This window comes from Pelmatolapia mariae, linkage group LG9 (assembly GCF_036321145.2).
Source record: "Pelmatolapia mariae isolate MD_Pm_ZW linkage group LG9, Pm_UMD_F_2, whole genome shotgun sequence".
Taxonomy (NCBI): Eukaryota; Metazoa; Chordata; class Actinopteri; order Cichliformes; family Cichlidae; genus Pelmatolapia; species Pelmatolapia mariae.
In genome coordinates, this window is record NC_086235.1 from 32468117 (window position 1) to 32612295 (window position 144179).

Genomic DNA, 144179 nt, shown 5'->3' on the forward strand with positions numbered 1-144179 from the left:
TGTACTTATTGGTGCCCTGAGGTAAAGGATATTTTGATTGGTTCTAATGTAGGTTAAAGAAGTGTGTTTATTAATAATTAAATTAAATCTTTTATGATAGGTTTGCTTCAAAGTTTGGATAGTTTCTGCAAATGAAATGAACCCTTAGTAATTGTGTACAAATGATCTCTGTTAACAATTCATAGTTGAAATTAGAAATTTCTTTTTTCATTTAAATATAATATAAAAACTAGGTTAACTGTCTAATGTTTGCCTATTTAACTTATGTTTATCTACTCAGGGCTAACCAAGCTGAAGCAGCATCATGAGAAATGCCTGAAACGTAAAAAAAAAAAAAAAAAAAAGATCTGCAAAATCCGGATTCCTCAAGGAATGAGATTGAGTGTCTTCTTTCAGGTATGGAGGCAACAAAAACACAATAGAATAAGAAAACAGATCAAGATGAAGACAGGGGACCAGGGACTTCTTCCCAGTGAACATATTTGGAAGCAAAGTTCTTGCCTTACAATTTGCTGGTAACAAACACTCAGTAGTACAGATGATTTTTTTTCCCCAAGTTTCTCTGCATTAATGATGTGCATGTATACTCCCAAAAAAACACAGTAGTAATAAATGCAGTCAAAAATTTAAATTGTTCTATGGCCGAGACAATGGACATAGTTTTGATTTCTTCAAGATAAATAGAGACCTTAACTATTGTTTAGATTATTGTAAGATTGGGTAGTTAACCTTACATTGCACTTTGAAGGACTTGCCTTTAAGGGAAGTAATATCCCCAAAACTGACATAAAATAACTTGTGTATGTGTGTATTGCTGAAGACCCCAAAGGGAAGTAAGTGTTAGGATGCCTGGGTCGTTGACCCATGGTTTTGAGTTTAGAAATGATAAATAATATAATAGTCTTTGGTTTCTTTGTTAGTTCTGTCTCTTTGTTTTTGTCTCTGTGTAATCCTTAGTTGCCGTCTCCCCTGTCTGCTATATCCACTCAGTGTCTGTCTGCCCTGGTCCCATGTCTCTCTGTTGTAGTGCCTGCCTGTGAGTTTGTGTCTGTAAGTTCAGTCTGTGTTATGTTTCCTGTTTTACTTTGAAAGTCCGTGTCTTATGTTAATGTATCTGGTTTTGCTTCCCCTGTTTCGTTAGGCCTGATTTGCCCCAGCTGTGTTTCCCTCCTGTTACTCATTCCCTGATTGCTCCCTCTGTGTGTTTAAGCCCTGTGTTTCTCTGTGTCGCGATCTACCCTCATCTTGCTGTGTGTTCTGTCCGTTTGCCAGTGTAAGTTTATTTTGTATTCCTTGATTTGTTACTTTTTGAGTTTAGCATTAAAGCTGTATTTGAGTTCACGTTTTGCCTCCGAGTGTCTTCACTTTGGGTCCTCCTACTACGATTCCTGCCTGCACACAGCCTACACGTGACAGTAAGGTCCCCAAAACTGACATAAAATAGTTTGTGTATGTGTGTGTGTGTGTTGCTGAAGACCTCAAATGGAAGTAAGGTCCCCAAAAGTGGCATAAAATAGTTTGTGTATGTGTGTGTTGCTGAAGACCCCAAATGGAAGTAAGGTCCCCAAAAGTGACATAAAATAGTTTGTTTATCTGTGTATCGCTGAAGACCCCAAAGGGGACATTAAACATTCCCAGTCCCCAATGGGAGGGTAAAAATACTGTCTGGACAAAAGTTGCTTAAAATGAAACTCTCAAGTGATTTTTTATTTCTGTGGTCTTGGAGGAGTAAAACTCACTTGCCAGCTTGCTTCTAAACCATACAGAAAGTGGTGTCCCCAAAGGGTGGGAGTTAAGATATGGGACTTAAGCGGGTAAGTGTGTGTGTGTGTGAGAGAGAGAGAGAGAGAGAGAGAGAGAGAGAGAGAGAGAGAGAGAGAGAGAGAGAGAGAGAGAGAGACCCTTTTTTTGGCAGCATCTCATTGTAGGATATAAATTGAACATATTGAGACTGGTTGACAGGCATAGATCCTGTGTGTGTGTCCCTCTGTGCATTTGTGTTTCCATATGTGTCCATATTTGTAATTGTGTGTATCTGCTGGCTGTTATTTCTCTTTGGGTTTTTTTTTTTTTTTTTTAATTTCTGTGAATTTTTCACAGTTGAACAAGTACACTTGATGGAACCTAACCATGTTCAGCATTTTTTCAGCTGTCCATTTTCCTTTTCAATATTTCTACTTAAGTTATTATTATTATGCAAAATCAGAGTATTTCTGCTACTTTTTAGTATTTGTGCTAAATACAGTATTTCTGCTAAGTCATGCCATTTCTGCTATTTTATAGGTTTTCTGCTAAAATATAATATTTCTTCCAAATATTATTATTTCTTCCAAATAATAGGATTTCTGCTAAGTTATTATGTTTCTCTTAAGTCACATTTTTTTGCTAAGATGTTATGTTACTGCTCCATGCCTGAAATACATTACAGAAAGCCCATGTCTCTGTCGGTGTGAGCAAGGGATGCATAAGCATTGACAAGAACGACTACATAGCCTGATGAAGCAGACAGAAGTGGCAGCTCTGATTGGTGGATTCAAATTGAGCAGATCCAGGCTTTTTGACTCTCATAGATACAGCTGAAAATATAAAGCTGAAAAGCCGATGTCAGTGTTTGAAAAAGTTTTTGAACTTCTAATAAAAATTTGCAGAAGTGTGTGTGTGTGTGTGTGTGTGTGTGGTTCTGTGTGACTCAATTTTTATTCGTTGGTGACCAGCATCCCATTAGTGGATTCAACTTGACCAGACTCAGACTGATTGACTGGCATAGAAACACACAGGACACTTCATGCTCTGTTTGTCTCGGTGTGCCCTTGTGTGTGTGTGTATGTTTGTATGTCTGTGTTTATGCTTGCATCTATGTTTGTACACATTGTTTTCTGAACATGGGTTATGTGTCTCTGTGTGTGTGTGTGTGTGTGTATCCCTATTTGTAAACATTGCTAGGCATGTCATTTTTGCCTTAGCTTTGTGTATCTGCTGGCATTTCCTATGTAACTTTTCTAATGTTTCTGCCAATTTTTCACAGTTGAACAACAACTAATCTTTTGAGGAAACTTCAGCTTTTTGAAGCTGGCCGTTTTGCGTTTCCAATATTTCTGCTAAAGTTAGTATAATTCAGCAGAAAAGTAATATTTCAGCTCCTATGTTGCATTTCTACTACATGTTACTATTATACTACTGTATATTAAGTTGTACTCTTACAACATTTTTCCAAGTTTTTAGGTTTGTGCTACATATTAACATTACTGCTGTATTACAACACTTCTACCATGTTGTACTATTTCTGCCAAGTCACTATTGTTTTGCTAAGTTACAATGTCTGCTATATTCTCCTTTGATATAGTATTTTTGCAAACGCTTTGTTTCTTCTTAAGTTTCTGCAAAGTTATTATATTTTGGCTCAGTTTTTATTCATCTACAAAGTTATTACAATTTCAACCACTTTTCTGATACTGACTTCAGCTTCTTCAGCTATTTTCAGCTTTTTTAGCAGACAGCTTCAGCTTTACAGCATTCACACTGCATTTTCGCAGGAAATGCAAATTTTTCTAGTTCTTATTATTATTTTCCTTTTTCCGCCTGAAATTTTGCGGCGTAACTCACCCCACAGTTTTGAGACAAGCTTCACATATGGTATATCATTTTTTGCGGCTGGATCAGCAATGGTGTGCTATGACTTTTGGTGTTTATTACTTCTATAGTTTTTTAAATATGAATATTTTAATGCAAGTTTTTTCCCATTGAAATGAATGGGAAGGCTTCATTTGTGGTGTGTTGGCTCCATCTTTTGGTCCCATTGAAACAAATTTCAAACTTCATTTGTGGTGTGTTGGCTCTCTAGTGGTATGCCGGGAGTGGTACGGCCTGTCTACCCTTATTTGGATTACCGTAATGACGACAACATCAACGGCGCGCACAGCGTCGCTGCTTTCAGGAACCATTGGAAGTTTTAAGGTTGCGCGAACCATTGAATAGTTACAGTAACCGCAAGGGTGTATGCTTGGTGGAAAACTCCATATCCCACAATTCATAGCACACCTCTGCCGAGTTAAACAATGGCGGACACGTCTTCGTTTTAAATGTCTTTTATTAGTGTTTCTAGGTCACAAAATAAACTTTTAAGATATTTTCAGGCGAGAATGTAGGTGTGTAAACTTCAAATATCTGCTCGTTTTGTCAAAACATCCCATATTAGCAACAGTTCTCTGACGATGTTGCTGCTAGCGCGGCTAGCGTCTCTTCGTTAAAAAGCACCCAGGCTTGGCTTACAGTGAGGCGGCTGAGACTCGTCTCACCACCCGATCGCTCGCCAAGAGTCTGTGTCTCAGCTGGACTTATTTTTCGTTTATATGGGCCGATGATTCATTTATTCATTTTAGTAACGGTATAAACAGTGAAAGGTGGTTGTCCAGATGCTGGTCGATGTGGGAAAAATAACTGAGTTGTTTGGTGGTGGCTAACGCGGAGCTCCAACAGAGGCCAGGCGGTGAATAAAGGACATGCGGGAGAAAAGGAGATCCGAGGCGGCTGAAATCCGAGCATCAGGTGAACTGAATTTCAGGTAAGAAGTTATGACCTGCAGTCTATCTGGGTGAGATATAAACCAAGTTTAGGTGGAGTTTATTTTCGTTGTGCTGACTTTTTACAATCAGTTACATTAACTCATACTACGTGCTAGCTAGCATGACGGAGTTTCTATACAGCTGGGTGGGTGCTTTGATGTTAGTGATACCATAGTGAACTTTATTTTATTCATAAGTTTAGTTACTAGAGTTGCCAGTCGTCCCGTACAAACGGAGTTGTCCCGCATTCAGAGAAAATATTACGCGTTTTGTATTGAGCTGAAAAGGAACACAGTTTGTCCGGACTTCAGCTACATTCTGTCGTTACGCTGCACAGCAGACTGTTCCCTTGTCATTCTCTCTTTGCGCCAGAACGGGAAACTGGCGGATGTCGCGCTAAACAACAGCTGCACGTTTAAGCTTGATCAGCTGTTGTTAGAATGTATTTAATATTACTTTCTAGTGTCAGCTGATGTTTGTTGGATCCACAGCTATAAAACCTGCTGGTCATGATATCAGTTTAATATGTGGTGAGAGGGTGGATATATGGTGAAGATGAAACCAGGAGACGTCCTTACTGAATCATCAGAGCTGAACTGGTGATGGAGCAACAGGTTTACCCTTTAGGTGACATGAATGAGTTGAAGGGAAGTTATGAACTGTTTCTGAGAGACAAATAACACCAAGATCCTTTTCTGTGTAACTGACAGCTGGTAACTGTGCAGGGGCGGATCTAGCAAAGCTTTTGCCAGGGGGCCAGGTAGGGCATTAACAGGGAAAGGGGGGCACAAAGATATACTTTTCTTTCTTAATCTCATATAAAATATTTAGCTTTTATTAAATAGTTATCTGAATCTTACAACCAAAGTTTGTATAATAATACACAAGACTGGCTGTAGACCATTGTTATTCATTCAGAACACTGTGTAAAAATAACAAATTGAATGCAAAAGTGCATAAATATTTATTTTACGTGTTTGATGTGTGTGGCGGGGCGTGGTCTGCAGTGCCTCTGCAGGGGAGGTGGACCCACGGGTGTAAAGTCTGTGCTCTCTCGGCTGTTTTTTGGGTGTGTGTTGGGCTGTGAGTTGAAAAGCTACAGCTGGCTGTGTGGGTACACCAACCATGTGTGAAAAGTGGTCCATAACGTAATGCTTCAAAGCGTGTTCATGCAAACATTGTCAGGTCTGCCGTGGTACAATGGGACTTCTGCTCATGAACCTCTGTGCACAGCGTCTGCAGATCGGGGCTGTACGAAGTCACCTCATCTTTACCCAAAACTGTAAGCTGTCATCTGTGAGGCGCGAGCGATGTTTGTTTTTACCATAGTTCATGGTGGAGAATGGCTGCTCTGCTGAGTTTTGCTCTCTGTAGCTGTATAAATGGCAAACTACACTGATTAGCAGCGGCATAGGCACACTTAAAATTTCTTCCGAAATTTTCGCTTTCTAGTTTTATTCTATTGTATATAGTATTTTATTCTATTCTATACAGTATCTTATTCTTATTGTATTCCAGTGTTCTCTAATTTTTGCTATATAACTTTGCACTGTCCACTTTCTGCTGTAACAAAACAAATGTCCCACGTGTGGGACTAAATAAGGTTATCTTATCTTATCACATCTTATCTTAAAACAACTGCTCAAAGCTCAGCACCACCTCCAGCATCTGAAATGACTGTAAGCAAAGCCAAGGTTACACCCACTTGAGGGGAAAAAGCCTCCTGGCTCTCAACCCTCCTGGGAAACAGTGATCTGCTTCCAACATTAATCCACTCACAAACAAGGTATTACAGGAGTGTACAGGAGAATCAAGAGTCATGATGGCAGAATCTAAATCTAAAAAACATGGATTTAAAAAATGTCGGAGTGCCACGTTCAGCATTGATGGCTTCAGCTTTACAATTGGTAAGAGACTTTAAAAAAACCCCTATATATAATATATATATATTTTTTTTTTTTTATTATTATTTTTTTACACATATATATACATGTGTATATGTGTGTGTGTGTGTGTGTTGCTAAAGTGTGCTGGCCCAGGAATCCGTGGTTCCAGGGTTTTGTTGACTTTAGGGTTCTTGTTAGACTTTACTGCTACTCTTACGATTGCTCTTGATGATGTAATGTTTTCAGTTTTATGATATTAATGTTTTTTGGTTTCTGTCTTGATTTTTTTTCTCAGTGTCTCCTCACTGTGTCCTCCTTTTTGCTTCTCTCCAATTTTTCTCTGCCAGACTGTTGTTGTCTTTGTCTTTCTGCTTTTTTTTCATTCCTGTTCTATTATTAATTTTCATTTACTGATTATGTTTACTTCAGCAGATGGTTTTCTTTTATGTCTTGTGTTTGCCTATGCTTTGTCATTGTTTTTGCCTGTCATTCATAACTTACATTCCTTTTAGTCATCTGCCAATCAGACCTCAATGTACAGTATGTCCTGTATGAACATGCCTTTGTCCTTTGCATGGATGTTTTGTTTTGTTTTGTTTTTTTTGTTGTGGTACCTGTTTTGGCTCATGAGTTTCCGTATTCTATGTCTTAATTCTTTCCTAGTTTCACAGCCTGTCGTTTTGGATTTTTATTTTTCTATTTTTTATTGTTATGTAGGACTCAGATTATGATCTTTTTTTATGATCTCTTCTTCACTCATAACTATTATGGGCATAGCTATATATCCCAAGAGCCTCACAGCCATTACCAGATGTGTGTTAGCACAAGTGCAGTCATTTCAGTGGGACTGGCTGGAATCGTGCTACCCATGCCCGAAGTTTTTGTAAATGTGTAAATCCCAGAAATATAATATGCTCCTTGATTTGAATGTAAACAATCAGTGCTTCACAAAATAACACAAGAAATAAGGGAGTTCTACTGTAGTGCCCCAGAAACTGCTGTTGCAGGTGGTTCTGTTACACTAACAAACATTTGAGGAAGGTTGAGGAGATTTAGGAGTCCAGGAATTTTTTGTTTTTCTCTTATCTCGTTGTGTATTATGAGTTTTACCATAAATGGCAGTCTCAACTGTTTGGTAGAGAACCCTTTTTTTTTTTTTTTTTTTTAAAGGGGTTGCCTGAAGAAAAAAAAAACACTGTTCTTTTCTTGGTGTGGACCTTAAAGGGTTAATGAGATTTACAGAAAATTTCTGCTTTACGATAGGAGAAGACAGTTGAACTTAATAAACAGGAAAAAGATATACATGGAATTGAGAATGCCAATCAGCAGTGTCCAAACTGTAATGAATGTGGAAAATGAGGGATTCTGTTGAAACCAAGCCACGGTTAGGTAGGCCATCAAACATTTCAACCACAGCTGCCAGAAAAATTTTGGGGGACGCAAAGAAAAACCTACAAATAACGTCAGCTGAAAAAAGGTGCTGTGACTGTTTCAAGATGCACAATAAGGAGGCTCTTTAAGGCCTTTGTGGTTGAGTCGCTAAAAGAAAACCATTACTATATCGATCCCACAAAGTAGCTCACTTTCAATATTCCAAACAGCACAGAGACAAGCGTCAAAACTTCCAGAACAAATTTATTTGGAATGATGAGACCAAAATTCAACTTTTTGGCCACAGAAAACAATTGCTACATTTGGAGAGGATTCAGCCAGGCCTATGATGAAAAGTACACCATCCCTACTGTGAAACACAGAGGTGGACTGCTGATGTTTTGGGGATGAATGAGCCACACAGGGAACTTGGTCAAAATGATGGCAAAATGCATGCAGCATGTTAACATAAAATACTGCACGATTTGGCTCAGAAGATGCGCATGGGACACACTTGGACGTTCCAACACAACAATGATCCAACACACAAGGCCAAATCGACCTTACATTGACTAGCAGAAAAGGGTCTGGAGATGTCATCGCAGTCTCCTGACTCCAGATCATTTAGCCACTTTGGGGAGATTTTAAATACGCAGTTCATGCAAGATAGCCCAAAAAATTTGAAAAACTGGAGACATGTTAGTATATAGTCATATAGTTTCATATTGTGTAATATACTGCAAAACAAACAGAAATATACTAATTTTTGTCATTCAAAGTTTGGATGACAATACTTGGCAGTTTAGTGCAGGATAAACAATTTAGCTTGTTGTAGTTTCATTAAGTTGTTTATGTTGATTATTTTCCATGCTGAGCCTCTACAACAGATGCTAAACAATATAGGGACCGGTACTTAAACTCACATGGATGTATCAGGAGCAACTTGGTGATACTTGGGTGAGGTATGAGCCACAGAAAAAAGTCAAATGTCAAATAACAATAAACTGATTTTGTAGAACTTCATTTTGATATATTATTTTTCATAATTAGTTTCTAACACTGAATTTGTTCTAGTTTTGTTTTTCACCTGCCTACCATGCAGTTTTGTTTTCTGTTGTATCTTACTTCAAATGGAAAAGAAAAGCAGGTCTCTTATGTTAGTGATTTGAATTTGACCAGTTCCATAAAATAATAGAATAATTCCTAATATTTTAAGAATCTTATCATTAGAACAATAACTGGAACCCCTGATTGTAATTAAATGTGTAATCCACGGTATGATCTCATATTTAGGTCTATGCAACACTGAAGCATAATTTCTGTGTTAATGCTTAGTAGTTTTCAATCTAGCTTATGAATTCTTAAATGACTACTCTTCAATCAGAATGTGATTATCACAACCTTTTCAATATGAAAATTTTGAAATGAAATTATATTGTGAATGAGGTACTGCCTATATTTACATTAACATAACTAAATCCCTCTGTGTGTGTGTGTGTGTGTGTGTGTGTGTGTTTGGTCAGGGTATAGATATTAGGGTTTTGTTGGGAATTTGTCAAATGAATGTAAGCCAGTATATTTTTCTCTGAATTGATGAAAACTACAGCAGAAAATGGTCACAAAGGATAATTTGCCTGTTCTTTATCTCTGCCTTCACTGACTCACAATTAGTGATAATAACTCCCAGAGCTCAGTATCCTAACAACTGACAACACATATTTAATTGGACCAGTCAAAATGATGACATAGTCATTTCCCATGCCTTCTGGTTCCCATGGATACTGCAGTATGTAAACACAAACACACACAGAGATGTGTGCTTGAACACACATACTCACATAGACACATTTGGAGGCACACTATATTACGTATTCACTCACTCATCCACAATACTGATTCAGATTAGTTTGAAAACAGCATTTGGGGAGAGCTTCGTGAAATGGCTAAGCAGCTGCATCCAAGCCTTAGATCACCAAGCAGAATCCAAAGCATCAGATGCAGTGGTGTAACACACCGCACTACTGGAGTCTAGAGCAGTGGACACATGTCGTCTTGAGTGACGAATCACGCTTCATCATTTCGCAAATTGGAGTACAAGTCTGGGTTTGGTGGTTGCCAGGGGAATGGTACTTGTCTGACTGCATTGTGCCAAGTGTAAAGTTTGGTTGACAGGGGATTATGCTGTGGGGTTGTTTTTCACAAGTTGGGCTTGGGCTCTTAGTTCCACTGAAACGAACTCTTAATGCTTTAGCATAGCAAGACATTTTGGGCAGTTTCATTCATAAATGGTATATGAACTGGTTCACTTCTCTATTCTACCCGAGGACTCAAAGCGCTCTATGCTTCCGGTTACGCCGTAAGGTGGCTGCAGCGACGAGAGCTCCCAGTCATCTCAGCAAAAATGTTATTATTTATTTTGTACTGCTTTCTATTTCTGTGTGCACAGCGCGATCATACACTCGGTATGACAGACAAACGCTTCTGGAGCTACGTTCGTCAGCCAGTTCGGACTTTACAGCGGGTTTCGACTCCGTGGACGCTCTGCTGCCTGGGATCCTTTGTTTACTTGCGCGACATCGAGGGAAAACAAAGAGGGGGAAACGCGCCGGAGTTTTGTGCTGAACGCGACAGAGAAACAGCAAGCCACCTCTCCCCAGCATCCTGCTCGCGAATCTCCAGTCTCTGGACAACAAACTTGACGAGCTGCGTGCACAGATTAAACACCAACAAGACATCAGGAACTGCTGTGTTCTGGCCTTCACAGAGACATGACTGGAGCCCAGCGTCCCCGACTGTGCCATCACGCCAGATGGATTCACTGTTTACCGGGGAGACCGAAATAAGGACTCAGGCAAGAAAAGGGGAGGAGGGGTGTGCTTTATGGTTAACTCTTTGTGGGCTAGAGATGTGTGTATCTTAAAAACTTACTGCTCTCAGAGCCTCGAGCTACTGACCATTAAAGTCAGGCCTTTTTACCTCCCGAGGGAGTTCAGCTCAGTTCTCCTTTCAGCTGTTTACATTCCCCCACACGCTGATAAAGCTACGGCTATGGACGAACTGTATGACATCATCACTGGACTTGAGAACAAAAATCCAGAAGCTGCCTTTATTGTGCTGGGAGACTTCAACAGAGCCAACATGAAGAAGGTTCTCCCCAAATACTATCAGCACATCTCCTTTCCCACAAGAGGTGATCAAACATTGGACCATTGTTACACTCCATTCAAAGAGTGCTACAAACCCCTCCCCCGCCCAGCTTTTGGTAAGGCAGACCATTGTTCCATTCTGCTGCTGCCTGCATACAGACAAAGACTAAAACAGGTAAAACCAGTTTCCAGGGTTATTTACAAATGGGACAGTGAGGCTGAGGAGGTCCTGCAGGACTGCTTTGAGACAACTGACTGGCAGATATTTGTGGATGCAGCTGATGGCAACATCAATGAACTCACAGACTCTGTCATTGGATATATTGGAAAGTGCATGGATGATACCATCACTAAAACCACCGTCCGCATATATCCAAATCAGAAACCCTGGGTAAATAAAGACGTTCGGGCCAAGCTAAAAGTACGGACCTCTGCCTTCAACTCCGGGGATGCTGATGCATATAAAGCAGCCAGGTACGACCTCCGAAAGCCCATAAAAAAGGCCAGAAAAGACTACAGGGACAAAATGGAGTCCAGCTACCACAGCTTTGACACCAGGCGACTGTGGAATGGACTGCGCTGCATCACTGACTACAAGAAGGACAACACTGTCAGTGTTCAGCCCACTTCATCTCTCGCAGACAAGCTTAACAACTTCTATGCTCGTTTTGACGCAGACAACAGAGAGCAGATCCTCTACCCTCAGGAAGACAGTGAGGCTGCAACTTTAACTCTGAAAACAGAAGCTGTGAGATGGAATTTTAAAAAGGTCAAGCCTCACAAAGCTCCAGGACCGGACGGCATCCCAGGCCGGCTACTCAGAGTGTGTGCAGACGAGCTGGCAGAGGTGTTCACCAACCTCTCCCTGAGGCAGTCAGTGGTCCCCACGTCCCTCAAAGCATCCACCATCATTCCTGTTCCCAAAAAATCAGTGGCCTCCTGTCTGAATGACTACCGTCCTGTTGCACTGACATCCGTCATCATGAAGTGCCTGGAGCGGCTGGTCAAAGGTCACATCTGCTCCTCCCTCCCTGACACACTGGACCCTCTTCAGTTCGCCTATCGGAAAAACAGAGCCACAGAGGATGCCATCGCCCTGGCAACGCACACCACCCTCACTCACCTGGAAAAAGGGAATACATATGCAAGGATACTCTTCATCGACTACAGCTCGGCATTTAACACCATCATCCCCTCAAAACTTGCCACGAAGCTCGTCGACCTTGGGCTGGGAACACCAATCTGCAGATGGATTCTAAACTTCCTCACAAACAGGCCCCAGGTGGTGAGAGTTGGTAAGCACACCTCCTCATCACTCATCCTAAACACAGGTACACCACAGGGTTGTGTGCTTAGCCCCCTCCTATATTCCCTGTTCACACACGACTGTGTTGCTAAACATGAGTCTAACATCATCATCAAGTTTGCGGATGACACAACCATCATAGGCCTCATCACAGACAACGACGAGATGGCCTATAGAGAGGAGGTGATGGCGCTGTATGAGTGGTGTCTGGAAAATAACCTGACTCTCAACATCAGCAAATGATAGTGGACTACCGGAAACGACCAGTCAGGGAACACCATCCCATCCACATCAAAGGTGTCAAGGTCGAAAGGGTCAGCAGCTTCAAATTCCTTGGAGTCAACATCACCGAGGACTTCTCCTGGACCCTTCACACAGACACTGCTATCAGGAAAGCTCGCCAGCGGCTTTACTTCCTGAGGAGGCTGAGGAAGTTTGGCATGAACGCCAACATCACCTCAAATTTCTACAGGTGTGCAATCGAGAGCTTGCTGACGAGCTGCATTACAGTTTGGTACGGAAGCTACTCTGCCAGCAGCCGTAAAGCACTACAGAGGGTGGTGAAGGCAGCAGAGCACATAACTGGCATGAGGCTTCCTGCCATTCAGGACATTTATCTCCAGCGATGCCTCCGTAAAGCACACAGCATCATCAAGGACCACAGCCACCCAGCACATCAGCTCTTCTCCTTGTTACCATCTGGCAGACGTTACAGGAGTCTGTCTGCTCGGACTACAAGACTTAAAAACAGTTTTTACCACCAAGCCATACGACACCTCAACCACAGCACTTAAACACACACAACACACTCAGAAGCTACCCTGCAGCTTCACAAGTACTCTGTTTAATCTGCACTGGTCACTCCACTTTATTGTTATTGATATTTATATTTAAAAAGTGCAATACTGTAATTTTCTGCTGCTCATTCCTGTGCAATATCCCATCTGCCCCCCCCCCGTCATATTTCTTTTCAAGATTTTCTTATTTAATCACTAGTGTACATATATTTATATTTATAGATACATATATATTTAGTCATCTTTTCTCTTTTACCACGTCTCTGTAATATTTTACTCTTTACTATTTTTCTATTTATTTTTTTAATATTTTATTTTACTTTATTTTATTATATTTTACTTTATTTTATTATATTTTCTTCTACTCTACCATGCTGCTGAGTCACTGCTGCTCGTCAAACACATTTCATTGCAATGTTGACCCTGTGCTAACTTGCATATGACAAATAAAACTGAAACTGGAACTGAAACTGAAACTCTATACAACTTGCCTCATTCACCCATTCAGCAATGAAAAAAGGCTTTCCATAGAACACGAACACACACACACACACACACACACACACACACACACACACACACACACACACACACACAAAAAAAAAAACATCACAGTGCTACCATTTTGTAAAACAAGGTTTAGATAACAAACAAGTGTATTTAACCCTCTGGGTTCTAGGGTAAAATTAGCCGTTTTTGATTCATTTAACCTCTATACAAGCTCACGTCTGAACTTACAGTTATTTTTTCAAGTTGACATACGGTATTAAGACAATTGAACTAAAATCAGACAAAAAAAACCCCCTAAAATCTGAGTATGTTTTGACACACAAAAAACGAGTACACTACACACTAACTAGACACTTCAAACACACTAGATGTCACAAATCTCTCACATCTCAATCCAATAGAAAACAGGTGGGTTTTTTTGTTTTTGTCTTTTTGTGTCTGTGAAGGTTCTCAGTCATCCAGGTCATCGTAGTCAAAGGAGTTTGCAAAGAAAAGCGTCTGGACTTCTTTAAGTTGCTTGAAGACGTTTCACCTCTCATCCGAGAAGCTTCTTCAGTTCTAAGGTCAAATGGCCGAGAGTCCCAGATTTAAACCCAGTGGGAGTATCCCCCCAAAGAGGGACAAAGGACCCCCTGGTGATCCTCTAATCACATGAGCCAAGGTGTGAAAGCGGGTGTGGGACCTAATCAGCCAGGGTTTCGGGTGAGCTCATTGTGAAACCTGGCCCCACCTTGTCGTGTGAATTCCTGAGGTCAGATGGCCCAGGATGTGAGTGGGCGTTAAGGCGTCTGGGGAGGGAACTCAAAACTGGATTATAGATGGCAGACAGTTGGTGTCGTAAACCACCGCCTCTGTTCAAAGATGGTCGCTCACAGTGGACATAGATGGCCTCTTTCACTCCTCTTTCAAACCATCTGTCCTCTCTGTCCAAAATGTGAACATTGGCATCCTCGAAAGAGTGTCCTTTATCCTTAAGATGCAGATGGACTGCTGAGTCTTGTCCTGTGGAGGTGGCTCTTCTATGTTGTGCCATGCGCTTGTGAAGTGGCTGTTTGGTCTCTCCAATGTAGAGGTCTGGGCATTCCTCGCTGCACTGTACAGCATACACCACGTTGTTAAGTCTGTTTTTTGGAGTTTTGTCTTTCGGGTGAACCAGTTTCTGTCTGAGTGTGTTGCTGGGTCTGAAGTACACTGGGATGTCGTGCTTGGAGAAAACTCTCCTGAGTTTCTCCGATACACCGGCTACATAGGGGATGACAACGTTGTTGCGTCTGTCTTTCTTATCCTCCCTCGCTGGTGTCTGATCTTCTTTTCTGTGCCTCTTTGCTGACTTTATGAACGCCCAGTTAGGATAACCACATGTTTTGAGAGCTTCCTTTACGTGTGTGTGTTCCTTCTTTTTTCCCTCAGGCTTAGAGGGAACATGTTCTGCCCGGTGGTGTAGGGTCCTGATTACTCCAAGTTTGTGTTCCAGAGGGTGATGGGAGTCAAAGAGGAGGTACTGGTTCGTGTGTGTGGGCTTCCGGTAAACTTCGATGTTGAGGTTGCCATTCTCTTCAATGTGCACGGCGCAGTCCAGGAAAGGCAAACAGTTATCCTTTGTGTCTTCCCTGGTGAACTTGATGTTTTTATCCACAGTGTTAATGTGCGCAGTGAAGGATTCCACTTCTTGTGTCTTGATTTTGACCCAGGTGTCATCTACATATCTGTACCAATGGCTGGGTACTCTTCCTTTGAAAGAGCCAAGAGCCTTCCTTTCCACTTCCTCCATGTAAAGGTTGGCTACAATAGGTGACACGGGGGAGCCCATGGCACAGCCATGTTTTTGTCTGTAGAAGCATTCGTTGTATTTGAAGTATGTTGTGGTAAGGCAGAGGTCTAACAGTGTGCAGATCTGATCGGGTGTGAAGTTGGTCCTGTCTTCCAAGGAGCTGTCTTCTTGTAGTCGTTTTCTGACAGTCTCCACTGCCTCCGTGGTGGGTATGCAAGTGAAGAGAGAGACTACATCAAAGGACACCATGGTTTCATCTGGATCCAGGGTAAGTTTCTGGACCTTGTCGGTGAAGTCGGTGGAGTTCTTGATGTGGTGTGGGGTGTTCCCCACGAGAGGTGCAAGGATGGTAGCAAGGTGTTTCGCAATGTTATAAGTGGCTGAGTTTATGCTACTGACTATGGGTCTGAGTGGGACCCCTTCCTTGTGGATTTTTAGGAAGTCCATAAATGCAGGGTATGGCATCCCCTGGATAAAGGCGGTGATATGTAATACGGTCAATGATTTTGTCCTTTTCAAGGTCCTGAAGGCAAGCTATAACTTTCTTTTTGTAGCTGCTTGTGGGGTCTCGCTTTAACGCTTCGTAGGTGTTGTTGTCACTGAGGAGAGTAGTGATCTTTGTGTGGTAACCTGTTGTGTTTAGGACCACGGTGCACCTTCCCTTATCTGCTGGTAATATAGTGATGTTGTGGTCTTTGCTCAGGGAAGCGACGGCCTTCTTTTCTTGTAATGTAAGGTTAGACGGAGGGACTTTCGCACTGGAGAGGGTGGCTGAGACTTTCATCCTGATTTGCTCTGCTTCCGTCTGTGATAATTTATTAATCCGTATGGCGGTTTCTGTGGCTGTGATGAGGTCCACTATGGGCAACTGTTGCGGAGAAATGGCGAAATTGAGTCCTTTGGCTAAAACCCTCTTTTCAGGTTCAGTGAGATTCCGGTCTGAAAAGTTCTTTACCCATTTCTCCCGACTGTCTTCAGGTGTGTTTTCTTCTCTGAGTTGTGTGGGTTCAGACTGAGGAGTGTGGGTTTTTGAAAGCAAGGTGTGAAATTTCCTGCGTTGTCTTTCTTTTCCTTGAGAGTGTTGGGCCCGCTGAGCCTTGTCCACAAACTTGTAAACCTCTTCTAGGATTGGAGAGGGTAGAAGAGTTTCCAGTTCCTGCAGAGTCTGGCTGATCTTGATCTGGAGGGCATCTATAGTGAAATGGACCTGTCTTATCCTTTCACTTAAAAGGTGATTTTGTGCTCTCTGTAGAATCAAGTCTGCTCTGTGTCCCCTGACAGTGGATCCAAGGCGCAAGCTCTTAGGAACAACTCTGCTTTGTCTGCATCTTAGGTTGAAACGAAGGTGGTTCCTATAATCCGTCAGTTTCCTTGATTCCCTTTCATACTCCCGTACCAGTTGAAGGGTGTTCCTCCCAAAATGTACGGCAATATGTCTGTGAAGGTTCTCAGTCATCCAGGTCATCGTAGTCAAAGGAGTTTGCAAAGAAAAGCGAAGACCACAACATCACTATATTACCAGCGGATAAGGGAAGGTGCACCGTGGTCCTAAACACAACAGATTACCACACAAAGATCACTACTCTCCTCAGTGACAACAACACCTACGAAGCGTTAAAGCGAGACCCCACAAGCAGCTACAAAAAGAAAGTTATAGCTTGCCTTCAGGACCTTGAAAAGGACAAAATCATTGACCGCATTACATATCACCGCCTTTATCCAGGGGATGCCATACCCTGCATTTATAGACTTCCTAAAATTCACAAGGAAGGGGTCCCACTCAGACCCATAGTCAGTAGCATAAACTCAGCCACTTATAACATTGCGAAACACCTTGCTACCATCCTTGCACCTCTCGTGGGGAACACCCCACACCACATCAAGAACTCCACCGACTTCACCGACAAGGTCCAGAAACTTACCCTGGATCCAGATGAAACCATGGTGTCCTTTGATGTAGTCTCTCTCTTCACTTGCATACCCACCACGGAGGCAGTGGAGACTGTCAGAAAACGACTACAAGAAGACAGCTCCTTGGAAGACAGGACCAACGTCACACCCGATCAGATCTGCACACTGTTAGACCTCTGCCTTACCACAACATACTTCAAATACAACGAATGCTTCTACAGACAAAAACATGGCTGTGCCATGGGCTCCCCCGTGTCACCTATTGTAGCCAACCTTTACATGGAGGAAGTGGAAAGGAAGGCTCTTGGCTCTTTCAAAGGAAGAGTACCCAGCCATTGGTACAGATATGTAGATGACACCTGGGTCAAAATCAAGACACAAGAAGTGGAATCCTTCACTGCGCACATTAACACTGTGGATAAAAACATCAAGTTCACCAGGGAAGACACAAAGGATAACTGTTTGCCTTTCCTGGACTGCGCCGTGCACATTGAAGAGAATGGCAACCTCAACATCGAAGTTTACCGGAAGCCCACACACACGGACCAGTACCTCCTCTTTGACTCCCATCACCCTCTGGAACACAAACTTGGAGTAATCAGGACCCTACACCACCGGGCAGAACATGTTCCCTCTAAGCCTGAGGGAAAAAAGAAGGAACACACACACGTAAAGGAAGCTCTCAAAACATGTGGTTATCCTAACTGGGCGTTCATAAAGTCAGCAAAGAGGCACAGAAAAGAAGATCAGACACCAGCGAGGGAGGATAAGAAAGACAGACGCAACAACGTTGTCATCCCCTATGTAGCCGGTGTATCGGAGAAACTCAGGAGAGTTTTCTCCAAGCACGACATCCCAGTGTACTTCAGACCCAGCAACACACTCAGACAGAAACTGGTTCACCCGAAAGACAAAACTCCAAAAAACAGACTTAACAACGTGGTGTATGCTGTACAGTGCAGCGAGGAATGCCCAGACCTCTACATTGGAGAGACCAAACAGCCACTTCACAAGCGCATGGCACAACATAGAAGAGCCACCTCCACAGGACAAGACTCAGCAGTCCATCTGCATCTTAAGGATAAAGGACACTCTTTCGAGGATGCCAATGTTCACATTTTGGACAGAGAGGACAGATGGTTTGAAAGAGGAGTGAAAGAGGCCATCTATGTCCACTGTGAGCGACCATCTTTGAACAGAGGCGGTGGTTTACGACACCAACTGTCTGCCATCTATAATCCAGTTTTGAGTTCCCTCCCCAGACGCCTTAACGCCCACTCACATCCTGGGCCATCTGACCTCAGGAATTCACACGACAAGGTGGGGCCAGGTTTCACAATGAGCTCACCCGAAACCCTGGCTGATTAGGTCCCACACCCGCTTTCACACCTTGGCTCATGTGATTAGAGGATCACCAGGGGGTCCTTTGTCCCTCTTTGGGGGGATACTCCCACTGGGTTTAAATCTGGGACTCTCGGCCATTTGACCTTAGAACTGAAGAAGCTTCTCGGATGAGAGGTGAAACGTCTTCAAGCAACTTAAAGAAGTCCAGACGCTTTTCTTTGCAAACTCCTTTGACTTTTGTCTTTTTGCTCACAAGCAGAGTGCTTGCTAGCGCTGTCCTTAGAAAGCAACTTTTTTTAACATTTCTTCCTGCATTAAACGCGATGATAGCTTTTATGTGCATTTCTCGACCCCACAGTTAAACAGCAAAAGCCTTTCTCTGTGTAAGGTAGTATTATGATTTTCATGTGATTTTTACTCCAAGCAAATTAGTTAGAGGTTTCATGTTGATACAAAAACGCTTTTAAGACACCTTGCATGTGTCTTCCAACATGTTTCATAAGACAAAGCTGTATCTTAGTATATAACAAAACAGTCTTCCGCAGTCAAAATGCATTGGTTAAGGTGTATCCATTGTTTTTTTTTATTACAGACTACAAATTATACTTAATTTATTGGATGAATCTTGGACAGAAGGTCTGAACAGGCAGGAAAAAAACTTCAAGATTCAAGGATCTGAATTATGAAAGTTTCAGACTTTTACATTTCTGATTTATATTAAGAATTACAGTTTTAAGAATATTTATTACAATTATGCTTCACAGTTGCAAATGAGGCAGGGGACAACAACCAGCGCCCACTACCCCTCTTTTCACGTAAGTTCTGCACAGTATATGTAATTTTCTATATACTTGAAAGTGTCTTCAGGCCATGATGAATATATGTATTTTGCTCACTAAAATACAGAAATGTCTCTGGATATTCAGGAGTTACGTTAATGTGGTGTGTGTTACTGGTAACAATCTGTATTAAAATTGTCCAGGCTCACGGTCCCAGAATGCACTGTGCACCGAAGTCACAGCGCGAACAGGCGTCACTGACTCCAAAGAAATTCTGATCGACCCACGCAGTGCTGATGAGATCCTGGCTGATGAACTGCCAATCCTTGATGCACCAGACAGCATTGAGAAGACTGCTATAAGGTCAGATTTGGACACGGTCTTAAAGAATGTTTTTCTTGAACGGCATTCAAATCTCTTCTCTTCTTTCTTTGTTGGCTGCCTCTTCTTCCATTCTCTGTCTCTGTCAGATTGCTTCAGTAATGTTGAAAATGTATCGATGTGGTTTTTCACCCAGGAATGTATTGGCAGTGTGTTTTGAATCACTGTCATGTTAGATATTTAAGATACTGACAAAAAGATTCTTTCCAGTCAGTAGAAGTGTGCCTCAAAATTGCATTACAATATTTAAAAAAAAATTGCAATAACAATATTTTTGAAAATGTAGAAGAAAGAAATCCTAAAAAATGTTTTATTGATGCTTGTAGGCAGCCGCATTTAGAAATATAAATAAAGGTAGAGCATTTCTATTCTTTTTCTACTGAGTTACTGTCAATGATTCAATTTTAATCAGTTCAATTTATTTATTTATACAGCACCAAATCACAACAACAGTTGCCTCAAGGCGCTTTATATTGTAAGGCAGACCCTACAGTAATGCATACAGAGAAAAAACAACAACAATCATATGACCCCCTATGAGCAAGCACTTTGGCGACAGTGGGAAGGAAAATCCCTTTTAACAGGAAGAAACCTCTGGCAGAACCAGGCTCAGGGAGGGGCGGGGCCATCTGCTGCGACCGGTTGGGGTGAGAGAAGAGACACTACCCAATTTGAAGAGCGACTCTGTTGAAATAAGATGCCTGGAATTTTATATTTTGGTTCAGGCTTTTAAACCAGCTGCCTAAACCACTGCTTTTGCAACATGTAACCACAGTAATTTCTATCAACTTACTTTGCTATTCTTATTCTTTTGTAGTTCAACTAGGGAGTACTTCAGGAGCAGTTGGTGTAGTTGTCTTTACGTTTGCTTAAGACATCACCTCGTTCTTCATAGCCAAGTTTTACTCAATGGTGTTTATGCCTTAAGTGGTGAAACAAATTTGTTGTTTATACTTTTAACAGGAACCTTTTTTTTGTTGCATATTTTAGAAAGTACTTGGTTGGCAGTTGTTAAAGTAGTTTCCTTTTAGTTACTACATTGTTGAAAACTGGCACATGACATTTGCTATCAGTTATGCCTGGGCTTTCATTATTGTGAAACCTAGGTAACATAAACCCTTGGTGTTGATATGGCACTGATGTTGTAATATGACATTTTAATGCCACATAACATTTTTAATGGGTAATATTATAGATCAGCCCTTTTTGCCATTTTCAAATTTTACGAGGTACTGTTACAGAAAAGCACCATCAGATTGGACAGGAGCTCTTCTCTAAATGGTAAGATAATAATTGATCAATAATTCATTTTGATAATTCCATACTGAAAATTTGTAATCATTCTACACATCAATAATCAGGACCCATCTCATCTTAAAGACCTTATAGTATGGTATCACAGATGTAGAGATCTTTACTCAGACTGCTGGCTCAGTTGTGGCTCAGGATATTTAAGTTAAGTTTAGTTTTGTTTCTCCTTCAACTTTTTTCACTCACCATTTCTTTATGGAGCACATAGCATTCAGTCAATAGTTAATATTGACCTCTGGCTCTCTGTGGATTCTCATGTGTGTTTTCATGTTCTTGCTCAGACATGGTTGGATTATAAAAATACTTCCCTTTTTTGAAAATATGTCTTTGTAAGGAACTTAGCTTTAAATGGACACCCCCCACTCCTGTTCTGTGCAACTGTTACAATGAACTCTATTTCTTTATCACCTATAGAATCTTTTTTACTCTGCATGACCTGTGCTATTTGATCAAGAAATAAATCCGCAATATAATCATTATCAGCATTGAAGGGTGATCGTGGCTCAAGAGTTGGGAGTTCGCCTTGTAATCGGAAGGTTGCCGGTTCGAGCCCCGGCTTGGACAGTCTTGGTCGTTGTGTCCTTGGGCAAGACACTTCACCCGTTGCCTACTGGTGGTGGTCAGAGGGACTGGTGGCGCCAGTGTCCGGCAGCCTTGCCTCTGTCAGTGCGCCCCAGGGTGGCTGTGGCTACAACGTAGCTTGCCATCACCAGTGTGTGAATGGGTGGATGACTGGATATGTAAAGCGCTTTGGGGTCCTTCGGGACTAGTAAAGCGCTATATAAATACAGGCCATTTTAAAACAGGCTGAACATTGCTGGCTACACTCCCAGATTGGGAGTCTTGCACTGCATGATCAATGACATTTGCAATCCTTTCTCTCACTCCGATGGATACTGATCTGGATTATTAACAGTGATGTCTCTTCAATCAATATGTGCATGCAGTTCTTATGTGTTAAAAGAGGGGATATTGCTGATCTGTGTGCTGCCTAACCTATTATGAACATCTGTAGGGTAAGGACATTAACCATTGCCACCACCCCTCTGCACACTAACATCTGTAGCTGATAATATTAGTGTAACCAGTATGGTGATTCTAAGTGCTGTTCAAGATAACACCACTCCGGGGTAGCAATGCAGAGTCAACATCAGACGTACTGTAACCAGCAAGTTGAGACTTCGAAACAATACTGTGGTTCACGTTATCGAACCCCACACACACACACACACACGCTATTCCAAAAAATAGCAAAAATTTTTATTTGCAACTTTACACAAAGTTGGTTTTGGAAATTCATTCATAAACTGGCTAAAAATGTTATACAATTCCCCAACAGCTTGTGTCAGGTCAAATGACCAAGCATCCTCCAGTTCTGTCTCCTGAGGGGCACCAGGGCAGGGATGCCCACTCTCCTATTCACAGTTTGCAATTTTTATCAAACCACTAGCAGCAGCAATTAGACAGGCTACAACAATTAAGGGCATAAAATGCAAGAAAGTAGAATATAAAATCAGTCTCTATGCGGATGATGTGTTGCTTTTTCTCCAAAACTCACAAATCAACCTTTCTGAGGTAATTACACTAATAAACTTGTTTTCAAGAGTTTCAGATTATTCAATTAACTGCTCAAACTCTACAGTTCTTCCGATTAATTGCTTCTTCCATAATTCTTCTTCTACTCCACTACAATCTGGAAATATTAAATATTTAGGTATTAATGTCTCTCCTAAGCTTGCAGATTTAACTAAATTAAACCACATCCCACTTCTAAAGACAGTAGAAGGCAATCTGGCTAGATGGAAATCTCTACCCATATCACTCATGGGAAGAGTCGCGGCTGGGGCAAGAGGGGGCAATGCCCCCTTAAACAAACTTCCTGCCCCCTTAAGTCAAACTTTAAGAAGCTGAGAAAGAAAACAATATTGCCCACAAACTGAAGATGGACAAGATTTACTTGTAGCTGAAAGATCCGCTGGAAAAGGCACAAATGAGATGATAGGTTTCATGTCTCGTTCGCTCTTTGCCTCCGTGCTAGTGATGTGCGAATCATGAACGAATCGTTCAATACTCGGGAATCACTTTGCTGACTTGTGAATCATGATTCACAAGCCCAACTGACTCTTTCACTGACTCATCCCTGTTGCTGTTAGCAAACTAATTGCATTAGTAGAAATATATCTAGCTTATAATTAAAACTGTGGGGGGAAAAAAAACAACAGCCAGTTTCTTAACAGAAACATTTCTGCTCTGAACTGGAAGAAAAAACCCTGAGTAGAAAGCTCACATCAAGACAATAGCTCCTCAGTTCACAGTAGCATTGCTCTGCTAACATGCTAACAGAACATTTGAGTTACTCACCCCCTCCTTTCCTGTGCTGAATTGTAGCATGAACGAATCACTCACTCAATCACCCCTTCCCTTCCTGTGCTGAATCATAGCATGAACAAATCACTAGTCATATCCAAATTCATGGGCTGCATCCTCCTGAGGACCTGGCCTTCGCAGTCTACGTGGGCCGGGTCCTCAGAAGGTCAGGTAGAGCGGAAGTAAAAGGCTGTGAAATTGGACGGTCTAGCCTTCAGATTTGCGTCACCACTGTCTTGGTGGAGTTTAATAAACTCAGCTGTCTGCTCCTTGCTATCTAAAATATAACAGGGCACTGGTGCAAATTCTCGACCATCTCACACTTCTGTTTAATCAGTTTTCTGTTTGACGTTTATTCAGCTGTGCGAAAACCACCCGGGGGATTAATAACGTTTTATTTTATCTAATCTAATCTAACAACTTTAATCTCAGCTAAACTGATTTACTCACAAACAAATAAAACACTGAAAAAAGACAAACAATTAAATTTTTAGGTTATCTAAGTGACTTATATATTACATTTAACCAGAGTAGCGAAAGACTGCGGCGATCTGAAAATGATGTGCCGGGAGTTTGCCGTTCTCAGCGGTTCCAGTGACCCTCGAGCTCCCGGCTAGCTATCGAGCTGGTGGATAACAGACATCTCCGAAAACGTCGGAGCACTTTTGCAAATACATGATATCTTGGTAAACAGAGTAGATATTTAGAACAGCTTTGAAATTCATATGAGTTGTTCGCACTAAAGTTAAAACCACCATTACTTCATGCGGAGACCCCTTCGGCGCCAGCTGCGGTCTCAAGGCTGGAGCTGAACAACAACACCCTGATAACGACTGTGTTGAGACTGTTCTTCCCATTCTATGCAAGGCCACCTGGGTTGGCTGGAAGGCTGTTTACTTAGCCTGGCAGGGCGAAGGACACTGTCTCAGCTGAACTCTGGACACACACACACACGCACACAGACATTTATATACACATGCAGACATACACTCATCCCCCCTCCAAACGCCTTCGACGCTTATTCCCCTCCGATGCTGACTGTGGATCAAGGAGACCAGCGCATAGGCTGCGGGCCCGGATGTACTGTCTACATTGGCTGTCTCTCACCCTTTACCCATCCTTGTTGCTTGTCATGTGTTTCTTTGGTGTATTATGAGTTTTTTCATGTGCTATGTGCAGAGGTGTTTTTTTTCTGTTCTCAAACTGATCTCCCTGTTGGAGCTCAGTCTGGGGGGAGTTATTTTTTCTCCTTATCTTTCCTCATGTGGTGCATTTTCCATTGTTATACCTCTCTGACCTGTCTTCCCCATGTGATGTTTTTGTGTAATGTATGTATGGTCGGAGGGTAAGATGGCGCCGCCATTGTGTGCAATAGGTCGGGAGCCTTAACATGAAATTTCCCCTTGTGGGACTAATAAAGGTATAAAGGTATTTGAAGTTTACACAGCTACATTCTCGTCTGAAAATATGTTAAAACTTTATTTTGTGACGCAAAAAAGAGTAATAAGAATAATATTAAAAACTTAGTTGCGGCTGCATTGTTGAAAACTGGAATTGGCTGGGCTGCGCTAGGAATTCTGGGATATGGTGGGCCACGAAGGACACACCCGACCCATCCTTTGTCGGCTGCATTCGGAGGAGTCTACGAATTTGGACAGCCTTCGTCGCGTCGCTGTGACGTAATCGGTAGTGATGTGCGGATCGATCCTGAAATATCGATTCCTCCGATACCAATCATTTATGTTCTAGAATCGATTCTCACATTAAAATATCGATATTTTAGTAATTTAGGGTAAATTTGTAGTTTATCATTAACAGGAACACAGTGGAAAGAAACTATAACATTCAGATTGTCTACATTCAAAGGAACTACTTCCTCTTCCGCCTTTCATAGTCATGTGCAAAATACGGCTGTATAAATGTCTCACAGCCCCTTGGCGTGCACACTCACAACAATGGCTGAGGGTAATTGTGCGGACGTATTTTACCTCCACAAACAGCTGAGACGTGGTTTGCGTTACATGTGGCAAAAAAGTGACTTGCCAACCTTGAGACCTCAGAATTAGGGAGACATTCAAAAGGGCTGTTGGGGGGGGTGATAAATACATTTTACTGTGTTTATTTATCGGATAAAATACGTTAAATGTCACCGGCCCGGAAACAGCGGGGGTGTCCAAATTCAAAGGCTGGTTCCACCTGAGGACCCGGCCTTCGCGGTTTAAAGAAAGCCAGGTAGTACGTTACGAGCTCCCTCGGTGGAGTGAAACTCTGCCGTCTGCTCCTTGCTATCTAAAATATAACCGGGCGCTGGCGTAAACTCTCGACCGTCTCACACTTTGTTTAATTAGTTTTCTGTTTGGCGTTTATTCAGGTGTGTGAAAACCCCGGAGGAGCCCTCCCGAGGGATTAGTAAAGTTAAATTTAATTTAATCTAATCTAATAACTTTAATCTCAGCCAAACCGATTTACTCACGAACAAATAAAACACTGAAAAAGCCAAACAATAACATTTTTAAGTTATCAAAGTGACTTATATATCATGTTTATATATATTTATATATATTTATATACCCGAGTAGTGAAAGACCGCGGGGGTTTGAAAACGATGTGTCGATCGGCTCAGATATTTGAAGTTTACACAGCTACATTCTCACCTGAAAATATGTTAAAAGTTTTTTTGCGACCCAGAAAGAGAAATAAGAGTAATATTAAAACTAAGTAGCTTCCCCCATTGTTGGAAACTGGAATTGGCTGGGCTGCGCTATGAATACTGAGATATGGTTTTTCAATTTTGTTGTCCGGGTGGAAAATTGGGAGAAATTCGGGAGAATGGTGGCTCCGGGAGATTTTCGGGAGGGGCACTGAAATTCGGGATTCTCCCGGAAAAATCACTAACCTTGTCAAACACCTCAGAGTAAATCATATCACAGAATATGACGAGTGTATGTTGAGACGAACTGAAGAGGAGGACAGGGACAGGTGCTGCTAGGGTGAGACAGACGTCTCTCACGGAGTCCTTTAGTGCTGCAGGCAGGCAAGGTGTTCAAATAGCGCACAACTTCAGTTTTTTTTTATTTCTATATGATGAACTCTGCATTATTAAGTGATAAGAACAAGTAATCTGATGTCCTGTAATCATTATGACGCTATAATTTGAGATACAATAAATAAAATAAGTTTTTGTACAAAGTATCGTATCGGATCAGCATCGTCGATACCACCCTTAATATTACTTGGTATCGGATCGGAAAGGAAATCAGTGGTATCGCACATCACTAGTAATCGGCCTACAAATGCGGCCTCATTAGGATGCAGCCCCTGAATTTGGACACCCCCACTCACTCACTCATTCACCCCCTCCCTCCTGGCTCACAGCTCCTTCTTCTTCTTCTTGGTAAGTATGGCGTTATTTTTGTGCCACTATTCTGAGCGCACGTAAAAAAAAGTTTGCAGGTGCTAGTGTTGCATTTTGAGGAGAAATTTAATTTTGAACGAAGACAAGCTGAATTTGAGTGAACAAAATTCATTCCTGCGTGCAAAAAATGTATTTCAGTGTTTGCTATTATCCATACATACACACAATAGCAGCCCCTCTCACTCAGTTTTTGCATTTGCGCTCGCTCGCAATGCATAGGCATCTCCGAAAACGTTAGAACACTTATGCAAATATGTGATGTCTTGATGAATCGAGTAGATATTAGAAGTTTACACAGCACCATTCTCGCATGAAAATATCTTAAAAGTTTATTTTGTGACCCAGAAAGGGTAATATTTCAAACTCCGCCACTCTTTGTTCCTCCGCCACTGCCTCGTTTGAGTTTTGGACGAAATGGATTCTGGGATATTGCATTTCGTCATTTCGAGCTGATTGGAGACCAGAACAGCCAATCAGATTTTTTTGCATCCAAGTCTGTGATTGGCTGATTTTGTGGCACAAATATAACGGTGTAGAGAAAGAGTTGAGCTCGCATGGGCAGAAATGTTGAGAGCGCAAGCAACACATTGCGAGCAAGCGCAAACGCAAAATCTGAGGGAGAGGGGCTGTTATTGTGTGTGTGGATAATAGCAAATACTGAAATACAGTTTTTGCACGCAGGAATTAATTTGTTCACTCAAATTCAGCTTGTCTTCGCTCAAAATAAATTTCTCCTCAAAATGCAACACTTGCAACAAATTTTTTTTACTTGCGCTCAAATTTTGTTTTACGTGCGCTCAGAATAGTGGCACAAAAATAACGCCATAGGTAAGCAACTAATGTTAAGGCGCATTACTGCCCCCTGGCTCACAGCTCAGTGGACATTTAGTTGAGAAAATATATATTTGACACATTTGAGGAAAATACTAATAAAATAAAATAAAAATAAATAAAATAAATGTTCCCTTTAGAAATCTTAATTTTTTTGCTCTATAAAAATTGTTGTTTTTCATTTTCAATCACTCATCTTAGCAGTAGGATATATGTGAAAAGAGAAACAAATTTAGTTTGAGTGAAAATGTACATTTTTTGCACTCTCTGGGCAACTGACTCAGTGACTCAAATGACTCAAGAAACCCGATTAATTTTGGTGAGTGACTCATTCAAACTCGATTCAGTAAAAAGAATCAAATTTACCATCACTACTCCGTGCACTGTTTGTGCGCAGGCTCACACAGCACTGGGCAGAGAACTCCCACTCCCCCAGCTAAATATCCATGCAACCCATCTTGCCACTGCCATTAAGTTGGACTCAAGTTTATAATGAACCCATGTCAAAGTATTGTGGTTAAGTTAAATCCAATTCAATAGCCTACCTCTGAGATGAAGTGCAGCTGCGAAGAACATGCTTTCTCCCATTTAGCTACGGCAGGCAATGAGGTGCCTTTAATGTCTCTCTGTTAATTTGAGTTTCCATGAAACCGCGATAAACAGGTATTTATGTTGTTGTTTTTTTTTATTACTATGCCAACCGTTTTTGTTTTGTAAGTATTAACTATATTGATAGGCCTTATTTTATTGTTACTTCATTTTTTTTTTTTTTTTGTTACTTCATTTTTGCAAATTAATTTGAATTAGGCCATCCAATTAAGATAGATTTTATGTTGTTGGTTGTAAAGATCTGGATGTATATTTTATTTTATTCTTTATTTCTATTTTTCAGTTTTATTTTTAAATACTTTGTAAATTCTCGTTTTTTTGTATAACTGGGCCTACCCTTTTTAGTTTTGTTAATATTGGCAATAGTGAGAAGTGTTAGGCTACGTTCACACTGCAGGTCTTAATGCTCAATTCCGATTTTTTGATCAAATCCGATTTTTTTTGTCTGCTTGTTCACACTACAAATAAAATGCGACAGCAAACGCGCTCTAGTGTGAACCCTCAAAGCGGCCCGCATGCGCAAAAGAAGATGTCACACACAACGCACTCTGTTTAGACCCAGAGCAAACAATATTGTTTGACTGATGGCCCTTAATATAAAGACTTCGGACTTTACGTTTCCCAATTTCTGCTTTAAGTTATTTTGTTATTTACATAATAATGTAAATAACCTAATAATTATCCTTATTGCTGTTTTAGAGAGGAGCGGTGCTTCAAAGGATAGTTGCAGATTTCTGTCAGAATCTGCAGATTATACAGTATAAATAAAATGTTCACATTTCTCCAACGTTGTCTTCCCAATAGTTTCACTGACATCCACGCTGGATGGCCAGGAAGCGTTCGCGATGTCTTATCGGGTGCTTCTCCGGAGCTGATAATTGGCGTCTGTCTTGTGTCAGTGACGTAAAAGATGGATTTAATTCGACTTGACCATTCAAACAGCAGTCGCTTTCTGAAACATCGGATATGTATCGGATTCAGTACCACATACGAAAGTGACCCAGATTGGATTTGAAAATATCGGATTTGTGCCGTTCACACTGTCATACCATGATCGGATATGTGTCGCATAGGGTCAAAAAAATCGGATTTGATGAGCTTTCGCCTGCAGTGTGAACGTAGCCTTATTGTTGGTTTTGAATATATTCGATATAGGCTATCCAGTTAAAATAATTGACATGTTTTTAGCTGTTAGTATCTGGTGAGCAATATTTCATTTAATTTTTTGTTTTTTTGTTTTTCTGTTTTCCCCCTGGGGGATTGCCACCTTAACGTGGTCAGGGGGTTTGCGTGCCTTAGTGACCTTAAAAGCTAGACCAACAGAAGCTTAGCCTTCAGGTGGGACACCCAAGCTGGTCAGGTCTTAGGGTAGAGGCCCGACAAAGTGCAATCCAATTACATGGCAAAAACAGTTATCCAGAGTAGGGCTGCCATGATTAGTCGAATAGTCACGATTACGTCGACTATCAAAATCGTCAACGATTAATTTAATAGTTGGCGCATTGTTTGAAGCTTTGTAAGATCCTGAAAGACGAGGAATAAGTAGTAGGGTTTAAGAGTGTAATAACCGACTGAAAAAAAAAAAAGATGCCAGCAATGCATGTACAAGGATGACAGCTGTCTTTAAACGTCAAAGAAGAAGCAGTCTCGTAGCTGTGTCCAAATTTAGGGGCCGCATCCTTTGGAGGCCGCATTTGTAGGCCGATTACATTACAGTGACGCGACAAAGGCTGTCAAATTTGAAGACTCCTCCAAATGCAGCTGACAAATGCGTCCTCCTTTTCCCCAGATTTGAAGGATGGGTCGGGTGTATCCTTCGTGGCCCAACCAGAATTCATAGCGCAGCCCAGCCAATTCGTCATTGTTGGAAATTCGTTTTAACATTACTCTTTCTGGGTCACAAAATAAACTTTTAAGATATTTTCAGGCGGGAATGTAGCTGTGTAAACTTAAAATATCTGCTTGGTTTATCAAGACATCTCATATTTGCAAAAGCACTCCGACGTTTTCGGAGGTGTCTGTTACCCACCAGCTCGATAGCTGACAGGGAGGTTGAGACTCACTAGAGCTGGCTAGAACAGTGAACTCCCGGCACATCATTTTCAGAGGTTTTTCACTACTCAGGTTAAACATCTGAATGGGCCCCGGTCTGGATGGGCCTGGGTCCCCTTGCCTTGGTGGGTTCCAAGGGGCGGGAGTGCCTACTGGGGTCAGCGGGGGAGCTGGCCCCAGGGAGAGGCTGCTTGCCCTCCCCTTCCTTCACCTTTGCCATGAATAATTCTGTTCCGGACATAAGACCAGTTGGTGAATCGAAAAACAGTGAGTTCATGGACACGTTAGCTAAGAATGTGTCTTGTGTGTCTGAATGTGCTCGACCAGAGATGGTCATGAATTGCGCTAAAGGGTCTATGCATAACTTGGGCTATATTTCTGACTCTGAAAGCGTTAAGGAAACTGTATTGGCTGACCTGACTTCTTCCCTCAACAAAACGCATACAAGATGGCGCCGGTCAGGTCGGCTGCCGTCTCGACTGCTCCATGACTGCTTTGTTTTTGTTAGTTTTCAGCGTTTTTAAATCGGCACAATCATTACCATTGAGTACATTAGGTACATTAGAGACACTCTGGTTTCTATTGGTATACAATGTACTCAGAATTCAAAGTTTTTAACTCCGGATCCGAGGGAGAACAAAGGACGCGACACGAAGCGGCGGCCTCGAGGGAAACGAGCCGGCGTCAGGAACAGGCTGAGAGCTCGTGCACACCGCACACCTCTGCCTAGCATCCTGCTTGCCAACATCCAGTCACTGGAGAACAAGCTTGATGACCACAGGGCCAGGATAAAGTTCCAGAGAGACATTCGGGACTGCAATCTCCTCTGCTTCACCGAGACATGGCTGAACCCAGCGGTCCCGGACCACGCCTTCCAGCTGGCCAAGTTCTTCTCGGTTCACCGCATGGACAGGACACGGGACTCGGGGGAAGTCAAGGGGAGGTGGCGTGTGTTTAATGGTGAACAACAGTTGATGCAACAGCGCAAGCGTTGTTCCTCTCACACGCTCCTGCACACCAAATCTCAAACTACTGTCCATCATGTGTCGTCCTTTAAATCTACCTCGGGAGATATAAAGGTTCATCTTGATTGATGAACCAAGATGGCGCCGCGTATGGATGCCCTGGTGCTTCAGTGCGTTACTTCTGTTTTGTTTTTGTGCATAACTTGTGTGTCTGGGCACTCCTCTGGATATTCTTACACCAGAGAAGAGCTTCTTAACTACAGGACTACAACACCTGTGGATTTACTTCCAATATTTGTCGCATCTGCGGCAGATTTACTGCGGACTTTGACCAGGAAAGTGAGACGCCGAAGGAGAGGAAAGCGAGCCGGCGCACTCGTGCGTCTGAGGAGACGCGGACTGCAAACTGCTCTTCCTGGGATCTTCCTTTCCAACGTACGCTCACTCAGGAATAAGATGGACGAGCTGGCCCTGATGAGAAGCATGAACAGAGGCTTTGCCTCCTCCTGTGTCTTATGTTTTACAGAGTCGTGGCTCTGTGAGGACATCCCGGACTGCGCGCTCAAGCTGGAGGGTTTTTATCTGCTGCGTGCGGACCAGCAGGCCTCTCTCTCTGGTAAGACCACAGGTGGAGGTGTCTGCTTCTACATTAATAGTGGCTGGTGCACAGATGTAACGGTGATTGCTCAGCACTGCTCTTCCTCTCTGGAATACCTTTTTATTCACTGCAAACCGTTTTATTCTCCGCGGGAGTTTGCTTCATTCATCTTGGCCGCTGTTTACATCCCGCCAGATGCGGATGTGCAGGCAGCTCAGTGCGCACTCGCGGAGCAGATACTGCACATGGAGCGGACATTCCCGGACTCTCTCATTATTGCTCTTGGGGACTTTAACAAAGCCAATCTGAGCCAAGAGCTTCCCAAATACAAGCAGTATATTAAATGCCCGACCAGAGAGGAGAGGACATTGGACCATTGTTACAGCACGATCAGCGGGGCCTATCGTGCGGTGCCCCGTGCTTCACTCGGACTTTCTGATCACGTCATGGTCCACCTGATCCCCGCGTACAGACAGAGGCTGAAGCTCTCCAAACCTGTCGTGAGGACTAAAAAACTGTGGAGCAACGAGGCCATGGAGGAGCTTCGCACGTTTTTGGAGTCTACAGACTGGGACACAATGAAGGCTGCTTCTAACAGCTTGGATGAGTTTACGGACACTGTCACCTCCTATATCCACTTCTGTGAGGACAGCATTGTGCCATCACGCACCAGGGTGAGTTATAACAATGACAAACCCTGGTTTACTCCTAAACTCAAAAAGCTGTGGCTGGAAAAGAGAAAGGCGTTCAGAAGCGGAGACAGGGACTGCTACAGAGAGGCCAAGTACAGGTTCACTAAAGAAGTGGACATTGCTAAACATCAGCACTCTGAGAAGATGCAGCAGCAGATCTCAGAGAACGACTCGGCCTCTGTGTGGAAAAGTTTTAGGAATATCACCAACTACAAGCCTAAAACCCCCCACTCCACTGATGACCTGCTCTTGGCCAACACCCTTAACGACTTTTACTGCCGTTTTGACGAGCCATCAAGCAGCCTTCACACCTCCAACGGCCCCAACAATAGAGACACTTTGGACACTCATTCCCCCACCTCTCCCCCCTCCATAGAGCCATCACCACCATCAAAAACTTCACCTAAAACACCTCCCTCCACACCCCACACCAAGGAGGATTTCACACCACCTTCTCCCACCACAACTCTTCATATTCATGAAGCAGATGTGAGGAAGCAGTTTAAGAGCCTGAATGCTCGAAAAGCTCCTGGCCCAGGCGGTGTGTCTCCTGCCACCCTCAGACACTGTGCAAACGAGCTGGCCCCAGTGTTTTCTGGCATTTTCAACTCCTCACAGCAGGCATGTCATGTGCCTGCCTGCTTCAAGTCCTCTACCATAATCCCTGTCCCCAAGAAACCTAGGATCACTGGACTAAATGACTACAGACCTGTGGCTCTGACATCTGTGGTCATGAAGTCATTTGAGCGCCTGGTTCTCTCCTACCTCAAGACCCTCACGGCCCCCCTCCTGGACCCCCTGCAGTTTGCATACAGAGCCAACAGGTCTGTAGACGACGCTATCAACATGGCTCTACACTTCATCCTGCAACATCTGGACTCCCCAGGAACCTACGCCAGGACCCTGTTTGTGGACTTCAGCTCACCCTTCAACACCATCCTTCCAGACCATCTCCAAGGCAAGCTTTCCCAGATGAATGAGCCTGATCCCATCTGCCGGTGGATCACTGACTTCCTGACGGACAGGAAGCAGCATGTGAGGCTGGGAAAGAATGTCTCGGACTCCCGGACCATCAGCACCGGCTCCCCTCAGGGCTGTGTTCTTTCTCCTCTGCTCTTCTCCCTGTACACCAACTGCTGCACCTCCACCCACCAGTCTGTCAAGCTAATCAAGTTTGCAGATGACACCACCGTTATTGGACTCATCTCGGACGGGGATGAGTCTGCCTACAGGAGGGAGGTTGAATGTCTGGTGTCCTGGTGCAACCACAACAACCTGGTGCTGAATGCCCAGAAGACAGTAGAGATTATAGTGGATTTCTGGAAGCACACAGCCCCACTCCCCCCCATCATCCTGACTGACACGCTCATCACCTCTGTGAACTCATTCCGCTTCCTGGGTACCACCATCACCCAGGACCTGAAGTGGGAGCCCACCATCACCTCCGTCATTAAGAAAGCCCAGCAGAGGATGTACTTCCTGAGGCAGCTGAAGAAATTCAACCTGCCAACACGGACGATGATGCAATTCTACACCGCAATCATCGAGTCCATCCTCACCTCCTCCATCACCGTGTGGTATGCTGGAGCCACTATCAAGGACAAACAGAGACTGCAGCGTGTTGTGCGCTCTGCTGAGAAGGTGATTGGCTGCAGTCTCCCATCTCTGCAGGACCTGTACACCTCCAGGACACTGGGGCGTGCAGCTCGGATCACAGCTGACCCTTCTCACCCTGGACACAGTCTGTTTGACCTGCTCCCCTCAGGCAGGAGGCTCCGGTCCATTCGCACCAGAACCTCTCGCCATAAGAACAGTTTCTTCCCCTCTGCTGTTGGACTCATGAACAATAACCATATGACTGTTCCCACCACTAACACATGACCCTACACTGCGTTCACTGCATCATCCAACGTTTGGCACTGATTACCACCTGCACTCATGTATATATCTATCTACTTAGCACTTTTAATTCTTATTTTTATGTCTATTTAAGCATTATATGACAGTATGTTTGCACTAAGCACCGCAGCAATTTCCTAATGTTGTAAACCTGCTCAACATTTGGCAATAAAACCCTTTCTGATTCTGATTCTGATTCTGAGTTTACATCAGTCATTATAAGTGCCGTTTATATTCCACCACAAGCGGACACGGTCACTGCCTTATGCGAGCTGCATGAGGCACTCACACAGCACCAGACACAACACCGGGACGCCGCGCTTATTGTGACGGGGGACTTTAATAGTGCCAACCTCAAACGCGTAGCGCCGAACTTTCATCAACATATCACCTGCCCCACCAGGGGTGAAAGGACACTGGACCACTGTTACACAATGGTCAAGGACGGGTACAAGGCACAATCTCGCCCTCCGTTTGGCCAATCCGATCACGCCGCCATCTTCCTCATGCCAAAATACAAACAAAGGCTGAAACAGGAGGTTCCAGTTCAGAGGAAGGTCGCACGCTGGGCGGACCAATCGGTGGCCGCGTTACAGGACGCACTCGATGACGCAGACTGGGACATGTTCAGAAACAGCATCGATGATGACGTCAACGTGTTTATGGAAGCGGTTGTGGGATTCATCGGGAAACTAGCGGATGATACTGTGGAGAAAAAGACTATCAGAACGTTTCCCAACCAGAAGTCGTGGGTGGATAAAACCATCCGCGACGCTCTGAGATCCCGCACCACTGCCTACAACACGGGACTCGCGACGGGGGACATGGACCCATACAAAGCCGCGTCATATAACATGCGGAAGGTGGTGAAAGAGGCAAAGCAGCGCTACGGGAGGAAACTAGAGTCACAACTCCAACAGAGTGACTCTAGGAGCCTGTGGCAGGGATTAAGGACAATAACAGATTATAAAGCACCAACAACCGGTATGACGAACGCGGACGTGACTCTGGCAGACGAGCTGAACACTTTCTATGCTCGCTTCGAGGCTGCAGCTAAAGACGCTAATGCTAATGCTAGCGGCGCTAATGCTAGCGGCGCTAACAGCTGCAGACAGGAAGATACTGCCAATACCGGAAATGCGCTCATCATCTCCGAGCATGATGTGAGGAGAGCCTTCAAGAGAGTGAACACCAGGAAAGCAGCAGGACCAGACGGCATCTCAGGTCGTATCCTCAGAGTCTGCGCATACCAGCTAGCACCTGTGTTCACTGAGATATTCAACATCTCTTTATCTCAGTCGATGATCCCCACATGCTTCAAAGAGTCCATCATTGTTCCTGTCCCGAAGAAACCCCACCCTGCTTCTCTCAATGACTATCGCCCTGTAGCCCTCACCTCAGTAGTGATGAAGTGCTTTGAACGCCTGGTCAGAGACTTCATCATTTCTTCACTACCAGACACACTGGACCCACTACAGTTCGCTTACCGTCCAAATTGTTCCACAGACGATGCCATCTCTCATCTCCTCCACACATCACTTATTCACTTGGACACTAGAAGGGGGAATTATGTTAAAATGCTCTTCATCGACTACAGCTCTGCATTTAATACCATAATTCCCTCCACACTCACCACCAAGATGGAGCACCTGGGACTCAGCTCATCTATGTGTCAGTGGATCTCCAACTTCCTAACTGGCAGACCACAGGCAGTAAGGATGGGCGGACATGTCTCAGCCTCCATCACTCTCAGCACTGGAGCCCCCCAGGGGTGTGTTCTGAGACCCCTGCTGTACTCTTTGTACACATATGACTGTGTGGCCACTACCAGCTCCACCACCATCATTGAGTTTGCTGACGACACCGTCATGGTGGGCCTGATCTCTGATAACCTACCTGAAGGAGATTAGGAATCTGGAGAACTGGTGCCAGAGGAACAACCTCCTTCTAAACGTCAGTAAGACAGAGTTGATAGTGGACTTCAGCACTAAGCAGGAGAGGAACTACCAGACCCCCGTCATCAACGAGTGCCCAGTGGAGAGAGTGGACAGCTTCAAATACTTCGGGGTTCACATCACGCAGGACCTGTCATGGTCCTGTCACATCAACACCGTGGTGAAAAAGGCCCAACAGCATCTCTACCACCTCAGACGCTTGAGAGACTTCTGTCTGCCCTCCAAGGTGCTCAGGAACTTTTACTCCTGCACCATAGAGAGCATCCTGACGGGAAACATCTCAACCTGGTTCGGGAACAGCACCATGCAGGACAGATGAGCTCTACAGAGGGTTGTGCAATCAGCTGAGCGCACCATCTGCTCCGAGCTCCCTGACCTGCACTCAATCTACAGCAGGCGGTGCTGGATCAAGGCCAGGAAGATCGTGAAGGACCTCAGCTATCCCAACATCCCGACTGTTCTCTCTATTGAGGTCAGGAAAGCGATTCCGCTCCTTAAAGACCAACACAGAGAGACTGAGGAGAAGCTTCTTTCAGCAGGCGATACGGTCTCTCAATCACACCACCGCATAGTACTGACCCACACATATGGTTTTTACACACACACTGGACATTCTGGACATTTGTTTACACTAGTGGCCACTGCACAACTACACTGCGTGGTCATCTAATCAAATCACTCTATCACAAGTCACTTAAATAAATCACTTTTAAGCATATTTGCACTGCACAAGACACTTAAATATGTGGGTTGCACAACCCTGGTGTCATGATCTGGGTGGGTACCTGCACGTCTCCAACAGCGGCTCCTCCTCCTTTAGGCGGAGATCGGTTGCTCCTCCCTGGCTGACCACCTGTGGGCAATTATTCCGGCAGCATATAAGACCTGCGCTCTCAACCGTTCATCGCCTGAGCATCTGCTATCCCATGTTAGTCTAGTGGAGAGTGATTGCTCTGTCCTGATCCTGTGTGACGACTTACCTGTTTTTCTTGTTCTCAGAGGTAGCTCCTGGAGAGGAGGTCTTGCCTCCCTCATTCCCGCTTTCCTGGACCTGGGCCACCTGCTGCTGATACGACGTTGCCAACTGGTCCACCACTCACTTGCCTGCCTCCCCACGTCTCGACCGCATCCGGGCCTTCCGCCCTACCTGTCCCCTCCACCTGAAAGCAATGCCCCGGCCACTTCCTAGTCCAGTTTCCACCTCCCCACTGCCTCTGCTGTTCAGCTGCATCCTAGAGTTGTCTAGGTCACTCTTAGTTACCTTAGGTTTTACTGCGCGCCACTAGTGTGGTGGCGTCGTTTTGTTTTCGCTTTTGTTTACTTGTGGGTGGAAATAAATCCTTTGTTCACTTACCGTCTCGCTTCCGGTTTGGTTTCTGCACTTGTGTCCATCTCAGTTACCTCGTGCCGCTGGGCCGTGACACCTGGACATTACATTTCTTTCATTACCATTTATTACTCGTACAGCTGCTCTTATTGTTCTATATTTCTTCATATATTCTTATATATTTTCTATATTGTGTATTTTGTGTATTGTGTATTTTGTTGTACAGTTATTTTACTTTTAACTTTAATTTTTATATTTTATTTTATTCTTTCCTAGTTAAGTGTGCCTATGCCAAGAGGCACACTTATTACTATTCGTCGGATTTTTATTATTAAGTGTGCCTATGTCAAGAGGCACACTTATTACTATTCGTCGGATTTATTATTAAGTGTGCATATGCCAAGAGGCACACTTATTACTATTCGTTGGATTTATTATTATTAAGTGTGCCTATGCCAAGAGGCACACTTATTACTATTCGTCGGATTTATTATTAAGTGTGCCTATGCCAAGAGGCACACTTATTACTATTCCTCGGATTTATTATTATTATTATTATTATTAAGTGTGCCTATGCCAAGAGGCACACTTTTTACTATTCGTCGGATTTATTATGTGTGCCTATGCCAAGAGGCACACATATTACTATTCGTCGGATTTATTATTATTATTATTATTATTATTATTATTATTATTCTTCAGTTTCCGCCTGAAATTTTGCAGCGAATCTCGCCTCGCAGTTTTGAGACAAGCTTCATATATGTTACCTCATTTTGTGCGGCTGGATCAGGAATGGTGTGCTATGACTTTTGGTGTTTATGACTATTATAGTTTTTTAAATATTAATATTTTAGTGAAAATTTTCCCGCGCTTCTCTGCCAAACAGTTTTGACAATAGGGTTACATATGTTAGATCATTTTGTGCGGCTGGAGCTGGACTAGTATGGTATACACTTTTGGTGTTTATGACTTTTATAGTTTTTTAAATATTAATATTTTAGTGCAAATTTAGAAAGATTCTTCTTTTGGCGCCATAGAAACAGACTTCATTTGTGGTGTGTTGGCTCCATCTTTTGGTCCCACTGATACAAATTTCAAACTTCATTTGTGGTGTGTTGGCTCTCTCTAGTGGTATGCCGGGAGTAGTACGGCCTGTCTACCCTTATTTGGATTACCGTAATGATGACAATATCAACGGTGCGCACAGCGTCGCTGCTTTCAGGAGCCATTGGAATTTTTAAGGTTGCGCAAATCATTCAATAGTTACGGTAATGCTTGGTGGAAAACTCAATATCCCACAATTCATAGCACGCCTCTGCCGAGTCAAACAATGGCGGCCATCACTTAGTTTTTATTTTCCTCTTAATACTGTTTCTAGGTCACAAAATAAACTTTTAAGATATTTTCAGGCGAGAATATAGGTGTGTAAACTTCAAATATCTGCTCATTTTGTCAAAACATCCCATATTAGCGACAATGTTCTGACGATGTCGTTTCTGCTTGAGGCTAGCTGGCTAGTGTGGCTAGCGCGGCTTTGCTAACAAGCTACAGCCGGCCTGGATGACAGTGAGAGCGGCTTACTCTGGTTTCACACCCGGTCCTTCGTAAAGTCTCGTGGTCACAGCTGGACTTATTTTAAATAAATAAATGATTTATTTATTTATTCATTTTAGTAACGGTATAAACAGTGAAAGGTGGTGGATTGGCCAGATGTAAACTTCAAATATGTGCTCGTGTTACCAAGACATCCCATATTAGCTCTGATGGTTTCGGTGCCTGCAAAGAGCTAGACAGCTAGCTAGCTAACTGGCTGTCTTTTTGACTCAGGGTCATAGCTGGACTTATTTTTCGTTTTTATGAGCCGATGAGGGTTTTTTTTTAGTAACGGTACAAACAGTGAAAGGCGGTGGATTGTCCAGATGCTGGTCGATGTGGAAAAAATAACTGAGTTGTTTGGTGGTCGCTGACGCGGAGCTACAACCGAGGGCAGCTATCCACCGGTGTGTGTCAGACAGAGCATGCAGGGAACGAGGCGGCGAGGCGACCGCCGATCAACCGGTGGTAGATCGTGGATCAGGGAAACCGAAGGCAGGAGAAGCAGGCGGCTGCCGGTCAGAGCGTGAGGTGAACTGAATTTCAGGTAAGAAGTTATGAACTGCACTCTATTTGGGTCAGATATAAACCGAGTTTAGGTGTAGTTTGGTGGAAACCAGGAGATGACCTTACCGAATCATCAGAGCTGAACTGGTGATGGAGAAACAGGTTTACCTTTTTTTTAGGTGACATGAATGAGTTGAAGGGAAGTTATGAACTGTTTCTGAGAGAAATAAACACCAAGCTCCTTTTTTATTTAGCTGACAGCTGGTAACTGTGCAGGGGCGGATCTAGCAAAGCTTTTGCCAGGGGGCCAGGTAGGGCATCTTACAACCAAAGTTTGTATAATAATACACAAGATTGGCTGTAGACCATTGTTAATCATTCAGAACACTGTGTAAAAATAACAAAAAACAAAAAGTGAATGCAAAAGTGCATAAATATTTATTTTACGTGATTGATGTGTGTGGCGGGGCGTGGTCTGCAGTGCCGCTGCAGGGGAGGTGGACCCACCTGAGCGGCATCTGCAATCACGCCTCTCTGGCGTAGTCTGTGCTCTCTCGGCTGTTTTTTGGGTGTGTGTCAGGCTGTGTGTTGAAAAGCTACAGCCGGCTGTGTGGGTACACCAACCATGTGTGAAAAGTGGTCCATAACGTAATGCTTCAAAGCGTGTTCATGCAAACATTGTCGGGTCTGCCGTGGTACAATGGGACTTCTGCTCATGAAACTATGTGCACAGCGTCTGCAAATTGGGGCTGTACAAAGTCACTTCATCTTTACCCAAAATTGTAAGCTGTCATCTGTGAGGTGCGAGCGGTGTTTGTTTTTACCATAGTTCATGGTGGAGAATGGCTGCTCTGCTGAGTTTTGCTCTCTGTAGCTGTATGAATGGCAAACTACACTGTTTACCAGCGGCATAGGCACACTTAAAATTTCTTCTGAAATTTTCGCTTTCTAGTTATTATTATTATTCTTCAGTTTCCGCCTGAAATTTTGCAGCGAATCTCGCCCCGCAGTGTTGAGACAAGCTTCATATATGTTACCTCATTTTGTGCGGCTGGATCTGGAATGGTGTGCTATGACTTTTGGTGTTTATGACTATTATAGTTTTTTAAATATTAACATTTTAGTGAAAATTTTCCCGCGCTTCTCTGCCGAACAGTTTTGACACAAGGGTTACATATGTTAGATTATTTTGTGCGGCTGGAGCTGGACTAGTATGGTATGACTTTTGGTGTTCATGACTTTTATAGTTTTTTAAATATTAATAATTTAGTGCAAATTTAGAAAGATTCTTCTTTTGGCGCCATAGAAACAGACTTCATTTGTGGTGTGTTGGCTCCATCTTTTGGTCCCACTGAAACAAATTTCAAACTTCATTTGTGGTGTGTTGGCTCTCTCTAGTGGTATGCCGGGAGTGGTACATCCTGTCTACCCTTATTTGGATACCGTAATGACGACAATATCAATGGCGCGCACAGCCTCGCTGCTTTCAGGAACCATTGGAAGTTTTAAGGTTGCGCGAACCATTGAATAGTTACGGTAACCGCAATGCTTGGTGGAAAACTCCATATCCCACAATTCATAGCACACCTCTGCCGAGTTAAACAATGGCGGACACGTCTTCGTTTTAAATGTCTTTTATTAGTGTTTCTAGGTCACAAAATAAATGTAGGTGTGTAAACTTCAAATATCTGCTCGTTTTATCAAGACATCCCATATTAGCAACAGGTGTCTGACGATGTTGCTGCTAGCCGGCTAACTAGCTAGCGTGGCTAGCGTAGCTAGCTAGCGCCGCTAGCTAGCAACCCTTCGAGCACCCGGAATTGGCTTACAGTGAGGCGGCTGAGTTTTGCCCTAAGCAGCCGTATGAATGGCAAACTACACTGATTAGCAGCGGAATAGGCACACTTAAAATTTCTTCTGAAATTTTCGCTTTCTAGTTGTGTGGATGCCCTCAAAGGGCTTCCACACTATTGAGTTCCTGTTTCTCTTTATTCTTTATCTTTATCTTTATACTTTATTCTTCTAGTTGCTCCGTATTTCGCCGATTAACTACTCCCTCAGTTTTCAGCCGATTTTCTCAGTTCAAACTCTAAACTGTTCTGCTCTTTCTGCTAACGACTGCTATGACTTTTGGTGTTTATTACTATTATACTTTTTAAAATATTACACTTATTTCCCTTTTTTTTGTCCCATTGAAATGAATGGAAATCTTCAGAAATTCTGCTAAAACTTGCTTGTTTTTGAAACTTAACTACTTCCTCATACTTTCACCTAGAAACTCCATTCAAACTTTAAAATGTTCTCAGATTATTGGGCTATTCCTGTATGATTCAGCTTTTTCAGATCTTCTACCGTTTCAATTTCATACCACCTTAAGTTTTCAGTTGCAAAATTGTGATTTTTCAGAAAATACATGTGTTGCTATGGTTGCTATGCAATTATCTCAGAGTGAACAGTGGAAATTTCTGAATTTTCTCTTCTTGTCTGAACAACTTCTTGCTACTCGCTCAATTTCCATTCAACCCCCACAAATTATACATCAAAACGTAGGTATTTTTGCTGGCTTTCAGAAATCGTTACTGTCTTCGTTGTGGGAATTATAGAATTTTGGCAAATCTCCTCAGAGCAACACAAAGTCTGTAAAGTCTCCTTAAAGAGTCAATGGAGAGTTTGTTCAAAATCAGCACTGGATTTCTCTAATGACAAGCAGTTTCAAATCGTCATATCTCCCCAACAAAACAAAGTTGAGACATGACGCTTGTGCCAATATATCTTCAGACACCCCTGATGCTCACAATTCAAGAATTTTTTTCTCACCTATTACCGTTTGGCCATGAATTACATTTGTTTGAGGGTAGGAAATTCGTGCCTTGCTCAGATCTCTTCAGATTTCAAACTCTGGAAATGAGGCACTTTTTTCTCTCGTCAGATCTTTTTGATGGATTTCAACAGAGACCTGAAAATTCCCATGACTGTTCACCAAAGCCTGCTGTTTCTTACGGTGAAAGAATGATTTTGATGCTCCATATAGATTTAGAGTTAGAAAACGTTGTTTGAGGGCAAGTCAAGGCAGTTTTGCTTCGCCTCTACTCAGTTACAGTGTATTACAAGTCATATATCTTCAATAATTTATATTCTATCGCTGAATTAAGAAGACCTGCAGATTCCCCCATCTCTTCTGAACAAAACGGTGTCAGAATGAGCGTTGTAGCCCCTACGGTTAGGAAATTATGGCCATTTGTTCTAGGGGAATCCTGAATGTGAGAAATACACTGAAGAAAACTTATACCTCTCTATGTGTCCGTGTGTGTAAGGGCTGATTACAGCAGGTGCAGCCAATTTAGCTGACCTAGATATACCAAGCCCAGACTCTTAACAGCCACTGCTCCCTTTAGGCTCTGTGTATGTGTATGTTTGTGTGTCTGTATCAATATTTCTCCAATGTTAAAGTATTACTCCTCCATAATAGTATTTGTGCTAAATCAAAGTACTTCTACCAAATCTTAGTACTTCTGCTCAATCACAGTATTTCTGCTAAATCATAGTATTTTTGAAAAATCATGGTATTTGTGCCAAATCATGGTTTTGGGGCCAAACCAATAATATTTATTTCATGTTATGAGATTACTACTAAGTGGAGGAATGTCTGTTATGTTATAGTATATGTGCTGAATATAGTATATCTGCCAAATCATAGTATTTATCCCAAATCATAGTATTTATGCAAAATTACAGTATTTCTGCTAAAAATCAGAAATAGTACCTTTTAGCAGAAATGTTTGTCAAAAGATATTATTTATATTAAAACATAGTATTTCTGCTAAATCATACTATTTGTGCGAAATCATAGTATTTGTACTAAGTCATAGTATTTCTGCCATATCATCATATTTGTGCCAAATCATGGTATTTTTTTTGCCAAATCATGGTATTTGTGCCAAATCATGTTATTTGTGCCTAATTAATATTTCTGTTACGTTATAGTATTACTACTAAGGCATAGTATTTCTACCTAATCATAGTATTCCTTCAAAATCATAGTATTACTGCAATTTTGTAGTATTTGAGCAAAATCGTAGTATATGTGCAAAAACATACTATGTCTGCTAAATCACAGCATATCTGTTATGTTATTGTATTACTACTAAGGCATAGTATTTCTACCTAATCATAGTATTCCTTCAAAATCATAGTATTACTGCAATTTCATAGTATTTGAGCGAAATCGTATTATTCGTGCAAAAACATATTGTCTGTTAAATCACAGTATATGAGTTATGTTATAGTATTACTACTAAGGCATAGTATTTCTACCTAATCATAGTATTCCTTCAAAATCATAGTATTACTGCAATTTCATGGTATTTGAGCAAAATCGTAGTATTTGTGAAAAAAACATACTATGTCTGGAAAATCACAGTATATCTGTTATGTTATAGTATTACTACAAAGGCATAGTATTTCTGCCAATAAGAGTATTTGTACTAAATCATAGTACTTGTGCCAAATCATAGTATTCCTTCAAAATCATAGTATTACTGCAATTTCATAGTATTTGAGCGAAATCGTAGCATATGTGCAAAAACATACTATGTCTGCAACATCACAGTATATCTGTTATGTTATAGTATTACTACTAAGTCACAGTATTTCTGCCAATTCGTAGTATTTGTACTAAATCATACTACTCGTGCCAAATCATAGTATTTGTTGCAAATCATAGTATTCAAATCAAAATATAGTATTTGTACCAAAGCATTGTATTTGTACGAAGTACAGTATTTCTGCCAAATCATAGAATTACTGCAATTTCATAGTATTTTGAGGAATCCCTTTTGTTACAGTATTACTTCTAAGTCATAGTATTTGTACTGAAACATAGTATTTCTGCCAAATCATAGTATTACTGCTATTTCATAGTATTTGAGTGAAATTACAGTATTTCTGCAAAAACATTGTATTTCTGCTAAATCATAGTATTTCTCTCATCTTCAAGTACTCAATTATAGTATTTGTGCCAAAGTTTAGTATTTCTGCCAAATGATATTATCTCTGCTAAATCATAGTGTCTGCCAAAGCATAGTATTTGTGCCAAATTATGGGATTTTGCCAAAACATAGTACTTGTGCCAAATTATAGTATTTGTGCCCAATTAATATTTCTGTTATGTTATAGTCCCAGATAGCAAGACGACATTGAATCTATGTTGATTTTTCATCCGAACCGTCGTATATGGTCGGGGTTGAAATGCCAATGTTGTAACAACATTGAAATACTGTGGTAAACCGACGGTCTTACTATAGAGACGTTGTAACGATGTTGATTCACCGTTGTTATTTGTCATTGATATTTGATCTATTTATAGTCGACCAGGTGACAACAACAACATCGAGAAAACGTCTATTTATAGTTGACGATCATTCGGCTCCGGTCACCATCAAAAACCATCGATTTGTAGTTGAGCATTAAATTGCATTGCAACTGATCGGGTATAAAGTACCAGAGAAAGTAGATTTATTGTTCATTTGTTATCAATGACTTGGTCTAGTTCACCAGCTTTAAAAAAAATCGTGTCTACGTGCAATTTATGTATAGTTGACCGGGAAATTAAAGCAGCGATCACTTGGACTATTCCGCAGCACCCCTCTCACATTGGTACACCCCCCCCCCCCCCCTCCCCAGGTATTCATTGTCTTCTACAGTAGAGCGGGACATTTAATTTACTCTCAGCGGAATTGACCGGAGAAGGCATCAGTTCATGCACTGCACTGGCCCGCACCACGATTAGTATAAGGTAAGAATGAATGATTTTTTTTCCTACTCGGTATTTCCATGTTTGCATTTGAATAACATTTAAAAAAAACTCGTTAATGTTGTACATTAACGAGTTTTTTTTTAATGTTATTTAAATTGTGTCTACTTCTTACAATCCGGCAACAAATAAATTGCACTGCGAACAAAGTATATCAACAAAGAAAACATTTTCGTTTCATAATTTCTTCGTTATATTCCCTTACAAAGCTAGCTTTAACGCTTCGAGGTTTCCTTTGTTCTTGCCGTCGCCTCGGCACTTGACCCAGACTTTCGCTCTGTAGTTGCTTAGTACTACAAAAAATTCTAAATCTGTGATATATGATTGATAAACGTAAAGTTAACTGTATAAACGTGTTCAATGACTTTGTTACTTTTGATGATTGGAGAGCACTCGCTTCAATTCGCACACGAAAACTTTAGACTCAGTTTGAAGGCTCACGCAGCATGCCCACGTGACTGTACGTCGCACGCTCACCTAACTTTACGTTGCACGCGTACATGACTTTCCGTTTGTGCCTTGAATAATGAATAAGGCTACGTCCACACGTACCAGCGTATTTTTGAAACCGCTGATTTTTCTATGCGTTTGCACCTTTTGTCCACACGTAATGTATGTCTGGCCATACATTGTGTTTGTATTTCCAGGCACATTTCACGAAGCAGAACGCAGTCTTCAGAGATATCCACGTGAACGCTGTGATACGTCTGACCTTCAGTCCGAAGAAGAAACCCAGACCAGTCTTAAAAGAAAGCACAAGTAAAACCTTTATATTCACAAACATATCTTTGATTGTTAAGAATTTATGATCTTGTCTTTTATACATATCTGTGGTGCTTGCATACTGCAATATCGCCACATAATATAGTCCAAAAAGTGGAAGTTTGTAAACTTTTTAAAAATGCAAAGCCGTGTACACTTGTGCACTTCAAAAATTCATTGTATACTGTACCTTCTTGCACGTCTCTGTTTCCTGTGTGTGTTGTTAGAAATCAAACTAACTTAGGGAAGGGAATAGAATAGAAATACATTGCACTGCCAATACTTTGGTTTATTCTTTGTATGACTTGAAAATCAGGCTTTAGGGAAAACTAAATGACATGTTTCTATCATCAATTACATGAAGTAAACACACAGGCACTTGCATACACATTTAAGACATGAGACACGCTAATTCCATCTCATAAAATGTGTCTATAGGTGAGACGCTTTGCGTTGATTGGTGCTGCTGGACCACACTGGAGGTGCGAGTCCGCCGTGTAATGGTTTATGCCATTACAAAGGAGCTGGCCTCTGTACTCAACTGGACAGGGGAAAAAAAACCAAGGATCAGACAAAGCAAAAAAGGGCATTTAAAGAGACAGCGCCGTGCAGATGCATATTTGGTAAGTTTTAACATTTATTGTAGTTTTATGAGCCTAAAGTGAACAATAAAGGGATCAATTGATGTGCTGGGTGCGTTTCACATTTCCTATGTCTGTTTTTTGCTATATTACTTTGTCTTTCTTAATAACAAGACTTTCATGTCCGGTTAATCTGGAGATGGAGTCTTTGGTCTTCGGCTTGTTTTGTCCTCGGGTTGTACACTTTGTACAGCCCGAGGACCCATGTTTTCTTTTTTTTTTAAAGGATACACGGCACACCATGCTAAGACATATCGCATTTTCAGCTTATAGCTCTTTGGGAATCAAAGGCGGCAGTTTGCTGATTTCCGCCTGGTGACTTTCATGTTTATCAGCCTAGGAGTTTACATACTTTCTCCCTGCTGAAGACAATTAACAAGAGCTTATTCATGTGCTCTAATTCCCTTTTTTTGTGTGTGTGTCTATTTTTTGTCCTAGATGGCCTGGCGCAGCAGGTAGGGGCGAACTCTATGTCTGAGTTGGTCTTTGCTCAAGCAGTCCAGAAATGGCTCAGATATGCTCCAGATCATACGGGTGGCGCGCAGGACGCACATCATCCATCCCCATCCCGGAGTAAATAATAAAAAGTGACGTGAAACATAGAAATGTAAATAGGAAACTTTGTCTTTTAATAAAGTATTTTGCAAATGATACATGTCTATTGACCTTTTTTGGTTTTTTGTTTTTTTCAATAAAAAGCAACTGTGCGAAAGAGGTGGAAAATCAACACCATATCTCAACAGTGTTTCAATATCAGAATCTGACATTGTTTCAATGTCAACAGTGTTAGAAAATATAACGTCGAATCAATGTCAGGTTTCAACATTGATTCAACATCAAAACCTGACGTTGTTTCAACGTTAAAAATGGGTGCAAGAGTGATGTTGGGTCAACGTCACACTTCAACGTTGCTTCAATGACGTCGCCTGATATTGACTCAACATTGTTTCAATGTTTCCTTGCTATCTGGGGTATTACTACTAAGTAGTAGAATTTCTGTTATGTTCTTCCAAATCATAGTAGAGTGAAATTATAGTGTTTCTGCAAAAACATTGTATTTCTGATAAATCATAGTATTTCTGTTATCTTAAAGTACTTGCACTCAATTATAGTATTTGTTCCAAAGTTTTGTATTTCTGCCAAATTATATTATCTCTGCTAAATGATAGTGTCTGCCAAATCATAATATTTGTGCCTAAGCGCAGCATTTGTACCAAAACATAGTATTGCTGCTATATCATAGTATTTGAGCCAAATCATAGTATTTGTCCTAAAGCATAGTATTTCAACAAAATCACAGTATTTCTGCTATGTTATAGTATTTGTGCTTGTAGAAAAACCTGTGTTAGTGTTAGCTACATTACCCAGCAGCCTCTGAGCAGTGAGGGAATTCATGGGACTTCTGAGCTAGATGGTGTTCCTTCGTTCCTGGGCTAACGATTGAGGAGAGAGCTGCTGGGAAGGGGAGCAAATAGCCCATCCTGTATTTGTTGGGGATGGTGTGTGTCACATAAACGTGAGTTAATGTTCCATGCTTAAGATGTTTACCCTGCTACTTGTGTGTACTGGTTTTAGTTACCTTTAGCGTATGTGCTAGTTAGCGATAGCTATGGCAGCCCAGTTATTTTATTGTTTTGGGCTTGTTCCTGCTTTGTTTGTTCACCCTGCAAATTTATGTGAATTTGTACACTGTAATATCGCTGTATTATGTAGTGGCTAAGTAGGAGGCTGACTGTTACTAAGTGCATCAGTGTACATAAGTCATCTCTTGTGTTGGAGTGCCCTCTTGTGGCGCCTTTTGGGTAGTGATTTAGTAAACGTGAACACTGCATCTCTCTCGTCATATCTCCGCGATGGAGGCACAAAGAGCTATGAAAATCGCAGTCAAAATACACCAAAGTCCGCTGATTCACCCAGTACAAGAATTATGCTGCCTAGTTTTTGAGTTACACGACGTTTTGTAACTCCAAAAAACGGCGTTTTTCGCCTCTCACCGCGATCTATTTCTGATTGCTGATGTCTTTGTTTTTTAGCTGCCCACCCCCTTCCCAGGTGGCGCAATCAGTAATGACACGGCTCTGCAGCTCAAAGGTCGTGGTTTCAATCCCACCTTGGTCAACTTTTTTTTTTTCACTACAAATTTATACACTATCACAGACCTGTAATTTATATTGCTAATTTTCTTCACTACAAATGAGTAGTGCAAAAACATACTATGTCTGCAACATCACAGTATATCTGTTATGTTATAGTATTACTACTAAATCACAGTATTTCTGCCATTTCAAGGAGGCTGACTGTTACTAAGCTTTTTTGGCTGTTTTTAGAAAAAAAAACTGTTTTCAGCAGAAATTCTGCTGATTCACCTCTTTTCTGCAAAATTTTCAGCCTTTTCACCTCTTATCAGCACACTTCTCAGCAGCTTCTGCTCATTTCAGCAGAATTGTCCGTCTCTCCACCTCTTCTTTGTAAGAATGTCTTTGGCTCAGGGAAATGGATAGCCGCCTTGAGACCAGGAGGGCCAGGTTCGAATCCTGCTCAGGGAGGCATTTTTTTTTTTCACCACCATACAACTTTTTGCAACTTTTCATCGTTTTCAGCTTTTCAGCAGACAGCTTCAGCGTTAAGGCATCCACACAGCATTTTCGCAGGAAATGCAAATTTTTCTAGTTATTATTTTCGTTTTCAGCCTAAAATTTCGCCCTGTAACTCACCCCGCAGTTTTGAGACAAGCTTCATATATTTTACGTCATTTTGTGCGGCTGGATCTGGAATGGTGTGCTATGACTTTTGGTGTTTATGACTTTTATAGTTTTTTAAATATTAATATTTTACTGAAAGTTTTCCCGCGCTTATCTGCCGCACAGTTTTGACGCAAGGGTTACATATGTTAGATCATTTTGTGCGGCTGGAGCTGGACTAGTATGGTATGACTTTTGGTGTTTATGACTTTTACAGTTTTTTAAATATTTTGACTTTAGTGCAAATTTGGGCCAATTTCTAGGCTCCTGAGAAAGATTCTACTTTTGGCACCATAGAAACAGACTTCATTTGTGGTGTGTTGGCTCTCTCTAGTGGTATACCGGGAGTAGTACGGCCTAAAAGGTGTATGCTGGGTGGAAAACTCCATATCCCACAATTCATAGCACGCTTCTACAGAGTAAACAATGGCGGACACCACTTGGATTCTATAATGCTTTTATTCGTGTTTCTAGGTCACAAAATAAACTTTTAAGATATTTTCAGGCGAGAATGTAGGTGTGTAAACTTCAAATATCTGCTCGTTTTATCAAGACATCCCATATTAGCGACAGTTCTCTTACGTGTTGCTGATAGCCGGCTAGCTAGCTAGCGCCGCTAGCGACCCTTCGTGAAAAAGCACCTAGGTTTGGCTTACAGTGAGGCGGCTGAAACTCGTTTCACCACCCGATCGCTCGCCAACAGTCTCTGTTTTAGCTGGACTTATTTTTCGTTTATATGGGCCGATGATGCTGGTCGATGTGCAAAAAATAACTGAGTTGTTTGGTGGTGGAGCTACAACAGAGGGCAGCTATCCACCGGTGTGTGACAGAAAGGACATGCCGCGAACGAGACATACGAGGCGGCAAGGCGACCGCCGATTGACCGGTGGTTGCTGACGTGGAGCTCAATCGTGGATCAGGGAAACCGAAGGCAGGAGCGTGAGGTGAACTGAATTTCAGGTAAGAAGTTATGAACTGCACTCTATTTGGGTCAGATATAAACCGAGTTCAGGTGTAGTTTATTTTCGTTGTGCTGACGTTTTACAATCGTACTGCGTGCTAGCTAGCACGACGGGAGTTTCTATACAGCTGTGTGCGCTAAGTTACTGACGTTGAACTTTATTTTATTCATAAGGGTTAGTTCGTAGAGTTGCCGTACAAACGGAATCGTCCCACATTCAGAGAAAATATTACGATTTATTCTGTCGTTATGAAGCCTCCCCTGTCATTCTCTCGCCTGTTGAAACTTCAATCATGAAACTGATCAATGATCGGCTTTTCGCTCTTGTTTATCACGCTAAACAACAGCAGCACGTTTAAGCTTGATCAGCTGTTGTTAGAATTCATTGATTTTAATTTCTAGTATCAGCTGATGTTTGCTGGAGCCACAGCTGAAAAAAGGGCTGGTCCAAACCAGGAGATGTCCTTACTGAATCATCAGAGCTGAACTGGTGATGGAGAAACAGGTTTACAATTTAGGTGACATGAATGAGTTGAAGGGAAGTTATGAACTGTTTCTGAGAGACAAATGACACCAAGATCCTTTTCTGTGCAGCTGACAGCTGGTAACTGTGCAGGGGCGGATCTAGCAAAGCTTTTGCCAGGGGGCCAGGTAGGGCATTAACAGAGAAAGGTGGACACAAAATATACTTTTCTTTCTTATTCTCATATAAAATATTTAGCTTTTATTAAATAGTTATCTGAATCTTACAACCAAAGTTTGTATAATAATACACAAGATTGGCTGTAGACCATTGTTATTCATTTAGAACACTGTGTAAAAATAACAAAACGTGAATGCAAAAGTGCATAAATATTTATTTTACGTGTTTGATGTGTGTGGTGGGGCGTGGTCTGCAGTGCCGCTGCAGGGGAGGTGGACCCACCTGAGCGGCATCTGCAATCACGCCTCTCGGGCGTAAAGTCTGTGCTCTCTCGGCAGTTTTTTGGGTGTGTGTCGGGCTGTGAGTTGAAAAGCTACAGCCGGCTGTGTGGGTACACCAACCATGTGTGAAAAGTGGTCCATAATGTAATGCTTCAAAGCGTGTTCATGCAAACATTGTCGGGTCTGCCGTTGCACAATGGGACTTCTGCTCTGTCACAGCCTGGGTATCTGACCCAGCGCTCTGAGTTTATTTTTCTATTCTTCTCATGTTAGCTTTGTGATCATGTGTTATTCCTATTTAGTTTCGGTTAAAGGCAGCCATTATTTATTGTTTCCTTGGTTTCAATGTTTGGATTCTTGTCTAATTTATCATGTGTTTTAGGTCTGTGAGCTTAGTGTTGTCATGTCTAGTTTCTTGTTTTATTTTGAAGTAGATCGTGTGTGTTCTGTGTTCACGTGGTTAGTTTTACTCTTCCCTGTGTTGTCATTATGTTTGATTCTAGTCAGCTGTGTCCTCATGTGTCTCCACTTCCCCTGATCACCTCATGTGTGTATTTAAGTCCTGTCTTCCTGTGTTCAGTGTCGCGTCGTCTGTTATCTCTCAGTCATAGTGTCATAGGTTTTTGTCTTCACTGTGTTTCATAGTTACTCAGTGTTCATGGTTTCTTCATACTTTTATCACTGAGTTTCATAGTCTTTTAGTTACACAGTGTTCACAGTCCTCTTTGTTTTCTTAGTTTCATGTTTTGTCTGCAACCAGCTAAATAAAGCTTGCTTTTGATTAAAGTCACGTCACGTCTCCTGCAACGCCTCTCTGCATCTGGGTCCTGAAGTCAAAACACTCCGGCGCACCCCACCGTGACAGTATCCCTGCTATCTTACTATTTATATTTTATTCCTGCACAATTAGTGTGGAGCTCCCATAATTTCGCTGTACATACAATTTTGATGATGTTTGATGACAAAAAGGGCTATTCTATTCAATTCTGTTGATTATAATAAATGACTGCCTGGTATAATAAGAAGCCTTGTTTAGAAATGTGGAATCCTTCTCTGAGCCACTATTTCACTGAATATCACTATCAAAGTTTGAAGCCTCAGTAATTTATTCCAAAGCACAATTGCTTTGGACATTTCATCCATTCATCCATCCATCCATCCATTTTCTTCCACTTATCCGGGGCCGGGTCGCGGGGGCAACAGCCACAAGCAGAAAAGCCCAGACCTCCCTCTCCCCAGCCATCTCCTCCAGCTTATCCGGGGGAATACCACGGTGTTCCCAAGCCAGCCGAGAGATATAATCTCTCCAGCATGTCCTGGGTCTGCCCCGGGGCCTCCTACCGGTGGGACATGCATGGAAAACCTTGCCAGGAGGCGCCCAGGGGGCATCCTTGTCAGATGCATGAACCACCTCAACTGGCTCGTGAACAAGACCCCGAGATACTTAAACTCCTCCACTTGGGGCAGGGTCTCATCCCTGACCCGGAGTGGGCACTCCACCCTTTTCCGGCTGAGGACCATGGCCTCAGATTTGGAGGTGCTGATTCTCATTCCCACCGCTTCATACTCGGCTGCGAACTGTTCCAAAGCCAGCTGGAGGCCATCACTTGATGAAGCCAACAGGACCACATCATCTGCGAAAAGCAGAGATGAGACAGGGGCCTCTGCTAGACGTTCCCAGCACACCCTCCCTATACATTTGGGTGTGCCAGGTCTGTCCAGCGTCCTCCCTCGCCACCTGATCCAACTCACCACCAGGTGGTGATCAGTTGACAGCTCAGCCCCTCTCTTTACCCGAGTGTCCAAAACATATGGCCTCGGGTCTGGTGATACAATTACAAAATCGATCATCAACCTGTGGCCTAGCGCGTCCTGGTGCCATGAGCACTTATGGACACTCTTATGTTTGAACATGGTGTTCGTTATGGCCAAACTGTGGTTTGCACAGAAGTCCAATAACAAAACACCGCTCGGGTTCAGATCCGGGAGGCCGTTCCTCCCAATCACGCCCTTCCAGGTCTCACTGTCGTTGCCCACGTGAGCATTGAAGTCTGCCAGTAGGACAACAGAGTCCCCAGGTGGGGCACCCTCCAGAGCCCCACTCAGGGACTCCAAGAAGGCTGGGTACTCTGAACCCCCGCTCGGCGCATAAGCACAGACGACAGTCAGGACTCATTCCCCGATCCGAAATCGAAAGGAACAAACCCTCATGTCCACTGGGAGAAACCCAACATACCAGCAGCAAGCTGAGGGGATACCAAGATACCCACCCCAGCCCGACGCCTCTCACCAAGGGCAACTCCAGACTGAGAGAGAGTCCAGCCCCTGTCCAGGAGACTGGTTCCAGAGCCCAGGCCATGCGTTGAGGTGAGACCGACTATATCTAGCCGGTACCTCTCAACCTCACGCACTAGCTCAAGCTCCTTCCCCACCAGAGAGGTGACATTCCATGTCCCAATTGCCAGTCTTGGTAGCCGGGGATCGGTCCGCCAGGGCCTCTGCTCATAGCCGCCGCCCGACTCACATTGCACCCGACCCCTCGGGTGCCTCCTGCGGGTGGTGGGCCTGCAGGAAGATGGGCCCATGTCCCTTTTTGGGCTGTGCCCGGCCGGGCCCCATTGACTAAGGCCCGGCCACCAGACGCTTGCCCTCGGGCACCCTCCCCAGGCCTGGCTCCAGGGCAGGGCCCCGGTAACCCTGTCCTGGGCAGGGTGAACTGTTCCCTCGATGGTCTTTTCATAGGGGTCTTCTGAACATGGACATTTCAGTGTTTCACAAATAAGAAATACAATTTTGTTTAATTCTGCACATCCCAGTTCTAGTCATAATACTAAGCCATAAAATTTAATCACATCTGTTTTCAATACAAACAATTCAATTTTATTTATATAACACCCAATCAAAATCAAAGGTGCTACTACAGTAATACAGAAAAAACACATCAGATGACCCCCTTTTGAGCAAGCACCTTGGTGACAATGGGAGGGGAAAACTCTCTTTTAACACCTTCAGCTGAACCAGGTTCAGGGAGGGGCAGCCCTTTGCTGCGACCAAATGGGAGTAAGGGGAGGGAGACAAGACAAAAGACATACTGTGGAAGAGAACCAGAGATTATTTATAAATTTGGCCAGATTTCTGCAAATGAGAGCTGCTCCATTCAAACTGAGATGGATGCCACTTATCAGAACAAGACCAAGGTTTTCTCAAAATTTCTCAATTGTCTATAAAGCCCACATCATTTTTGGGAGGTTTGGAAGAAGGTTAACCCAGCACTATCTTCAAAGGAATACTCCAGACCTTTCTCCCATTTGGTTCTGACAATAAGTGATTTGTTCTCTGGGAGAGTTAAGATCTCAAGCACATGGTGTGTTAACAGTTTTGAGGTGATACTGAGCTATGGGCTATTTGTTGTAGGTTACGATGTCTTGTTAAACAGCTGGAGAAGGGAGAAGCATCTGTGGTGGAGCTGAAGAAAAACCTGGAGTTTGCCGCCTGTCTCCTTGAATCTCTCTGTTCTGAGGAAAACAGGTAAGGAGCTTTTAGCTAATTTCCCCATGTATAGACTTTAATCAGTGGTGGAAAAATAAAATAGTCAGTATTACAATAAGACAATGTAATATTCACAATGCAATAAAGCATTTTAAAATGTTGCGCAATGCCAAACATATTATGAGGCCTGGGAGCTTGAGGGTCCTGCGCAGTATCTTTGCTGTTCCTAGGAGTGTGCTCTTCTGGATAAAGATTTAAGATTTTGTTCCTGGGATTTGCTGGAGTCAGTCACCTAGCTTTAGGGTCACTGCACTAAATGCTCAAATTACCACATGGACCACTGTTACCTTCACCCTCCACATCTTCTTGAGTTCTTCTCTGAGCCCTTGGCACTTTTCCAGCTTCTTTCTGATGTGTCTGTCATTTGGTATGGCTACATCTATCGCTACAGCCGTCTTCCTCTGGTTGTCCACCACTACTATTTCCGGGTGGTTAGCCATCACCAGCTTGTCCGTCTGTATCTTTAAGTCCCACAGGATCTTAGCTTGGTCATTCTTGACTAGCCTAGGAGGCGTCTCCCATTTTGACCAGTTTTCATGGCCTCAGGTATGACAGGTATGACAGTACTGCTCCTTGTGGCTGTATATCTTGTATCCAAGCATCTACTGTTCACTGTGGTGTAGGCTTGGTTACATTGGGGGGGTCTAGCCTAGGGACCTTTTCTGGATAAAGATGCTCTGGTTGGGAGTTGAACCCCTGACCTGACCCTGAAGTTTTAAAGGTGTCTATTAGGGATGCACCGATACCGATACCGGTATCTGGTATCGGCCTCGATACCACATTTTCTAAAGTACTCGTACTCGTTAAAAGTCCCCCGATACCAGGGACCGATACCACGGTCTGAGAAATGTCTATGTTTGAGCGGCGTGTAAGGGGTTAATCGCAGGCGCCAAGTGCCCGCCCCCAGGCCCCGGCTGCAGCTCAGAGCGGGGTAGAAGGCGAGGCATGTCAGCCGTGTGGAACTATTTCAAAGTGAATGAAGACGACAAAACAAAGGCGGACTGCAAATTGTGCTCTGCGAAATTGTCCAGTGGAGGCTCAATAGGTAGCGCATTTAACACAAGCAATTTAATCAAGCACCTAAAATCCCAACACGACAAGGAGTACAAAGAGTTTACCCACGCTTCTAAACCAACACAACCCACGCTGCAGCAAACTCTTGCAAGACGAGAGAAAATGTCCAGAGACAATCCACGTGCTGTGAAAATAACACAGGCAATTATCGAGTACATTGCATTGAGTGACCAGCCACTCTCGGAGGTAGAAAATGTTGGATTCCTGCGTCTCCTCCATGTTCTGGAGCCCAGATATGATGTCCCAAGCCGCCACTAAATGACTGACATGGAGCTACCTAACCTACACGAGTCCTTGAAAAAACATATCCACAGCCTACTGCAAGCCTCCTCTCCGTTTAGTTTCACCACGGATATTTGGACAAGCAGTGTCAGCCCCGTGTCGCTAATTAGCCTAACCTCCCAGTGGATAGACGAGTTTCACGCCGCAACAAGCCATATTACAAGCGAAACAATTCCGCGGCTCGCACACCAGCCAGGCTATAGCGCATGTGTTTCAGGAAATGCTCCAGACATGGGGTATACATAAAACATCAGTACATGTTGTGCTTCGTGACAATGCCAAAAACATGATTAAAGCCATGAATGACGCAGGGCTCCCAAGTCTGCCATGTGTCGCGCACATGCTCCAACTGGCTGTTTACAAGGGCTTATTAGCACAGAGGAGCATAGATGATGCTATAGCAGTGGGGTGGAAAATAGTTGGGCATTTTAAACATTCCGCCTTAGCCTACTCCCACCTCGAGGACATTCAGGGACAGCTCAACCAGCCAATAAAGAGACTGCAGCAGGACGTACAGACGCGCTGGAACAGCACGTATTACATGCTCCAGTCCCTCATAGAGCAAAAGCGAGTGCTGGGGGTGTATGTGTCCGAGCATGAACTCCCTGACTATCTCACCGCTCACCAATGGGCTCTTATGGAGAAGAGTGTTGCCATCCTCGCCCCTTTTGAGGAACTAAAACTAAAAAGGTGAGCAGGCACGACGCACTAGCCTCTGATGTCATCCCAGCTGTGACTGTGCTAGTGAGACTTCTAAACAGAGAAATAGACGAACAAATTTAAAATTAAATTTTGTTTTTTTATAATTATTTATTCTGTAATATGTTGCATACAGCATGCTTTTCATTTTAAATAAATGTTCTTAATTCCAAACTAGTCCCTTGTTTGTTTGTTTTTTGTTAAATTATATGACTAAAGCTGTTACCTGTAAATTTAAATCATGTTTTTATTAAGTACTCGGTATCGGTATCGGCGAGTACTGAAATGCAAGTACTCGTACTCGTACTCGTTTTCAAAAAAGTGGTATCGGTGCATCCCTAGTGTCTATTTTACCAGCATAGAGGATGGCACTGGCCACAGCATACTCATAAAAAGTCCTGAGCATTGTCACTCACAGGTTTCTCTACAAATAATTTTTTTTTTTTTTTTTTTTTTTTTTTTTTATTTTATTTTATTTTATTTTATTTTATTTTATTTTATTCTGTCCTTAATGTGAAGCTCTTTGGTCACAACTTGCCATTTTAAAGTGCTGTTTTAAATAAAGTTGGCTTGGCTTGTTTCATTTAAGATGAGGATGATAGATTAATTATTTTAGAAGATGAAAATGTGCATTCAGTGATTTTGTGAATGGTCTTGCAGACAACTGGGGCACCAAGATGATGAGCTGAGTGATATCCAGTCAGACTCTGTACCACTGGAGGTTCGTGACTGGTTGGCCTCCACTTTTACACGGCAGAGAACCCTGTTGCTGCACCACAGTGAAGACAAACCACACTTCCGCAGCATCGTCCGTGCAGTACAGGCTGGGATCTTTGTGGAGAGGTTTGGCTTAAGACAGCTATAAAAAATACAAGTCAGTTTAACAAGTCAGCATAGTAACAGAACAGAAGCCTAGGTAGCAATAAAAAGTGTGTACATTTGTTTTTCTATTTTCTTGACTATTTATTTGGAAAAAAAAAAAGCATCACACATTTCTGTAACTAAAACATATGTTGAGAAGTTCGGCCAAATGGTACTTTTTTCTTGTAATGGTTTTGATTAACATACAGTGAACAATTTAAGGCCCCGAGATGCATCATTTTGTTTCCATGGATAAGACACGAACAATAGAAATGGACTGGCATTGTTGCACTACCAGTCACATCCACCAATTAGAATTCATCTTAAATCTATCTTGATGTTCATTAGCTATCTTAAATCCTACAGTTAATTGAGAATCAGCAGTTAACCTAACAACTTGTCTCTGGGCTCTTAGGATGCTGGAATGATCAGAGATTTATTTAGTATCTAGTAATAGCTTTGAATTACCTTTTTACCTTTGAATAGCATATTATGGCTGCAGCTCAGGTCAACAGATATTAGAATGGCTTGGGAGCCAATCCGAACCACTCAGTACAACAAATATTATTCTCAAAATAAGTTACGCAGATTATAGAAGCAATGCCAGAAATATAAACATTACTTTATCAATATAGAAAATGAAATGGTGAAAAAAATTGAGGTTGACAAGGCTTTAATAGAATATACTTATTTTGCCCCTTAGACTGAATAACAATTTAGAATAAACAAAAGTTAATCTTTCTTTATTATTTGGCCTAATGCAGTACTGCTTCAAAACTCTGGGGATCTTCTGTTTTGGGGATGGATTTTTTTAAAATAATGCCTTTGATATTACTTCTCCAAAATAAATGTAACATATTCAAATTAATAAATGAGTTACTATACTGGGCATAGTGCATTAGTTCATTTGGTGTGTGCTTGTGTTGCTGTGTACTTTTGTCTGTGGGTTACAGGATGTTCAGACGAACCTCCAACATGACTGGTCTCAGTTATTCCCTAAATGTCATCACTATGCTTAAGGTATAAATGCACATGTACTTGGTGATTTCTTTAAAAATAAAATCAATGACATGTATGTGATTCTGCATTCAGTTTTAATCTCAGTATTAAAATGTCATGAGCAAGTTATACAATAGAGAGTTAAAAGATTAAGGCCAGGGAAAAAGTTTTCTGTCTACCATACTAATATGCAGGAACAGAAACTGCCATTTTGTGTATGACTTAGTTAGGACAAGGTACACAAGGAAACACTTGTTTATGTTATTCAAATCATAATAAAACTGGTTTCTATGTGTCTGTAGCATGTAGATATGTGGTCGTTTGATGTGTTTGCACTGAATGATGCCAGCGGAAACCATGCTCTGAAAATTGTCTTCTTTGAGCTGCTCAACAGATATAACCTGATTAATCGTTTTAAGGTAAACTCAAATAAATACAGCTTCCATGTATCATTTAAATGATTGACCCTCATATTATTTTAAGTTTTAAAGGGAATTTCTAATTCTAAAACATCAAGGTCTGCATTTTTGTTTAAGAAGTGCAATACTTTAATAACCTTGTGAAAAGATTTCCCATACAGACTATAAATGACTTTTTGTTTTGTTTTTTTATGTGGCGTTATCTTTTAAAGTGATGTAATCATATACGACTTAATTTTGCAGTCATCATGCTTCTCTCCTGCGTTGTCTCAATATCAGATTCCTACCTCTGCACTCACATCATTTGTGGAGTCACTGGAAATGGGATACAGCAAATACAAAAACCCTTACCACAACCTGATACATGCTGCTGATGTTACACAAACGGTCCATTACCTGCTCATTAAGAGTGGAATAATGGTAAGTCTTGCTTGGTTAATGGTGATTTAAAATGTAACTAGGAAAACTGCTTTGGTTCTTTCGAGTTCTCAAAGAGAGCCTTTTTCATATCTTGAAGTAATGGACTCTTTTTTTTTCTTTACTGTTATGACCTGCTAGCAAGCCACAACATTTAAAACCTTAAAGCTACCCCACATCCTGATAAAACATTAAAGGGGAAACACTGCTGCAATCCAATAGTCGGTATACCTTTGTCTTTTTTGCACAGATTTTGATCATTCTTTAGGTTTGTCTTTGGGGAGTCCGTTAATCTTGCATGTCAAGAAAGACCAGTATACTTTTAAAGCAATTCTAAACACAGAACTCCTGAAGCCTTAGATTTAAGTGGCTATTGATTTTTTTTTTATATTAACAATTGTGTAAAGCAATATTATATACATATTTATTGCCTGTTTGTTTGTTACTACATACAAAATGCATCATCTCACTTTCTTTCAGCACTGGCTAACTGAGCTGGAGATCTTTGCCATTATTTTTGCAGCTGCCATCCATGACTATGAGCACACAGGGACTACTAATAACTTCCATATTCAGACCAGGTAATTCCTACTGAGCAACATTCAAATTATTGCAGTTTCTGAGGGGATCTAGTGTTATTTAAAAGTTGTAAATAATTTTACTTGTAAAACACCCTCCCCAGGGAGGTCCCCTCTTCCTAAAGGGCCAGAGAGGGGTCTCTCTAGCTGTCTATTGTCTTTAACGTCTAATGGTGCCTGGGTGCCCCTGTCTATATCTAGCCTACTCTACAATACTTAACTATGTGGAATAAAGTATAAAGCACATACCTAGTTTCAGGTATATATGCTATTGTCAGAACACATTATCAATACATAAATTAAAAAGGAATTTCCATCACATATGATAATCTGATAATCATAATATTGTTTTTATTATATATATGCAGTGTTGGGAAGGTTACTTTTAAAATGTATTACAGAATGTATTTTGTAACGTATTCTGTTACGTTACTCAATGAGGGTAACGTATTCTGAATACTTTGGATTACTTAATATATTATCATGCTTTTTACAACTACATGAATGTGATTTATTACTATTACTGAAGGTCTGCCGCGCCGAACCATAGTAAAGGGACCTCTGGCTAATACGGCGCGTTCCGTGTCAGGCTCCTAGCCGAAAAATAGCTTTACTTTGTTGTCTGGGTCAAGTTTGAGACAGAGAGAGGCGTTGAAAAGCTGCTCCAACGGAACTTATTTTTTCGGAGGAAAACACGAACACAGTGTACAGTCGAGTCTTAATAGCTTACTTACAACTGGGCTCATCAGGCACTCTTCTTGGCTGCAGTGGTTATTATTATATTTACATGCTTCCAGCTCCCATTTCTGCTCAGTGACAACTCGTACTTTTCCACTCTCCTTTTTTCCCTCCTCGCGCTCACAGACACATAACGGGTATGGCAGTCCATTCTCCCTGCAGCATGGACTACACTGTCCATGAAGCTACATTCTTTAGGGCTATGCCTGTAGCATTCTACCTATTAGCTTAGCACAACAACAACAACAATAAGGCGCTCTCTCAACCAGGAAACACACAGTCGCAGAGAGAGCGCGTCACCCTGTAACCATGGCAACCATAACGCTGCGGCCTGGAACAACAGAACATAGAAACAACACCCAAACAGTCCTGACCCGCCACAATATGAAACAGGAAAATACCGCCGTGTAATCCATTCATTTCAACAAAGTAACTGTATTATGAATACCACCTTTTTAAACGGTAACTGTAACGGAATACAGTTACTCATATTTTGTATTTTAAATACGTAACGGCGGTACATGTATTCCGTTACTCCTCAACACTGTATATATGTGTATATATATATTACCAAACAAGAAAAAAATTCTGTGGTGACTAACGTTCTGTGGCATTTGCAGGTCAGACACGGCACTATTTTACAATGACCGAGCTGTTTTGGAGAACCATCACGTCAGCGCTGTCTATCGCCTTCTACATGATAATGAGGAAATGAATATTCTCTCTAATCTTTCAAAGGAAGAGTGGAGGTAAACAGTAAACAGTATTCAAATATTCTCAATTTGTGTAGCTGTTGTGGACTTTTCAATTTAAGAAACTTTTCTTCAGTGCTTGTATTATTTGGTCTTAATTTTGTACTTCATAGTGCCTCCTGAGTTTTGTTGTCTATATTTCTTGTTCTTGATTCTTGTTTGATTGTGTTAGTACCCTTTTGTCTCTAGTCTATCCTAATCTCTTTTCTCTATTATTTCCATGTCTCCTGTGCCAGTCAGTCATGTCTCATTGTCTAACTCTAAGTCGAGCTCATGCATCTTAGTCCTGGTCCTTGTATTTCAAGGACCAGTTACCTCCTGTTACCTCCCGAGTGTTTACTTTTCTCATGTTTCCCAGCGTTTCCTATTCCTAGTTTATATTTCCAGTTCAGGATCCATAAGTTTCAGCTATTTTGTTTTCCTTTTCCTTTGTTGGAAGTAAACTTCATACTGCATACATCTTAAGATATGGCTAAAGTCAACAAAGAGCAGCCTGGTGTTACTCCCCTGTTGTTCCAGGTGGGATATGGTGGTGTGGAGCGTTGTAGCAATAGCATCTCGGTCGAGTGCAGGTGGCAGGCAGGACATGATGTGGCGTCAGACCAGTTTCTCGAAACACTTCATTACAACAGGTGTTAGAGCAACTGGTCGGTAGTCGTTGAGGCTGCTAATTTTGGTCTGTTTAGGCAGTGGGACAATTGTGGACTACTTTAGGTATGGCAGGATTGAAGCATTGAAGATCTTAGCGAAGACCTAGGCCAGCATATTCCTGCACCATTAGGCTTGGGCTGCTCCTGCCTTCCAATGTTTGCATTGATGTAGATGCATACATAAGCATAAACCCTCTCCTCTGTTTTTACTGGAGTGGCTGTTTCTGTCGTGATGGTGGACAGTGCAGCAGGCTAACTAAGTAGTCGAGTCTGGTATTGATTGCTGTAGCCAAGTCTCTGTGAGTAATACAATGCTACTGTCCCGTACACAGTTGTTGACTGGAGCCCGTGTTCTCAGTTCATTGATTCTGTTGATTATGGACTTAATGGAGAGGAAAATGCTCAGAAGCAGTGGCTTTCTTTAGCCTTGCTAGTGGGCCCACCCTGCAGCCTCGCCTTTGCCTCCTGTGTTTACACTTCCTCTGCTGGCCACTGGGAAGAACCAACCATGGATACTGTGGAGTTCTTATTATATCCTCTGGAATGCTGTGGAAGTGATGATAGTCCCACTTGATGTTCCTTGCACAGTGTAATCCCAAACTCAGAAGGCCCTAATGACCTTGCCAGACATACAGTAGTAAAAAGCCACAAACACCCACACATATACATTTATAAAATATATAGCATGGAACATGAAGAACAGTAAGTTGCTGCGTCTATGCATGCTGTCATCTTAACAGTACTTTTCATATTTATCTATAAAGTGTCCGTGCACTCCCCCAACTTCCCAAGAGTTGAGGAGTGGCTGAAATCACAACATTGTAAAATGGCGAAAGATGTACCCTTGGGCCCCCTCCTCAATTCAGAGATGGTCTTTCTCTTTTTTTCATGTAAATAGAGTGCAGACTCCACAGTCTATTTACACCTACAGGCCAGTGGTCACTCTTTTAATGATGAGGATTTTATAATGAGGACACGGACACGGAGGAATACTGGTTTGAGCAGCTAGTCAAGAAGGCCATATATGTGAAAGGGGAAAGACCATCTCTGAATCGAGGAGGGGGGCTAAGAGTACATCTTTAGCCATCTTACAATGCTGTGATTCCAGCCCTTCCCCAACTCTCTGTCAGTGGCACTCATGGCCATTGATCACTTTGATCAATGGCCATGAGTGCCACTGATCAATGGGCTTTGATCAGTCGTTGTAGATGGTCATGAGAATTTGCAATGATCAAGGAATTGACCTCAGAGCCCATTGTTCATTCAGTGGGCTGGTTTCAGTTATTGTGTAAATGTATTGTTTATAAGAATGGGGAAACCTGCAGTCAGCTGAGACTGAAGAAGTCACTTGGATGAGTGATGAAACGTTTCTCCCACTGAAAACTCTACGTCCAAAGGAACAAAATCAACCTTTTGGGATTTACTTAACTGGATGATTGAGCATGCATCAAGACATAAAATAAGGTGATATCTTAAAAATAATAATGATTATGTATTTCTATTTGTATTATTTTTCTGTTATTTTACCAATTTTGGTAATATAGCATACACCATTTGTAGATTACCGTAGTCGTACCTTTTGGCATTTTACTAATTCTAGTAGATGTTATATACTCTTGAAAAAATCATTCATATTATTTCCCCACCGAACTTCTATAATTTCACAACATACCTGTTAGTTAACAGGTATGTCGCAATAACACATAAAATTACAGAAACTTTAGTTCTTTTGGGGTCATTTTACGCTCAATGCACCAAATGTGCATTTAAATGTGTATTTACTGCACAAAATTAGAATTCAACAGTTTTATCTTTTAAATAAACAAGGTAAATATATATGAAATTATGTTAAACTTGCAGCTGTATTGTTGCACTCTTTTTCTGTGTAAAAAGTTTATTTAAAAAATGTAAAACATGTTTATTTACAGGTACAGTTTTTTTTTTTTTTTTTCATTACACATGTTAATTTACAGACTTTTACAGGTTTTTTTTTTTAATAATCGTGTTGATATTTCACATATTTAAAAATAACAGGAAAATACTGTATCATCTATGAAAAATTCAGTTAAATGACAGATTTCAGATTCAGTACCTGAATCCTAATCCTTTCAGATTGCTATTATTTCTATTTTTGGAATATTTTACTGTCTACATTTATTTTTTCAGAGAACTGCGGGCCTTAGTAGTGGATATGGTATTGGCCACTGACATGTCCTGCCACTTTCAGCAGATCAAAGCCATGAAAAGCCTCCTGCAGCAGTCTGAGGCGTGAGTAATGGCTTCCAAACTCTTATTATAATCAGCAGTAATGTATAAAAGACTGGGATAAAGATATTTTTGTTAAATATTGTCAGCAACAATAATGTGTAGATATCATATTTGATGGATGTTTGCTGAAAATCAGGACAATTCTGATCTTATTTACAGAGTCTCTATATCCAAAAGCCAATGGCCAATCTTTAGCTTTATTTTCAATAATTCTTTTTTCCCTTGGAAAAGTTTTATTTAGCAATCATGGTTTCTTTCTAGATCTTACTCTTGGAAGTTTCATTGCACTGGAAAAGTACACTGATATTTACCCAATTTTAATGTACTTTTCTTTGGGAGCTGAACAGCTGCTGTTTGTTTACTGGCAACACCCACCAGTGACTAACTACTCTTTATTCACAGGATTGACAAACCAAAGGCTTTATCATTGCTGCTGCACACTGCTGACATCAGCCACCCTGCCAAATGCTGGGACCTCCATCATCGCTGGACAACATCCCTGCTTGAGGAATTCTTCAGACAGGTAGTCACTGGAAAAATTAGCACCTACCTCCTAGTCCCTCCATTGACACTTTATTGTGTAAAGGAAGTGGGAGCCATACTATAATGATGATAACCTTTTATCGGACACATAAAACAAACAAACCAATATATACATATACACAGATAGCTGGATATACTTGTACACACACATGCTCAAACAAAATTTCTGTGACATGAAATAACCACTCAATTATCAAGTCACAAATGGAGCAGAAGTATTTACAGACTTATCTACACCTTGCCCATCTACTGAAGTAACAACCCTAGAAGTTTTCATATGCTGCCAAAAAAGAAACAAACAAATAAAAAAAAACCTTGAGCTTTGTTTTGCTGCAATCTGCATCTGCAATTACACTATAGTCACAAACAGGAAAACAATTTATGTGTAGGACTGACTGCAAAAATAGGAATATTAGTCTACTGCAGTTCTTTAATTAAACTTAAACACTTCACATATGCAAGTTGTATTACAGCTGAATACGGTATTTCAGAAAGCTATGAGTAATGTTATTGCAACTTAATTATTTGACCACAGTAGTTTACCACGCAGATAACATTACTCTTCAACAGCCAACTAGACATAGGGTGAAAAAATTATGCTTTGACATAACAAAATAGAAACTTTTCTTGCCAGGTACAAACATTTTGTTTAGTCTCCTATTGTGGTGGAGTCTGTTTCCCATTTCAGTCGATGTGGTTTTCAGAGGAGGCTTGCATTCCGTCTCAGTTCATAGTGTCTAATAAAAGGCATAAAATAAAAGAAATTTTATTTTATAAAGGTTTTTAAGTCACTTAATTACTTTTCTAATTCAATAGATTTAAAAACAGTGTTTCAGGGAAATTGCATTGGTTAGCTGTACACATAATAACATACACATGCAGATATACCCTCATCCCCCCTCCCCTTCCAAATGCCTTCGATGCTTATTCCCTCCCGATGCAGACGGTGGATCAAAGGGGACCAGCGCATATGCTGCAGGCCCGGATGCGCTGTCTACACTGGCTGTCTCTCACCTTTTACCTTTCCCTGTTGCTTGTCATGTGTTTCAATGGTGTATTAAGAGTTTTTCATGTGTTATGCGCTGAGGAGTTTGTTTGTTTTTTCTGTTCTCAAACTGATCTCCCAGTTGGAACTCAGTCTGGAGGGAGTTCTTTTTTCTCCTTGTCCTTCCTGATGTTGTGCATTTTTCCATTGTTCAGCTAAAGTAACAGCTATCTAGCCTGACCTGTCTCCCCAATGTGATGTTTGTGTATTGTTTGTGTATTGTTGTTTGTGTATCCCCCTTGGGGATAAATAAAGTCTTCCGAATTTGAATTACAGTGTACATTATTGAGGCCAACTGTCTTTGTAAACATAGCGGTGTCATTTGTTTTCAGGGAGATAGGGAAGCAGAGCTGGGTCTACCTTTCTCCCCTCTTTGTGACCGCAAATCCACCATGGTGGCCCAGTCCCAAATAGGTAAAGTTCTTAAATACAGTTAATGCTTCTTTCTAAAGGATTAGCATATTTTGGATACATTTTAAGTTTTGTCAAGCAGCAGTCAGTGACCAATAACAGCCAAGTGAATATAATAATATTTTTTCAAGTTCATTTATGGAAGAATTGCAGTTCCTACAGATAAATGTGGAATCTGAATATCATGAAACAAAAATACTAGTAAGTCAAAAGAGTTAATATTCAGTTCAGTTTAAATTTTCAATTAAATTGTATTTATACAGTGCTGTATACAGTATATAGTTATTTATACAGTCTAAGACTGTATAAATGTAATGAAATGTATAAGGTTATGTTTATGTGTGTCAGTCCAGTCTGTGAGTGTTCAAGAGTCTGGGAGAAGAAATTGTTTCACAGTTTGGAGGTAAGAGGGGCTCCAATGAGCTTCTCAGCTGTTCAGCTGAAATACACCATTTATAAAGCTCTCACTGTTTTTTGGACTGAATTTACCACCCGCTGCAGCTTCCTCTTGTCCTCCACAGTATAACAGTTGAACCAGAGTGTGCAGCATTAGGTCAGAAGGCTCTCAGTGGTGGATTGGTAGTAGTTAATTAACAGTCTCTGCTACTGCATCAAGACGTAAGCACAGTAGAGTCAGGAGGAAGGGCTGATCAAAGTGCGCGTACGTTAGATAAGCAATATTTTTGACAGACATGTTTCTGAACAAGAGCAACTCACTGAAAATAATGCAGAAAAGTAAAATATCAGTCCTATAAAAGTAGTATCAATACACCCACCGCTATTACTTAGGCCCCTGTACTCAGTGGAGCTGAAGGTAGCTTAGCTCTCCCGCAGCAGATGTGGAGAAGCAGAAGTCCCAAACAGAAGCCCCTGATACACCACCATTTATGTTGTAAATTGGTTTTCCCCACCCGGCAATACTGTCTGGTTATGGACAATGTTCCCTCTAATTTTTCATGTATCTGAGCAAACACACAAACTCCCTGAGCGGTCCCTTGGACCACTATGAGCAAGCATCGAATCCATCCAAGTTACATGGTTTATTAAAATAATCAAATTACAGCATTTACATTTATGTTAGATTACTTTTAATGAAGTGCTTTAGCCCACTTATGAAAATTTAAAAAAGTCTTGTTCATGACCTGTGTAGTATGTTAACACTATTGGAAGTAAAAATAACTTGAACTCCAATTTTGAAAATACAATTTTCTTTTTTTTCTTTTTTTTTTTTTATAAAGCTCTGACTTGTATTATGAGTAAATGTCGCAGATCTCTCACATCTCAAAACACCGCCGTAACTCCTAAAACTCCCCCCCCCCCCCCCCCCCCCATTCTTAAACAATAAATGCCATGTTGCCATATCATTTTTTGATTGGTCGACAGTGATGGTCAAGTTACTTGAAAAAAGCTCATACTCTCTCCCGCACTCGATATATTATCCATTGTTGATCTGCACACAGCTGTTGCCATGAACGTCGCACTCGCTTACGTCATTGTAATGAGACACTCTCGCAAAAAAAAAAGTAATCGGATTACAGAAATTACAGTCAACCAACAGAGATGGGCAGTAAGCCCATCTCTGTTGGTTGACATGGTACATTTTTCCGCTAATAGGAAAGGGTGGGGGTTTTTTTGGTTTTGTTTTTGCTCACAGGTGGAGAGTGCTTTCAAGCACTTTCCTTATAAAACGCTGTTTTTACCGTTTCTTCCCGCAGTAAATATAAACAACGACAGTATTCAGACAAAAACAAACATTGCATATTTTTTATCATAACTCCGTTTTGGTAACACTTTATAATAAGTGCACACTATTAAGCATTAGTTAATCATCTGTTAAGCATTAGTTAATGGTTACTTAATTATCTCTACAGCATCTACAAAGTATTTCTCATCATCAGTTAATAGTTTACAAGCACTGCTTTAAACACTTTATTCATAATGAATAAGCTAATGTACAACACTTTTTATTAATTATCTTCAACTTCTAGTCTTGTACCCTTGTACCCTAAAAACTCTCTCTTCTCTCATTTCTTAATAACATTTGCATTTATAATAATGGATTACATAGCAGTGGGGAATACATTTCATTTCAGTAGGTGTCTTTCTGAAAGTGCTGTAACTAAGTTTAAGGATATAATTCCCCCCCTCTTATCTTCTTTTAAAGGCAAGAAAAAAGAGCTTCAAATTAGAGGCACTTGAATCCCTGGTATAGTGTAAAGCGCTTTGGGGTCCTTAGGGACTTTACACTAGGGACTAAGTAAAGTGATATACAAATACAGGCCAGTTACCATTTAAAGTTTGTAATATTACAGGTTGTAATTATACATGATCAATTTGTCGTTCTCTTAGGGGCTGCTAATAATTGGTACTTGATCAGGAATTCTTGTCCCTAACTTCATAGGTTTAAAAATGTGATTCTGCTTCCTTCTTCCATGTGATTATTCACATGATGAAACTAACTATAAATGTCAATTTTTGTGTGTAATATAGAAGGCTCTAATAAACATGTTTCTTGAATTAAGTGGGAGAATTTAAAAAAACAGTGCCAATTATGAATGTCTGTTTTTGCAGGATTCATTGATTTCATTGTGGAGCCGACATTCACTGTGTTGACAGAAATGATCGAAAATATTGTGACACCACTTATCGAGGAGACCTCTCGCTCTGAATTGCCTGTCTTCAGACAGTACAGGTGATCCACACAAAATTCTCACTTTCATTGCAGTCTCATTATTTGTTAATGTGTGTGAATCTGTCTCAGTTGCTATATAAAAACCAGTACAATTACTCTGAATCTATATAAAAGTATTGTCGGGCTATAGGCCAGAGAAAAATGGAGAGTAATACAAACTTATAAGGCACCTGTGCTACCGGACTTCTCTCCATCCAGAATTCCCTAAAGTGGACATTAGTGTGAAATGCCATTGTGGGTGTTGATGCCAATTCAAGTATAGGCATCAACCCCCACAATACCACAATGCCCACAAAGCCTCTTTTTGAAATGCAAGAGCAAACAGTAGAACTGGTTAACTTAAAATACAGTTCTACCACCTAAAAACATTTCTGTTTAGCTTTTAAATTAGGTCAATAAACCTTTTTTTTAACTGAGAACATTTGTCTCTCATTGGTGTATTAACAAACAGACTGATTAATATATAGTACCATTTGACTCTGAGCACTTAAAGTGCTTAATACAACTTGCCTTATTCACCCATTAATAACACATTTAAATAATTATTGACAGTTTTAATTAATTATTTAATGGTGTATTTAATTAATTCATTATGGCAGTCCTGGCATTCCATAACTTTAAACCACACCAACTGTAAATTGTAATTTATTTATTTTCTTCTCATTTTTATATCTGTTTATTAGCTTGCTTTACACTGATGTAAACTGAGCCTCGTCGTCTCATCTCTCAGTACGCTGCACTGGATATAGAAGAGATGACAATAAAGTTTGATCTCTATATCTCTCTCTTTCTCTAGTTATATATATATATATATATATATAGAGTTACAGTTATTTTTTATTCTTTTCCCAGTATTGAATATGCATGAATGTGCATACTACTAAAATGCATTACTTACTTATTATTTTTTGTCTATGTAGGCAAGACAGTTGGCGTTGTAAGCCACCACCTCTGTTCAAAGATGGTCATTCACAGTGAACATAGATGGCTTCTTTCACTCCTCTTTAAAACCTACTGTCTTCTCGGTCTAAAATGTGAACAGTGGCATCCTCAAAAGACTGACCTTTTTCCATTAGACGGGACAAGACTTGGCTGTCCATCTGAATCTGAGATGAGAGATGAAATGTTTTCAAGGAAATTTAAAGAAGTCCAGACTCTTTTCTTTTCAAGCTCCCTAGACTCCGTGCTTTCAGTTTACTGTTTACTAACAACTACTCACTATGTTTAACTATATTTAACATTATACTTATGTCCTGTCATAGTTTCAACAGTATTGGAAGTGACAGAAAGCAGTCCAGCATGAAAAGTACACGCTCAGAAGGCAGCTGCTCTCTGACCACAGTGGACTTCAAAGGTTTCAGGGGTACATGGAATCAAAAAATTCATCAAAACAAGGAGACATGGAGGGCCCAAGCAGGAAAAGGTAGCTAGAACACAATATAGCTAATCTTTAGAATACACTTCCATTTTTGCCTTGAAATCCACATTTTCTAAATCAAATTTATGAACTGCTGTCTTCTTCCCACCGTCCAAGCACAGGATGTTCAATGTACTGTCGTTCATAGGGTGTCAGACACTGTGGTTTTAATTAGAAGAGGTTGTGTGTGAACATTAATGTTATATACCTTATGCATTTAATCTAAGGTTAGAGTAAGTGTTCAGGAGAATGGTTTTTCTTCCACTTCAAAAGCATGCACAATGCAGAGCAGCTACTTTTAACTTTACTCCCGAAAAGGTTAATGATCTTGTTAATAGTGTTATATGCTCACTGCATACAAGCCTGGATATTGGGGCTCCTCTTAAAAGGAAGGTAACAAACCAGAGATGCTTGACTCCCTATAGCTCAAAAATATGGACCTTAAAAGAAATGATTCATAAGCTAGAGAGGAAATTGTGTTGCACTCTTTGTTTGGCCTGTAAAAATACCTTTCCAGGCTAGGACATCTTACTATTTGTCTCATATTGAGGAAAACAGGAACAACCCCTGTTTTTTGGCAGCAATTTAGCCAGTCAGATAACTCTGTTGAGCCAAATACTCCTTGAACTTTAATTCAGTTTTATTTATATAGAACCAAATTCCAACAAGTGCCACCTCAAGACACTTTATGTTGTAGGATAAAAACCCTACAATATTCGGGAGAAAATCACAACAATCAGATGAGTCCACTTGGCAACAGTGGGAAAACCTCTAGCAGCCTGAACCTTGCAGCCTAACTAGAGAGAATTTAGGTCACCTGATTCGGCTTTATGCTTTATCAAAAAGGAAGGTTTTAAGCCGAATTTCCCATTCTAATTTTAAATCCTGCAGTTTCAGTGCAAAGACCTCTGTCAAGTTGATATGGGACTATGGGGTCTTTAAGAGAAAATGGGGCCTGTTTATTCAAGGCCCTGTACGTGAGGAGATGGATTTTAAATTTTATTCTGGATTTAAAATTTGATTCTGAATTTAATAGGGAGCATATAAAGAGAAGTCAATTTGGTACAAATATGCTCTTTCGAATCCCTGTCAGACAAGATGTCTATAATTAGGGTTGCCAACCGTCCCTTAAAAAAACGGAATCGTCCCGTATTTAGAAACAAAAGTACACATCCCGTATTGAGCTAATAAGGGACGCACTTTGTCCAGTGAGAATCAAAAGTAGTCTATAAATGTTAATGGAATTAATGCTTTGTTTGAAAACATAATTCCCAGCCCCTCTCCTGCTTTGTGACCAATGAGCTGACAGCACACTTATGACAATTCGAGTATGACAATTCAGATTACCCCTTATCTCATTGGTCGAGGAAAGGTCGCTTACGGAGAAAATATCGGAAGACAACAGATGACCACAACAAGAAGCATGGCCAACAGGGAAACAAACGCCGACACTGCGGTGCAAGTCTCGGACGACAGTACACCTAATGCCGGGCTCACACTGTGCGATTTTTGGCCCATTTTGAGCCGATTTTTGAGTCATGCGACCGCTTTGTCGATCGGCCCGATTTTGGCCTTCATCGTGCGTCGTGGGGTAACGAGAAGCGATTAACACCTCACGACCAGTCGTGAGGATTTCAAACCTGTATGAAATCCTCGCGACCGTCGTGAGGGTGTCGCCGCAGCTTTTCACACTGCGCACGCGCAAACACAAATGTCAGCGAAAAAGACGGCGCAGCACGGCTGTGCAGCGTGTGATCTGGACACAAGCGATGGAGGCACAACTTGTAGAACTATGGCAAGCTCACCCGAGCCTTTTCGATGTGGCCTCACACAATTATCACGACCACAACAACCGTGAAAATATTTGGATTTACATTGCTGCTCAATCACAGCTGCCTGATCAATGTTTTTCATTAGCAATTTAGCAAAGTTGATGGTGGTGGTGTGTGTGTCTGTGTGAGTGAAAGACAGAGAGGGAGAGCGAGCGACAGAATTTCTGTTATAACCTTCATTTTATGGACGCACAGTGTGAGCACTCAGGTTGCATCAGAGCGATTGATGATCGGGAGCTGGTCGTGAGGTGTTAATCGCTTCTCGTTACCCCACGTATACTACACGATGCACGACGCACGATGAAGACCAAAATCGGGCCGATCACCAAATCGGTCGCACGACTCAAAAATCGGCTCAAAATGGGCCAAAAATCGCATAGTGTAAGCCAGCAATGTTTGTTCCCCTCAGAAAAAAAAGGCTGCAAAAATACTGGGAGGAATGGGAAAGGAAAACACCTGGCTGGAAAAGTGCACGATAACAACTATAAAGCGCACTGCACTGTGCCGGCGCACTTTTTCCATAGGCATGCTTCTAATGGTGGGCACATGAAGAACATGAGGGGCGTGAAAGCTCGGGGAACCCTTAACCAATTTGTTATCCACCAGGCCACGACAAAAGCAGATATGGTATGTAAACACTGGTTTGTTTTTTTAAACCCTCTGGTTAAGGTTAATATGGGCATGTGCAGTGAATATCAGCGCTATGTGGCCAGAAGTGTGATAATATAATTTATTTTGTGTAATAAACAACTGCAAGGATAGATGATTACAACAAATAGATGACTAATACATAAAAGTAATACATAGATGAATAATGATGATGAGTTATGATGCGTAATCATGGGAACAAGCGGGTTTACAAACGGCAGCAGCTGATTAGCATTAGAAAAGCTGAAATAATACCTCAACTGAAGCCAATTGTACTAAATGCACTATATGTGCCCTGTTACAAGAATGTTTTTCGTTCCATTGTTTTCTATTAATTTATATAATTTTAAGTTAAGCAGGACAGAGTTCTTTTAAAGAAAGAGACCTGTTTTATTGTGTTAATGTTGTCATTTTGAGCTAAAAATAAATGGCTAAATGATCATTTGTTTCCCATATGGTCATATCACAAAGAATATGCATCTACTTAAATCAAATTGAAGTCAAATGGTTAAAAAAATAATTTCACACACAAAAAAAAGAGCTACAAAATTCACCACACTGGGAAGGGTGAAGACAACTGGGTTGCCCGGCCCTGGCCACGAGGTGTCCCTTATTGATTTTTCAGGGAGTTGGCAACCCTATCTATAATTTAAGAGATACTATCCAAATGCAAGAAAGAGGTCATATGCACTTTGAAGGACAAAGTTAACAATTACAGTGTGGAGGTAAACAGAGACTACACGAGAACTCTCACTTCTCACTCCAACTTCATTTTTGACCTAACAACAACTGACTACACTGTGCCACAAAACTCACCAACACAATTCCGCGGCCTGGAGTGAATAGTGAAACCGCTCGCACATCCCGTTGGCTTGCGGGTGGTAAGCCGTGGTTTGACGGCCTGGGGTCAAGGTCCACCTTGGCCGTCAGCCATGGCAGACCAAAGCTACGATGGGTGGGTTCGCATTTTGAAACAAGCTAAATGATTATAACAATAGAATCATTAAATCCAAGGTTGAGACTGTTGTTTTTAGCATCTACATGGATGTTAAAATCACTTACGATAATTTTTTATTTTTTAGAACGGAGCAATAAATCGGGAAATTGTCTGAGAAATCAGATAGAAACCGAGTACGAGTTGGACAATGAGTAGCAACTGAATTTAGCTGTTGTCAAAGTGTATTCTGTTTTCACAGCCATCCCAATGATGCATCCCAATGATGCTTTAATAAGTGCTGATATTTAAACTCGCTTTCTCTCCTATTGATCTTTCTAAATTAACATAAATAATATCTTTCTCTAAAAAATAAATATGTCTTTTAGACAGTGTTGGGGAGTAACGGAATACATGTACCGCCGTTACGTATTTAAAATACAAAATATGAGTAACTGTATTCAGTTATAGTTACCGTTTAAAAAGGTGGTATTTAGAATACAGTTGCTTTGTTGAAATAAATGGATTACACGGCGGTACTTTCCTGTTTCATGTTGTGGCGGGTCACGACTGTTTGGGTTTTGTTTGACAGCTACGTTCTGTTGTTCCATGCGGCAGCGTTACGGTTGCCATGGTTACAGGGTGACGCTCTCTTTTTGCGTGTTTCCTGGGTGAGAGAGCGCCTTTTTGTTGTTGTTGTTGTTGTGCTAAGCTGAGTACTTGTGCTAAGCTATACCTGTAGCAGAATGCTACAGGTATAGCTCTATACCTGTAGAGCCCATGTAGCATCATGGGCAGTGTAGTCCGTGCTGCAGGGAGAATGGACTGCCATACTCGTTATGTGTCTGTGAGCGCGAGGAGGGAGAAAAAGGCGAGCGGAAAAGTACGAGTTGTCATCGAGCAGAAACGGGAGCTGGAAGCATGTAAATATAATAATAACCACTGCAGCCAAGAAGAGTGCCTGACGAGCCCAGTTGTAAGTACGCTATTAAGACTCGACTGTACGCTGTGTTCGTGTGTTCCTCCGAAACAATAAGTTCCGTTGGAGCAGCCTTTCAACGCCTCTCTTTGTCTCTCGTAAGCAAAGTTGACCCACACAACAAAGTAAAGCTATTTTTTGGCTAGCAGCCCGACACGGAACCCGCCGGATTAGTCAGAGGTCCCTTTACTATGGTTCGGAGCCGTGGACCTTCAGTAACAGTAATAAATCACAGCAATAGTACATTCACGTAGTTGTAAAAAGCATGATAATATATTAAGTAATCCAAAGTATTCAGAATACGTTACTCTCATTGAGTAACGTAATGGAATACGTTACAGAATACATTTTGGGGCATGTATTCTGTAATCTGTAATGGAATACATTTTAAAAGTAACCTTTCCAACACTGCTTTTAGATGCATTCCTACAGGAATGCTCAAATAGGTTTCGCTACTAATAAAAATTAGATGCAGATTGTTGTGTAGGTACATAGTGAATGTAGGATCTACTGTGAAATATAAAGCACCTTGAGAGGAGTGTTGTTGTGATTTGGCGCTATATAAAAAAATTGAATTGAATTGAAAAAGGTAAGTGAACATGAAATGCTTATTGGATTGTAATGAAATCTGTCAGTGTCAAGCCAGCTGAATTAAATGAAACACAATTTTGTTTGGGTATATCTGTTGTAGACCTAGAGGTAAAGGTCACCCAGATGGCAGAGGAGCGTATCCAAGAAGACAACGAGACAAATGGTGGAAAAGACACAAGCACAACTGTTGACAGAGCCAACATGGGACAGGGGAAAATGAAAAAAGAATCTGTGGGACAAGAGGTGCAGAACAGGAGACAGCAAGAAGAAAGAAAGACTAAAGATGAAAGAAACAATAATCAGGCTCAGTCTTCAAGCATTCTGCTGAAATCAGTCCCTGATGCCATAAAGAAGTCACCTGATGGACACATGGAGAAACAGCAATCCCAGAATGGTACACACCTCTGAGTTTTTATTGTTATTTTTTATATTGAAAGCACCTAATTACACTGATAAGAATAGATACAACTTTACCTTTAATTCACAAAATAAATTCTATATGTATTTATAGTATATATCCTACACCATATTAGATCTACATTAAAATTTAATGTTACTGATATTATGTTAGTCTGATTAGGGTTAATCTGACAAGGTTTCTATAATTAAAAATAATATGAATAATAGTAACATCTGGGTAAAGGTCTATTAAGATTGAAGTTCTGTTTTTCAAGAGTGATCTGGCTAAGAGGCCAATCAACAATTTGTTTTACATACTGTTGTTACACACAAACACCTTGATATGAATTATATGTTGCCTCCACAGACCCTCAAACTGTTTTCCCTCTGATTCATTATTGCAAAATACCCACCTATTGTGCCAGCTCCTATAGACTCATCAGGGCAAAAGTCATAGAAATATGGCCTATTGATGCCAGGACAAAAGCCAGGAGACTGCAACGCTTCTACTTGCGTCAACGGAAATAACCTTGTAAGTTTGGATTGTATTATAATGGCATATTGTGTGATGTACTCCATCACTCTGCTTCAGTTTTTGTTTTGTGCTCAGAATTCCTTTCTCAGTACAAATATAATTATTTGCACTTAGTTTCCTTATTTGTATTATTGTAGGGTCTTTACCTTACATTAAATTAATTTTATTATTATTATTATTATTGTTGTTAAGAACTTAAGTTATTAAGTTCCAATGAAAAAACATTTATGCTGCAATTTTACACCATGTTTTTGTTCCTAATAAATTTCCCTATACCTCTTCCCATACCTTGTGAACTTTCCTTTTTGGTAAAGCATATAGTTAGGGCTGGACCAGGTGACCCTGAATCCTCCCTTAGTTATGCTGCAATAGATGTAGGCTGCCGGGGGATTCCCATGATGCATTGAGGTTTCCTTTCCAGCCACCTTTCTCACTCACTATGTGTTAATAGACCTCTCTGTATTGAATCATACCTGTTATTAATGTCTGTCTCTCTTCCACAGCATGTCTTTATCCTGTTTTCCTTCTCTCACCCCAACTGGTCGCAGCAGATGGCCCCGCCCCTCCCTGAGCCTGGTTCTGCTGGAGGTTTCTTCCTGTTAAAAGGGAGTTTTTCCTTCCCACTGTCACTCAGTGCTCAGTGCTCATCATCATATGATTGTTGGGTTTTTCTCTATATCTATTATTACAGGATATACTGTACAATATAAAGTGCCTTGAGGCGACTTTTGTTGTGATTTGGCACTATATAAATAAAATTGAATTGAATTGAACACATAGACATCTATGTGTTTGTTCTTTATGTTATAAAGTAATACAGTATAAGACTTTGTACAAGTTAGTTTCATTGTGTGTTCAGTTTAAAGAGATTGCTATTCTTGTTTACACTCAGCAAAGACTCCAGACAAAAACTATGGTAGATGTTTTTTTTTTTTATTATAACATCTACAATAACTACAATTTCAATTTTATGTTCATGAAAAATTTGAATATGGACTGTAGGCCAGATACTTTTAGGTGACCTTGTAAGTATCATGTATTTAATTTTATCAGAGTTTAAAATAAGTTTATGTGTGATCAGAGAACTTTTTAAATGTATCAAAATAGAATGACCTGATCAGGGGAAAGGCCAGACACATATAAACCAGTTATCTACATAAAACTGTATTACAGTTTTGGGTGACAGGGATATTGTTGTTTATTCACAGAGTGAATAAAAAGATCCAAAACTAGATCTCTGTGGAACACCTGGACAAATAGACGATTTGTCCAGGTGTTCCACAGGTATCTAGAGAGAGAGGGCGAGAGGGAAAGAAAAGAAAAGAAACATAAAAAGTCAGTGTCATCGACTTATAGTTAAATAAACAAAGTAATACAAGAATTGTGAATTAAGAAACCCAAGTGGTGACACCAATAAATGGGCTTTGGCTGATTTTGGCTGCACATACACACAAAATGAAAATAAAAAACCAAACCAAAACATTAGTCTTTTTGCAATGCATTATGGGTCCTCAAAATTGCATCCCTTTTTCACTCATAACTCAGCTTCTATACCTCCTACACCTAACATGTGCTATATCGCTTCTAAGGTCTCCTCCAAATCTATCCCATGGTACACATATCTCAATTTCCAATCTCACAATTGTGATTCAACCAGCCACTCCCTTGCAGGCCTATATACAGTGGTATGCAAATTTTTGGGTACCTCTAATAATTTTCACAATTTTCCTTCTGGTTGTTTGGATTAGCAATTTCATTTATTTATATCATATAGCAGACAAACAGACAGGGGCATAAATTTGGGCACTTTTGTTGATTTATTGATATCAATATCTTTAGCACTAATTATTGGAACATTAAATTTGTTTGGTAAGCTCATTGACCCTTGACCTACACACAAAGGGGAATCCAGTCATGAGAAAGGGTATTTAAGGTGGCCAATTGCAAGTTTTTTGTTCTCTTTGCATCTTCTCCGAAGAGTGGCAACATGGGAGCCTCAAAACAAATATTGTTTAGGGGAAGGATACAAAAAGCTATCTCAGAGATTTCAGCTGTCAGTTTCCACTGTAAGGAACATTGTGATGAAATAGAAGACCACAGGGACAGTTCTAGTTAAGGCCGGAAGTGACAGGTCAAGAAAAATCTAAGACAAGCAGAGGTGAAGGATCGTGAGAACTGTTAGGTTTATATTGTTGGATTGTCATTTATGCTTAGAAATGTATACTCATATATGCTTATGAGTTACATAATCGATTGCATATTGATAGGATGTCTGAGCCGTAGCAGTCTGCTAAGACTCTGTGTGCCTTCCAGAGTGTTCTGGCATATACACACACATCCTAAGGTCATGAGAGAGGTCGTACCTTCTCTTACTGATTTATGCTATGGGAGGACACCTACTCTGTATCTGTTTAAGTATAAAAGCCCTTTGTTTAGGTGGACCGCTGGACTCTTGGTACCAGCAGGTCTGGGGAGTCTTCAGATGGTCACATTTTGACCCCTATACACATGCACACAGACACAGACACATGCATACCTACACGTACATGCAGACTGGTACTCTTTGTTCACATGTATGCCTATGTAAGACGTCATATGTTAATGAACCTATACATACTCATGTAACCACAATAGAGAGCAGTGCTACGGGGGAGCTAACTGAGAGTGACTGGGGTTTGAGCGGGAGGAACGGTGCTCGTCACAGTTCTCTCCCTCGTGCACGAGCAACACAAAGAGCTCTGGCCACTTGCGTCTTGCTTGGCGTTCCAGCAATAGGTGTGTGCTACACAAACCTATCAAGAACCGTCATAACAACCCACAGACCAGCTCAAAAGACCTGCAACATCATCTTGCTGCAGATGGTGTAACTGTGCATCGTTCAACTATTCAGCGCACTTTGCACAAGGAGATGCTGTGTGAGAGAGTAATGGAGATTTTCTGCGCAGATGCCACAAACAGAGTCGTTTGGGGTATGCTAAAGCACATTTGGACAAGCCAACATTTTGGAATAAGGTGCTGTGGACTGATGAAACTAAAATTGAATTATTTGGACAAGAGGCGGTATGCATGGCGGAAAAAGAACACAGCATTCCAAGAGAAACACTTTGTTGGAATTGATATTTTTTGTCTTGTCATTTGTGCTTAGAAACATATAATCATTTATGCTTAGAAATATATATTCATTTGTATGCTGATAAAAATCATATCCTTATTAGGTCTGATAATATTCTGTGTGCACTTGTGTACCATGAGATGAGAGGAAGCAGTCTTGACGTTATAATTCCATTATAGCTTTTGAAACCAGACTGTTCCATTTTCTTAAAAGTTCGACAGTTCACACCTTTAAATGTGCATTTTAGATTTGACCTATTGCAAGTTCTTGTTCTTATAGTTTAGCAAGACGCTTACTTCTGCTTTTCTGCATACAGTTTAAGTTCATTGAAAGGTCGTATGTCTAAGTATAGTCAGTGTTGGGGAGTAACGGAATACATGTACCGCCGTTACGTATTTAAAATACAAAATATGAGTAACTGTATTCCGTTACAGTTACCGTTATAAAATGTGGTATTCAGAATACAGTTACTTTGCTGAAATAAAGGCGGTATTTTCCTGTTTAATATGTTCGGCTATGCCCTCTCTATTTTTGGTTTCCACGCCCCAAACAAAACATGCATTAAGGGTCTCTAATGCCTGTGTCTCAATCTCTCGGCCGATGTCACCCCTACTTGGGGCCCGCATAATGACGTGAAGAAATATTTTAAAAAATTATTCACAAAAATTATTTAATAATAAGGCAATAGGCAGAGTGGTACAGGCATAGCCCTAAAGAATGTAGCTTCATGGGCATTGTAGTCCGTGCTGCAGGGAGAATGGACTGCCATATCCGTTATGTGTCCGTGAGGGCGAGGGAGGGAGAAAAAGGAGAGCGGAAAAGTAAGAGATGTCACCCGTATGGTGTACATTTTAGGACATCCTTAGGTTTCAGGAAAAAAGCTGTCAGGTGTCAGACAGAGAGAAGCCTCCTTCAGGTGGCGCTGTTGTCAGGTCCTAGGCAATGACCTTAGAAAACATGGATGACACTACAGCACTTTCTCCCATTGTACAAAAATAAAGCCAAAATATCCTGCTTCTGGATGCTGCCATGTTTCACTTTTGGAGCCAGAGTCTTGAGGTGGACATTGTGCGTGACGCTCCCATCCACATACCCGCTGGATGTGACCACGAACACGTCCCCTACACTTTTTACGTAGCCCGGCTGCTCCAGTTTATCTGCTGATGGGTTTACCACGACTGACGACTCGTTCAATTAAGGTAAATACAACCATGTCACTATTATTAAAAAAAACAAAAAACACAGCTTATCATCTTATAGTTCTACAACATCTTAAATCACTCTGTTGTTAACAGTGTTGGCTAAGTGACTTTAAATTAGTAACTTAGTTACATTACTAGTTACTGCTATCAAAAGTAACTCAGTTACTTCAAGTTACTCATTGCTTTCAAAGTAACTAGTTACTAGAGAAAGTAACTTTGGTTTTATACAGAATTCTCTTGTTAATGTGTTGCTTCCCTAACTGGATACCCAGCAAGACTGCCAGTCTTCTAGCTTGCTTACTTGCCACAAGTGCACTGTGCCACCTACCAATAGAAAGGAAAAAATAATGTGCATTTCCACGAGAGAAATGCACCCTGGACTGTTATTGACCGCCGCCATGATTCTAGCCTACGTCTCAAGTGCGCTTTTTGCAGCCAACATGAAAACTGCAGTCGTGGTGATCTCGATTGTACTCAGTACTTGAAAATTCTGCCTTCCAAATAGGAAGATGTAGGTAACACCAGACTGCAGATGAGCTGCATACAGGGCTGGACTGGGACAAAAAATCGGCCCGGGCATTTTGACTAGAGACCGGTCCACCATTATAGGAAAAATCATAAAGCCTTTGAATGAAAGCAAACGCTGTTGTGACAGTGATGTCCACTGTTTTGATAGCATATATCTATCAATCTATCAATCGTTTGTTGTAAGATTCAGACAATTATTTTTTAAAAAGCTAGATATTTTAAATGAGAATAAGAAAGAAAAGTATTTCTTTGTGCCCCACTCTCCCTGTTAATGTCCTACCTGGCCCCCCTGGCAAAACTTTGCTAGACCTAACCCTGCACAGTTACCAGCTTTCAGCTACTAAAAAAGGATCCTGGTGTAAGCTGTCTCTCAGAAACAGTTCATAACTTCAACTCATTCATGTCACCTAAAAGGTAAACCTGTTTCTCCATCACCTGATCAGCTCTGATGATTCAGTAAGGACATCTCCTGGTTTCATCTTCACGTTTCCCTCTCACCACATATCCAAACCGATATCATGACCAGCAGCGTTTACGGCTGATACTACAAAATAATGTTTAAGAAATTCTAACAACAGCTGATCATTGTGCTGCTGTTATTTAATGCGACCTCCGCTGGTTTCTTCTTTCTGGCGCAAAGTGGGCAATAAATAAACAAGATAGACGTGACGCGTGACAGCAAAGCCGATCAGCAGATCATTGATCAGTTTCATGATTGTAGTAGAAACAGGAGAGGGAGGGGGAGAGAATGAGAGAAGAAGAGGCAGCTGTGCAGCAAAGACACAGAATAACTCCAGCTTTGTGTCTTTCCAGTCTAGCTGAAGTCCGGGACAAACTGCATTTCTTTCCACCTCAATACAAAACGCGTAACATTTTCTCTGAAAAAGAGACGATTCCATTTTTTACGGGACGGTTGGCAACTCTACTAATGATCAAACTAAAGTTCACTATCAGTAACATCATAGCACCCACCCAGCTGTATAGAAAATCCGTCATGCTAGCTAGTACCCAGTACGAAAATGTCAACACAATGGAAAGAAAACTACACCTAACTTGGTTTATATCTGACCCAGATAGACTGCAGGGTCATAGCTTCTTACTTGAAGTTCACCTGAAACTTGGACAGGCAGCCGCCTCAGGTCTCTCCTCCTCCTGCCTCCCCTTTCCCTCATCCACCTGCTGGCCTCCACCACTTCATAAAGATAGCTCTAACCTTTGATAGAAGACTCAGAGAAACGTAATTATGGCCTTGCCTTGTAGAATTCAGCATCCCCGTGCTGGGCAAATAGGTTTTGTAGCTGTTTGAGCAAAGATTTTCAAGTTATTCACAAAATGAAAACCTATACTTTGTTTTGGGCGAGAACTCCATTCAAATGCATGAAATAGCGAGAAACGCTGTCTCGGCGAAATAAAGCGTTTTTGTACAACTTCATGTAGATAGATGTAACTTTTGATAGAAGGCTCAGACACACGTAATTATGGCTTTGTCCTGTAGAATCCAGCATCCCCGTGCTGGGGAAATAGGTTTTGTAGCTGTTTGAGCAAAGATTTTCAAGTTATTCACAAAATGAGAACCTATACTTTGTTTTGGGCGAGAACTCCATTCAAATGCATGTAATAGCGAGAAACGCATTAACTTCAATTCAGCATCCCCGTGCTGGGCAAATAGGTTTTGTAGCTGTTTGAGCAAAGATTTTCAAGTTGTTCACAAAATGAATACCTATACTTTGTTTTGGGCGAGAACTCCATTCAAATGCATGAAATATCGAGAAACGCGCTGTCTCGGCGAAATAAAGCGTTTTTGTACAACTTCATGAAGATAGATGTAACTTTTGATAGAAGGCTCAGACACACGTAATTATGGCTTTGTCTTGTAGAATCCAGCATCCCCGTGCTGGGCAAATAGGTTTTGCAGGTGTTTGAGCAAAGATTTTCAAGTTATTCTCAAAATGAAAACCTATACTTTGTTTTGGGCGAGAACTCCATTCAAATGCATGAAATAGCGAGAAACGCGCTGTCTCGGCGAAATAAAGCGTTTTTGTACAACTTCATGAAGATAGATGTAACTTTTGATAGAAGGCTCAGACACACGTAATTATGGCTTTGTCTTGTAGAATCCAGCATCCCCGTGCTGGGCAAATAGGTTTTGTAGCTGTTTGAGCAAAGATTTTCAAGTTATTCTCAAAATGAAAACCTATACTTTGTTTTGGGCGAGAACTCCATTCAAATCCATGTAATAGCGAGAAACGCATTAACTTGAATTCAGCATCCCCGTGCTGGGCAAATAGGTTTTGTAGCTGTTTGAGCAAAGATTTTCAAGTTATTCACAAAATGAATACCTATACTTTGTTTTGGGCGAGAACGCCATTCAAATGCATGAAACAGCGAGAAACGCATTAAATCGGTGAAATAAAGCGTTTTTGTACAACTTCATGAAGATAGATGTAACTTTTGATAGAAGGCTCAGACACACGTAATTATGGCTTTGTCTTGTAGAATCCAGCATCCCCGTGCTGGGCAAATAGGATTTGTAGCTGTTTGAGCAAAGATTTTCAAGTTATTCACAAAATGAGAACCTATACTTTGTTTTGGGCGAGAACTCCATTCAAATGCATGTAATAGCGAGAAACGCATTAACTTGAATTCAGCATCCCCGTGCTGGGCAAATAGGTTTTGTAGCTGTTTGAGCAAAGATTTTCAAGTTATTCACAAAATGAAAACCTATACTTTGTTTTGGGCGAGAACTCCATTCAAATGCATGAAATAGCGAGAAACGCGCTGTCTCGGCGAAATAAAGCGTGTTTGTACAACTTCATGAAGATAGATGTAACTTTTGATAGTAGGCTCAGACACACGTAATTATGGCTTTGTCTTGTAGAATCCAGCATTCCCGTGCTGGGCAAATAGGTTTTGTAGCTGTTTGACCAAAGATTTTCAAGTTATTCACAAAATGAGAACCTATACTTTGTTTTGGGCGAGAACTCCATTCAAATGCATGTAATAGCGAGAAACGCATTAACTTGAATTCAGCATCCCCGTGCTGGGCAAATAGGGGATGCCATTTGTAGCTGTTTGAGCAAAGATTTTCAAGTTATTCACAAAATGAAAACCTATACTTTGTTTTGGGCGAGAACTCCATTCAAATGCATGAAATAGCGAGAAACGCATTAAATCGGTGAAATAAAGCATTATGCTACAACTTCATAACGATAGCTCTAAACTTTGATAGAAGACTCAGACACACATAATTATGGCGTTGCCTTATAGAATTCAGCATCCGCGTGCTGGGGAAACTCCATTCTCGCCCATTCAAATGCATGTAATAGCGAGAAACGCATTAACTTGAATTCAGCATCCCCGTGCTGGGCAAATAGGTTTTGTAGCTGTTTGAGCAAAGATTTTCAAGTTATTCACAAAATGAGAACCTATACTTTGTTTTGGGCGAGAACTCCATTTAAATGCATGTAATAGCGAGAAACGCATTAACTTGAATTCAGCATCCCCGTGCTGGGCAAATAGGGGATGCCATTTGTAGCTGTTTGAGCAAAGATTTTCAAGTTATTCACAAAATGAATACCTATACTTTGTTTTGGGCGAGAACTCCATTTAAATGCATGTAATAGCGAGAAACGCATTAACTTGAATTCAGCATCCCCGTGCTGGGCAAATAGGGGATGCCATTTGTAGCTGTTTGAGCAAAGATTTTCAAGTTATTCACAAAATGAAAACCTATACTTTGTTTTGGGCGAGAACTCCATTCAAATGCATGAAATAGCGAGAAACGCATTAAATCGGTGAAATAAAGCATTGTGCTACGACTTCATAACGATAGCTCTAAACTTTGATAGAAGACTCAGACACACATAATTATGGCTTTGCCTTATAGAATTCAGCATCCGCGTGCTGGGGAAACTCCATTCTCGCCCATGTAATAGCGAGAAACGCATTAACTTGAATTCAGCATCCCCGTGCTGGGCACATAGGTTTTGTAGCTGTTTGAGAAAAGATTTTCAAGTTATTCACAAAATGAAAACCTATACTTTGTTTTGGGCGAGAACTCCATTCAAATGCATGAAATAGCGAGAAACGCATTAACTTGAATTCAGCATCCCCGTGCTGGGCAAATAGGTTTTGTAGCTGTTTGAGCAAAGATTTTCAAGTTATTCACAAAATGAATACCTATACTTTGTTTTGGGCGAGAACTCCATTCAAATGCATGAAATAGCGAGAAACGCATTAACTTGAATTCAGCATCCCCGTGCTGGGCAAATAGGTTTTGTAGCTGTTTGAGCAAAGATTTTCAAGTTATTCACAAAATGAATACCTATACTTTGTTTTGGGCGAGAACTCCATTCAAATGCATGAAACAGCGAGAAACGCATTAAATCGGTGAAATAAAGCGTTTTTGTACAACTTCATGAAGATAGATGTAACTTTTGATAGAAGGCTCAGACACACGTAATTATGGCTTTGTCTTGTAGAATCCAGCATCCCCGTGCTGGGCAAATAGGTTTTGTAGCTGTTTGAGCAAAGATTTTCAAGTTATTCACAAAATGAGAACCTATACTTTGTTTTGGGCGAGAACTCCATTCAAATGCATGTAATAGCGAGAAACGCATTAACTTGAATTCAGCATCCCCGTGCTGGGCAAATAGGTTTTGTAGCTGTTTGAGCAAAGATTTTCAAGTTATTCACAAAATGAAAACCTATACTTTGTTTTGGGCGAGAACTCCATTCAAATGCATGAAATAGCGAGAAACGCGCTGTCTCGGCGAAATAAAGCGTGTTTGTACAACTTCATGAAGATAGATGTAACTTTTGATAGTAGGCTCAGACACACGTAATTATGGCTTTGTCTTGTAGAATCCAGCATTCCCGTGCTGGGCAAATAGGTTTTGTAGCTGTTTGACCAAAGATTTTCAAGTTATTCACAAAATGAGAACCTATACTTTGTTTTGGGCGAGAACTCCATTCAAATGCATGTAATAGCGAGAAACGCATTAACTTGAATTCAGCATCCCCGTGCTGGGCAAATAGGGGATGCCATTTGTAGCTGTTTGAGCAAAGATTTTCAAGTTATTCACAAAATGAAAACCTATACTTTGTTTTGGGCGAGAACTCCATTCAAATGCATGTAATAGCGAGAAACGCATTAACTTGAATCCAGCATCCCCGTGCTGGGCAAATAGGTTTTGTAGCTGTTTGAGCAAAGATTTTCAAGTTATTCACAAAATGAAAACCTATACTTTGTTTTGGGCGAGAACTCCGTTCAAATGCATATAATAGCGAGAAACGCATTAACTTGAATTCAGCATCCCCGTGCTGGGCAAATAGGTTTTGTAGCTGTTTGAGCAAAGATTTTCAAGTTATTCTCAAAATGAAAACCTATACTTTGTTTTGGGCGAGAACTCCATTCAAATGCATGAAATAGCGAGAAACGCGCTGTCTCGGCGAAATAAAGCGTTTTTGTACAACTTCATGAAGATAGATGTAACTTTTGATAGAAGGCTCAGACACACGTAATTATGGCTTTGTCTTGTAGAATCCAGCATCCCCGTGCTGGGCAAATAGGTTTTGTAGCTGTTTGAGCAAAGATTTTCAAGTTATTCTCAAAATGAAAACCTATACTTTGTTTTGGGCGAGAACTCCATTCAAATCCATGTAATAGCGAGAAACGCATTAACTTGAATTCAGCATCCCCGTGCTGGGCAAATAGGTTTTGTAGCTGTTTGAGCAAAGATTTTCAAGTTATTCACAAAATGAATACCTATACTTTGTTTTGGGCGAGAACGCCATTCAAATGCATGAAACAGCGAGAAACGCATTAAATCGGTGAAATAAAGCGTTTTTGTACAACTTCATGAAGATAGATGTAACTTTTGATAGAAGGCTCAGACACACGTAATTATGGCTTTGTCTTGTAGAATCCAGCATCCCCGTGCTGGGCAAATAGGATTTGTAGCTGTTTGAGCAAAGATTTTCAAGTTATTCACAAAATGAGAACCTATACTTTGTTTTGGGCGAGAACTCCATTCAAATGCATGTAATAGCGAGAAACGCATTAACTTGAATTCAGCATCCCCGTGCTGGGCAAATAGGTTTTGTAGCTGTTTGAGCAAAGATTTTCAAGTTATTCACAAAATGAAAACCTATACTTTGTTTTGGGCGAGAACTCCATTCAAATGCATGAAATAGCGAGAAACGCGCTGTCTCGGCGAAATAAAGCGTGTTTGTACAACTTCATGAAGATAGATGTAACTTTTGATAGTAGGCTCAGACACACGTAATTATGGCTTTGTCTTGTAGAATCCAGCATTCCCGTGCTGGGCAAATAGGTTTTGTAGCTGTTTGACCAAAGATTTTCAAGTTATTCACAAAATGAGAACCTATACTTTGTTTTGGGCGAGAACTCCATTCAAATGCATGTAATAGCGAGAAACGCATTAACTTGAATTCAGCATCCCCGTGCTGGGCAAATAGGGGATGCCATTTGTAGCTGTTTGAGCAAAGATTTTCAAGTTATTCACAAAATGAAAACCTATACTTTGTTTTGGGCGAGAACTCCATTCAAATGCATGAAATAGCGAGAAACGCATTAAATCGGTGAAATAAAGCATTATGCTACAACTTCATAACGATAGCTCTAAACTTTGATAGAAGACTCAGACACACATAATTATGGCGTTGCCTTATAGAATTCAGCATCCGCGTGCTGGGGAAACTCCATTCTCGCCCATTCAAATGCATGTAATAGCGAGAAACGCATTAACTTGAATTCAGCATCCCCGTGCTGGGCAAATAGGTTTTGTAGCTGTTTGAGCAAAGATTTTCAAGTTATTCACAAAATGAGAACCTATACTTTGTTTTGGGCGAGAACTCCATTTAAATGCATGTAATAGCGAGAAACGCATTAACTTGAATTCAGCATCCCCGTGCTGGGCAAATAGGGGATGCCATTTGTAGCTGTTTGAGCAAAGATTTTCAAGTTATTCACAAAATGAATACCTATACTTTGTTTTGGGCGAGAACTCCATTTAAATGCATGTAATAGCGAGAAACGCATTAACTTGAATTCAGCATCCCCGTGCTGGGCAAATAGGGGATGCCATTTGTAGCTGTTTGAGCAAAGATTTTCAAGTTATTCACAAAATGAAAACCTATACTTTGTTTTGGGCGAGAACTCCATTCAAATGCATGAAATAGCGAGAAACGCATTAAATCGGTGAAATAAAGCATTGTGCTACGACTTCATAACGATAGCTCTAAACTTTGATAGAAGACTCAGACACACATAATTATGGCTTTGCCTTATAGAATTCAGCATCCGCGTGCTGGGGAAACTCCATTCTCGCCCATGTAATAGCGAGAAACGCATTAACTTGAATTCAGCATCCCCGTGCTGGGCACATAGGTTTTGTAGCTGTTTGAGAAAAGATTTTCAAGTTATTCACAAAATGAAAACCTATACTTTGTTTTGGGCGAGAACTCCATTCAAATGCATGAAATAGCGAGAAACGCATTAACTTGAATTCAGCATCCCCGTGCTGGGCAAATAGGTTTTGTAGCTGTTTGAGCAAAGATTTTCAAGTTATTCACAAAATGAATACCTATACTTTGTTTTGGGCGAGAACTCCATTCAAATGCATGAAATAGCGAGAAACGCATTAACTTGAATTCAGCATCCCCGTGCTGGGCAAATAGGTTTTGTAGCTGTTTGAGCAAAGATTTTCAAGTTATTCACAAAATGAATACCTATACTTTGTTTTGGGCGAGAACTCCATTCAAATGCATGAAACAGCGAGAAACGCATTAAATCGGTGAAATAAAGCGTTTTTGTACAACTTCATGAAGATAGATGTAACTTTTGATAGAAGGCTCAGACACACGTAATTATGGCTTTGTCTTGTAGAATCCAGCATCCCCGTGCTGGGCAAATAGGTTTTGTAGCTGTTTGAGCAAAGATTTTCAAGTTATTCACAAAATGAGAACCTATACTTTGTTTTGGGCGAGAACTCCATTCAAATGCATGTAATAGCGAGAAACGCATTAACTTGAATTCAGCATCCCCGTGCTGGGCAAATAGGTTTTGTAGCTGTTTGAGCAAAGATTTTCAAGTTATTCACAAAATGAAAACCTATACTTTGTTTTGGGCGAGAACTCCATTCAAATGCATGAAATAGCGAGAAACGCGCTGTCTCGGCGAAATAAAGCGTGTTTGTACAACTTCATGAAGATAGATGTAACTTTTGATAGTAGGCTCAGACACACGTAATTATGGCTTTGTCTTGTAGAATCCAGCATTCCCGTGCTGGGCAAATAGGTTTTGTAGCTGTTTGACCAAAGATTTTCAAGTTATTCACAAAATGAGAACCTATACTTTGTTTTGGGCGAGAACTCCATTCAAATGCATGTAATAGCGAGAAACGCATTAACTTGAATTCAGCATCCCCGTGCTGGGCAAATAGGGGATGCCATTTGTAGCTGTTTGAGCAAAGATTTTCAAGTTATTCACAAAATGAAAACCTATACTTTGTTTTGGGCGAGAACTCCATTCAAATGCATGTAATAGCGAGAAACGCATTAACTTGAATCCAGCATCCCCGTGCTGGGCAAATAGGTTTTGTAGCTGTTTGAGCAAAGATTTTCAAGTTATTCACAAAATGAAAACCTATACTTTGTTTTGGGCGAGAACTCCGTTCAAATGCATATAATAGCGAGAAACGCATTAACTTGAATTCAGCATCCCCGTGCTGGGCAAATAGGTTTTGTAGCTGTTTGAGCAAAGATTTTCAAGTTATTCTCAAAATGAAAACCTATACTTTGTTTTGGGCGAGAACTCCATTCAAATGCATGAAATAGCGAGAAACGCGCTGTCTCGGCGAAATAAAGCGTTTTTGTACAACTTCATGAAGATAGATGTAACTTTTGATAGAAGGCTCAGACACACGTAATTATGGCTTTGTCTTGTAGAATCCAGCATCCCCGTGCTGGGCAAATAGGTTTTGTAGCTGTTTGAGCAAAGATTTTCAAGTTATTCTCAAAATGAAAACCTATACTTTGTTTTGGGCGAGAACTCCATTCAAATCCATGTAATAGCGAGAAACGCATTAACTTGAATTCAGCATCCCCGTGCTGGGCAAATAGGTTTTGTAGCTGTTTGAGCAAAGATTTTCAAGTTATTCACAAAATGAATACCTATACTTTGTTTTGGGCGAGAACGCCATTCAAATGCATGAAACAGCGAGAAACGCATTAAATCGGTGAAATAAAGCGTTTTTGTACAACTTCATGAAGATAGATGTAACTTTTGATAGAAGGCTCAGACACACGTAATTATGGCTTTGTCTTGTAGAATCCAGCATCCCCGTGCTGGGCAAATAGGATTTGTAGCTGTTTGAGCAAAGATTTTCAAGTTATTCACAAAATGAGAACCTATACTTTGTTTTGGGCGAGAACTCCATTCAAATGCATGTAATAGCGAGAAACGCATTAACTTGAATTCAGCATCCCCGTGCTGGGCAAATAGGTTTTGTAGCTGTTTGAGCAAAGATTTTCAAGTTATTCACAAAATGAAAACCTATACTTTGTTTTGGGCGAGAACTCCATTCAAATGCATGAAATAGCGAGAAACGCGCTGTCTCGGCGAAATAAAGCGTGTTTGTACAACTTCATGAAGATAGATGTAACTTTTGATAGTAGGCTCAGACACACGTAATTATGGCTTTGTCTTGTAGAATCCAGCATTCCCGTGCTGGGCAAATAGGTTTTGTAGCTGTTTGACCAAAGATTTTCAAGTTATTCACAAAATGAGAACCTATACTTTGTTTTGGGCGAGAACTCCATTCAAATGCATGTAATAGCGAGAAACGCATTAACTTGAATTCAGCATCCCCGTGCTGGGCAAATAGGGGATGCCATTTGTAGCTGTTTGAGCAAAGATTTTCAAGTTATTCACAAAATGAAAACCTATACTTTGTTTTGGGCGAGAACTCCATTCAAATGCATGAAATAGCGAGAAACGCATTAAATCGGTGAAATAAAGCATTATGCTACAACTTCATAACGATAGCTCTAAACTTTGATAGAAGACTCAGACACACATAATTATGGCGTTGCCTTATAGAATTCAGCATCCGCGTGCTGGGGAAACTCCATTCTCGCCCATTCAAATGCATGTAATAGCGAGAAACGCATTAACTTGAATTCAGCATCCCCGTGCTGGGCAAATAGGTTTTGTAGCTGTTTGAGCAAAGATTTTCAAGTTATTCACAAAATGAGAACCTATACTTTGTTTTGGGCGAGAACTCCATTTAAATGCATGTAATAGCGAGAAACGCATTAACTTGAATTCAGCATCCCCGTGCTGGGCAAATAGGGGATGCCATTTGTAGCTGTTTGAGCAAAGATTTTCAAGTTATTCACAAAATGAATACCTATACTTTGTTTTGGGCGAGAACTCCATTTAAATGCATGTAATAGCGAGAAACGCATTAACTTGAATTCAGCATCCCCGTGCTGGGCAAATAGGGGATGCCATTTGTAGCTGTTTGAGCAAAGATTTTCAAGTTATTCACAAAATGAAAACCTATACTTTGTTTTGGGCGAGAACTCCATTCAAATGCATGAAATAGCGAGAAACGCATTAAATCGGTGAAATAAAGCATTGTGCTACGACTTCATAACGATAGCTCTAAACTTTGATAGAAGACTCAGACACACATAATTATGGCTTTGCCTTATAGAATTCAGCATCCGCGTGCTGGGGAAACTCCATTCTCGCCCATGTAATAGCGAGAAACGCATTAACTTGAATTCAGCATCCCCGTGCTGGGCACATAGGTTTTGTAGCTGTTTGAGAAAAGATTTTCAAGTTATTCACAAAATGAAAACCTATACTTTGTTTTGGGCGAGAACTCCATTCAAATGCATGAAATAGCGAGAAACGCATTAACTTGAATTCAGCATCCCCGTGCTGGGCAAATAGGTTTTGTAGCTGTTTGAGCAAAGATTTTCAAGTTATTCACAAAATGAATACCTATACTTTGTTTTGGGCGAGAACTCCATTCAAATGCATGAAATAGCGAGAAACGCATTAACTTGAATTCAGCATCCCCGTGCTGGGCAAATAGGTTTTGTAGCTGTTTGAGCAAAGATTTTCAAGTTATTCACAAAATGAATACCTATACTTTGTTTTGGGCGAGAACTCCATTCAAATGCATGAAACAGCGAGAAACGCATTAAATCGGTGAAATAAAGCGTTTTTGTACAACTTCATGAAGATAGATGTAACTTTTGATAGAAGGCTCAGACACACGTAATTATGGCTTTGTCTTGTAGAATCCAGCATCCCCGTGCTGGGCAAATAGGTTTTGTAGCTGTTTGAGCAAAGATTTTCAAGTTATTCACAAAATGAGAACCTATACTTTGTTTTGGGCGAGAACTCCATTCAAATGCATGTAATAGCGAGAAACGCATTAACTTGAATTCAGCATCCCCGTGCTGGGCAAATAGGTTTTGTAGCTGTTTGAGCAAAGATTTTCAAGTTATTCACAAAATGAAAACCTATACTTTGTTTTGGGCGAGAACTCCATTCAAATGCATGAAATAGCGAGAAACGCGCTGTCTCGGCGAAATAAAGCGTGTTTGTACAACTTCATGAAGATAGATGTAACTTTTGATAGTAGGCTCAGACACACGTAATTATGGCTTTGTCTTGTAGAATCCAGCATCCCCGTGCTGGGCAAATAGGTTTTGTAGCTGTTTGACCAAAGATTTTCAAGTTATTCACAAAATGAGAACCTATACTTTGTTTTGGGCGAGAACTCCATTCAAATGCATGTAATAGCGAGAAACGCATTAACTTGAATTCAGCATCCCCGTGCTGGGCAAATAGGGGATGCCATTTGTAGCTGTTTGAGCAAAGATTTTCAAGTTATTCACAAAATGAAAACCTATACTTTGTTTTGGGCGAGAACTCCATTCAAATGCATGAAATAGCGAGAAACGCATTAAATCGGTGAAATAAAGCATTATGCTACAACTTCATAACGATAGCTCTAAACTTTGATAGAAGACTCAGACACACATAATTATGGCGTTGCCTTATAGAATTCAGCATCCGCGTGCTGGGGAAACTCCATTCTCGCCCATTCAAATGCATGTAATAGCGAGAAACGCATTAACTTGAATTCAGCATCCCCGTGCTGGGCAAATAGGTTTTGTAGCTGTTTGAGCAAAGATTTTCAAGTTATTCACAAAATGAGAACCTATACTTTGTTTTGGGCGAGAACTCCATTTAAATGCATGTAATAGCGAGAAACGCATTAACTTGAATTCAGCATCCCCGTGCTGGGCAAATAGGGGATGCCATTTGTAAGCTGTTTGAGCAAAGATTTTCAAGTTATTCACAAAATGAAAACCTATACTTTGTTTTGGGCGAGAACTCCATTCAAATGCATGAAAGAGCGATAAACGCATTAAATCGGTGAAATAAAGCATTGTGCTACGACTTCATAACGATAGCTCTAAACTTTGATAGAAGACTCAGACACACATAATTATGGCTTTGCCTTATAGAATTCAGCATCCGCGTGCTGGGGAAACTCCATTCTCGCCCATTCAAATGCATGTAATAGCGAGAAACGCATTAACTTGAATTCAGCATCCCCGTGCTGGGCACATAGGTTTTGTAGCTGTTTGAGCAAAGATTTTCAAGTTATTCACAAAATGAAAACCTATACTTTGTTTTGGGCGAGAACTCCATTCAAATGCATGTAATAGCGAGAAACGCGCTGTCTCGGCGAAATAAAGCGTTTTTGTACAACTTCATGAAGATGGATGTAACTTTTGATAGGCTCAGACACACGTAATTATGGCTTTGTCTTGTAGAATCCAGCATCCCCGTGCTGGGCAAATAGGTTTTGTAGCTGTTTGAGCAAAGATTTTCAAGTTATTCACAAAATGAAAACCTATACTTTGTTTTGGGCGAGAACTCCATTTAAATGCATGTAATAGCGAGAAACGCATTAACTTGAATTCAGCATCCCCGTGCTGGGCAAATAGGGGATGCCATTTGTAGCTGTTTGAGCAAAGATTTTCAAGTTATTCACAAAATGAAAACCTATACTTTGTTTTGGGCGAGAACTCCATTCAAATGCATGAAATAGCGAGAAACGCATTAAATCGGTGAAATAAAGCATTATGCTACAACTTCATAACGATAGCTCTAAACTTTGATAGAAGACTCAGACACACATAATTATGGCGTTGCCTTATAGAATTCAGCATCCGCGTGCTGGGGAAACTCCATTCTCGCCCATTCAAATGCATGTAATAGCGAGAAACGCATTAACTTGAATTCAGCATCGCCGTGCTGGGCAAATAGGTTTTGTAGCTGTTTGAGCAAAGATTTTCAAGTTATTCACAAAATGAAAACCTATACTTTGTTTTGGGCGAGAACTCCATTCAAATGCATGAAATAGCGAGAAACGCATTAACTTGAATTCAGCATCCCCGTGCTGGGCAAATAGGTTTTGTAGCTGTTTGAGCAAAGATTTTCAAGTTATTCACAAAATGAATACCTATACTTTGTTTTGGGCGAGAACTCCATTCAAATGCATGAAACAGCGAGAAACGCATTAAATCGGTGAAATAAAGCGTTTTTGTACAACTTCATGAAGATAGATGTAACTTTTGATAGAAGGCTCAGACACACGTAATTATGGCTTTGTCTTGTAGAATCCAGCATCCCCGTGCTGGGCAAATAGGATTTGTAGCTGTTTGAGCAAAGATTTTCAAGTTATTCACAAAATGAAAACCTATACTTTGTTTTGGGCGAGAACTCCGTTCAAATGCATATAATAGCGAGAAACGCATTAACTTGAATTCAGCATCCCCGTGCTGGGCAAATAGGTTTTGTAGCTGTTTGAGCAAAGATTTTCAAGTTATTCTCAAAATGAAAACCTATACTTTGTTTTGGGCGAGAACTCCATTCAAATGCATGAAATAGCGAGAAACGCGCTGTCTCGGCGAAATAAAGCGTTTTTGTACAACTTCATGAAGATAGATGTAACTTTTGATAGAAGGCTCAGACACACGTAATTATGGCTTTGTCTTGTAGAATCCAGCATCCCCGTGCTGGGCAAATAGGTTTTGTAGCTGTTTGAGCAAAGATTTTCAAGTTATTCACAAAATGAAAACCTATACTTTGTTTTGGGCGAGAACTCCATTCAAATGCATGTAATAGCGAGAAACGCATTAACTTGAATTCAGCATCCACGTGCTGGGCAAATAGGTTTTGTAGCTTTTTGAGCAAAGATTTTCAAGTTATTCACAAAATGAATACCTATACTTTGTTTTGGGCGAGAACTCCATTCAAATGCATGAAACAGCGAGAAACGCATTAAATCGGTGAAATAAAGCGTTTTTGTACAACTTCATGAAGATAGATGTAACTTTTGATAGAAGGCTCAGACACACGTAATTATGGCTTTGTCTTGTAGAATCCAGCATCCCCGTGCTGGGCAAATAGGTTTTGTAGCTGTTTGAGCAAAGATTTTCAAGTTATTCACAAAATGAGAACCTATACTTTGTTTTGGGCGAGAACTCCATTCAAATGCATGTAATAGCGAGAAACGCATTAACTTGAATTCAGCATCCCCGTGCTGGGCAAATAGGGGATGCCATTTGTAGCTGTTTGAGCAAAGATTTTCAAGTTATTCACAAAATGAAAACCTATACTTTGTTTTGGGCGAGAACTCCATTCAAATGCATGAAATAGCGAGAAACGCATTAAATCGGTGAAATAAAGCATTGTGCTACGACTTCATAACGATAGCTCTAAACTTTGATAGAAGACTCAGACACACATAATTATGGCTTTGCCTTATAGAATTCAGCATCCGCGTGCTGGGGAAACTCCATTCTCGCCCATGTAATAGCGAGAAACGCATTAACTTGAATTCAGCATCCCCGTGCTGGGCAAATAGGTTTTGTAGCTGTTTGAGCAAAGATTTTCAAGTTATTCACAAAATGAAAACCTATACTTTGTTTTGGGCGAGAACTCCATTCAAATGCATGAAATAGCGAGAAACGCACTGTCTCGGCGAAATAAAGCGTGTTTGTACAACTTCATGATGATAGATGTAACTTTTGATAGTAGGCTCAGACACACGTAATTATGGCTTTGTCTTGTAGAATCCAGCATTCCCGTGCTGGGCAAATAGGTTTTGTAGCTGTTTGACCAAAGATTTTCAAGTTATTCACAAAATGAGAACCTATACTTTGTTTTGGGCGAGAACTCCATTCAAATGCATGTAATAGCGAGAAACGCATTAACTTGAATTCAGCATCCCCGTGCTGGGCAAATAGGGGATGCCATTTGTAGCTGTTTGAGCAAAGATTTTCAAGTTATTCACAAAATGAAAACCTATACTTTGTTTTGGGCGAGAACTCCATTCAAATGCATGAAATAGCGAGAAACGCATTAAATCGGTGAAATAAAGCATTATGCTACAACTTCATAACGATAGCTCTAAACTTTGATAGAAGACTCAGACACACATAATTATGGCGTTGCCTTATAGAATTCAGCATCCGCGTGCTGGGGAAACTCCATTCTCGCCCATTCAAATGCATGTAATAGCGAGAAACGCATTAACTTGAATTCAGCATCCCCGTGCTGGGCAAATAGGTTTTGTAGCTGTTTGAGCAAAGATTTTCAAGTTATTCACAAAATGAGAACCTATACTTTGTTTTGGGCGAGAACTCCATTTAAATGCATGTAATAGCGAGAAACGCATTAACTTGAATTCAGCATCCCCGTGCTGGGCAAATAGGGGATGCCATTTGTAGCTGTTTGAGCAAAGATTTTCAAGTTATTCACAAAATGAATACCTATACTTTGTTTTGGGCGAGAACTCCATTTAAATGCATGTAATAGCGAGAAACGCATTAACTTGAATTCAGCATCCCCGTGCTGGGCAAATAGGGGATGCCATTTGTAGCTGTTTGAGCAAAGATTTTCAAGTTATTCACAAAATGAAAACCTATACTTTGTTTTGGGCGAGAACTCCATTCAAATGCATGAAATAGCGAGAAACGCATTAAATCGGTGAAATAAAGCGTTGTGCTACAACTTCATAACGATAGCTCTAAATTTTGATAGAAGACTCAGACACACATAATTATGGCGTTGCCTTATAGAATTCAGCATCCGCGTGCTGGGGAAACTCCATTCTCGCCCATGTAATAGCGAGAAACGCATTAACTTGAATTCAGCATCCCCGTGCTGGGCAAATAGGTTTTGTAGCTGTTTGAGCAAAGATTTTCAAGTTATTCACAAAATGAAAACCTATACTTTGTTTTGGGCGAGAACTCCATTCAAATGCATGTAATAGCGAGAAACGCATTAACTTGAATTCAGCATCCCCGTGCTGGGCAAATAGGTTTTGTAGCTGTTTGAGCAAAGATTTTCAAGTTATTCACAAAATGAAAACCTATACTTTGTTTTGGGCGAGAACTCCATTCAAATGCATGTAATAGCGACAAACGCATTAACTTGAATTCAGCATCCCCGTGCTGGGCAAATAGGTTTTGTAGCTGTTTGAGCAAAGATTTTCAAGTTATTCACAAAATGAATACCTATACTTTGTTATGGGCGAGAACTCCATTCAAATGCATGAAATAGCGAGAAACGCATTAAATCGGTGAAATAAAGCATTGTGCTACGACTTCATAACGATAGCTCTAAACTTTGATAGAAGACTCAGACACACATAATTATGGCTTTGGCTTATAGAATTCAGCATCCGCGTGCTGGGGAAACTCCATTCTCGCCCATGTAATAGCGAGAAACGCATTAACTTGAATTCAGCATCCCCGTGCTGGGCACATAGGTTTTGTAGCTGTTTGAGCAAAGATTTTCAAGTTATTCACAAAATGAAAACCTATACTTTGTTTTGGGCGAGAACTCCATTCAAATGCATGAAATAGCGAGAAACGCATTAACTTGAATTCAGCATCCCCGTGCTGGGCAAATAGGTTTTGTAGCTGTTTGAGCAAAGATTTTCAAGTTATTCACAAAATGAATACCTATACTTTGTTTTGGGCGAGAACTCCATTCAAATGCATGAAACAGCGAGAAACGCATTAAATCGGTGAAATAAAGCGTTTTTGTACAACTTCATGAAGATAGATGTAACTTTTGATAGAAGGCTCAGACACACGTAATTATGGCTTTGTCTTGTAGAATCCAGCATCCCCGTGCTGGGCAAATAGGTTTTGTAGCTGTTTGACCAAAGATTTTCAAGTTATTCACAAAATGAGAACCTATACTTTGTTTTGGGCGAGAACTCCATTCAAATGCATGTAATAGCGAGAAACGCATTAACTTGAATTCAGCATCCCCGTGCTGGGCAAATAGGGGATGCCATTTGTAGCTGTTTGAGCAAAGATTTTCAAGTTATTCACAAAATGAATACCTATACTTTGTTTTGGGCGAGAACTCCATTCAAATGCATGAAAGAGCGAGAAACGCATTAAATCGGTGAAATAAAGCATTGTGCTACGACTTCATAACGATAGCTCTAAACTTTGATAGAAGACTCAGACACACATAATTATGGCTTTGCCTTATAGAATTCAGCATCCGCGTGCTGGGGAAACTCCATTCTCGCCCATGTAATAGCGAGAAACGCATTAACTTGAATTCAGCATCCCCGTGCTGGGCACATAGGTTTTGTAGCTGTTTGAGCAAAGATTTTCAAGTTATTCACAAAATGAAAACCTATACTTTGTTTTGGGCGAGAACTCCATTCAAATGCATGTAATAGCGAGAAACGCATTAACTTGAATTCAGCATCCACGTGCTGGGCAAATAGGTTTTGTTGCTTTTTGAGCAAAGATTTTCAAGTTATTCACAAAATGAATACCTATACTTTGTTTTGGGCGAGAACTCCATTCAAATGCATGAAACAGCGAGAAACGCATTAAATCGGTGAAATAAAGCGTTTTTGTACAACTTCATGAAGATAGATGTAACTTTTGATAGAAGGCTCAGACACACGTAATTATGGCTTTGTCTTGTAGAATCCAGCATCCCCGTGCTGGGCAAATGGGTTTTGTAGCTGTTTGACCAAAGATTTTCAAGTTATTCACAAAATGAGAACCTATACTTTGTTTTGGGCGAGAACTCCATTCAAATGCATGTAATAGCGAGAAACGCATTAACTTGAATTCAGCATCCCCGTGCTGGGCAAATAGGGGATGCCATTTGTAGCTGTTTGAGCAAAGATTTTCAAGTTATTCACAAAATGAAAACCTATACTTTGTTTTGGGCGAGAACTCCATTCAAATGCATGAAATAGCGAGAAACGCATTAAATCGGTGAAATAAAGCATTGTGCTACGACTTCATAACGATAGCTCTAAACTTTGATAGAAGACTCAGACACACATAATTATGGCTTTGCCTTATAGAATTCAGCATCCGCGTGCTGGGGAAACTCCATTCTCGCCCATGTAATAGCGAGAAACGCATTAACTTGAATTCAGCATCCCCGTGCTGGGCACATAGGTTTTGTAGCTGTTTGAGCAAAGATTTTCAAGTTATTCACAAAATGAAAACCTATACTTTGTTTTGGGCGAGAACTCCATTCAAATGCATGAAATAGCGAGAAACGCATTAACTTGAATTCAGCATCCCCGTGCTGGGCAAATAGGTTTTGTAGCTGTTTGAGCAAAGATTTTCAAGTTATTCACAAAATGAATACCTATACTTTGTTTTGGGCGAGAACTCCATTCAAATGCATGAAACAGCGAGAAACGCATTAAATCGGTGAAATAAAGCGTTTTTGTACAACTTCATGAAGATAGATGTAACTTTTGATAGAAGGCTCAGACACACGTAATTATGGCTTTGTCTTGTAGAATCCAGCATCCCCGTGCTGGGCAAATAGGTTTTGTAGCTGTTTGACCAAAGATTTTCAAGTTATTCACAAAATGAGAACCTATACTTTGTTTTGGGCGAGAACTCCATTCAAATGCATGTAATAGCGAGAAACGCATTAACTTGAATTCAGCATCCCCGTGCTGGGCAAATAGGGGATGCCATTTGTAGCTGTTTGAGCAAAGATTTTCAAGTTATTCACAAAATGAAAACCTATACTTTGTTTTGGGCGAGAACTCCATTCAAATGCATGAAATAGCGAGAAACGCATTAAATCGGTGAAATAAAGCATTGTGCTACGACTTCATAACGATAGCTCTAAACTTTGATAGAAGACTCAGACACACATAATTATGGCTTTGCCTTATAGAATTCAGCATCCGCGTGCTGGGGAAACTCCATTCTCGCCCATGTAATAGCGAGAAACGCATTAACTTGAATTCAGCATCCCCGTGCTGGGCACATAGGTTTTGTAGCTGTTTGAGCAAAGATTTTCAAGTTATTCACAAAATGAAAACCTATACTTTGTTTTGGGCGAGAACTCCATTCAAATGCATGAAATAGCGAGAAACGCATTAACTTGAATTCAGCATCCCCGTGCTGGGCAAATAGGTTTTGTAGCTGTTTGAGCAAAGATTTTCAAGTTATTCACAAAATGAATACCTATACTTTGTTTTGGGCGAGAACTCCATTCAAATGCATGAAACAGCGAGAAACGCATTAAATCGGTGAAATAAAGCGTTTTTGTACAACTTCATGAAGATAGATGTAACTTTTGATAGAAGGCTCAGACACACGTAATTATGGCTTTCTCTTGTAGAATTCAGCATCCGCGTGCTGGGCAAATAGGTTTTGTAGCTGTTTGAGCAAAGATTTTCAAGTTATTCACAAAATGAGAACCTATACTTTGTTTTGGGCGAGAACTCCATTCAAATGCATGTAATAGCGAGAAACGCATTAACTTGAATTCAGCATCCCCGTGCTGGGCAAATAGGTTTTGTAGCTGTTTGAGCAAAGATTTTCAAATTATTCACAAAATGAAAACCTATACTTTGTTTTGGGCGAGAACTCCATTCAAATGCATGTAATAGCGAGAAACGCATTAACTTGAATTCAGGATCCCCGTGCTGGGCAAATAGGTTTTGTAGCTGTTTGAGCAAAGATTTTCAAGTTATTCACAAAATGAATACCTATACTTTGTTATGGGCGAGAACTCCATTCAAATGCATGTAATAGCGAGAAACGCATTAACTTGAATTCAGCATCCCCGTGCTGGGCAAATAGGGGATGCCATTTGTAGCTGTTTGAGCAAAGATTTTCAAGTTATTCACAAAATGAAAACCTATACTTTGTTTTGGGCGAGAACTCCATTCAAATGCATGAAATAGCGAGAAACGCATTAAATCGGTGAAATAAAGCGTTGTGCTACAACTTCATAACGATAGCTCTAAATTTTGATAGAAGACTCAGACACACATAATTATGGCGTTGCCTTATAGAATTCAGCATCCGCGTGCTGGGGAAACTCCATTCTCGCCCATGTAATAGCGAGAAACGCATTAACTTGAATTCAGCATCGCCGTGCTGGGCAAATAGGTTTTGTAGCTGTTTGAGCAAAGATTTTCAAGTTATTCACAAAATGAATACCTATACTTTGTTATGGGCGAGAACTCCATTCAAATGCATGTAATAGCGAGAAACGCATTAACTTGAATTCAGCATCCCCGTGCTGGGCAAATAGGTTTTGTAGCTGTTTGAGCAAAGATTTTCAAGTTATTCACAAAATGAAAACCTATACTTTGTTTTGGGCGAGAACTCCATTCAAATGCATGAAAGAGCGAGAAACGCATTAAATCGGTGAAATAAAGCATTGTGCTACGACTTCATAACGATAGCTCTAAACTTTGATAGAAGACTCAGACACACATAATTATGGCTTTGCCTTATAGAATTCAGCATCCGCGTGCTGGGGAAACTCCATTCTCGCCCATGTAATAGCGAGAAACGCATTAACTTGAATTCAGCATCCCCGTGCTGGGCACATAGGTTTTGTAGCTGTTTGAGCAAAGATTTTCAAGTTATTCACAAAATGAAAACCTATACTTTGTTTTGGGCGAGAACTCCATTCAAATGCATGTAATAGCGAGAAACGCATTAACTTGAATTCAGCATCCACGTGCTGGGCAAATAGGTTTTGTTGCTTTTTGAGCAAAGATTTTCAAGTTATTCACAAAATGAATACCTATACTTTGTTTTGGGCGAGAACTCCATTCAAATGCATGAAACAGCGAGAAACGCATTAAATCGGTGAAATAAAGCGTTTTTGTACAACTTCATGAAGATAGATGTAACTTTTGATAGAAGGCTCAGACACACGTAATTATGGCTTTGTCTTGTAGAATCCAGCATCCCCGTGCTGGGCAAATGGGTTTTGTAGCTGTTTGACCAAAGATTTTCAAGTTATTCACAAAATGAGAACCTATACTTTGTTTTGGGCGAGAACTCCATTCAAATGCATGTAATAGCGAGAAACGCATTAACTTGAATTCAGCATCCCCGTGCTGGGCAAATAGGGGATGCCATTTGTAGCTGTTTGAGCAAAGATTTTCAAGTTATTCACAAAATGAAAACCTATACTTTGTTTTGGGCGAGAACTCCATTCAAATGCATGAAATAGCGAGAAACGCATTAAATCGGTGAAATAAAGCATTGTGCTACGACTTCATAACGATAGCTCTAAACTTTGATAGAAGACTCAGACACACATAATTATGGCTTTGCCTTATAGAATTCAGCATCCGCGTGCTGGGGAAACTCCATTCTCGCCCATGTAATAGCGAGAAACGCATTAACTTGAATTCAGCATCCCCGTGCTGGGCACATAGGTTTTGTAGCTGTTTGAGCAAAGATTTTCAAGTTATTCACAAAATGAAAACCTATACTTTGTTTTGGGCGAGAACTCCATTCAAATGCATGAAATAGCGAGAAACGCATTAACTTGAATTCAGCATCCCCGTGCTGGGCAAATAGGTTTTGTAGCTGTTTGAGCAAAGATTTTCAAGTTATTCACAAAATGAATACCTATACTTTGTTTTGGGCGAGAACTCCATTCAAATGCATGAAACAGCGAGAAACGCATTAAATCGGTGAAATAAAGCGTTTTTGTACAACTTCATGAAGATAGATGTAACTTTTGATAGAAGGCTCAGACACACGTAATTATGGCTTTGTCTTGTAGAATCCAGCATCCCCGTGCTGGGCAAATAGGTTTTGTAGCTGTTTGACCAAAGATTTTCAAGTTATTCACAAAATGAGAACCTATACTTTGTTTTGGGCGAGAACTCCATTCAAATGCATGTAATAGCGAGAAACGCATTAACTTGAATTCAGCATCCCCGTGCTGGGCAAATAGGGGATGCCATTTGTAGCTGTTTGAGCAAAGATTTTCAAGTTATTCACAAAATGAAAACCTATACTTTGTTTTGGGCGAGAACTCCATTCAAATGCATGAAATAGCGAGAAACGCATTAAATCGGTGAAATAAAGCATTGTGCTACGACTTCATAACGATAGCTCTAAACTTTGATAGAAGACTCAGACACACATAATTATGGCTTTGCCTTATAGAATTCAGCATCCGCGTGCTGGGGAAACTCCATTCTCGCCCATGTAATAGCGAGAAACGCATTAACTTGAATTCAGCATCCCCGTGCTGGGCACATAGGTTTTGTAGCTGTTTGAGCAAAGATTTTCAAGTTATTCACAAAATGAAAACCTATACTTTGTTTTGGGCGAGAACTCCATTCAAATGCATGAAATAGCGAGAAACGCATTAACTTGAATTCAGCATCCCCGTGCTGGGCAAATAGGTTTTGTAGCTGTTTGAGCAAAGATTTTCAAGTTATTCACAAAATGAATACCTATACTTTGTTTTGGGCGAGAACTCCATTCAAATGCATGAAACAGCGAGAAACGCATTAAATCGGTGAAATAAAGCGTTTTTGTACAACTTCATGAAGATAGATGTAACTTTTGATAGAAGGCTCAGACACACGTAATTATGGCTTTGTCTTGTAGAATTCAGCATCCGCGTGCTGGGCAAATAGGTTTTGTAGCTGTTTGAGCAAAGATTTTCAAGTTATTCACAAAATGAGAACCTATACTTTGTTTTGGGCGAGAACTCCATTCAAATGCATGTAATAGCGAGAAACGCATTAACTTGAATTCAGCATCCCCGTGCTGGGCAAATAGGTTTTGTAGCTGTTTGAGCAAAGATTTTCAAATTATTCACAAAATGAAAACCTATACTTTGTTTTGGGCGAGAACTCCATTCAAATGCATGTAATAGCGAGAAACGCATTAACTTGAATTCAGGATCCCCGTGCTGGGCAAATAGGTTTTGTAGCTGTTTGAGCAAAGATTTTCAAGTTATTCACAAAATGAATACCTATACTTTGTTATGGGCGAGAACTCCATTCAAATGCATGTAATAGCGAGAAACGCATTAACTTGAATTCAGCATCCCCGTGCTGGGCAAATAGGGGATGCCATTTGTAGCTGTTTGAGCAAAGATTTTCAAGTTATTCACAAAATGAAAACCTATACTTTGTTTTGGGCGAGAACTCCATTCAAATGCATGAAATAGCGAGAAACGCATTAAATCGGTGAAATAAAGCGTTGTGCTACAACTTCATAACGATAGCTCTAAATTTTGATAGAAGACTCAGACACACATAATTATGGCGTTGCCTTATAGAATTCAGCATCCGCGTGCTGGGGAAACTCCATTCTCGCCCATGTAATAGCGAGAAACGCATTAACTTGAATTCAGCATCGCCGTGCTGGGCAAATAGGTTTTGTAGCTGTTTGAGCAAAGATTTTCAAGTTATTCACAAAATGAATACCTATACTTTGTTATGGGCGAGAACTCCATTCAAATGCATGTAATAGCGAGAAACGCATTAACTTGAATTCAGCATCCCCGTGCTGGGCAAATAGGTTTTGTAGCTGTTTGAGCAAAGATTTTCAAGTTATTCACAAAATGAAAACCTATACTTTGTTTTGGGCGAGAACTCCATTCAAATGCATGAAATAGCGAGAAACGCGCTGTCTCGGCGAAATAAAGCGTGTTTGTACAACTTCATGAAGATAGATGTAACTTTTGATAGTAGGCTCAGACACACGTAATTATGGCTTTGTCTTGTAGAATCCAGCATCCCCGTGCTGGGCAAATAGGTTTTGTAGCTGTTTGACCAAAGATTTTCAAGTTATTCACAAAATGAGAACCTATACTTTGTTATGTGCGAGAACTCCATTCAAATGCATGTAATAGCGAGAAACGCATTAACTTGAATTCAGCATCCCCGTGCTGGGCAAATAGGGGATGCCATTTGTAGCTGTTTGAGCAAAGATTTTCAAGTTATTCACAAAATGAAAACCTATACTTTGTTTTGGGCGAGAACTCCATTCAAATGCATGAAATAGCGAGAAACGCATTAAATCGGTGAAATAAAGCATTGTGCTACGACTTCATAACGATAGCTCTAAACTTTGATAGAAGACTCAGACACACATAATTATGGCTTTGCCTTATAGAATTCAGCATCCGCGTGCTGGGGAAACTCCATTCTCGCCCATGTAATAGCGAGAAACGCATTAACTTGAATTCAGCATCCCCGTGCTGGGCACATAGGTTTTGTAGCTGTTTGAGCAAAGATTTTCAAGTTATTCACAAAATGAAAACCTATACTTTGTTTTGGGCGAGAACTCCATTCAAATGCATGAAATAGCGAGAAACGCATTAACTTGAATTCAGCATCCCCGTGCTGGGCAAATAGGTTTTGTAGCTGTTTGAGCAAAGATTTTCAAGTTATTCACAAAATGAATACCTATACTTTGTTTTGGGCGAGAACTCCATTCAAATGCATGAAACAGCGAGAAACGCATTAAATCGGTGAAATAAAGCGTTTTTGTACAACTTCATGAAGATAGATGTAACTTTTGATAGAAGGCTCAGACACACGTAATTATGGCTTTGTCTTGTAGAATCCAGCATCCCCGTGCTGGGCAAATGGGTTTTGTAGCTGTTTGACCAAAGATTTTCAAGTTATTCACAAAATGAGAACCTATACTTTGTTTTGGGCGAGAACTCCATTCAAATGCATGTAATAGCGAGAAACGCATTAACTTGAATTCAGCATCCCCGTGCTGGGCAAATAGGGGATGCCATTTGTAGCTGTTTGAGCAAAGATTTTCAAGTTATTCACAAAATGAAAACCTATACTTTGTTTTGGGCGAGAACTCCATTCAAATGCATGAAATAGCGAGAAACGCATTAAATCGGTGAAATAAAGCATTGTGCTACGACTTCATAACGATAGCTCTAAACTTTGATAGAAGACTCAGACACACATAATTATGGCTTTGCCTTATAGAATTCAGCATCCGCGTGCTGGGGAAACTCCATTCTCGCCCATGTAATAGCGAGAAACGCATTAACTTGAATTCAGCATCCCCGTGCTGGGCACATAGGTTTTGTAGCTGTTTGAGCAAAGATTTTCAAGTTATTCACAAAATGAAAACCTATACTTTGTTTTGGGCGAGAACTCCATTCAAATGCATGAAATAGCGAGAAACGCATTAACTTGAATTCAGCATCCCCGTGCTGGGCAAATAGGTTTTGTAGCTGTTTGAGCAAAGATTTTCAAGTTATTCACAAAATGAATACCTATACTTTGTTTTGGGCGAGAACTCCATTCAAATGCATGAAACAGCGAGAAACGCATTAAATCGGTGAAATAAAGCGTTTTTGTACAACTTCATGAAGATAGATGTAACTTTTGATAGAAGGCTCAGACACACGTAATTATGGCTTTGTCTTGTAGAATCCAGCATCCCCGTGCTGGGCAAATAGGTTTTGTAGCTGTTTGAGCAAAGATTTTCAAGTTATTCACAAAATGAGAACCTATACTTTGTTTTGGGCGAGAACTCCATTCAAATGCATGTAATAGCGAGAAACGCATTAACTTGAATTCAGCATCCCCGTGCTGGGCAAATAGGTTTTGTAGCTGTTTGAGCAAAGATTTTCAAGTTATTCACAAAATGAAAACCTATACTTTGTTTTGGGCGAGAACTCAATTCAAATGCATGTAATAGCGAGAAACGCATTAACTTGAATTCAGCATCCCCGTGCTGGGCAAATAGGTTTTGTAGCTTTTTGAGCAAAGATTTTCAAGTTATTCACAAAATGAATACCTATACTTTGTTTTGGGCGAGAACTCCATTCAAATGCATGAAAGAGCGATAAACGCATTAAATCGGTGAAATAAAGCATTGTGCTACGACTTCATAACGATAGCTCTAAACTTTGATAGAAGACTCAGACACACATAATTATGGCTTTGGCTTATAGAATTCAGCATCCGCGTGCTGGGGAAACTCCATTCTCGCCCATTCAAATGCATGTAATAGCGAGAAACGCATTAACTTGAATTCAGCATCCCCGTGCTGGGCAAATAGGTTTTGTAGCTGTTTGAACAAAGATTTTCAAGTTATTCACAAAATGAAAACCTATACTTTGTTTTGGGCGAGAACTCCATTCAAATGCATGAAACAGCGAGAAACGCATTAAATCGGTGAAATAAAGCGTTTTTGTACAACTTCATGAAGATAGATGTAACTTTTGATAGAAGGCTCAGACACACGTAATTATGGCTTTGTCTTGTAGAATCCAGCATCCCCGTGCTGGGCAAATAGGTTTTGTAGCTGTTTGAGCAAAGATTTTCAAGTTATTCACAAAATGAGAACCTATACTTTGTTTTGGGCGAGATTTCCATTCAAATGCATGTAATAGCGAGAAACGCATTAACTTGAATTCAGCATCCCCGTGCTGGGCAAATAGGTTTTGTAGCTGTTTGAGCAAAGATTTTCAAGTTATTCACAAAATGAAAACCTATACTTTGTTTTGGGCGAGAACTCCATTCAAATGCATGTAATAGCGAGAAACGCATTAACTTGAATTCAGCATCCACGTGCTGGGCAAATAGGTTTTGTAGCTTTTTGAGCAAAGATTTTCAAGTTATTCACAAAATGAATACCTATACTTTGTTTTGGGCGAGAACTCCATTCAAATGCATGAAACAGCGAGAAACGCATTAAATCGGTGAAATAAAGCGTTTTTGTACAACTTCATGAAGATAGATGTAACTTTTGATAGAAGGCTCAGACACACGTAATTATGGCTTTGTCTTGTAGAATCCAGCATCCCCGTGCTGGGCAAATAGGTTTTGTAGCTGTTTGACCAAAGATTTTCAAGTTATTCACAAAATGAGAACCTATACTTTGTTTTGGGCGAGAACTCCATTCAAATGCATGTAATAGCGAGAAACGCATTAACTTGAATTCAGCATCCCCGTGCTGGGCAAATAGGGGATGCCATTTGTAGCTGTTTGAGCAAAGATTTTCAAGTTATTCACAAAATGAATACCTATACTTTGTTTTGGGCGAGAACTCCATTCAAATGCATGAAAGAGCGATAAACGCATTAAATCGGTGAAATAAAGCATTGTGCTACGACTTCATAACGATAGCTCTAAACTTTGATAGAAGACTCAGACACACATAATTATGGCTTTGCCTTATAGAATTCAGCATCCGCGTGCTGGGGAAACTCCATTCTCGCCCATGTAATAGCGAGAAACGCATTAACTTGAATTCAGCATCCCCGTGCTGGGCACATAGGTTTTGTAGCTGTTTGAGCAAAGATTTTCAAGTTATTCACAAAATGAAAACCTATACTTTGTTTTGGGCGAGAACTCCATTCAAATGCATGTAATAGCGAGAAACGCGCTGTCTCGGCGAAATAAAGCGTTTTTGTACAACTTCATGAAGATGGATGTAACTTTTGATAGGCTCAGACACACGTAATTATGGCTTTGTCTTGTAGAATCCAGCATCCCCGTGCTGGGCAACCAGGTTTTGTAGCTGTTTGAGCAAAGATTTTCAAGTTATTCACAAAATGAAAACCTATACTTTGTTTTGGGCGAGAACTCCATTCAAATGCATGAAATAGCGAGAAACGCATTAAATCGGTGAAATAAAGCGTTGTGCTACAACTTCATAACGATAGCTCTAAACTTTGATAGAAGACTCAGACACACATAATTATGGCTTTGGCTTATAGAATTCAGCATCCGCGTGCTGGGGAAACTCCATTCTCGCCCATTCAAATGCATGTAATAGCGAGAAACGCATTAACTTGAATTCAGCATCCCCGTGCTGGGCAAATAGGTTTTGTAGCTGTTTGAGCAAAGATTTTCAAGTTATTCACAAAATGAAAACCTATACTTTGTTTTGGGCGAGAACTCCATTCAAATGCATGTAATAGCGAGAAACGCGCTGTCTCGGCGAAATAAAGCGTTTTTGTACAACTTCATGAAGATGGATGTAACTTTTGATAGGCTCAGACACACGTAATTATGGCTTTGTCTTGTAGAATCCAGCATCCCCGTGCTGGGCAACCAGGTTTTGTAGCTGTTTGAGCAAAGATTTTCAAGTTATTCACAAAATGAAAACCTATACTTTGTTTTGGGCGAGAACTCAATTCAAATGCATGTAATAGCGAGAAACGCATTAACTTGAATTCAGCATCCCCGTGCTGGGCAAATAGGTTTTGTAGCTGTTTGAGCAAAGATTTTCAAGTTATTCACAAAATGAAAACCTATACTTTGTTTTGGGCGAGAACTCCATTCAAATGCATGAAATAGCGAGAAACGCATTAAATCGGTGAAATAAAGCGTTGTGCTACAACTTCATAACGATAGCTCTAAACTTTGATAGAAGACTCAGACACACATAATTATGGCTTTGCCTTATAGAATTCAGCATCCGCGTGCTGGGGAAACTCCATTCTCGCCCATTCAAATGCATGTAATAGCGAGAAACGCATTAACTTGAATTCAGCATCCCCGTGCTGGGCAAATAGGTTTTGTAGCTGTTTGAGCAAAGATTTTCAAGTTATTCACAAAATGAAAACCTATACTTTGTTTTGGGCGAGAACTCCATTCAAATGCATGTAATAGCGAGAAACGCGCTGTCTCGGCGAAATAAAGCGTTTTTGTACAACTTCATGAAGATGGATGTAACTTTTGATAGGCTCAGACACACGTAATTATGGCTTTGTCTTGTAGAATCCAGCATCCCCGTGCTGGGCAACCAGGTTTTGTAGCTGTTTGAGCAAAGATTTTCAAGTTATTCACAAAATGAAAACCTATACTTTGTTTTGGGCGAGAACTCAATTCAAATGCATGTAATAGCGAGAAACGCATTAACTTGAATTCAGCATCCCCGTGCTGGGCAAATAGGTTTTGTAGCTGTTTGAGCAAAGATTTTCAAGTTATTCACAAAATGAAAACCTATACTTTGTTTTGGGCGAGAACTCCATTCAAATGCATGTAATAGCGAGAAACGCATTAACTTGAATTCAGCATCCCCGTGCTGGGCAAATAGGGGATGCCATTTGTAGCTGTTTGAGCAAAGATTTTCAAGTTATTCACAAAATGAATACCTATACTTTGTTTTGGGCGAGAACTCCATTCAAATGCATGAAATAGCGAGAAACGCGCTGTCTCGGCGAAATAAAGCGTTTTTGTACAACTTCATGAAGATAGATGTAACTTTTGATAGAAGGCTCAGACACACGTAATTATGGCTTTGTCTTGTAGAATCCAGCATCCCCGTGCTGGGCAAATAGGTTTTGTAGCTGTTTGAGCAAAGATTTTCAAGTTATTCACAAAATGAGAACCTATAGTTTGTTTTGGGCGAGAACTCCATTCAAATGCATGTAATAGCGAGAAACGCATTAACTTGAATTCAGCATCGCCGTGCTGGGCAAATAGGTTTTGTAGCTGTTTGAGCAAAGATTTTCAAGTTATTCACAAAATGAAAACCTATACTTTGTTTTGGGCGAGAAGTAAATTCAAATGCATGTAATAGCGAGAAACGCATTAACTTGAATTCAGCATCCCCGTGCTGGGCAAATAGGTTTTGTAGCTGTTTGAGCAAAGATTTTCAAGTTATTCACAAAATGAATACCTATACTTTGTTTTGGGCGAGAACTCCATTCAAATGCATGAAAGAGTGATAAACGCATTAAATCGGTGAAATAAAGCATTGTGCTACGACTTCATAACGATAGCTCTAAACTTTGATAGAAGACTCAGACACACATAATTATGGCTTTGCCTTATAGAATTCAGCATCCGCGTGCTGGGGAAACTCCATTCTCGCCCATGTAATAGCGAGAAACGCATTAACTTGAATTCAGCATCCCCGTGCTGGGCACATAGGTTTTGTAGCTGTTTGAGCAAAGATTTTCAAGTTATTCACAAAATGAAAACCTATACTTTGTTTTGGGCGAGAACTCCATTCAAATGCATGTAATAGCGAGAAACGCGCTGTCTCGGCGAAATAAAGCGTTTTTGTACAACTTCATGAAGATGGATGTAACTTTTGATAGGCTCAGACACACGTAATTATGGCTTTGTCTTGTAGAATCCAGCATCCCCGTGCTGGGCAACCAGGTTTTGTAGCTGTTTGAGCAAAGATTTTCAAGTTATTCACAAAATGAAAACCTATACTTTGTTTTGGGCGAGAACTCCATTCAAATGCATGAAATAGCGAGAAACGCATTAAATCGGTGAAATAAAGCGTTGTGCTACAACTTCATAACGATAGCTCTAAACTTTGATAGAAGACTCAGACACACATAATTATGGCTTTGCCTTATAGAATTCAGCATCCGCGTGCTGGGGAAATAGGTTTTGTAGCTGTTTGAGCAAAGATTTTCAAGTTATTCACAAAATGAAAACCTATACTTTGTTTTGGGCGAGAACTCCATTCAAATGCATGTAATAGCGAGAAACGCATTAACTTGAATTCAGCATCCCCGTGCTGGGCAAATAGGTTTTGTAGCTGTTTGAGCAAAGATTTTCAAGTTATTCACAAAATGAAAACCTATACATTGTTTTGGGCGAGAACTCCATTCAAATGCATGTAATAGCGAGAGAGAAGAAACGGCTTCATTTCCAGAGTTTGAAGACTGAGAGAAGGACAGAGTACCACCCTTCAAACAAACGTAATTCATTGCTCAACGGTAAGATAATTGTAAAAACTGCTTCCACTGTGAGTGTCAGCAGTGTCCGAAGATATATTGGCACAAGCCTCATGTCCTAACTTTGCTTTGTTCAAGAGATATGGAGATTTGAAAATGCCTCCTGTTACAGAATTTCAGTTCGGAATTTCAAAACCTCCCCATAGACTTTGAATGGGGAGTAACCAGACCATGTGTCACTTCGAGGCAAATTGCGAAAAAACTGTAAATCTCACAATAAAGATAGTGACATTGTCTGAAAGCCAGCAAAAATACCTACGTTTTGATGTATAATTTGTGGGGGTTGAGTGGAAATTGAGCGAGTAGCAAGAAGTTGTTCGGACATGAAGAGAAAATTCAGAATAGACCAGCAAACACTCTGAATTAATTGCATAGCAACCATAGCAACGCATGTATTCTCTGAAAAATCACAATTTTGCAACTGAAAACTTAAAGAGAGATAAGATTAAAACAGTAGAAGGTCTGAAAAAGCTGAATCAGACAGGAATAGCCCAATACTTTGAGAACGTTTTAAAGTTTGAATGGAGTTTCTAGGTGAAAGTATGAGGAAGCAGTTAAGTTTCAAAACCAAGCAAGTTTTAGCAGAATTGTGGAAGTTTTCCATTCATTTCAATGGGACAAATTAAAGGAAAAAAGTGTAATATTTTAAAAAGTATAATAGTAATAAACACCAAAAGTCATAGCGATCATTAGCAGAAATAGCAGAATAGTTTAGAGTTTGAACTTTGAAAATCGGCTGAAAACTGAGGGAGTAGTTAAGCGCCAAAAAACGTACGGAAGCAACTAGAATAAAGTAGAATAAAGAATAAAGAGAAACAGGAACTCAATAGTGTGGATGCCTTGAGGCATCCACACAATAAAGAGAAACAGGAAAGCAATAGTGTGGATGTCTTGAGGCATCCACACAATTTGCATTTCCTGCGAAAATGCTGTGTTGATGCTTTAACGCCGAAGCTGTCTGCTGAAAATAGCTGAAAAAGATGAAAATTTGCAAAAAATTGCATGGCGGTGAAGAACTGAAAATTCTGCTGAAAACAGGTGAAGAAGCACACATTTTTGCTGAAAAGTGGTGAAAAGCCAAATATTCTACTGAAAAGGGATAAAGACAGAGAAATTTTTGCTGAAAAGTGGTGAAAATAAATTTTGCCGTGAGCAGGATTTGAACCAGGCCCTCCTGGTCTCAAGGCAGCTACTCATCTCACTGAGCCAAACTCATTCTCGGAAAGAAGATGTGGATAGACTGACAATTCTGCTGAAATTAGCAGAAGCTGCTGAGAATTGTGCTGATAAGAGGCGAAAAGGATGAAAATTTTGCAGAAAAGAGGCAAAGAAGCAGAACGTTGCGGTGAAAAGAGGGGAATCAGCAGAGTTTCTGCTGAAAAGAGTTTTATTTTTTTTGAAAACAGCCAAAAAAGCTGGATTTTGTGCTGAAAAGTGGTGAAAAAATGTTTTAAAAAGTATAATAGTAATAAACACCAAAAGTCATAGCTGGAATTAGCAGAAAGAGCAGAACAGTTTAGAGTTTGAACTGAGAAAATCGGCTGAAAACTGAGGGAGTAGTTAAGTGCCGAAAAACGTACGGAAGCAACAGGAATAATAAAGAACTAGAAAAATTTGCATTTCCTGCGAAAATGTAGTGTGGATGCCTTAACGCCGAAGCTGTTTGCTGAAAAGCTGAAAAAGATGAAAAGTTGCAAAAAGTTGTATGGTGGTGGAAAAAAAAATGTCGCCCTGAGCAGGATTCGAACCTGGCCCTCCTTCTCTCAAGGGAGCTACTCATCTCACTAAGCCAAAGTCACTCTCAAAAAGAAGAGGTGGAGAGACGGACAATTCTGCTGAAATGAGCAGAAGCTGCTGAGAGTTGTGCTGATAAGAGGAGAAAAGGCTGAAAATTTTGCAGAAAAGAGGTGAATCAGCAGAATTTCTGCTCAAAAGTGTTTTTTCTGAAAACAGCTGAGATGTGTGCTAATAAGAGGTGAAAAGGCTGAAAATTTTGCAGAAGAGGTTGCTAAGCTGGGATTTGTGCTGAAAATGGGTGAAAAAAATGACAATTTTGCTGAAAAGGGGTGAAGAAGCTAAAGTATACCAAATCAAAGTATTTGTGCCAAAACATAGTATTTCTACCATATTGTGGTATTTGTGCCACAAAAGTTACTACATTACCACATGAATACGGATTAAAGATGAAAGAAACTGGCAAAAAATTGCTCCACTACAAACCAGTCTGATACCACGTCTTTGTAGTGTTCACATTTACTAAGGCCCTACCCAAAAGGTGCCACAAGAGGGCACTCGAACACAAGAGATGACCTTTGTACACTGATGCACTTAGTAACAGTCAGCCTCCTACTTAGCCACTACGTAATACAGCGGAAATACAGTAGCAGAAATAAAATGTTTTTGCAGAAACACTGTAATTTCACTCAAATACTATGAAATATCTGTAATACTATGATTTGGCAGAAATACTATGTTTCAGTACAAATACTATGATTTGGCAGAAATACTATGACTTAGAAGTAATACTATAACAAAAGGGATTCCTCAAAATACTAAGAAATTGCAGTAATTCTATGATTTGGCACAAATACTGTACATCGTACAAATACTATATTTTGATTTGAGCTCTATGATTTGAAAAAGATGAAAGCACTGAAAAAGGTGAAAAGGCTGAAGATTTTGCAGAAAAGAGATGAATGAGCAGAATTTCTGCAGAAAAGAGGCAAAGAAGCAGAATGTTGCGCTGACAAGAGGTGAATGAGCAGAATTTCTGCTGAAAAGAGGCAGAACAACCTGGTTCTGCTCAAATTCACCAATCAGAGGTACTGCCTCTATCTGCTTCATCAGGCTGTTTACTTGTATGTATTTCTGCCATGTGGTGTTGACAAGAATCTGAGGTCCATATTAGAAAAGCTGCTAAAATCATAAAACTTTGCAGAATTGTAATAAATTATCAACATAAATTACAGGTCTGTGATAGTGTATAAATTTGTAGTGAAAAAAAAAAACATGTGGCCCAAGTTGGGATTGAACCCACGACCTTTGAGCTGCAGAGCCGTGTCATTACTGATTGCGCCACCTGGAAAGGGGGCGGGCGTCTGAAAGACAGAGACTTGACCAGTCAGAAAATAGATCGCGGTGAGCGGAGAAAAGCGCCGTTTTTTGGAGTTACAAAACGTCGTGTAACTCAAAAACTAGGAGGGCTAGCAGCATAATTCTTGGACTGGGTGAATCAGCGGACTTTGGTCTGCGATTTTCATTGCTCTTTGTACCTCCGTCGCGGAGATATGACGAGAGAAGAAACGGCTTCATTTTCGGAGTTTGAAAACTGAGAGGAGGACAGATTTCCACCCCTTAAACAAACGTAATTCATTGCTCAACGGTAAGACAATTGTAAAAACTGCTTCCACTGTGAGTGTCAGCAGTGTCTGAAGATATATTGGCACAAGCCTCATGTCCTAACTTTGCTTTGTTAAGGAGATATGGCGATTTGAAAATGCTTCCCGTTAAAGAATTTCAGCTCTGAATTTCAAAACCTCCCCATAGACTTTGAACGGGGAGTAACCAGACCATGTGTCACTTCGAGGCAAATTGCGAAAAAACGGTAAATCTCACAATAAAGATAGTGACATTGTCTGAAAGCCAGCAAAAATACCTACGTTTTGATGTATAATTTGTGGGGGTTGAGTGGAAATTGAGCGAGTAGCAAGAAGTTGTTCGGACATGAAGAGAAAATTCAGAAAGGACCAGTGCTCACTGTGAGTTAATTGCATAGCAACCATAGCAACGCATGTATTTTGTGAAAAATCACAATTTTGCAACTGAAAACTTAAAGAGGTATAAAATTAAAACGCTAGAAGATTTGAAAAAGCTGAATCACACAGGAATAGCCCAATAATCTGAGAACATTTTAAAGTTTGAATGGAGTTTCTGGGTGAAAGTATGAGGAAGTAGTTACGTTTCAAAAACAAGCAAGTTTTAGCAGAATTGTGGAAGTTTTCCATTCATTTCAATGGGACAAATTAAAGGAAAAAAGTGTAATATTTTAAAAAGTATAATAGTAATAAACACCAAAAGTCATAGCTGTAATTAGCAGAAAGAGCAGAACAGTTTAGAGTTTGAACGGAGAAAATCGGCTGAAAACTGAGGGAGTAGTTAAGTGCCGAAAAACGCGCAGCAACTTGAAAAAGAATAAAGTTTAAAGAGAAACAGGAACTCAATAGTGTGGATGCCTTTGAGGGCATCCACACAATAAAGTTTAAAGAGAAACAGGAACTCAATAGTGTGGATGCCTTTGAGGGCATCCACACAACTAGAAAAAGTTTGCATTTCCTGCGAAAATGCTGTGTGTATGCCGGAATGCTGAAGCTGTCTGCTGAAAATGACTGAAAAAGATGAAAAGCTGCAAAAATTGTATGGCATTAAAGAAACTGAAAAACTATGCTGAAAACAAGTGAAAAAACAGAAACTTTTGCTGAAAATAGGTGAAAAGGCAAAGTTTCTGCTTCAAAGGGGTACAGAAGTTCAAATTTGTACTGAAAAGAGGTGAAAGGGTTTCCTCTGAAATGAGCAGGAGATACTGAGATTTGTATTGATAAGAGGTGAAAGGCTGAAAATTCTGCTTAAAATAGGTGAATCAGCAGAATTTCTACTGAAAAGAGCTAAAGAAGTAGTTGCAATGAAAACAGGTGAAAAAGCAGAATGTCTGTAAAAAAGAGATTTCTGTTGAAAACACCTGAAAAATCTGGGATTTGTGCTGAAAAGGGGTGAAAAAATTTACAATTCTGCTGAAACGGGGTGAAGAAGAGGTGTTGAGCTGTTGAGAAGAGTTAAATAAGTTGAACTGACAAATGCGATGATTTGAAACAAATACTATGATTTGGCAGAAGTACTATTATTTAGTAGAAATACTATGATTTACCAGAGGTACAATGTTTCTGCAAAAATACTATGATTTTGCAGAAATACTATGCCGGGGTATTATTTCTATAACATAACAGATACATGATGATTTTGCAGACATGTTTTAGCACAAATACTATGATTTGCTATAAATACTATGATTTGGCACATATACTGTATTCAGCAGATATACTATAACAAAATAGAGAGTCTACGACTTACTAATAATACTATAACATAATAGATATACTATGATTTTGCAGAGAGTCTATGTTTTTGCACAACTAGCACAATGTGGAGGAAATACTATGATTTGGCACAAGTACTATTATTTAGTAGAAATACTCTTTGGGCACAAATACTATGTTTCAGTACAAATACTATGATTTGGCAATAATACTGCGTTTCAGCACAACTACTGAGATTCGATTGAAATACTATGATTTAGAAGAAATACTACGACTTCGTAGAAATACTATGTTTTGGTTCGAATACTATGTTTTGCAAAAAATACTATGATTTGGCACAAGTACCATGATTTAGTACAAATACTACGAATTGGCAGAAATACTGTGACTTAGTACTAATACTTTAACATAACAGATATACTGTGATGTTGCAGACATAGTATGTTTTTGCACATATGCTACGATTTCACTCAAATACTATGAAATTGCAGTAATACTATGGTTTTAAAGGAATACTATGATTTGGTACAAATACTATGCCTTAGTAGTAATACTATAACAAAACACATATACTGTGATTTAACAGACAGTATGTTTTTGCACGAATAATACGATTTCGCTGAAATACTGTGAAATTGCAGTAATACTATGATTTTGAAGCAATACTATGATTTGGCACAAGTACTATGATTTAGTACAAATACTCTTATTGGCAGAAATACTATGCCTTTGTAGTAATACTATAACATAACAGATATACTGTGATTTTGCAGACATAGTATGTTTTTTTCACAAATACTACGATTTTGCTCAAATACTATGAAATTGCAGTAATACTATGATTTTGAAGGAATACTATGATTTGGTAGAAATACTATGCCTTACTAGTAATACTATAACATAACAGATATACTGTGATTTTGCAGACATAGTATGTTTTTGCACAAATACTACGATTTCACTCAAATACTATGAAATTGCAGTAATACTATGATTTTGAAGGAATACTATGATTTGGTAGAAATACTATGCCTTACTAGTAATACTATAACATAACAGATATACTGTGATTTTGCAGACATAGTATGTTTTTGCACATATACTACGATTTTGCTCAAATACTACAAAATTGCAGTAATACTATGATTTTGAAGGAATACTATGATTAGGTAGAAATACTATGCCTTAGTAGTAATACTATAACATAACAGAAATTTTAATTGGGCACAAATAACATGATTTGGCACAAATACCATGATTTGGCAAAAAAATACCATAATTTGGCACAAATACGATGATGTGGCAGAAATACTATGATTGGGTACAAATACTATGATTTGGCACAAGTACTATGACTTAGTACAAATACTATGATTTGGCACAAATAGTATGATTTAGCAGAAATACTATGTTTTAATATAAATAATATCTTTTGACAGAAATTTCTGCTAAAAGGTACTATTTCTGATTTTTAGCAGAAATACTGTAATTTTGCATAAATACTATGATTTGGGATAAATACTATGATTTGGCAGATATACTATAATCAGCACATATACTATAACATAACAGACATTCCTCCACTTAGTAGTAATCTCATAACATGAAATAAATATTATTGGTTTGGCCCCAAAACCATGATTTGGCACAAATACCATGATTTTTCAAAAATACTATGATTTAGCAGAAATACTGTGATTGAGCAGAAGTACTAAGATGCAGTAGAAGTACTTTGATTTAGCACAAATACTATTATGGAGGAGTAATACTTTAACATGGGAGAAATATTGATACTCACACACACATACACAGAGCCTAAAGGGAACAGTGGCTGTTAAGAGTCTGGGCTTGGTATATCTAGGTCAGCTAAATTGGCTGCACCTGCTGTAATCAGCACTTACACACACAGACAAAGAGAGAGCTATGGGTTTTCTTCAGTGTATTTCTCACATTCAGGATTCCCCTCGAACAAATGGCCATAATTTCCTAACCGTAGGGGATAGAATGCTCATTCTAACACCGTTCTGTTCAGAAGAGATGGGGGAATCAGCAGGTCTTCATAATTCAGAGATAAATTATAAATTATTGAAGTTATATGACTTGTAATACACTGTAACTGAGTAGAGGCAAAGCAAAACTGCCTTGACTTGCCCTCAAACAACGTTTTGTAAGTCTAAATCTATATGGAGCATCAAAACCCTTCTTTCACCGTAAGAAACAGCAGGCTTTCGTGAACAGTCATGGAAAATTTCAGGTCTCTGTGGAAATCCATCAAAAAGATATGACGAGAGAAAAAAGTGCCTCATTTCCAGAGTTTGAAATCTGAAGAAATCTGAGCGAGCGACAAATTTCCTACCCTCAAACAAGTGTAATTCATCTCAGAACGGTAATAGGTGAGGAACAAATTCTTGAATTGTGAGCATCAGGGATGCCTGAAGATATATTGGCACAAGCGTCATGTCTCAACTTTGTTTTGTTAAGGAGATATGACGATTTGAAAATGCCTGTCATTAGAGAAATCCAGCGGTGATTTTGAAGAAACTCTCCATTGAGTTTCCATGGAGGGTTTTCAAACTTCATGTTACTCTGAGGAGATTTGCAAAAATTGTCTAAGTCCCACAACAATGATAGCCAGCAAAAATACCTACATTTTGATGTATAATTTGTGGGGGTTGAGTGAAAATTGAGCGAGTAGTAAGAAGTTGTTCAGACATGAAGAGAAAATTCAGAAAGGACAAGTGCACACTCTGAGTTAATTGCATAGCAACCATAACAACGCATGTATTTTCTGAAAAATCACAATTTTGCAACTGAAAACTTAAAGAGGTATAAGATTAAAACGGTAGAAGATCTGAAAAAGCTGAATCATACAGAAATAGCCCAATAATCTGAGAACATTTTAAAGTTTGAATGGAGTTTCTAGGTGAAAGTATGAGGAAGTAGTTAAGTTTCAAAACCAAGCAAGTTTTAGCAGAATTGTGGAAGTTTTCCATTCATTTCAATAGGACAAATTAAAGGAAAAAAGTGTAATATTTTAAAAAGTATAATAGTAATAAATACCAAAAGTCATAGCTGGAATTACAAGAAAGAGTAGAACAGTTTAGAGTTTTAACGGTGAAAATCGGCTGAAAACTGAGGGAGTAGTTAAGTGCCGAAAAACGTACGGAAGCAACTTGCAGATGAAGAATAACTAGAACTAGAAAATTTGCATTTCCTGCGAAAATGCTGTGTGGATGCCTTAACGCTGAAGCTGTCTGCTGAAAAGCTGAAAAGTTGCAAAAAGTTGTATGGTGGTGAAAAAAAAATGTCACCCTGAGTAGGATTCGAACCTGGCCCCGCCAGACTCAGAGAAGCTACTCATCTCACTGACCCAAACTCATTTACAGAAAGAAGAGGTGGACAGATTGATAATTCTGCTGAAATGAGCAGAAGCTGCTGAGAATTGTGCTGATAAGAGGTGAAAAGGCTGAAAATTTTGCAGAAAAGAGGTGAATCAGCAGAATTTCTGCAGAAAAGAGGCAAAGAAGCAGAAACTTGCGCTAAAAAGAGGTGAATCAGCAGAGTTTCTGCTGAAAATAGTTTTTTTTTCTGAAAACAGCCAAAAAAGCTGGAATTTATGCTGAAAAGGGGTGAAAAAAATGAAAACTTTGCTGAAAAAGGGTGAAGAAGCTAAAGTATACCAAATCAAAGCATTTGTGCCAAAACAGTATTTCTGCCATATTGTGGTATTTGTGCTACAAAAGTTACTACATTACAACATGAATACGGATTAAAGATGAAATAAACTGGCAACAAATTCCTCCACTACAAACCAGTCTGATACCACTTCTTTGCATTGTTGACGTTTACTAAGGCACTACCCAAAAGGCGCCACAAGAGGGCACTCCAACACAAGAGATGACCTATGTACACTGATGCACTTAGTAACAGTCAGCCTCCTACTTTGCCACTACGTATTACAGCGGAAATACAGTAGCAGAAATACAATGTTTTTGCAGTAATACTGTAATTTCACTCAAATACTATGAAATAGCAGTAATACTATGATTTGGCAGAAATACTATGTTTCAGTACAAATACTATGACAAAGCAGAAATACTATGACTTAGAAGTAATACTATAACAAAAGGGATTCCTCAAAATACTATGAAATTGCAGTAATTCTATGATTTGGCAGAAATACTGTACTTCGTACAAATACAATGCTTTGGTAAAAATACTATATTTTGATTTTAACTCTATGATTTGAAAAAGATGAAAGCATTGAAAAAGGTGAAAAGGCTGGAAATTTTGCAGAAAAGAGATGAATCAGCAGAATTTCTGCAGAAAAGAGGCAAAGAAGCAGAACATTGCGCTGAAAAGAGGTGAATGAGCAGAATTTCTGCTGAAAAGAGGCAGAATTTCTGCTAAAAAGAGGCAGAAGGTTCTGTATGTAGAAAAAGAAACACGATAAACCATGTGTGAAATAAAGAAATGAAATGAAAGAACAACCTGATTCTGCTCAAATTCACCAATCAGAGCTACTGCCTCTGTCTGCTTCATTAGGCTGGGTACTTGTATGTATTTCGGTCCATATTAGAAAAGCTGCTAAAATTATGAAACTTTGCAGAATTGTAATAAATGATCAATATAAATGACAGGTCTGTGATAGTGTTTAAATTTGTAATGAAAAAAAATGTTGAAGCAAGGTGGGATTGAACCCACGACCTTTGAGCTGCAGAGCCGTGTCATTACTGATTGCGCCACCTGGCAAGGGGGCGGGCGGCTGAAAAACAAAGAGATCAGCAATCAGAAATAGATCGCGATGAGAGGCGAAAAGCGCCGTTTTTTGGAGTTACAAAACGTCGTGTAACTCAAAAACTAGGAGGGCTAGCAGAATAATTCTTGGACTGGGTGAATCAGCGGACTTTGGTGTATTTTGACTGCGATTTTCATAGCTCTTTGTACCTCCGTCGCGGAGATATGACGAGAGAAGGAACGGCTTCATTTTCAGAGTGTGAGAACTGAGAGGAGGACAGATTTCCACCCCTCAAACAAACGTAATTTATTGCTCAACGGTAAGATGAATGTAAAAACTGCTTCCACTGTGAGTGTCAGCAGTGTCTGAAGATAAATTGGCACAAGCCTCATGTCCTAACTTTGCTTTGTTAAGGAGATATGGCGATTTCAAAATGCCTCCCGTTACAGAATTTCAGCTCTGAATTTCAAAACCTCCCCATAGACTTTGAATGGGAAGTAACCAGACTATGTGTCACTTCGAGGCAAATTGCGAAAAAACGGTAAATCGCACAATAAAGATAGTAACATTGTCTGAAAGCCAGCAAAAATACCTACGTTTTGATGTATAATTTGTGGAGGTTGAGTGGAAATTGAGCGAGTAGCAAGAAGTTGTTCAGACATGAAGAGAAAATTCAGAACAGACCAGCACACACTCTGAGTTAATTGCATAGCAACCATAGCAACGCATGTATTTTCTGAAAAATCACAATTTTGCAACTGAAAACTTAAAGAGGTATAAAATTAAAACCGTAGAAGATCTGAAAAAGCTGAATCACACAGGAATAGCCCAATAATCTGAGAACATTTTAAAGTTTGAATGGAGTTTCTAGGTGAAAGTATGAGGAAGCAGTTAAGTTTCAAAACCAAGCAAGTTTTAGCAGAATTGTGGAAGTTTTCCATTCATTTCAATGGGACAAATTAAAGGAAAAAAGTGTAATATTTTAAAAAGTATAATAGTAATAAACACCAAAAGTCATAGCAGTCGTTAGCAGAAAGAGCAGAACAGTTTAGAGTTTGAACTGAGAAAATCGGCTGAAAACTGAGGGAGTAGTTAAGTGCCGAAAAACGTACGGAAGCAACTTTAAGAATATTAAAGAATAAAGAGAAACAGGAACTCAATAGTGTGGATGCCCTCTGAGGGCATCCACACAACTAGAAAAAATTGCATTTCCTGCGAAAATGCTGTGTGGATGCCTTAACGCTGAAGCTGTCTGCTGAAAAGCTGAAAAAGATGAAAAGTAGGAAAAGTTGTATGATTGTGAAAAAAAAATGTTGTCCTAAGCAAGATTTGAACCTGGCCCTCCTGGGTTCAAGGCAGCAACCAGACTCACTGTGCCAAACTCACTCTGACAAAGGAAGAGATGGAGAGACTGACAATTATGGTGGAATGAGCAGAAGCTGCTGAGGATTGTCCTGATAACACATAAAAGCGCAGAAAATTTCGCAGAAAAGAGGTAAATAAGCAGAATTTCTGCAGAAAAGATGCAAAGAAGCAGAACATTGCGCTGAAAAGAGGTGAATCAGCACAATTTCTGCTGAAAAGAGGCAGAACAACCTGGTTCTGCTCAAATTCACCAATCAGAGGTACTGCTTCTGTCTGCTTCATCAGGCTGTGTACTTGTATATATTTCTACAAATTTATTGTGCTGATAAGAGGTGAAAAGGCTGAAAATTTTGCAGAAAAGAGATGAATCAGCAGAATTTCTGCAGAAAAGAGGCAAAGAAGCAGAACGTTACGCTGAAAAGAGGTGAATAAGCAGAATTTCTGCTGAAAAGTGGCAAAGAAGCAGAACGTTGCGCTGAAAAGAGGTGAATGAGCAGAATTTCTGCTGAAAAGAGGCAGAATTTCTGCTGAAAAGAGGCAGAAGCTTCTGTATGTAGAAAAAGAAACACGATGAACCATGTGTGAAATAAATAAAGAAATGAAATGAAAGAATAACGTGATTCTGCTCAAATTCACCAATCAGAGTTCCTGCCTCTGTCTGCTGTCTGGGTACTTGTATGTATTTCGGTCCATATTAGAAAAGCTGCTGAAATTATAAAACTTTGCAAAATTGTAATAAATGATCAATATAAATTACAGGTCTGTGATAGTGTATCAATTTTTAGTGAAAAAATTTTTTTTGACCAAGGTGGGATTGAACCCGCGACCTTTGAGGTGCAGAGCAGTGTCATTACTGATTGCACCACCTGGCAAGGGGGCGGGCGGCTGAAAAACATAGACATGAGCAGTCAGAAAATAGATCGCGGTGAGCGGCGAAAAGCGCCGTTTTCTGGAGTTACAAAACGTCGTGTAACTCAAAAACTAGGAGGGCTAGCAGCATAATTCTTGTACTGGGTGAATCAGCGGACTTTGGTGTATTTTGGCTGCGATTTTCATAGCTCTTTGTACCTCCGTCGCGGAGATATGACGAGAGAAGAAACGGCTTCATTTTCAGAGTGTGAGAACTGACAGGAGGACAGATTTCCACCTCTCAAACAAACGTAATTTATGGCTCAACGGTAAGATGAATGTAAAAACTGCTTCCACTGTGAGTGTCAGGAGTGTCTGAAGATATATTGGCACAAGCCTCATGTCCTAACTTTGCTTTGTTAATGAGATATGGCGATTTAAAAATGCCTCCCGTTACAGAATTTCAGCTCTGAATTTCAAAACCTCCGTATAGACTTTGAATGGGGCTTTGTCAGACCTTGTGTCACTCCGAGGCAAATTGCGAAAAAATGTTAACTCTCACAATAAAGATAGTAACATTGTCTGAAAGCCAGCAAAAATACCTACGTTTTGATGTATAATTTGTGGGGGTTCAGTGGAAATTGAGCAAGTAGCAAGAAGTTGTTCCGACATGAAGCGAAAATTCAGAACAGACCAGCACTCACTCTGAGTTAATTGCATAGCAACCATAGCAACGCATGTATTTTCTGAAAAATCACAATTTTGCAACTGAAAACTTAAAGAGAGATAAGATTAAAACGGTAGAAGATCTGAAAAAGCTGAATCAGACAGGAATAGCCCAATAATCTGAGAACATTTTAAAGTTTGAATGGAGTTTCTAGGTGAAAGTATGAGGAAGCAGTTAAGTTTCAAAACCAAGCAAGTTTTAGCAGAATTGTGGAAGTTTTCCATTCATTTCAATGGGACAAATTAAAGGAAAAAAGTGTAATATTTTAAAAAGTATAATAGTAATAAACACCAAAAGTCATAGCAGTCGTTAGCAGAAAGAGCAGAACAGTTTAGAGTTTGAACTGAGAAAATCGGCTGAAAACTGAGGGAGTAGTTAAGTGCCGAAAAACGTACGGAAGCAACTTTAAGAATACTAAAGAATAAAGAGAAACAGGAACTCAATAGTGTGGATGCCTTTGAAGGCATCCACACAACTAGAAAAATTTGCATTTCCTGCGAAAATGCTGTGTGGATGCCTTAACGCTGAAGCTGTCTGCTGAAAAGCTGAAAAAGATGAAAAGTTGCAAAAAGTTTGTGGTGAAAAAAAAAAAAAAAAGTCACCCTGAGCGGGATTTGAACCTGGTCCTCCTAGTTTAAAGGCAGCTACTCATCTTACTGAGCCAAACTCATTCTCACAAAGAAGAGGTGGACAGACTGACCATTCTGCTGAAATGAGCAGAAGCTGCTGAGAATTGTGCTGATAAGAGGTGAGAAGGCTGAAAATTTTGCAGAAAAGAGGTGACTCAGCAGAATTTTTGCTGAAAAGAGATAAAGAAGCAGAAAGTTGCGCTGAAAAGAGATGAATCAGCAGAATTTCTGCTCAAAAGAGGTTTTTTCTGAAAACAGCTGAGATTTGTGGTGATAACAGGTGAAAACGCTGAAAAATTTGCAGAAGAGGTGAATAAGCAGAATTTGGGCTGAAAAGAAGTGAAAATTCTGCTGAAAAGAGTTCAATCAGCAGAATTTCTGCTGAAAAGAGTTCTGCAGAACTCTTTTCAGAATTCTGCTGAAAAGACGTTTTTGCTGAAAACAGCAGAAAAAGCTGGGATTTGTGCTGAAAAGTGGTGAAAAAACTGAAATATTTTACTGAAAAGGGGTGAAAAAGCTGAAATTGAGTTAAAAAAAGTTTAACTGTTAACTGAAAGAAATGTTGCCATAAGAGGGATTTGAACCCAGGCCTCCCAGTCTGAGAACGGATGCTCATCTCACTGAGCTAAAACACAGGTCATCCCGGCAAGGAAAATCAGTGAGGCCACTGATGATATGGCAGAAATGGGCAAAAAATATTGCAAAAAAAATTCAATATCTCAAAAAGTATAGAAGTTATGAGCACCAAAAGTCATAGCAGGAATTAGCAGAAAGAGCAGAATTTTTTAAAGTTTGAATGGCGAAAATCGGATAAAAACTGTGGGAGTAGTTAAGTGCCGAAAAACGTACGGAAGCAACCAGAATAATAAAGAACTAGAAAAATTTGCATTTCCTGCGAAAATGCTGTGTGGATGCCTTAACGCTGAAGCTGTCCGCTGAAAAGCTGAAAAAGATGAAAAGTTGCAAAAAGTTTATGGTGGTGAAAAAAAAAAAAAAAAGGTCACCCTGAGCAGGATTTGAACCTGGTCCTCCTAGTCTAAAGGCAGCTACTCATCTTACTGAGCCAAAGTCATTCTCACAAAGAAGAGGTGGACAGACTGACCATTCTGCTGAAATGAGCAGAAGCTGCTGAGAATTGTGCTGATAAGAGGTGAGAAGACTGAAAATTTTGCAGAAAAGAGGTGACTCAGCAGAATTTTTGCTGAAAAGAGATAAAGAAGCAGAAAGTTGCGCTGAAAAGAGATGAATCAGCAGAATTTCTGCTCAAAAGAGGTTTTTTCTGAAAACAGCTGAGATTTGTGGTGATAACAGGTGAAAACGCTGAAAAATTTGCAGAAGAGGTGAATAAGCAGAATTTGGGCTGAAAAGAAGTGAAAATTCTGCTGAAAAGAGTTCAATCAGCAGAATTTCTGCTGAAAAGAGTTCTGCAGAACTCTTTTCAGAATTCTGCTGAAAAGACGTTTTTGCTGAAAACAGCAGAAAAAGCTGGGATTTGTGCTGAAAAGTGGTGAAAAAACTGAAATATTTTACTGAAAAGGGGTGAAAAAGCTGAAATTGAGTTAAAAAAAGTTTAACTGTTAACTGAAAGAAATGTTGCCATAAGAGGGATTTGAACCCAGGCCTCCCAGTCTGAGAACGGATGCTCATCTCACTGAGCTAAAACACCGGTCATCCCGGCAAGGAAAATCAGTGAGGCCACTGATGATATGGCAGAAATGGGCAAAAAATATTGCAAAAAAAATTCAATATCTCAAAAAGTATAGAAGTTATGAGCAGCAAAAGTCATAGCAGGAATTAGCAGAAAGAGCAGAATTTTTTAAAGTTTGAATGGCGAAAATCGGATAAAAACTGTGGGAGTAGTTAAGTGCCGAAAAACGTACGGAAGCAACCAGAATAATAAAGAATAAAGAGAAACAGGAAAACAATAGTGTGGATGCCTTGAGGCATCCACACAACTAGAAAATTTGCATTTCCTGCGAAAATGCTGTGTGGATGCCTTAACGCTGAAGCTGTCTGCTGAAAAGATGAAAAAGATGAAAAGTTGCAAAAAGTTGTATGGTGGTGAAAAAAAAAATGTCGTACTGAGTAGGAATCGAACCTGGCCTTTCTGAGCTCAAGGCAGCAACTCTCCTCACTGACCCAAACTCATTCTCACCAAGAAGAGGTGGACAGACTGACAATTCTGTTGAAATTAGCAGAAGCGGCTGAGAATTTTGCAGAAAAGAGATGAATCAGCAGAATTTCTGCAGAAAAGAGTTTTTCCTGAAAACAGCTGAGATTTGTGCTAATAAGAGGTGAAAAGGCTGAAAATTTTGCAGAAGAGGTGAATAAGCAGAATTTGGGCTGAAAAGAGGTGAAAATTCTGCTGAAAAGAGGTCTGCAGAACTCTTTTCAGAATTCTGCTGAAAAGATGTTTTTGCTGAAAATAGCTGAAAAAGCTAGAATTCGTGCTGAAAAGTGGTGAAAAAACTGAAAATTTTGCTTAAAAGGAGTGAAAAAGCTGAAATTGAGTTAAAAAAGTTTAACTGTTAACTGAAGGAAATTTTGCCATAAGCAGGATTTGAACCCGGGCCTCCCAGTCTGAGAACGGATGCTCATCTCACTGAGCTAAAACACAGGTCAACCCGGCAAGGAAAATCAGTGAGGCCATTTATAATATGGCAGAAATGGGCAAAAAATATTGCAAAACAAATTCAATATCTCAAAAAGTATAGAAGTTATGAGCACCAAAAGTCATAGCCGGAAAGAGCAGAAAGAGCAGAATTTTTAAAGATTTGAACGGTGAAAATCGGATAAAAACTGTGGGAGTAGTTAAGTGCCAAAAAACGTACGGAAGCAACTAGTAAATAGTGGAATAAAGAATAAAGAGAAACAGGAACTCAATAGTGTGGATGCCTCAGGCATCCACACAATAAAGAGAAACAGGAAAACAATAGTGTGGATGCCTTGAGGCATCCACACAACTAGAAAAACTAGAAAAATTTGCATTTCCTGCGAAAATGCTGTGTGGATGCCTTAACGCCGAAGCCGTCTGCTGAAAAGCTGAAAAAGATGAAAAGTTGCAAAAAGTTGTATGGTGGTGAAAAAAAAAATGTCGCACTGAGCAGGATTCGAACCTGGCCCTCCTAGTCTCAAGGCAGCTACTCATCTCACTAAATCAAAGTCACTCTCGAAGCGAAGAGGTGGAGAGACGGACAATTCTGCTGAAATGAGCAGAAGCTGCTAAGAGTTGTGCTTATAAGAGGAGAAAAGGCTGAAAATTTTGCAGAAAAGAGGTGAATCAGCAGAATTTCTGCTGAAAACAGGTAAAGAAGCAGAACGTTGCGCTGAAAAGAGATGAATCAGCAGAATTTCTGCTCAAAAGTGTTTTTTCTGAAAACAGCTGAGATTTGTGCTAATAAGAGGTGAAAAGGCTGAAAATTTTGCAGAAGAGGTGGATAAGCTGGGATCTGTGCTGAAAAAGGGTGAAAAAAATGACAATTTTGCTGAAAAGGGGTGAAGAAGCTAAAGTATACCAAATCAAAGTATTTGTGCCAAAACATAGTATTTCTACCATATTGTGGTATTTGTGCCACAAAAGTTACTACATTACAACATGAATACGGATTAAAGATGAAAGAAACTGGCAAAAAATTGCTCCACTACAAACCAGTCTGATACCACTTCTTTGCAGTGTTCACATTTACTAAGGCACTACCCAAAAGGTGCCACAAGAAGGCACTCGAACACAAGAGATGACCTTTGTACACTGATGCACTTAGTAACAGTCAGCCTCCTACTTAGCCACTACGTAATACAGCGGAAATACAGTAGCAGAAATAAAATGTTTTTGCAGAAACACTGTAATTTCACTCAAATACTATGAAATAGCAGTAATACTATGATTTGGCAGAAATACTATGTTTCAGTACAAATACTATGACAAAGCAGAAATACTATGACTTAGAAGTAATACTATAACAAAAGGGATTCCTCAAAATACTAAGAAATTGCAGTAATTCTATGATTTGGCAGAAATACTGTACATCGTACAAATACTATATTTTGATTTGAGCTCTATGATTTGAAAAAGATGAAAGCATTGAAAAAGGTGAAAAGGCTGAAGATTTTGCAGAAAAGAGATGAATCAGCAGAATTTCTGCAGAAAAGAGGCAAAGAAGCAGAACGTTGCGCTGACAAGAGTTGAATGAGCAGAATTTCTGCTGAAAAGAGGCAGAACAACCTGGTTCTGCTCAAATTCACCAATCAGAGGTACTGGCTCTATGTGCTTCATCAGGCTGTTTACTTGTATGTATTTCTGCCATGTGGTGTTGACAAGAATCTGAGGTCCATATTAGAAAACCTGCTAAAATCATAAAACTTTGCAGAATTGAAATATATTATCAACATAAATTACAGGTCTGTGATAGTGTATAAATTTGTAGTGAAAAAAAAAACATGCGGCCCAAGTTGGGATTGAACCCACGACCCTTGAGCTGCAGAGCCGTGTCATTACTGATTGCGCCACCTGGAAAGGGGGCGGCGGTCTGAAAGACAGAGACTTGAGCAGTCAGAAAATAGATCGCGGCGAGCCGTTTTTTGGAGTTACAAAACCTCGTGTAACTCAAAAACTAGGAGGACTAGCAGCATGATTCTTGTACTAGGTGAATCAGCGGACTTTGGTGTATTTTGACTGCGATTTTCATAGCTCTTTGTACCTCCATGGCGGAGATATGACGAGAGAAGAAACGGCTTCATTTTCGGAGTTTGAAAACTGAGAGGACGACAGGTTTCCACCCCTTAAACAAACGTAATTCATTGCTCAACGGTAAGATGAATGTAAAAACTGCTTCCACTGTGAGTGTCAGGAGTGTCTGAAGATATATTGGCACAAGCCTCATGTCCTAACTTTGCTTTGTTCAAGAGATATGGCGATTTGAAAATGCCTCCCGTTACAGAATTTCAGCTCTGAATTTCAAAACCTCCCCATAGACTTTGAATGGGAAGTAACCAGACTATGTGTCACTTTGAGGCAAATTGCAAAAAAACGGTAAATCTCACAATAAAGATATTGACATTGTCTGAAAGCCAGCAAAAATACCTACGTTTTGATGTATAATTTGTGGGGGTTGAGTGGATATTGAGCGAGTAGCAAGAAGTTGTTCAGACATGAAGAGAAAATTCAGAACAGACCAGCACACACTCTGAGTTAATTGCATAGCAACCATAGCAACGCATGTATTTTCTGAAAAATCACAATTTTGCAACTGAAAACTTAAAGAGAGATAAGATTAAAACGGTAGAAGGTCTGAAAAAGCTGAATCACACAGGAATAGCCCAATAATCTGAGAACATTTTAAAATTTGAATGGAGTTTCTAGGTGAAAGTATGAGGAAGCAGTTAAGTTTCAAAACCAAGCAAGTTTTAGCAGAATTGTGGAGGTTTTCCATTGATTTCAATTGGACAAATTAAAGGAAAAAAGTGTAATATTTTAAAAAGTATAATAGTAATAAACACCAAAAGTCATAGCAGTCGTTAGCAGAAAGAGCAGAACAGTTTAGAGTTTGAACTGAGAAAATCGGCTGAAAACTGAGGGAGTAGTTAAGTGCCGAAAAACGTACGGAAGCAACTTTAAGAATACTAGAAAATTTGCATTTCCTGCGAAAATGCTGTGTGGATGCCTTAACGCTGAAGCTGTCTGCTGAAAAGCTGAAAAGTTCCAAAAAGTTGCATGGTGGTGGAAAAAAAAAAAGTTGTCCTGAGCAGGATTTGAACCGGGCCCTCCTAGTCCAAAGGCAGCTACTCATCTCACTGAGCCAAACGCATTCACACAAAGAAGTGGTGGAAAGACTGATAATGCTGCTGAAATTAGCAGAAGCTGCTGAGAATTGTGCTGATGAGAGGTGAAAAGGCTGACAATTTTGCAGAAAAGAGGTGAATCAGCAGAGTTTCTGCTGAAAATAATTTTTTTTTCTGAAAACAGCCAAAAAACCTGGAATTTGTGCTGAAAAGGGGTGAAAAAAATGAAAATTTTGCTAAAAAGTGGTGAGGAAGCTAAAGTTTACCAAATCAAAGTATTTGTGCCAAAACATAGTATTTCTGCCATATTGTGGTAATTGTGCCACAAAAGTTATTACATTAAAACATGAATACGGATTAAAGATGAAAGAAAATGGCAACAAATTCCTCCACTACAAACCAGTCTGATACCACTACTTTGCAGTGGAAAAGAGGTAAATCAGCAGAATTTTTGCAAAAAAAGGCAAAGAAGCAGAACATTGCGCTGAAAAGAGGTGAAATTGCTGAAAATTTTGCAGAAAAGAGGTGAATCAGCAGAATTTCTGCAAAAAAGAGACAAAGAAGCAGAACGTTGCGCTGAAAAGAGGTGAATCAGCACAATTTCTCCTGAAAAGAGGCAGAACAACCTGGTTCTGCTCAAATTCACCAATCAGAGCTACTGCTTCTGTCTGCCTCATCAGGCTGTGTACTTGTATATATTTCTGCAAATTTATTGTGCTGATAAGAGGTGAAAAGGCTGAAAATTTTGCAGAAAAGAGGTGAATCAGCAGAATTTCTGCAGAAAAGAGGCAAAGAAGCAGAAACTTGCGCTGAAAAGAGATGAATCAGCAGAGTTTCTGCTGAAAAGAGTTTTTTTTTCTGAAAACAGACAAAAAAGCAGGAATTTGTGCTGAAAAGGGGTGAAGAAGCTAAAGTATACCAAATCAAAGTATTTGTGCCAAAACATAGTGTTTCTGCCATATTGTGGTACTACTACATTACAACATGAATACGGATTAAAGATGAAAGAAACTGGCAACAAATTCCTCCACTACAAACCAGTCTGATACCACTACTTTGCAGTGGAAAAGAGGTAAATCAGCAGAATTTTTGCAGAAAAGAGGCAAAGAAGCAGAACATTGTGCTGAAAAGAGGTGAAATTGCTGAAAATTTTGCAGAAAAGAGGTGAATCAGCAGAATTTCTGCAAAAAAGAGACAAAGAAGCAGAACGTTGCGCTGAAAAGAGGTGAATCAGCACAATTTCTCCTGAAAAGAGGCAGAACAACCTGGTTCTGCTCAAATTCACCAATCAGAGCTACTGCTTCTGTCTGCCTCATCAGGCTGTGTACTTGTATATATTTCTGCAAATTTATTGTGCTGATAAGAGGTGAAAAGGCTGAAAATTTTGCAGAAAAGAGGTGAATCAGCAGAATTTCTGCAGAAAAGAGGCAAAGAAGCAGAAACTTGCGCTGAAAAGAGATGAATCAGCAGAGTTTCTGCTGAAAAGAGTTTTTTTTTCTGAAAACAGACAAAAAAGCAGGAATTTGTGCTGAAAAGGGGTGAAGAAGCTAAAGTATACCAAATCAAAGTATTTGTGCCAAAACATAGTGTTTCTGCCATATTGTGGTACTACTACATTACAACATGAATACGGATTAAAGATGAAAGAAACTGGCAACAAATTCCTCCACTACAAACCAGTCTGATACCACTTGTTTGCAGTGTTCACGTTTACTAAGGCACTACCCAAAAGGCGCCACAAGAGGGCACTCCAACACAAGAGATGACCTATGTACACTGATGCACTTAGTAACAGTCAGCCTCCTACTTTGCCACTACGTAATACAGCGGAAATACAGTAGCAGAAATACAATGTTTTTGCAGAAACACTGTAATTTCACTCAAATACTATGAAATAGCAGTAATACTATGATTTGGCAGAAATACTATGTTTCAGTACAAATACTATGACAAAGCAGAAGTAATACTATAACAATAATACTATAACAAAAGGGCTTCCTCAAAATGATTTGGCAGAAATACTGTACTTCGTACAAATACAATGCTTTGGTAAAAATACTGTATTTTGATTTTAACTCTATGATTTGAAAAAGATGAAAGCATTGAAAAAGGTGAAAAGGCTGAAACTTTTGCAGAAAAGAGGTGAATGAGCAGAATTTCTGCAGAAAAGAGGCAAAGAAGCAGAACGTTGCGCTGAAAAGAGGTGAATGAGCAGAATTTCTGCTGAAAAGAGGCAGAATTTCTGCTGAAAAGAGGCAGAAGGTTCTGTATGTAGAAAAAGAAACAGGATGAACCATGTGTGAAATAAATAAAGAAATGAAATGAAAGAACAACCTGATTCTGCTCAAATTCACCAATCAGAGCTACTGCCTCTGTCTGCTTCATTAGGCTGGGTACTTGTATGTATTTCGGTCCATATTAGAAAAGCTGCTAAAATGATAAAACTTTGCAAAATTGTAATAAATGATCAATATAAATGACAGGTCTGTGATAGTGTATCATTTTGTAGTGAAAAAATAAATGTGGACCAAGGTGGGATTGAACCGACGACCTTTGAGGTGCAGAGCCGTGTCATTACTGATTGCGCCACCTGGCAAGGGTCCAGCGGCTGAAAAACAAATAGATCAGCAATCAGAAATAGATCGCGGTGAGAGGCGAAAAGCGCCGTTTTTTGGTGTTAGAAAACGTCGTGTAACTCAAAAACTAGGAGGGCTAGCAGTATAATTCTTGTACTGGGTGAATCAGCGGACTTTGGTGTATTTTGACTGCGATTTTCATAGCTCTTTGTACCTCCGTCGCGGAGATATGACGAGAGAAGAAACGGCTTCATTTTCAGAGTGTGAGAACTGAGAGGAGGACAGATTTCCACCCCTCAAACAAACGTAATTTATGGCTCAACGGTAAGATGAATGTAAAAACTGCTTCCACTGTGAGTGTCAGCAGTGTCTGAAGATATATTGGCACAAGCCTTATGTCCTAACTTTGCTTTGTTAAAGAGATATGGCGATTTGAAAATGCCTCCTGTTACAGATTTTTAGCTCTGAATTTCAAAACCTCCACATAGACTTTGAATGGGGACTTGTCAGACTTTGTGTCACTTCGAGGCAAATTGCGAAACAATGGTAAATCTCACAATAAAGATAGTAACATTGTCTGAAAGCCAGCAAAAATACCTACGTTTTGATGTATATTTTGTGGGGGTTCAGTGGAAATTGAGCAAGTAGCAAGAAGTTGTTCGGACATGAAGAGAAAATTCAGAACAGACCAGCACTCACTCTGAGTTAATTGCATAGCAACCATAGCAACGCATGTATTTTCTGAAAAATCACAATTTTGGAACTGAAAATTTAAAGAGGTATAAAATTAAAACGGTAGAAGATTTGAAAAAGCTGAATCACACAGGAATAGCCCAATAATCTGAGAACATTTTAAAGTTTGAATGGAGTTTCTAGGTGAAAGTATGAGGAAGCAGTTAAGTTTCAAAACCAAGCAAGTTTTAGCAGAATTGTGGAAGTTTTCCATTCATTTCAATGGGACAAATTAAAGGAAGAAAGTGTAATATTTTAAAAAGTATAATAGTAATAAACACCAAAAGTCATAGCTGGAATTAGCAGAAAGAGCAGAACAGTTTAGAGTTTGAACTGAGAAAATCGGCTGAAAACTGAGGGAGTAGTTAAGTGCCGAAAAACGTACGGAAGCAACCAGAACTAGAAAAATTTGCATTTCCTGCGAAAATGCTGTGTGGATGCCTTAACGCTGAAGCTGTCTGCTGAAAAGCTGAAAAAGATGAAAAGTTGCAAAAAGTTGGTGGTGAAAAAAAAAATGTTGCCCTGAGCAGGATTCGAACCTGGCCCTCCTAGTCTCAAGGCAGCCACTCAGCTCACTGAGCCAAACTCATTCTCACAAAGAGGAGGTGGAGAGATGGACAATTCTGCTGAAATGAGCAGAAGCTGCTGAGAATTGTGCTGATAAGAGGCAAAAAGGATGACAATTTTGCAGAAAAGAGGTCAATCAGCAGAATTTCTGCTGAAAAGAGGTAAAGAAGCAGAAAGTTGCGCTGAAAAGAGATGAATCAGCAGAATTTCTGCTCAAAAGAGTTTTTCCTGAGAACAGCTGAGATTTGTGCTAATAAGAGGTGAAAAGGCTGAAAATTTTGCAGAAGAGGTGAATAAGCAGAATTTGGGCTGAAAAGAGTTCTGCACAACTTTTGAGCTGAAGCTGGCTCAGGCTGAAGGTAAAGAAGCAGAAAGTTGCGCTGAAAAGAGGTGAATGAGCAGAATTTCTGCTGAAAAGAGGCAGAAGGTGCTGTATGTAGAAAAAGAAACACTGTTGAACCATGTGTGAAATAAATAAAGAAATGAAATGAAAGAACAACCTGGTTCTGCTCAAATTCACCAATCAGAGGTACTGCCTCTGTCTGCTTCATCAGGCTGTGTACTTGTTTCTGCCATGGAGCGTTAACAAGAATCTGAGGTCCATATTAGAAAAGCTGCTAAAATCATAAAACTTTGCAGAATTGTAATAAATTAGCAAAATAAATTACAGGTCTGTGATAGTGTATAAATTTGTAGTGAAAAAAAAAAGATGAACAAGGTGGGATTGAACCCACGACCTTTGAGCTGCAGAGCTGTGTCATTACTGATTGCGCCACCTGGAAAGGAGGCGGGCGGCTGAAAGAAAGAGACTTGGGTAGTCAGAAAATAGATCGCGGTGAGCGGCGAAAAACGCCGTTTTTTTGGAGTTACAAAACGTCGTGTAACTCAAAAACTAGGAGGGCTAGCAGCATAATTCTTGTACTGGGTGAATCAGCGGACTTTGGTGTATTTTGACTGCGATTTTCATAGCTCTTTGTACCTCCGTCGCGGAGATATGACGAGAGAAGAAACGGCTTCATTTCCACAGTTTGAAGACTGAGAGAAGGACAGATTTCCACCCCTCAAACAAACGTAATTCATTGCTCAACGGTAAGATAATTGTAAAAACTGATTCCACTGTGAGTGTCAGCAGTGTCTGAAGATATATTGGCACAAGCCTCATGTCCTAACTTTGTTTTGTTAAAGAGATGTGACGATTTGAAAATCCCTCTCATTAGAGAATTTCAGCTCTGAATTTCAAAACCTCCACATAGGCTTTGAATGGGGATTTGTCACACCTTGTGTCACTTCGAGGCAAATTGCGAAAAAACGGTAAATCTCACAATAAAGATAGTAACATTGTCTGAAAGCCAGCAAAAATACCTACGTTTTGATGTATAATTTGTGGAGGTTGAGTGGAAATTGAGCGAGTAGCAAGAAGTTGTTCAGACATGAAGAGAAAATTCAGAACAGACCAGCACACACTCTGAGTTAATTGCATAGCAACCATAGCAACGCATGTATTTTCTGAAAAATCACAATTTTGCAACTGAAAACTTAAAGAGGTATAAAATGAAAACCGTAGAAGATCTGAAAAAGCTGAATCACACAGGAATAGCCCAATAATCTGAGAACATTTTAAAATTCGAATGGAGTTTCTAGGTGAAAGTATGAGGAAGCAGTTAAGTTTCAAAACCAATCAAGTTTTAGCAGAACTGTGGAGGTTTTCCATTCATTTCAATGGGACAAATTAAAGGAAAAAAGTGTAATATTTTAAAAAGTATAATAGTAATAAACACCAAAAGTCATAGCAGTCGTTAGCAGAAAGAGCAGAACAGTTTAGAGTTTGAACTGAGAAAATCGGCTGAAAACTGAGGGAGTAGTTAAGTGCCGAAAAACGTACGGAAGCAACTTTAAGAATACTAGAAAAATTTGCATTTCCTGCGAAAATGCTGTGTGGATGCCTTAACGCTGAAGCTGTCCGCTGAAAAGCTGAAAAAGATGAAAAGTTGCAAAAAGTTTATGGTGGTGAAAAAAAAAAAAAAAGGTCACCCTGAGCAGGATTTGAACCTGGTCCTCCTAGTCTAAAGGCAGCTACTCATCTTACTGAGCCAAAGTCATTCTCACAAAGAAGAGGTGGACAGACTGACCATTCTGCGGAAATGAGCAGAAGCTGCTGAGAATTGTGCTGATAAGAGGTGAGAAGACTGAAAATTTTGCAGAAAAGAGGTGACTCAGCAGAATTTTTGCTGAAAAGAGATAAAGAAGCAGAAAGTTGCGCTGAAAAGAGATGAATCAGCAGAATTTCTGCTCAAAAGAGGTTTTTTCTGAAAACAGCTGAGATTTGTGGTGATAACAGGTGAAAACGCTGAAAAATTTGCAGAAGAGGTGAATAAGCAGAATTTGGGCTGAAAAGAAGTGAAAATTCTGCTGAAAAGAGTTCAATCAGCAGAATTTCTGCTGAAAAGAGTTCTGCAGAACTCTTTTCAGAATTCTGCTGAAAAGACGTTTTTGCTGAAAACAGCAGAAAAAGCTGGGATTTGTGCTGAAAAGTGGTGAAAAAACTGAAATATTTTACTGAAAAGGGGTGAAAAAGCTGAAATTGAGTTAAAAAAAGTTTAACTGTTAACTGAAAGAAATGTTGCCATAAGAGGGATTTGAACCCAGGCCTCCCAGTCTGAGAACGGATGCTCATCTCACTGAGCTAAAACACCGGTCATCCCGGCAAGGAAAATCAGTGAGGCCACTGATGATATGGCAGAAATGGGCAAAAAATATTGCAGAAAAAATTCAATATCTCAAAAAGTATAGAAGTTATGAGCAGCAAAAGTCATAGCAGGAATTAGCAGAAAGAGCAGAATTTTTTAAAGTTTGAATGGCGAAAATCGGATAAAAACTGTGGGAGTAGTTAAGTGCCGAAAAACGTACGGAAGCAACCAGAATAATAAAGAATAAAGAGAAACAGGAAAACAATAGTGTGGATGCCTTGAGGCATCCACACAATTAAAGAATAAAGAGAAACAGGAACTCAATAGTGTGGATGCCTTTGAAGGCATCCACACAATAATAAAGAACTAGAAAAATTTGCATTTCCTGCGAAAATGCTGTGTGGATGCCTTAACGCTGAAGCTGTCTGCTGAAAATGAGTGAAAAAGATGAAAAGCTGCAAAAACTGTATGGCATTAAAGAAACTGAAAAATTATGCTGAAAACAAGTGAAAAAACAGAACCTTTTGCTGAAAAGAGTTGAAAAGGCAAAGATTCTGCTTCAAAGGGGTACAGAAGTTCAAATTTGTACTGAAAAGAGGAGAGGTGAAAAGGTTTCTTCTGAAATGAGCAGAAGATACTGAGATTTGTATTGATAAGAGGTGAAAGGCTGAAAATTCTGCTTAAAATAGGTGAATCAGCAGAATTTCTACTGAAAAGAGGTAAAGAAGTAGAACGTTGCACTGCAAACAGGTGAATCAGCAGAATGTCTGCTAAAAAAGAGATTTCTGTTGAAAACATCTGAAAAAAATGGGATTTGTGCTGAAAAGGGGTGAAAAAACTCAATTCTGCTGAAACGGGGTGAAGAAGAGGTGTTGGACTGTTGAGAAGAGTTAAATAAGTTGAACAGATATGTTTGGGTACAAATACTATGATTTGGTAATAATACTGTGTTTTAGCACAACTCCTGAGATTTGATTGAAATAACATGATTTAGAAGAAATATTATGACTTTGTACAAATACAATATTTTGGCACAAATACTATGATTTGGCAGAAATACTATTATTTAGTAGAAATACTATGATTTACCAGAAGTACAATGTTTCTGCAAAAATACTATGATGTGGCAGAAATACTATGCCTTAGTAGTAATACTATAACATAACAGATATATGATGATTTTGCAGACATTCTGGTTTTACACAAATACTATAATGTGGCAGTATACTATGTTTTAGCAGAAATACTATGATTTGCTATAAATACTATGATTTGGCACATATACTATATTCAGCACATATACTATAACAAAACAGAAAGTCTACGACTTAGTAGTAATACTATAACATAATAAATATACTATGATTTTGCAGACAGTCTATGTTTATGCACAACTAGCACAATATGGCAGAAATACTATGATTTGGCACAAGTACTATGATTTAGTACAAATACTCTTATTGGCAGAAATACTATGCCTTAGTAGTAATACTATAACATAACAGATATACTGTGATTTTGCAGACATAGTATGTTTTTGCACATATACTACAATTTCGCTCAAATACTGTGAAATTGCAGTAATACTATGATTTTGCAGACATAGAATGTTTTTGCACAAATACTACGATTTTGCTCAAATACTATGAAATTGCAGTAATACTATGATTTTGAAGGAATACTATGATTAGGTAGAAATACTGTGCCTTAGTAGTAATACTATAACATAACAGACATATTGTGATTTGCAGACATAGTATGTTTTTGCACAAATACTACGATTTTGCTCAAATACTGTAAAGTTGCAGTAATACTATGATTTTGAAGGAATACCATGATTAGGTAGAAATACTATGCCTTAGTAGTAATACTATGACATAACAGATATACTGTGATTTAACAGACAATATGTTTTTGCACCAATACTACGATTTCGCTCAAATACTATGAAATTGCAGTAATACTATGATTTTGAAGGAATACTATGATTTGGTAGAAATACTAAGCCTTAGTAGTAATACTATAACATAACAGATATACTGTGATTTAGCAGACATAGTATGTTTTTGCACAAATACTACGATTTTGCTCAAATACTATGAAATTGCAGTAATACTATGATTTTGAAGGAATACTATTGGTAGAAATACTATGCCTTAGTAGTAATACTGTAACATAACAGATAAGCTGTGAGTTTGCAGACATAGTATGTTTTTGCACTAATACTACGAGTTCGCTTAAATACTATGAAATTGCAGTAATACTATGATTTTGAAGGAATACTATGATTTGGTAGAAATGCTATGCCTTGGTAATACTATAACACAACAGATATACTATGAAACATAGTATGTTTTTGTACTAGTCATTTGTAGTGAAAAAAATTAGCAACATAAATTAGAGGTCTGTGATAGTGTATAAATTTGTAGCGAAAAAAAAAGTTGACCAAGGTGGGATTGAACCCACGACCTTTGAGCTGCAGAGCCGTGTCATTACTGATTGCGCCACCTGGAAAGGGGGCGGGCGGCTGAAAGTAGGGAGTGCTCTTAATTAAACACACTTGCTTGTGCCACAATGTGTTTCAAGGGTCAATAACAGCATAACAGAACTCACTTATGGTACTTCATTCTTCCTATAAAACAATAACTGTCAGTGACTTTGTACCGTAGTATAAACACAACATTCAAGACAACAGTTAAAAGTAACGTGACCATAAACCATGAAACAAGAACATCTAAACAGCAGCACATGTCCCAAGGCATGATGGGAGAGAACTAGCTGTTCCCCCAACACACCACATTATTTATGATTTATGATTTGGCAGAAACACTGGGACTTGGTAGAAATACTATGATTTACATGAAATACTTTGACGTAGCATATTACTATATTGTGATTGGGCAGAAATGCTATGCTTTGGAACAAATACCAAGATTTGGCAGAAATACTATGTTTCAGTACAAATACTATGAAAAAGCAGAAATACTATGACTTAGAAGTAATACTATAACAAAAGGGATTCCTCAAAATACTATGAAATTGCAGTAATTCTATGATTTGGCAGAAATACTGTACTTCGTACAAATACAATGCTTTGGTAAAAATACTATATTTTGATTTTAACTCTATGATTTGAAAAAGATGAAAGCATTGAAAAAGGTGAAAAGGCTGAAGATTTTGCAGAAAAGAGATGAATCAGCAGAATTTCTGCAGAAAAGAGGCAAAGAAGCAGAACGTTGCGCTGAAAAGACGTTAATGAGCAGAATTTCTGCTGAAAAGAGGCAGAATTTCTGCTGAAAAGAGGCAGAAGGTTCTGTATGTAGAAAAAGAAACACGATGAACCATGTGTGAAATAAATAAAGAAATGAAATGAAAGAACAACCTGATTCTGCTCAAATTCACCAATCGGAGCTACTGCCTCTGTCTGCTTCATTAGGCTGGGTACTTGTATGTATTTCGGTCCATATTAGAAAAGCTGCTAAAATTATAAAACTTTGCAGAATTGTAATAAATGATCAATATAAATTACAGGTCTGTGATAGTGTATAAATTTGTAGTGAAAAGAAAATTTTTTGACCAAGGTGGGATTGAACCCACGACCTTTGAGCTGCAGGCCGTGTCATTACTGATTGCGCCACCTGGGAAGGGGGCGGGCGGCTGAAAGACAGACATTTGGACATTTGGGCAGTCAGAAAATAGATCGCGGTGAGCGGCGAAAAGCGCCGTTTTTTGGAGTTACAAAACGTCGTGTAACTCAAAAACTAGGAGGGCTAGCAGCATAATTCTTGTACTGGGTGAATCAGCGGACTTTGGTGTATTTTGACTGTGATTTTTATTGCTCTTTGTACCTCCGTTGCGGAGATATGACGAGAGAAGAAACGGCTTCATTTTCTGAGTTTGAAAACTCAGAGAGGAGGACAGATTTCCACCCCTTAAACAAACGTAATTCATTGCTCAACAGTAAGAGAATTGTAAAAACTGCTTCCACTGTGAGTGTCAGCAGTGTCTGAAGATATATTGGCACAAGCCTCATGTCCTAACTTTGCTTTATTAAGGAGATATGGCAATTTGAAAATGCCTCCCGTTACAGAATTTCAGCTCTGAATTTCAAAACCTCCCCATAGACTTTGAATGGGCAGTAACCAGACCATGTGTCACTTCGAGGCAAATTGCGAAAAAACGGTAAATCTCACAATAAAGATAGTAAATTGTCTGAAAGCCAGCAAAAATACCTACGTTTTGATGTATAATTTGTGGGGGTTGAGTGAAAATTGAGCGAGTAGCAAGAAGTTGTTCAGACATGAAGAGAAAATTCAGAACAGACCAGCACACACTCTGAGTTAATTGCATAGCAACCATAGCAACACATGTATTTTCTGAAAAATCACAATTTTGCAACTGAAAACTTAAAGAGGTATAAAATTAAAACGGTAGAAGATCTGAAAAAGCTGAATCACACAGGAATAGCCCAATAATCTGAGAACATTTTAAAGTTTGAATGGAGTTTCTAGGTGAAAGTATGAGGAAGCAGTTAAGTTTCAAAACCAAGCAAGTTTTAGCAGAATTGTGGAAGTTTTCCATTCATTTCAATGGGACAAATTAAAGGAAAAAAGTGTAATAATTTAAAAAGTATAATAGTAATAAACACCAAAAGTCATAGCAGGAATTAGCAGAAAGAGCAGAACAGTTTAGAGTTTGAACTGAGAAAATCGGCTGAAAACTGAGGGAGTAGTTAAGTGCCGAAAAATGTACGGAAGCAACTAGATTATGGTGGAATAAAGAACTAGAAAATTTGCATTTCCTGCGAAAATGCTGTGTGGATGCCTTAACGCTGAAGCTGTCTGCTGAAAAGTTGAAAAGTTGCAAAAAGTTGTAGGGTGGTGGAAAAAAAAATCGCCCTGAGCAGGATTCAAACCTGGCCTTCCTAGTCTAAACGCAGCTACTCATCTCACTGAACCAAAGTCATTCTCACAAAGAAGAGGTGGAGAGACGGACAATTTTGCTGAAATGAGCAGAAGCTGCTGAGACTTGTGCTGATAAGAGGAGAAAAGGCTGTAAATTTTACAGAAAAGAAGTGAATCAGCAGAATTTCTGCTGAAAAGAGGTAAAGAAGCAGAACATTGCGCTGAAAAGGGATGAATCAGCAGATATTCTGCTCAAAAGAGTTTTTTCTGAAAACAGCTGAGATTTGTGCTAATAAGAGGTGAAAAGGCAAAATTTAGGCTGAAAAGAGGTGAAAATTCTGTATGTAGAAAAAGAAACATGATGAACCATGTGTGAAATAAATAAAGAAATGAAGTAAAAGAACAACCTGATTCTGCTCAAATTCACCAATCAGAGCTACTGCCTCTGTCTGCTTGATTAGGCTGGGTACTTGTATGTATTTTGGTCCATATTAGAAAAGCTGCTAAAATTATAAAACTTTGCAGAATTGTAATAAATGATCA

General features: G+C 40.0%; 1 protein-coding gene and 1 long non-coding RNA gene across 2 annotated transcripts; both read left to right on the forward strand.

Moving 5' to 3' along the window:
• The first annotated feature begins 6384 nt into the window (after window positions 1–6384).
• Window positions 6385–71134, forward strand: pde1ca (phosphodiesterase 1C, calmodulin-dependent a). The gene is made up of 15 exons (XM_063483246.1): window positions 6385–6469; window positions 19369–19419; window positions 19587–19746; window positions 55141–55254; window positions 57991–58173; window positions 59145–59211; window positions 59493–59609; window positions 59889–60029; window positions 60507–60607; window positions 61963–62091; window positions 64911–65012; window positions 65415–65535; window positions 66933–67014; window positions 69583–69703; window positions 70966–71134. The coding sequence occupies exons 1-15, from the start codon at window positions 6385–6387 to the stop codon at window positions 71132–71134; spliced, it is 1743 nt and encodes a 580-aa protein (XP_063339316.1).
• A 2245-nt stretch (window positions 71135–73379) lies between these two features.
• Window positions 73380–77098, forward strand: LOC135933560 (uncharacterized). Its single transcript, XR_010573809.1, has 3 exons — window positions 73380–73579; window positions 76205–76498; window positions 76871–77098. It is a non-coding gene; the product is annotated as an uncharacterized LOC135933560 (long non-coding RNA).
• Window positions 77099–144179: the final 67081 nt, after the last annotated feature.

What these genes read in the sequence shown, in the direction of transcription:
- pde1ca (XM_063483246.1), top strand. Translation starts at nt 6,385, where the DNA reads ATGGCAGAATCTAAATCTAAAAAACATGGATTTAAAAAATGTCGGAGT. An exon ending in TCATTAAGAGTGGAATAATG is followed by an intron (nt 60,030 to 60,506) that starts GTAAGTCTTGCT and finishes ACTTTCTTTCAG; the next exon opens with CACTGGCTAACTGAGCTGGA. An exon ending in AACTTCCATATTCAGACCAG is followed by an intron (nt 60,608 to 61,962) that starts GTAATTCCTACT and finishes TGGCATTTGCAG; the next exon opens with GTCAGACACGGCACTATTTT.